We start from the raw sequence: 144,179 nt of genomic DNA on the forward strand, positions 1-144,179 counted from the left end.
ATTTTCATTGGTTTTGATGGAACACACTAGACATCCTATTCGACCTCTTGAAAACATGATACTATGAATGCTTCCTATGAACCGAGATCTTCATGGCTTTTACTCGATGAACTACCAGTGGAACTCCAGATTATTCTGAAAACTAGTATGTATCTGATTCAATAAGGAAATTATATGGCTTCCATTTATCTGCATGTCATATAGCATCAATTGGTCATATTGTATTACTGAGCTTCCCAAAGCTCACTCTGTTCCTCACTTTTTCAGGTAAAAAGGATTGAATCAATGCAACTATCAACATCAATAAGGGAGTTCGTCCGGCGTTGTTTGCAGAATATGGTACATGTGATTAGGGGGCATGTAAATTATATTTTGTTTTATATACGAGTCTGAAAATATGTTTTTTTAGTATTGATAAATCATTTTATGAGTTTACATGTTTTAATAAAAGTTTTAAATTTTTCGCTATTTTTACGGTGGGTCGCTCCGGTGATCCTAATATGACACCCTAGATTGGATCGGGTTAACCGCATCGGTCTGGGGGTGTTACATCATTTCCCTCTAGGTTGGGGCATATGACAATTGTTACAATTGTCATCAAAATCTCACATCAAAATAGGATTCCACTACTCAATAGAAAAAAATTAATAAACCCTAGTTTTTAATGGGTTAAACATGATCACGTTGTTTTTAATTGCTTTGCCGGTGTTGAGTCTGATCCTTTGTGACCGTCACCATTATGAGGGCAAAGCGCTTCAAGCTGGGAGACAAATGCGGGATTGATTAAAGAATCGGGTCCGATCGAAGTGAAGTTGTAATGCTTGTAACTGAAGAATTGGCAGGTACTGGTCTCAATTGTGTGTCCTACTATAGTTTGAGACTTGGAATGTAAGTTATGTATAACAAGATAGATTAAGAATTCAAATTCGCAGATAAAGTATAAGTAACAATAGAAAAATAAGAGGACAAAGGTTCAAATAAGCATGACAAGATCTTAAGTATTGAGACCTCAAAATCTTATCACACTAATATAGTTGTTCGCAACAATTGTTTACCGATAGAAGTGACGAGATCTTGAGTGTTGAGACCTTTATCTGTAAATTTTTTCTTTTGTAAATCGATGGTAAATTGTCGGCTTCAGATGCCCATGAAATCGTTCCATCTCGACGCCCCGTAGGCACTGCCCAACTAGCTTCACCAGTTTGCACACATTATTAATAACTCGAAACCGAAATATTTTTTCCACACGGATTTGTATTCAAATGAAGCGTAAAAAAAGTTCAGCACAACTACGGAATCATGAGCCGCAGGAGCTAGATATCGGCACAATAAACAACTCCAATGTATCTAGATTCAAGCTGAGTCTTTGCAACATCGATGACTTTGTATCACCAAAGTAACCCTGCATAAAATAAAAGACATTATATTACATCTCCACCACTCAACAAACCATCAAAGAAAACTTCTTAAGAAATGCCTCACAAAAACGGCTAGCCAATCGACATCCACGTTGGTTGATGCAATTAATTAGATATTATTGGCATAATTCATTATCAACAAGTGTCTAGGGATCATAATTTAACTAATAGCTTGACTAATTTACTACATATACTTGACTCATGTCATCTAATCTAAATTCATATAATCCACTCACAATCATGCCATGCAAGAATTAACTCTAATTCGAGCAAATTAATATAGCAAACTCAACGAATCTTCAAGAAGCAATGTACACACAATATAACCGATGTTGGTGTTAGGTATGGCTCATAAATATACCGGTAAAGATGATAGGGTTAATTATGTAATTGTGTTCCAGGTTTTTTTTATTATAAATAGAGATATAACCTAAACCTATGAGATATTGAATAAAACTTCTAGCGCCGCCTAGGCACCGAGAACGCAAGCACATTGCCGAACCTCGTTAAAAATTCTTGTGTTCTTTCGTTTTCTTTACCCAATTCTTCAACAATTGGTATCAGATGTCAGGAGCAAAATTCAAAGTTGCGAAAGTTGATGGCCAGGGTAACTTCGGATTATGGAAAACGAGGGTGAAGGATCTGTTGGCGCAGCAAGGAATCCTGAAAGCTTTGCGACCTACAAAGCCGTTGTCGATGGAGGAGGAAGATTGGGAAGAATTGCAATAGCGAGCGACAGGAACCATACGATTATGCTTGGCGAACGAGGTCATGTATCACGTCATGCATCTGTCGTCTCCAGACAAAATTTGGAGAAAGTTGGAAAGTCAGTTTATCTCCAAATCCTTAATGATAAAACTGTATCTAAAACAGTGACTGTATGGGCTGAAGATACAGGACGATCATGATTTTGCGCAACACGTGAATGTCTTCAATTAAATCATTTCTGATTTGGCTCGGCTTGATGTAAAAATTGAGGATGAAGACAGAGCGATGATTCTGTTGTGTTCATTGCCTCCCTCTTATGAACACATGGTGACTACACTTACATATGGGAAAGAGACTATCAACGTTGAGGAGATTACTGCAGGCTTGTTAGCTCACAACCAGCGGAAGCAGAATACAGGGGAAAGCTCTCAAGCTGATAGCTTATATGTCAAGGGTAATAGAGACCGTAGATGGAAGCCAGAAAAGGTAGGGTCCGGGAAGTAGAATTCCAGATCCAAATCTAGGGATAAGAATATAATTCACTGTTACAAGTGCAATGAGGCGGGACATATGAAGCGAGACTTTCCGAAGTTGAAAAAGCAGACTGATGAGAAGCGTGATGATTCATCCAAGTCTGTGAACGTGGTCGAGGATGACAATTCTGATTGCAGTGAGGGTGATATGCTATCTATTTCAATGACTCAATTGACAGATGTTTGGATTCCTGATTCTGGATGTTCTTATCACATCACACCAAATAGGGAATGGTTTTCGACATACAAGTTGGTTAATTCTGGTTCTGTTTATTTGGGTGATGATCGATGTTGCAATATTGTTGGTATTGGTGATGTCAGAATTAAGATGTATGGTGGCTCTGTTCGGACGTTGAGTGGTGTTCGGCATATCCTAAATTTGAAGAAGAATTTGATTTCTTTGGACACTTTGCACAAGAATGGTTTTATCCCTAAGGCTGATGAGGATAGGGAAATCATTCAGATTGTTAAAGGAGCATTGACTGTGATGAAAGGAAAAATGATTACAGGGAATATATATAGATTGTTAGAGAGTACCGTTGCAGGTGGAGTTCATTCTGTTGAGTCATGTGATGATACTACAAAACTGTGGCATATGCGTCTTGCTCATCTTAGTGAACGTGGTACGAAAAAATTACACAAAAGAAATTTGTTGCATGGTGTCAAAAGCTGTAAGCTCAATTTTTTCAAGTATTGTGTTCTTGGTAAACAAACTAAAGTCTGTTTCAAGATTGCAAAGCACACAACTCAAGGGATTCTTGATTATGTGCATTCTAATATATGGGGGCCTTCCACGACATCGTCTTTGGGTGGATCTAGGTATTATTTTACTTTTATTGATGTTTTTTCACGGAAAGTTTGGGTGTATTTTTTGAAACAGAAATATGATGTTTTTGAGAAGTTCAAGCTGTGGAAAGCTGAGGTAGAAAACCAAACAAGACGAAAAATCAAGTGTTTGCGGTCTGAAAATGGTACGGAGTACACAGATTCACAATTTCTACACTTCTGTAAGGAGCATGGGATTAAGAGGCATTTTACAGTGCGCAAGACACTACACAGAATGGTGTTACAGAACGGATGAACAGGTCGTTGAATGAAAGAGCCATATGTTTGCGGTTGAATGCGGGGCTTCCTAAACACTTATGGGCTGAGGCTGTTAATATGGCGTGTTATCTTATCAACAGATCGCCAAGGGCATCATTGTCTGGGAAAGTTGCAGAAGAGGTATGGACTGGTCATGATGTTAGTTTTGATCACTTACGGATTTTTGGTTGTCCTACTTATGTGCATGTACCTGCTGATGAGAGATCCAAACTTGATGCAAAATCGAAGGAGTGCATTTTTCTGGGTTACAAGAAAGGTGTCAATGGATTCAAGTTCTGGGATCCAGTTGTGAAGAAAATTGTGATCAGTAGAGATGTCGTTTTTTATGAACAGTCCATGTTGCAGCAGAAGAAAGACATGACAATGGTGGATTTTGAGCAGTTTCCAGTTGAGAAACCAGAAACTTCTCAACCAACTTCTGGGGGTTCCACTACAGATGATTTGTAGGATTATAGTCTCGCTAGAGACAGGGTGAGACGAACGAATATAAAACCTCCGAACATATTGGGTTTTGAAGACTTGGTATCTTTTGTACTTACTGTTAGCAGTGATGATCCGATTACTTTTCATGATGCAGTTACTAGTCAGGAAAACGACAAGTGGATGACAGCCATGGTTGAGGAGATTGAGTCTATGAATCACAATCGCACATGGGAGTTAGTTCCCCTTCCTGAGGGTAAGAAGTCGATTGGTTGCAAATGGGTGTATAAGAAGAAGCCAACAGTAACAGAAAAAAAGGGGGAGAAGTTCAAGGCTCGTTTGGTAGCAAAGGCTTTTTCACAGCAGAAAGAAGTTGATTATGATGAAATTTTTTCTCCTGTGGTCAGGCACACTTCAATCCGAGCAGTACTTGCATTGGTGGCTAGTTGGGATTTGTATTTAGAGCAGATGGATGTTAAAACTGCTTTTTTGCATGGTGATTTAAAGGAGCAGATCTATATGCGACAACTTGAAGGTTTCACTCAACCTGGAAATGAGCATTTAGTTTGCAGATTGAAGAAATCTTTGTATGGGTTAAAATAGTCTCCAAGACAGTGGTATAAACGGTTTGACTCCTATATGATCAAGATTGGTTACAACCGATGTGAGTATGATTGTTATGTTTATGTTAAGAGCCTTGATGATGGTTCTTTTATTTTTCTGTTACTGTATGTTGATGATATGTTAATTGCTGCGAAGAACATGGATGATGTTATCGGTTTGAAAGCTTTATTGAGTCAGGAATTTGATATGAAAGATTTAGGTGCTGCAAAGAAAATTCTTGTAATGGAAATTTGCAGGGACAGAGACTCAAGGAAATTGTGGCTATCTCAACGGGGTTATGTTGAGAAAATGCTAGAAAGGTTTGCGATGAGCATCGCAAAACCAGTGAGCACTCTAATGGCAAATCACTTTAAGCTCTCATCAGAATAGTGCCCTAAGACAGATAAGGAAGCTGAAGATATGACAAATGTTCCGTATTCTAAAGTTGTTGGCTGCTTGATGTATGCAATGGTATGTACTCGTCCTGATTTAGCTCATGCTGTTAGTCAAGTTTGTAAGTACATGTCTAAACCTGGTAAGCAACATTGGGAAGCAGTCAAGTGGATCTTTTGATAATTAAAGGGTACTGTGGGACATGGAATTGTTTTTGGTAGTCAGCGGGATAATCCTTTGGTTGTAGGATATGTGGATTCAGACTATGCAGGTGACTTGGATAATAGAAGATCTACGGCAGGGTATGTGTTAACTCTTGGTGGAGGGTCTATTTGTTGGAAGTCTACTGTTTAATCTGTTGTGGCACTATCTACAACTGAAGCTGAATACATGGCAACGGCTGAAGCTGCAAAAGAAGCTTTATGGCTTACTGGTTTAGTGAAGGAGTTGGGTGTTCAGCAAGGTGGAGTTCAGTTGCTTTGTGACAATCAAAGTGCTATTCACTTGGCTAAGAATCAGGTGTATCATGCTAGAACTAAACATATTGATGTAATGTTTCACAAGATCAGAGAGTTGGTTGCATCTGGAGAGGTTTTGTTTCAGAAGGTACATACTAATGAAAATGCCATTGATATGTTCACCAAGCCAGTTACGACAGACAAGTTCAAGCATTGCTTGGACTTGTTGAATGTTTCGAGTTGTTAAAGAAGTAAGGTAACCCAACCCACATTGAAGTTTCCAAGGGGCAGGATATTCGCCAAGGTGAAGATTTGTCAGGTATGGCTCATAAATATACCGGTAAAGAAGTTAGGTATGACTCATAAATATACCGGTACAGGGTTAATTATGTAATTGTGTACCAGGTTTTTTTTATTATAAATAGAGATGTAACCTAAACCTATGAGATATTGAATAAAACTTCTAGCGCCGCCTAGGCACCGAGGACGTAAGCACATTGCCGAACCTCGTTAAAAATTCTTGTGTTCTTTCGTTTTCTTTACCCGATTCTTCAACACCGATGTTGGTGTTTATTTACACGTTGAAGACAATTAAACTAAAGTCTTTAGTTTACACTAGAGAATTAAAGACACTAATTATGAAGCTAGGGCCGACAGACTCAATTATACATGCCACCTTTTCTGAGAGCCCGAAAGAAATTATAAATACTTCCTCTTGAACCAAATCTTGGGATTTTATAGCGATGCGGTTTCTTATTCAATTACATACTATTTAACTAAACCTGCATGGATGTTAAACATATAAATACAATATAAAATAATAACAATTCACACAACCCACTAGTTCGACAATAATCAGTTTACAGTTTCAATTACGGTAACGACCAATTTGGGTATTCACACACTTAACTTATTTTCAGAGCCGATTTCAGAGAGTTTTAGCTCAAGGTTATACCTAGTCTATACGGATCTAACACCTCCTCACCAAGACATAAAGTCAAAATAATGTCATGTCCGCCTCACCAAGACTCTAAGTCTTTTAAAAGTACAATACATCCCGCCTCACCAAAAATATCATCACAATCTCGTACACAAGCACTACAAATCCCATTACATGCCAACTATATCCGATATAGTACTATGACAACCGGGGCTCTTTTACTCAGTCCTTTCTCGGTTATTCATATTATCGCTTTCACTTGTACATACATAACATATTCATAATTCACACATCTCGGACAATCATTTTCTTCGGTTTCACATTTTCAAATATCATTGAATCACACGTAGAACAACAATTAATCAATCATCATTTTTTGGTACAAGGTGTACGTGTACCTTAGATGAGCGCATGGTAGTTCGAAACGGTTTTTGAGCTCAATTATCAGTCCAAATAGTTTTCGATTCATATCCATTATGTATATAATCCTATTCTAAAAAACATAAAATAGAATATAACCAAACTAATGTAAATTGGATTAAACTCGCCTAAGTTCCAAAGTTTTTCAAGAAAATTTCAAGTGTCGATCAAATTATTCAAGCATCAATCTTTCCATCTGGTTTTGGTTGGATGAATATTTTCCATCCATAATTTACCTCAAACAAATCAACTAAACCATTAATAATAATTCATTCAGAATTTCAACAAACTAAGGTTAAAGAAAAGAGCTCGATAGCTTCAACTTCTCACCTTATTCTTTTGACTTCATTCGTCAGTTAAGAGTTATAAATAATTGGGTCTTTCTTTTTGCTCACTAAAATTATAATTTCTCTCTCATTGTCACTAAAGTTGGTCATCATCTGTCACGTGTGAGTGGTCGTCATTGAGTGCAGGTTGGTTCATTGTGGTGTCTTGTTTTCTTCAACGATCGTGAATGAGTGAAGTTCCCGTCATTGAGTTCAAATTTCAGTAAGGCAAACAGATTTAGGATTGGTTTTTGTGTTTCAGTATTGATTTTTCTCTCGGAGTGGCTTGATAAGGAAAATGATTTGTTAGTTCGAGTTCATTAAAGATGTAGTGACTTTTGTAATCTAAGTGATGCAGCTTGTGTGGTCGGGTAATTTTAGGGCGGTGCAGCCCTTCTTTGTAGATCTTCTTATGTCATTTGACACAGGGCTAGACTGTCAGCTAGCTGGTCCGTGAGGTCTTTAGTCGCTTTGCTTGGTTGTTGGATGCTAAGTCAACCTCGAAAGCTTGGTCGCTTAGTTTGCTGCAGAAGTAAGCACAAAGGGAAGTATGAATGAAAATAAGAAATGCACGAGGATATTTGGCTTGGAAGCCGACTTAGTTTTATTCACAAAAGATAATATGTACAATGAGGGTGGGGAGACCCCCTTTTATAATGAGAATCCCCTTACATTGAATGTCTAAGTCTACTTTTATTCTAACTAAAAGTACATCCCTATTCTAGTTGAAAGTCTAAAGGTTGAATCCTACGTAAACAAGGAAGATGGCTTTGTCCCTTTTCTAAGGGAGGGTTGGACTTGTCTTGGAGAGGGCCCAAGTCATGGTGGGTTTGTCTTTGGCCGATTCTGCTGTTGGCTTGGCATGCCCCTTGGGGAGCCTTGGTACAGACTTGACGCGCTACCTGATGCGTACAAGCTTTGGTGTGCTTTGGTGCGCGCTGGTGTGGGTTGGACTCACTTTCATGATTGCGGTCCATGACACGTTGATGTGGTTTATCGAGTTAATTTATACCATTTAATGCTCAGCTGAGATTGTGTCCTATTTTCATTGAGATGTGTTTTGCCTTCAAGTTGGTCTCTGTGGTTTATGAATGTTTTTGTGTTTTATCTCTTTAACAAGTAGAATTGTTTTTGTGGAAAATGAAATATATGTTCGACAGTGGTGTTGGTTTCAATAAATGGTTCTGGAAGTGGGGAATCAATTTTTCCAATAATGATTGTGGAGAAAAGTCTCTTTAATGCTTCTCTAAGAGATTCTTTTTTTCTTCTTTCTTTTTAGTTACTGATTAACTATTGTTTTCTTCAAGTGCAACAGAAAGATAGAAACCTTAAGGATCAAGAAGTCAAGAGTGTATTTCAGGTAATGCTTTTCTAGCAGATTCTTTTTTTCTTCTATAATAAATATTGTTGCGCAAAAAAAATCCCTCGACTGTGGGGGTCATGCTGTTGCAATAGGATTGGAGAACTAGCTGCAAGTGAACGATACAGAGGAGAAGAGCGGGTTGATGACAACGCCAAGTAAACGGAAAGCTACATAAGGAGTAAAAGGCAAGAAAGGTTGCCTAACCAATGTTGGTGGGGAACCATCCGAACCACAAGAACCAACAGGAAAGGTAAGAATACTACTAATCATAGAGAAGAGATATCCTACTCAAGTGTTGAAGATTATGAATTATCGACTCCTTCAGCGGAAGAATAAGGTAAATCTAATAACTTTATACCTAGTATTTCATTTCAATCCTTAGTTTTGCTATCGGTAGCGTGTTAATCGTATTTCACTGCAAGTGAATAATTTCTTTCTCATTGTCACTAAAGTTGGTCATGTTTTTTCTTTTTTTATAAGTTCTAAATCATGTTTTTTATTTAGTTTTGGGCTATGTGTTTCAATTAACTCAAATTACAAAATCAAATTCATAAACATTCTCTCTGAATTTGTAATAGGAAAAATATAACTATTAGTAAGTCCTAGTTCGAAAAGCCAAAAGCAAAACTCAAAAATCCAACAGAACTAAATCAAAAATTATCACTATTTTCGTGTCACTAAGGCTATTTGTTTGAACTGGGGTTTAATATTAAACAATTATGGTTTCACTAGTAAGTTTTTGAAAAATGGGATGTAGAACTACATGTGATCTGCAAGGTTGAAAGTAGATGCCCATTTTCGTAGTATAGGCATGTTGATTTCGTTATCCTCCATCTCCTCCATTCTCTCCATCTCCTCCATCTCTTTAACAACAACAGAGAGGAGCAGAAGTTGTTGATAAAGTTTTACTGGTAGGAGTAGATTCTCCATGAACATGTTCGATTCGCACATCAATTGGTTTCTGGTTATTCGGGATATGACCTCTAGCACTGTTTATTGTTTGCTGCAACCTATGGAAGTCTACAACCTTCACTGTGCAATTAATTTTTTCAAAGAGTTGATTTTTGGGTCTTAAATACCCTTATACAAACGGCTTGCAACAGGCTCACTAGCTACATTTTCTTCCTCCAAAAGTGATTCCCAATCACGAAACTAAAACAAAATAGAAAAAAGTAAGCATTAATACATTTTGTGAAAATTCTGAAACATTCTCTTCGCATTTGTTCTCATAAAGAAGTCGCTTTTCTATATATTCAATACGCTTATTTAGACTTGCAGCAGGCTCATTAACTACATTTTCTTCCTTAAACATCGATGCCAAATCATGAATATAAAATAAGAATATAAGAACTCAAAAACAACAATAGAAGAAGTGTAAGAGCTCGGAGTCATCATTATATGTTATATGTAGAGACATACATATATAATTAACATTAAAAAATTAAGTCAATTGAGTTAGAATATAATACTTTATCTCCATTATAAGAAATTTTCATACCCCAGCAGCCAACATTTCTCCTGATACCTTTGTTGCATTCTCTTCGAAAACCAGCCATGAAAAAAGAGTACATAGCTAAAATAACAATGGAAAAAGGGTAAGAAGTTGGAGTAAGCATTATACTGGTTAAAGGCAATAAATGTCGTACCTTTTCTCTTACGGTCTCAGTGCAAACCCCCTTGTCTTCTGGTGACTTGTTTAAAAGAGTACAAAGTTAAAATAACAATGAAAGAAGAGTAAGTTGGAGTAAGCATTATACTTGTTAAAGACAACAAATCTCATACCTTATCTCTTAGTGTCTCTGTGCAAACCCCCTGAAACTTGTGATGGAACATGATATTAATATTTGTTTCCACCGATTGTAAAATCTCTTCAAAAAATCCTAAGGAAGTGGCTGCTCGGCCTGATCTGTTAAGCATAATGAAGGATATTAGATATTTGTATTAATACACAACATAATTACATTATTACACAATAATCTCAGGGTTCTTTTTTCCTCTACCTCTAATCCCCTTTTTGATCTTTCTCATATTCCAAAATTTCGCACTCTCACTACAATGAAAACTCTCTCTCATATTTATAAATTTTAATGATTATTGGATTATTGACACCTGTCGACATCTTAACCATTAATCTAACAAATATCTAAATTCACTACAACAAACATGTTTTCAGTGGTGTATTTTAATCCTACACAGCGCTTTTAAGCGCAACAAGAATGAACGCCACAAAAGTTAGCAGCGTTTGTGAACCTAAAACGCCACAAAAGGTTGAGATATATAGTGGCGTTTGTTCTTTCAAACGCCGCTATATGTTGAGATTTATAGTGGTGTTTTTGTCCCAAAACGACGCTAATTATAATATATTTAGTGGCATTTCTGGCTACAAACGCCGCTAATTCTCTTGTCTGTAGTGGCATTTTTAGCCACAAACGCCGTTAATTATCTTGTCTTTAGTGGCCTTTTGGCCACAAATCCTACTAATTATCTTGTCTTTAGTGTCTCCAAGTGTAAAAGAAAGATAGAAACTTTAGGGATCAAGAACCAAGAGTGTATTTCAGGTAATGCTTCTCTAGCATATTCCTTTTTTTCTTCTTTTTTTTACTTACTGATTAACTATAGCTTTCTTCAAGTGCAGCAGAAAGACAGAAACCTTATGGATCAAGAAGTCAAGAGTGTATTTCAGGTAATGCTTTTCTAGCAGATTTTTTTCTTCTATAATAAATATTGTTGTGCAAAAAAATCCCTCGACTATAGGGGTCGTGTTGTTGCAATGGGATTGGAGAACTAACTGCAAATGAATGATACCGAAGAGAAGAGCGGGATGATGACCACGCCAAGTAAACGAAAAACTACAGAATGAGTAAAAGGGAAGAAAGGTTGCCTAACTAATGTTGGTGAGGAATCATCCAAACCACAAGAACCAACAGGAAAGGTAAGAGTACTACTAATCATAGAGAAGATATCTCCTACTCAAGTGCTGAAGATTATGAATTATCGACTCATTCAATGGAAGAATAAGGTAAATCTAATAACTTTATCCTATGTATTTCATTTCAATCCTTAGTTTTGCTATCGGTATCGTGTTAATCGTATCAACAAATGAATAATTTATCTCTCATTATCACCAAAGTTGGTCATGTTTTTCTTTTTTTATAAGTTCTAAATCATGTTTGTTTGTTTTTTAGTTTTGGGCTATGTGTTTCAATTAACTCAAATTACAAAATCAAATTCATAAACCTTCTCCCTTAATTTGTAATAGGTAAAATATAACAATTATTAATAGGTCCTAGTTCGAAAACCCTTAAAGCAAAACTCATAAATCAAAAGAACTAAATAAAAATTATCGCTATTTTCGTGTCACTGAGGCTATTTGTTTGAACTAGGGTTTAATATTAAACAAATATGGTAAGCATACATATTTTTCACTAGTAAGTTTTGGAAAAATGGGACGTGGAACTACATGTGATCTGTAAGGTTGAAAGTAGATGCCCATAGGTATGTTGATTTTGTTATCCTCCATCTCCTCCATCTCTTTAACAACAACAGAGAGGAGCAGAAGCTGTTGATAAAGTTTGTTGGCAGGAGTAGATTCTCCACGAACATGCTTGATTCGCACAACAATTGGTTTCAAATGATTTAGGATATGACCTCCAGCACTGTTTATTGCATGTTGCAACCCATGGAAGTCTACAACCTTCACTGTGCAATTAATTTTGTCAAAGAGTTCATTTTTTAGGTCTTCAATACCCTTATGCAGACGACTTGCAGCAAGCTCACTAGCTACATTTTCTTCCTCCAAAAGAGATTCCCAATCACTTGAAACTAAAACAAAATAGAAAAGGTAAGCATTAATACATTTTCTGGAAACTCTGAAACATTCTCTTCACATTTGTTATCGTCAAGAAGTTGCTTTTATATATCTTCGATACGCTTATTTAGACTTGCAGCAGGATCATTAAATACATTTTCTTCCTCAAACATCGATACCAAATCAAGAATCTAAAACAAGAATATAAGAACTCAAAAACAACAATAGAAGAAGTTGGAGTAAGCATTATACTGGTTAAAGGCAGCAAATGTCGTACCTTTTCTCTTACTATCTCAGTGCAAATCCCCTTGTCTTCTAGTGCTCAGCCTGACCTGTTAAGCATAATGAAGTATATTAAATATTCTTTTAATACACAACATAATTACATTATTACACACTTATCTCATGATTCTCTTTTTTTTCTCTACCTCTAATCCCCTTTTCTATCTTTCTCGTATACCAAACTTTTGCACAATCACTATAATAAAAACTCTCTCCCATATTTATAAATTTTAATGATTATTGGATTATTGACACCTGTCAGTATCTTAACCATTAATCTTACAAATATCTAGATTCTTCTATGGATAATTCTAGACATAATATTAAAAATTATAAATATCAAGATTATTTTATGATTATTTTTAAATTTATACTATTTGTTTGAAAGGTAAACAAGGTCTCATTAAAAATTCTCTCATAATTCGACTGAATCAATGCTTAATTGCAACGGCAGAAGGAGAAAAGAGTGTCCAACATTAAAATTAATAAAAGCCACAAGGCATTAACAACATACAATATCCATAACAGCTTAACCAAGCACTCGACCACCTAAGTTAAACCTACAACATATATCCTTAAACAGGAAGGAAAAGCATTAAAAATCACCACACAGTAGACTCATTGTCTAAACCAAAAAAGAAATGAGTTCTCCATAGAAAATGAGCAACAGCAGCCCCTTCCAGAATGCAGCTTGGAGAACCTAATTTTGTAGATGGAGGCAGAAAGGACCCTTACAAACTTGAAACAAGTCCAAGGCAGCAAATTTTATACCCTTTCTCTTAATATCATATTTGATCCAGTAAGACTGAGCAGGTCACTTCGTTGAGATTTTATCAAGATGTTTAACTATTAATAAAAAGAGAGATTTAATATTATATTTGATCACAAATTCAAGTTGTATACCACTTAACATGTATGCAGATTCGTCCTGCATCTACTAAATTCGTACAAATTAAACAATAGTTATAAACCAAAATTCAATCGATCAAAATCCAACCTCAAAAGGCTAGAAATAAAATCTAAAACCCAAATTCAATTTTAAACAATTTATTTCAAACACGAGGCCCAGACAAAATATTAACTAAGTCTGTTCATTAAACGTGTTTCAACCGGACATGAGATAGGCATGTATCATTTATGAGTTGGTTGTTTCAAACATGAGACACTTGATTGAGGTTCTAGGTTGTTTCTGTATTGAACTTGAACATGTATGATACATTGGTAAAGTTTTGCAATTGGCATCCCACCTCTTGAATTACTTGATGTTTTGGTTCACGAATTGGTGTATTTGATGCATACCAATCATAGCAACATGTCCATGTGTGATTAGACATCATTCAAACAACATTTGAGACATGAAACCATGAAAAATTATTAATTTTTTTTTGTTTTTAATTCTATCTAGTGATATGGATGCCCACTTACTTTCAAACTAAAGAATTCTAGATAAAATTATTCAAAATATCAACATTGTACATTTTGATATCGATACTCTACATTCAAAAGAAATACTTAAATATGCATATTGATTTCATTAAGTCTTGAAATTGTCAAATTTTATTTTGATCTTTGAATGTAACGTTTTTTTTTTTGTCTGAATAAGCTTTTGAAAAGGATAGGTGTGCCACAACTTTATTCATACAGAATTTTTTAATTTTAGTAAAATGATATTTTTATTATTTTGAGATCGTGAACATACATTAGAGAAGTAAAGAAAATCGGCTGAAAACAACAAGCCGCCAGGTTGCCTGGAGAATGGGATACCGGTAATGGCTTGTCGTATACATGCAATTTGCAATCGAGTTTCTAGGCATGTAAACGAACCGAACGCACACGAACGGATGTATGTTCATGTTCGTTCATTTAATAAATAAACGAACATAAACGAACAATTTTTTTTGTTCATGTTCGTTCATTAAGGAATGTAGCTTGTTCATGTTCGTTCATTTAAATGATAAACGAACACAAACGAAAGAAAATAAACGAACATAATAAATAAACATAAACGGACATAAACGAACACAACAAATGAACATAAACGAACACCACAAACACAAAAAACAAACTTATTCGAACACAACAAATGAATGTAAAAAAAAGTAAACAACATAAAATTCATTAATATAACCTGCAACTTTAGAGTTAATTTGTTCGAATACCACAAAAACATACATAAATCATAAATAAGCTATATGAACATCTTAAAGTTAATTTGTTCAACAAATCAATCTTCCAAACAACTTCAATAATCTTCGTAACATATTCAACTTGCCCTCTGTTCGAACATAAATGAACTAATATAAACAAACATATAATCGAACGTTCACGAATGTAAATGAACGAACGAGCCCTTTGTTCGTGTTCATTCATTTAATTAAACGAACGCAAAATCTTGTTCATGTTCGTTCATTTAATAAATAAACAAACATAAACGAACTTCCCGCCGCACGGTTCATGAACGGTTCGCTGAACGTTCAGTTCATTTACAGTCCTACAAGTTTCCATGGCAAATCGCTATTTAACGTGAATAATATCATGTCTTCATAAATTATTTATATAGTCAAAATTAATTTAATTCAATGATTACAACTAGTAATAGCATTATGACACTACGAAATTTGAATTTATCATATCCATGACGGATTTAAAAATATTTTAAGGGTATATACATATATATATATATATATATATTAACATAGATTTTTATATAGAGTGAGTAAATAAAATGTCATGATGGAAGAGGAATTAGGGTTGGAAAAAGGGGAAATTGGGAGGATTTTATCTCAATTAGGGATTTGGAACGGGGAAGTATTGAGAAATGAGAGGTTTGGGGAGAAAAAAGATAATTACCATTAGGGCCAGAGTTGAAGAGGAGCTTGGATCTGCTGAGGAGAAACATAGGTCTGGTTAATAGTGGGCCTGGGTGTAATCTGCTGAGATGCCCAATATAATACACCTGCATGAGTCGGCAGTAAATTAGTTATTTTGTTAGATTTCCAGTATGCCAGCTGTGGTACTTGTAATTATATAAAACGGTACCTGATTCGTTTTGGAATCATCTCTTGAATGAATGAAATCATTTTCTCATAAATTCCTTTCTATTCTTTTCTGAAACCTAAATCTTCATCCTAATTCATAACAATTGGTAATCAGAGCCTATTTTTGATCCAACTCAAGCTGGGTAAGCAGAAAACAACATGGTGGAAAATAAACCTCCAGAAATTCAAGAACAAGCAGTGGAGAACCATCCAAGACTGTACCGAAATGGTGGGAAGAACAGAAAACTATTTGGGAAAATAGACTCAGCAAATTAGAAGCCAGATCATAAGAAACCAGGGAATGCCTTCAAAGAATTTGAATCTAATGGCCAAGAGCGCTAAAGAAATGGAGCAGACAACTCCCATGAGCAAGCAACAGAATTTGGATAAAACCCATGACAAAATAGAAGATTTACGAGACTCTCAATTCAATTCTTGTGGTGTTTTTAATCAAATTTGTTCCCGTGATGTGCAACAAAATATGCTTAAGGAGTCTGATTCAAGTGTTACTAGTTATCCTAAATCAACTCCAGTTCATATGACTTATGAACAACAAATTACTTAGGAAAAAGGTATGGATCGACCTTCATTGGGTACTTCTCAACTCATTTTTATCCACCTCAAAATTTATTCACCTGAAGAACAAAGAGAACATGATGTTTCTCACGTGTTTGATAAAATGTCTGTAAGAGTAGAAGACGCATTTCAATCGATGTTAGAGAAATTTATTTTTAGAGTTTATGAATTTCAATGCACATGTTGAAGTCTTTGATCCTTATTTGTTTCGACTTTTGTTGATGGGAAGAATAATTCCATTGTTGGGAGTTGGGAGTTTGAGTATGACTAAAAGGGAGGTTAGTTCATTTTGTAGGCCATAATATGTTCTGTCAATAGCAAAAATATGGGTTGTTGTATTCGAATATGAATTCTTCTGGGGCATGGTTACGAGTAGGTCTATAATTAGTATGGGTGTTAAGATTGTGATTTTGCATGAGGAGAGAGAGAAAGAAAGTTGTGGGAATTCTTTAGAAAGCTTATGTTTTGCAAAGGTGAGACACTAAGGCGTTCCAAAATTGTTATGTCCGGGCATATGTGTGTGAAACAAATTTCTGTTTCCATGCCTATTTCCAGTCTGCAACAAACCAAAATACAATAGCTCCTCAGCTATATTCTGCAAATTCCGAGACAGTTACCAACTTCAACTTTGGGGATTCATTCTCCGCCAATGCTTACTGCACCTAGTATCTCTACCGTACCCCCTCAGATTCCAGAATCTGCTGCCCAAAGCAGTAATGGGAGCTTCAACTCTCAGATAGGCTCTAATGCTCCTGTCATTTCACACATATCTGCTCAACCTTAAAATAACAATGATCTCCTGGGTGGCTTAAATTCACAACCAGGCTCAAAGCCTTCAATGGCACCACAGACAGTTACTCCACCGGCAGGAGTACTTGCTATTGTTCCAGTTTCAGAACCATTGAAGGATAAATTTGAGACGAAGTCGACAGTTTGGGATGATATTGAGCAGAGGATTAGTCAATCTGATATATATAGACTTAAAATAAATTCGTTGGTTGATATTGGAGTGGACTTTGATGCTCTTAATCAAAAGAAAAGAGGGATTTGCTCAATTCAAATACTGCTGACTAAGCTTAATGTCTCAAAGCCCTTGCACAGGCATTGCAAGAAAAGGTGGCAGCACTATTGTTTTTATCGCAGCAGAAAGAAAGGCATTTACTTGAGAAAAATGTTAATGTAGCTCTTCAGAAAAAGATAAGTGAACTTCATAGAAATTTGCTTCAAGTTACAAATGAAAAGGTGATAACTCTTCGAGAGTTGGTACAGTTCAAGCGGAGATATCAGTTATTGCAAACGAAAATCAGTAATGAGATTCAGAAGGGTTTGATCCTTGGGGACATGATCATTTCAAGGGAAGGGGAATGTCATAACTATAGGGGAAGTCACAAAGAAAGCAGCAGGAATCGTTACTTAAACAATTAACAGACAGAGAATTTACCGTGGGGAAGGAGGTTTACCTAAAGCTGCAACCATATCGGTAAACCTCTTTGGCTCTAAGGAAAAATTTAAAGCTTGCTCGAGATACTTCGGTCCCTATAAAATACAACAACGAATTGGGTCAGTGGTGTATAAGTTACAGTTACCATTACATTCGAAAATACATCATGTTTTTCATGTCAGTTTACTCAAGCGAAAAATTGGAAAAGGGCGAGTACCTTCAATTGATCCTCCAGAGATCACGAATGATGGTCAGTTGAAAGTTTACCCAGCTATTGTGTTGAATAAACGTATGGTTAAACGCCAAAACCAGGCAGTAACCCAATTGTTGATTCAATGGACGAATATGGGACCAACAGAGGCGACTTGGGAAGATTATTCAGTGTTGAAAACTCAGTTTCCAGATTTCGATCCTTGGGGACAATGATCCTCGTGGGGGGGTATTGTCATGATAGAAGAGGAATTAGGGTTGGAAAAAGGGGAAATTAGGAGGAATTTATCTCAATTAGGGATTTGGAACGGGGAAGCATTGAGAATGAGAGGTTTGGGGAGAAAAAAAAAGAGATAATACCATTGGGGCCAAAGTTGAAGAGGAGCTTGGGTCTGTTGAGGAGAAACACAGGTCTGGTTAATAGTGGGCCTCTGGGTGTAATCTGCTGAGATGCCCAATATGATACCCTGCATGAGTCAACAGTAAATTAGTTATTTTGTTAGATTTCCAGTATGCCAGCTGTGGTACTTGTAATTATATAAAACGGTACCTGATGCCTTTTGGAATCATCTCTTATGAATGAATGAAATCATTTTCTCCTAAATTCCTTTCTATTCTTTTCTGAAACCTAAATTCTTCATCCTAATCATAACATATAATTTCAAAGTAGGGTATAACTGTATAATCAATAAAAATAAATAAAAGAAGAAAAATTTAAATTTCATGATGAGCACGTGTCTATCAAACCATGCTTGGATCCGTCACTGTATCCAAATGTATTTGTATTCATTTTAGATCATAATCTATATTTATAAACTTTAATGGGTTAGTCTTGTTAATAATTTGATGGTTGGCGACTGCCCACTCGTTAGTGCGAAAGTCGTTTAAGATTATTTCTATGAATTTAAAGTTAAATAAAAATTTTATGGTCGATTGACAGAATTCTTATAAGTAATATATTTGCCTCGTCTGAGTGGTGGATAAAGTTATATATATTATTTAGGGTAAACTACTAATTTAGTCCCACCCATTATCTTATTTCTGTTTTAGTCACTTATTATTTTTTAAAATTATATATAATGTTACGTTTTATATCTGTTTTGTCCCCGATTATTATAAAATTAACGATAACATTGACATGGCATGATGTGTCACCACCTTATTGGTCAAAAATTAAAAATGACAAGGATGTTGATGATGAAGAGAAAATAACGTGGAAATTTTAAAAAATATTTAAAAAATGTCAAATCAATATTGTCATTAATATTTAACAAAGGGTAATTAAAACAATTAAATGACCAAATTAAAAACAAATAATAGGTGAATTACTAAATAAGTAATTTACCTTATTATTTAATTTTTCGAAGCGGGACGATGATATATTCTAATATGATAATTGTATAATTAATTGGGTTTTCTTTATAAACACCAACTAGTTCTAATTTTCAAATTTAGGCATAAATTTCTTTATCTATTTTTCAAACACATGCAGTGTACTAAACACTTATTAGGTAAGAAAACAATACTATTTAAGACCCCACTACTAAGAAGAACTATAATTTAAGCATGGCTACTACTTTAAGACCCACTATTAAAGGAAACCAGAACAACTAATTAACAAAATATTTAAAAAAGATATAAATACAAATGAATCTCTCTCTCTCTCTATATATATATATTATATATATATATAATTCTTTTGCGGCGGAAAAGCGGGAAGGTGATGTTCAATAACTAATAATTTAACTAATATTAAGAAATCTTTTTTTATTAGTATTGAGTAATTATAGAATAGTATTTATTTAAAAAAATCTTAAACAATTGACAATGAACATATACAATTATAGATACAATTATTCAAACTTAAAACCTCTAAAAAGAATAATATTTTATTATTAAATTTGTTCAACAAATTCTTTAAGAAATCACTCGAAATATGGTAAAGTAGAGTCTTTAGTAATGAATAATGTAGATCGTAGTTAAAAAGGTTCCAATCTAATCATCGTTATATAATTATCAAGATCAACGGAAAGGAGATAATCATTACAACAGTGCTTCGTTGACGGACGACTTTTTGTCGAATTTAGGCCATGCGATATATATCCATGCAAGTTGATAATTGGCTGTAAAAATGAAGCTTCTTTGCCTGTAAATACTCATTCTCAATTGCAACAAACAATCATAAACCTTTAGTTACTTCTCTTTTACTGCTTTTATAACAATAGAGGGGACTTGTTTCAACCAAAGTGTCTTCTTAGTTACCCTATTATTACTACCACGGTTGCCAATTTAGTGGAAGGGCAAGGGACTCGAGTCGGGTTCTACTCGATCTCATGTCCCCAGTTGAGTCCATCACCACGTCGACGGTTCAATCTCATTTTAGATTCATCACACGTTGTTGTCGGACTGCTCCGTATGTATTTCCACGACTACTTCATACAAGGGTGTGACGGGTCGATCTTTATCGATGGGGATAATACCGATAAAACTGCCATACCGAACCTATTGTTGAGTATTGAAGTATTCTAGAATATTGAGTCTAGAAGAATCAGCTGTGTATTAGCTATGTACTTAGAGTATTGGTTTTAGAATAGTTTGTTGAGTCCGTTATTTGGTTATACCAGAATGTAAGCTAGTGGGTAGAGTTGTATATATGCCTTGTACTCGATCATTATGGAGAAATGATGAAGTTTCTTTAGTTGTGCACATGCTATCTACATATCTCAACTGGTATCTTTCGTCATTTGATTCTGGAGTCTACAGTTTCCATGGGTGATTGTGGTAACATTGCCTTTGAGCTTGGTGAATCTGTTCGTAATGACAAGCTGTTCACGTAAAAAGATCAATATCTTGCTTGATGAGGCAAATTTCTGTTGTGGAAACAACAAGTGTTGCTTATGAGTCGCAGTCATAGGTTGGAAAGACTACTCAATGGAGTTGTTACCACCGCCGATGCGAATTGATGATGAATCAGGTGCAATTGTTGTCATGACGAATATGAAAGCTTTGCTGCTCAGATAGATAGTGCTCTTGCATCCTGGTTTCTTTCTACAATCAACGATCCTCTTTTTCCACAGTTTGTAGGTGTTGAAACGACGGCTGATGTTTGGCAAACGGTTCAAAAGTTCTTTGCTAACCGATCAACCATGAGTGTGATGAGTTTGCATTGCAAGCTTAGATCTATCAAGAAATGTGATGATAGTATGAGATCTTATCTTATAAAGATTAAAGAAGTTTTTGATGCACTTGCAACATGTGGGAGTGCGATCTCTGATCTTGAATTACTATTCTCAATGGTGTCTTGATTGAATATCAATCATTTGTGGCAGTGATCATAGCCAGCAAAGACATGTTTTCAGTTGATAATGTAAAAAAAGTCTATATGGATGCTGAGTCTCAGTTGAATGGTTTTCAACTTCAGTAATATCTTCCGATGAGTGCAAATATAGACAGTGTACGTGGTAATAATCATGATAGTGGCAGGTCTATAGCTCAATTGTATAATGGTAATGGAGTTAGTGGTTATAATAGAGGTAGTAAATCTGGAAGTCGTGGTCGTCCCCGACTACAATATCAGTTATGTGGAAAAAATGGACATTCAGTTGATCGTTTCTGGCATCGCTTCGATCAAACGTTTCCATGAGTATTGGCTGATAAAAATGAGAAAACTGAGGCATATCACATTATGCTAGATGAGTGTAAGTCGTGCAGCAGTGGTGTTCATGCCCAAGCACATATTGCATCCACGAGTTCTGGTCGGTGGATTGTGGACTCAGGAGCGACTCATCACATCACCCATGATGTCTCGAAGCTTGCTACTAGCTCAGATTATACTGGACCAAGTAAAGTAATTGTTGATAATGGTCATAGCCTGAATATTGCTCGAGCTGGCACTTCTGTTATGACTGTTAACTCTCGTATGTTGTTTCTTAATAATATGTTACATGTGCCCTCAATAACGAAAAATCTTCTCTCTGTGTCAAAGTTTACTAGAGATAATAAGGTTTACTTTGAGTTTCATGCAGGGTCTTGCTTGGTTAAGGATGAAGTAACTAGAGAAGTGATGCTGAAGGGATAAGAGTATATTGGACTCTATCAAATTACTACAGATGCATATTGCTTGAAAGCCTGTCATGTTACGGTGGTAGAAGATCCTAGTGGTACTAGTAAAAGCTATGATATGTGGCACAAGAGGCTTGGGCATCCTACTCATTATGTTCTTGTGCAGGCTTGTAAACAAGTTGGTGTAATATTTCTCTATCAAAATAATAAAATCAATAGTTCATTTTGTGTTGCATGACGATTGGGTAAGAGTCATAAAATGCCATTTAGTAATTCTACATATGTGTATGCCACATCGTTTCATCTGGTGTTTAGTGATGTGTGGGGACCGTCTCATATAGCTTCCAACGGGTACAAGTAATATGTCTCTTTGTTGATGCATGTACAAGGCATAGTTGGGTTTACTTACTCAAAACTAAAGATCAAGTGCTCTCAACGTTTCAGTTATTTTTTATCCTAGTACAAACTCGGTTTAATGCTACGATAAAAGAAGTTCAGAGTGATTGGGGAGGTGAATATCGATCGGTGTCAACCTGGCTAAAATCGTTGGGTTTAGTGCATCGTTTGGCTTGTCCACACACATCTGATAAGAATGGTGTGGTTGAACGCAAACTCAGACATTATTAAACTAGCTCTATTCTGATGGCTCAAGCATCTCTTCCATTCAAGTTTTGGTCCTATGTAGTGTGTACTATTGTGCATCTTATCAATCGACTGTCTACGCGTGTTCTCCAAGGTAAATCACTGTATGAGGCATTGTATGCTAAGAAATCATATTATAGTTACCTTTAAACTTTTGGGTGACGTTGTTTTCCTCATCTACGACCTTATCAAGCTCATAAGCTAAGCTATTTATATTCTCTGTGTGTGTTCTTAGGGTATAGCACTCAACATAAAGGTTATCAGTCCATAGATTCGGATGGACGTGTCTATATTTCATGCCATATGCTTTTTGATGAAGATTTTTTTCCGTTTACAATGTTGAAAAGCAAAACTGGGTGTAGTTGTGCTTCACGTCGAAGTGGCATAAAGCTCTCTGTAGTTGATGGTTCTCAACGTGTTTGCATGAAAGGTGATAGATCACGTTGTAATGATATTGTGTTGTCGAGTACGAATGAGTCAGTTTTAAACTCATTTAATAATATAGATCTAGCTGGAGAATATGTTCATGGGTCAGATGATGTTGTGCATATGCCTGTGATGTTAGGAAATAGTGTTGAAGATGATGTTGTGCAACAAGGTGGAAATACTGTTATGTAGCAAAGTACTGGAAGTTTGAGGGATGTTTCTCCTACTCTACCTACTCGAGATGGTATAGAGACAAGTAGTAGTAGTCAGGGAAGTGTTGGTCATAATGGTGCTTCAATATCAATGACATGTCATCACATGGTGACACGTAGCAAGAATGAATTATTTAAACCCAAATTGTACTTTTCCACGCACAATGGATGTAGAAATAAATCCATGAACGAGGACAATGAAGGTGAATCCATAAACGAGGATAGTGAAGTTGAACCTCTAAGTGTTCATGAAACCATCAAGAATTGTTGTGGAAGGTTGTTGTTCTTGTTGAATATGAAGCTCTTGTCAAGAACAACACTTGGACACTTGTCCCTCTTCCAGAAGATAGGTCTGTGGTAGGATGCAAATGGTTGTTTCGAGTCAAGCGTAATGCAGATGGCTTAGTTCAGAGGCATAAGGCTCGACTTGTAGCCAAAGGGTTTTCACAAGTACATAGTCAGGATTTTTAGGATACATTTAGTCTTGCTGTAAAAATATCTACAGTAAAAGTAGTATTGACAATTATTGCTCGTAATGGTTAAAACCTAAGGCATATTGATGTTAATAACGCATTCCTGAATGGTGACTTACATGAAGAGGTATTCATGGAACAACCTCAAGGATTTGAGCAGCAAGTTGTAGATGGAACAATTTTGGTTCGTAAATTACAAAAAACCTTGTATGGACTAAGGCAAGCACCGAGGAATTGGTACTCTAAGCTAGAGGCTTTCTGGTGAGTATGGGGTTTCAAAACTCTCGGGCAGATAGTTCATTGTTCAAGCATAAGTGTAATAGTACATATGTTCTAGCATATGTTGATGACATTATTGTCACAGGGAATGCAAATAAGGATATTGAGGAGGTTGTAATACTGTTAGGAGAAAAGTTTACTCTCAAGATCTTGTTGGGATTTTCGGACGCTCGAATCGACAACTGAAATTGCTTACAAAGAGGGGTGGAATGGTTTTTGTATTTAGGGAGTAAGAAGATTGAAAGATAGAGATTTGCACGCAATTATAGTGGTTCGACTTATCAACCAAGTCTACATCCCTACCTTAGCTCCTCACCAAGGATTTCCAACAAATTACTAATTTGTTCTTTCTTTTGATGATAAAGAGATAACCTTACAACTCCCTAGTTTTTGGGTTAAACTAAACTTTTCCCTAGCTTTTACACGGGATAAGCTAGAACCTTTCCCTTTACAAAATATAAGAAACGTAAACAAGAAAACCTCTCTAAGGTAGGTGTTTACATGATTGAGCCACAAGAACAAAATATTTACAAGAAAGATGAAATAAGAATGAAAACTCTTCTCTTGTTTTTGATTGCTTGGATAGTTGTTCTTTTGCATCTTCAAGTGTCCTCAGCTTGTATTTACCATGGGTACCATTCGAGCAATAGGAATCGAGCAATATGAAATTTGAGCCTTCAGGGGTATGGATACCCCTGCAGGGGGTATCGGTACCATAGAACATTTTTGCTCAAATTCGAATTTTAATGGACTTTGAATTATTTTTGAAACCTTCTAAAATTTGAATAAATTCAATTAAGTCCAAAACATTTTGTAAATTCAATTCAAGTCCAAAAACCATTTGCCTTAAATTGTTATATCAAAACATAATTCAACAATCTCCCCCTTTTTGATATAACAAACATTTGAAAATTTATTTTGGTAAAACTTCCCCTTAAGAAAATGTTTAATGAAAAGATACCAATTGTTGAAAAATATGAAATGTTAAGCTCCCCCTTTTTCATTAAGAAATTGAATTTTCAAACCAAACTTCTCCCCTTTTTGTTATATAAAAAATAATTCAAACTTTAAAGTTCAAAATAACTTTGGAGAGTAAGTAGTAAATTTGACATTTAAAAATTTATTTGAAAATCAAGCTCCCCTCAATAATAGAATTCCAACAAATTTAGCTTTCAAGATCATGACACTTAAACAAAATTGAATTTCAACAAAGAATAACAACATGTTAGTAGCACATGAAATTCAATACATCCAAGTCTAAAATATTTATGCATATCATTATTGAAATTAAGTTCATATGCATAAAGTTTCCAAAAATGTTATGCATTTGAAAATTTTGATATCAATTGTTAGAGATATCTTTTTCATTTAATCCATGCATGAACATTTAATTTTAGGTCAAATTTAAAATTTATAAATCAAAGTATTTGAAAAGTTATATCAATGTTAGAAAGATATGTTTGCATTTAAAACTAATTTTGACCAAAATATTATTATGATGAACTAAAATTCTGAAAAATAAATATACTTTAAAATGTTGATCATAACCATCTTTTCAATATACATGAGATTAAACAATTATGCAAATCATTAAAACCAAAAACTCATGCATGCTTCAAATCAAATGAGCAACCAAATAACCAAAATTAAAAGCATTAAGCTTAGAGGTTACCCATTCCTTTGCATGTGTGGCTAGAACATCTTGAAAATCATCATTTCATCACCATTGCTTCCACACACAAGAGACATTTCGATTTTGGTATCCAAATTGCTTTGGATCCTTGAAAGTTAGTTTCAATTCCCCTTGTTCCTTCAGTACCCATACTTGCCTAATTTTAAAACATTTTCCTTTCTTTAAGGACAAGTATGTCCTTATGACCATGATAATGGCAATGTGAGCATTTTGCCATTATTGAACTAAATGAATTATTTAAAATGATTTCTTTTTCTTTGTTAAGAATTCAAGCTTAATTTTAAATCAAAATTTTCTTTTTCAAAACTTTCAATTTTTATTTTTGAAAGCTCTAATCCTTTTTAAATTTCATTTTGGCTTTAAATCAATTGTTTTAAAGAAATGGATTTTAATTTTGCATTATTGAACTAAATGAATTATTTAAAAGATCTTTTTCTTGTTAAAATTTGAGTTAATTTTTAAATCAAAATTTTCTTTTTCAAAACTTTCAATTTTTATTTTTGAAAGCTCTAATCCTTTTTAAATTTCATTTTGGCTTTCAAAATCTAATTTTGTTTTCAAAAGAAAATCGTTTTCGATTTTAAATTTTGAAATCATTTTCTTATATTTGGAGTTCATGGTCTCAAACTCCGAATATAACCTATTAAAAGCATCTTGTAACTCATCAAACGTATATGAATTAAATTAGTTTGAGTTATAAGATACCTCGGGCTCTTCACGAGCCATTAGAGACACCACCTTTGTTAGTTCTTCTTTCTTGTTTAAATGGATTTCCTCGAGCTTATTTCAAAGCTCCTTGGCACTTGAACATGAAGAAACTCCTTCATAGATTTCAGGACCAAATGCACACAAAACCATGTGCATGAGATTGGCTTTAAGTTGAGCTTTCTGTTCCTTGTCACTTCGCTTCTTCTCCTTCTTCTTTGGAGAAGAGTAACAGTTCTTGATTATCTCCCATGCATCAAGATCATTGGATTAGATGAATACCTTCATTAATTTCTTCCAATGACGATAGTTGACTCTATTGAAGTATGGAGGATTGTCCGTTAGTAGGGAGTCTTCCATGTGGAACAAGCTGGAGGTGGAAGCCATCTTCTCGGTTGTATCGGGAATTGATAGAGCGTCTTCTAGGATCGTCTCAAGGTGGTTAAACCTTCTAATGAGTTAGGCTCTAATGCCAATTGTTGGGATTTTTGGACGCTCGAATCAACAACCAGAATTGCTTGCAAAGAGGGGTTGGAATGGTTTTTGTGTTTAGGGAGTAAGGAGATTGAAAGATAGAGATTTGCACAGCGATTTATAGTGGTTCGACTTATCAACCAAGTCTACATCCACTACCTTAGCTCCTCACCAAGGATTTTTGAACAAATTCACTAATTTGTTCTTTCTTTTGAGGATAAATAGATAACCTTACAACTCCCTAGTTTTTTCGTGCTAAACTAGAACCTTTCCCTAGATTTTACACGGGATAAGCTAGAACCTTTCCCCTTTACAAAGATAATAACGTAAATAAGAAAACCTCTCTAAGGTAGGTTTTTACAATATGAGCTCACAATAACAAAATATTTACAAGAGAAAGATGAAATAAGAATGAAAAACTCTTCTCTTGTGTTTGATTGCTTGGATAGTTGTTCTCTTGCATCTTCAAGTGTCCTCAGCTTGTATTTATAGCTTGGAATGTGTTTGAAGTCGTATATATCCGTTGGGGATGTTTTGGAGCCGTTTGGGGATGATTTTTCTGCTAAAAAAGGTTATCCCGTACAGGGGGTATCGGTACCTCTTCATAGGGTATCGGTACTCCTTCATAAAATTCAAATTAAACTAGTCATTGCAGCCAGGGGGTATAGATACACTTGGGGTATCGATACCATGGGTATCGATACCATGGGGGTATAGATACCATCCGAGCAATATGGAATTTGAGCCTTCAGGGGGTATCGGTACCACAGAACATTTTTGATCAAATTCGAATTTTAATGGACTTTGAATTATTTTTGAAACCTTCTAAAACTTTGAATAAATTCAATTAAGTCCAAAAACATTTTTTAAATTCAATTCAAGTCCAAAAACCATTTTGCCTTAAATTGTTATATCAAAACATAGTTCAACAGATTTGGGTGTTCTCAATTTTCTTCTTGGAATTGAAGTAAAACGTGTTGATGTTGATGTTTTTCTTAGTCAAAAGAAGTACATAATGGAACTTCTGATCAAATCATGAATGAGTAAAGTTGCGTCAACTCCGACGCCTATGGTTGTATCAGTTAAGCTCACTACAACTAATGCAGGCAGTTCATTAACAAATGCAAAGGAATATCGTAGTCTGGTTGGTTTCTTGCTATATGCATGCCATACGAGAGCGGATATAGCATATTGTGTAAACAAGTTATCTAAGTTTATGCATACACCCTGTGAACAGTATCTAGTGGCAGTTAAGCGAGTGCTAAGATATCTCAATGGTACTCTTTAATATGGATTGGTATTTCTTCCGAGGACAGAGTCACTTGATCGCTTGTAAATGTATATGCTAAGGTAAGCAAATCTATGCAATTATACACAATCGATGCAAGTAATATATTAGTGAGTGAGTATCGTCTCCACAAGGATTAGATTAGAAATATCTTTCCACCACAACTAGAACTAATGCCACAAACTAATCCTACTAAGTATTAGAGTTGAAAACTAATATTAAAGAGTTAAGAATAATGATTCAATGATTCAGACAAGTATGGTCGAGACAAAGGAAATATGCAGACGGATAGAACAAAGCAAAACAAGTATTGGGTAAAATACAATGCAAACAACCTCACATATTCAGACGTGTCACAGAGCACTGATGCTAAACTATTGTCTCAGCAACAATTATTTTAAGCCTAGAATTAATTATTATGATTCACTAAACTGCCCAACATGATCACTAGGTATTCTTAGACGGTTGCTATGGCAATACCTCTCGGTGTTAACTATAGACGTTGTCTTAACCTACTCTAGCGTTTATTCCTTTTAGTCGTTTGAAACTCACTCCTTATCTCTAAGGTAGATAAGTTAGAACTTCACCATCCCAGATTCATTCATTTGCACACGTTGATCTCTCTTAATTCTCTCGAATTCAAGAATCACTTTATAGACAAAAGGCTATCTCTCGATGCTCTTATAATGTCGAGACATGTTTTACCGAAACCCCAGGCGATCTCTCGATGCTCTCATAATGTTAAGGAAAAATATTTAAACTATGAGAAAAACAATCATAAGCAAAATATAATTCATCATTCATAAACATAAAATATTGTTCAGACAAAACAAAGTTTAATACCGAGTAAATCATTCATGGTGTTATCAAAGATCATCCAAGATTAAACTGTTTTATACAACCCCAAATAAAATAAGATTTTAAGAACAAAGGAAGAATGACTCCCAAAACCGGGGGCTCTGTCGCGACAATCCTGATTAGCACCACGCCTGTCTTGGTGATCACCCTCTCTCAAGGCCTGATCACCGCTCTACTATCGTCTGACTATGGAGGACACCAAGGAAGACTGGGGGTAGACGAAGGGAAAGCACTACAGTTGCTTGCACTCGCCTAAGGTAAAGCTCTTCTTTATTCTTCCTTGCCTCCCTTTTTGCGGCTACGGATGGTAATTATAAGGAGAATCTCCTAGGTCTTTGCATGCTTTTGGAGTTTCCTTAATTAGCCGTTATTAATTTCCCAAACTTAAAAAGGAAAGGAGACTACCAAGATATTCAAGGCTTTCTTGCACGTCAGCACATGAAGTATGTCATCCAGCTGGCAAGTGGCATAGGCGGTTTCGCCACATCTGCTTCAGACTTCTTCAGATAAATCTTGCCTCGGCGAGATAAATCTGCTCCTCATGTTCTCATCTGTTCCATTGGCCTTTGCAACTTTTGTTTGTCACGACTGAAATATTCTTCCTCTGTAGAATTCCTGCACAAACACAACTCAAACAACCCCTTCTCCTCATCAGAATCAGTTAAGCCAAATAAATCTTGCCTAGGCAAAACTTATCCACCACAAGCTAATATAACCTATATGCAACTAAAAATGCAGTGCATACTTTGTTTAGATGAGAAATAACTTAAGTGAAAAGACTAAAAATTAAGTCTTTTTACGGAGTTATCACACCACCAAACTTAAGCTATTACTTGTCCTCAAGCAATGGATAATAGCTAGAAGAAAATCAAAATTGTCATGACAAAACAGTATCAAGAATATCATCAGGTTTAAGATTTCAACCCTCAGTAAAAATATTTGGCCTCAACATGTTCGACAGTCATATCGGTCAAGTCCCTTCCCTAGTCAGGATCCTTTGCTATTGTGTGTGCGTGATTATAATAAGTATATACATATAGGTAATTAGAAAACTTAAAGCACTTCTAGGATGTCAGGCAATAAATTATTCATCAGGCCTAGTTTATACTCCTAGTTATTTATCAACTTTTATCTCTTTTTCACACAATTTTTTTATAGGGGAGTCAGCTCATCACAACTACCGTTCCACACTCTAGGTGAAAGGGAGCATACCTTCTACCCCCAACTCGGGCAGAGTCATCCTGTGACTACTTTCATTCACTCATATACATTGGCTACTCTTAATTTCTTTTGGAGTTTTTATTATTCATGTCTTTGCACAGGAGTGTCCCTTTTTATTTTTCGAGTTTTCAAGTTTTTAAACACTAGAGAGGTTTTACCTTACCCTTAGAATATTTTTGAAGTCTCGGTAATTAGAAAGTTCTTTCCTAAAAATTTTACAGATTACCTAGAGCAAAGACAACCTATAATCGTGTTTATAAGTTCAAATGATCAAGCCTAGGGTTGGTTCTCTTCTTCAGATAGGCTTTACAATAATTTTGGCCTATGCAATAAAATTTTGCATTCATCATTAGGCATCCCTAATTCATACCTAACGATAATCCTAATCTACTTATGTCATGACAACCAAAATTTTTAACCAAATACATCAATTACTATTTAACAAAGTATTGAAGAATGGTACAACTCCTCCTCCAAACTTGAGGGATGCATTGTCCTCAATGCAAGAAAACTACACCAAATGTTGATATATTTAAATGCGACAAGAAATAAAAACTAAACTAGAAAATAAAACTCATTATGGTAGGGTGGCTGACTTGATGCCCTCATGCGACGTCGTTTGGGAGGAGGACTCTCGGATCCCAATGCTACTGCTGTTGGCTAAGAATGAGACAGCTGGAGTATACGGCCAGCCGTCCTCTTGTATCATTTCTTGCTGGTCGAAGCGCGGGCTGGAGTGAGCTGCTCGGTTGCTAGAGTCGGTTGTACTCATACTGCTGGTGGACTAGGAGCTGCTGTTGAGACTGGTGGTGTTGATCGAACTGGGGACGGAATAGGATCAAGCTCGGTCTGCTTCGTTGCTGGCGTGAAATCTTCATCAGTGAAGAAGTGGGGTGGAGTGTCATTGTTGCTGTCGGTTGGAGAAGGATGAGGAGCTAAGGAACTCTTCTGTATCTCTTTGGCCTTCTTCTGGTACGAGGGAAACATGAGTTGCCAATGGTGGCACATCGGTGGGCACTTCTAGTGGTACGTCTGGAGGGACATAAGATGTCGAGGCATGGAATGTGTTACCGCCTGCATTATAGTTGAGGATGACACTGGGAAAGGTTGGCAGTCTGATCAATGTGTCAGGAGCAACTCCTTTATGAAAGCGTTGAGTTGCACGTCCCTTGCCTTGGCATACTCGAAGTATATTTTCATGTGGTTCTCCAGGTATCCGATCTTTTCATGCGTCTCTCGCATCTGTGTGACCACGGCGGCTATTCTAGCCACTGCAGCCGATTTTGCTCCCCTTTCAGTCCTTCTTTGGGGTCGTCGTCATTGAAACTCATCAACTCGGGGACCTTTTTCTTTTTAATACCCTCATTGGGCTTGATGAAGTCTTCGAATGGTTCCTCAGGAACCTTTTTTTCTTTCTGCACAGCGTGGTTATAAGGTTTGGGAACAGTATGTTACCCCAGTTCTTCTTGGCACAATCATGGATCTACTCAAAGATAATTTCACCCACATCGATCTTCCTACCGTATATGATCGAGTGTAACAACATCAACTGCTTGACAAGGACAGTGGTGTTGTGGGACGTTGGCATCAGCTTTCCTTTAAGAAAATGATTCTACAATTTCACGTGTGGTTTGAGGGCTCAGCGATCTACTCACTTTCTTGTGAGGGCATTCCCTTCGAACTTAGCCCACCCAAAACATAAATCCTGTAGAACTCCACTATATGTTTCTTGATCTGCCTCGGCTACAAATCTCTTGTGTGATCATCCACTTTCCCCAGCTTAAAGTATTTGTTAAGTGCAGGGGGGAGAAGGGAATGATTTTCCTTGAACATATACCGTGTGGTTGGAGGTGTCCTCGAGGTGGGCATAGAACTCCCTCACTATTGTTGGGGCTACGGCGTTAGGATTTCGAGAAAACTTCTCACAGTTTTGCTTCTTTATGACATGCATCACCTCAGGTCCAAACTGCTCATCTCCCTCGGCTGAAAAAACGAATTCATCTTTTAAATAGACTTGGCGTTGCTGAATGGTTTTGAAACGTGCCTCTGGTTCGGCTATTTAGAAACGTTCAAAACTCTGTCTGGGGGCTAGGGCCAGTCTTGATCTCACCATTTTTCTTGGCTGATTTTAGTGGTGGCGATGGGGAGGTATTTTGAGAGAAAGAAAAGAAATTTTCTGGTTTGTAAAGAAAGAATGAAACACGATGAAGAAGAAGAAGAGTGGTAGTTTTTCATGGAAAGTGATGGGTGGTTTCAGGGCATTTTTGTCTTTACACGGTGGGAAAAAGATTTCTCATTAAATGAGAAATATTTGATAAGACATAAAGAGGAAGAAAGGATTTCTTTCCCTCTTTATTATTCCGCCAAAACACGTACCCTAGGGCTTTTTTTATGCATGCTTCAACTCCCCATGCTGCCACGTGTTCCTTGCTTACCTACAATATGAAAGAAGAAAATAATAAAATAAAATGAATTAAAGCAGAAAATAAGTTGACTTATTTATGTACAAAATTCAGATTTTCGAAGATTTGCTCAATTAAGAAAAACAAACTCTTGGGCATCATGTGCCAATGATGCCGGTTTGTCACGCATGATTGGGCTCCTTTGTACTCCTTGAGTCTCTGCCTTTTTTTAAAAATGGAACCATCGTTTTGGTTTTGAATTTTAATTGCTCCATTGGCATGGACTTGGTGAACGATGAATGTTCCTGACCATCGTGATTTTAGCTTGCCTGGAAATAACTTAAGGCGTGAATTGTAGAGCAGTACTTGTTGTCCAGAATAAAATTGCCTCGGCAATATTTTTCTGTCATGCCATCGTTTTGTTTTCTCCTTATAAAGGCGGGCATTTTTGTATGCATGTGCTCTAAATTCATCCATCTCGTTCATTTCCAAGAGTTTTCTTTCTCCCACAAGTTGAGCATCCATGTTTATATTTTTGATGGCCCAATAGCTTTGTTTCGAGTTCAACCGGTAGATGACATTCCTTTCCATAGACGAGTTTGAAAGGGGACATTCCCAGTGGTGTCTTGAATGCTGTGCGATACGCCCATAGTGCTTCATCTAGTTTCGGCGACCAATCTTTTCGACTTGGGTTGACCACTTTTTTAAGGATCTGCTTGATTTCTCGGTTAGACACTTCGGCTTGTCCATTCGTCTGAGGGTGATACGCCATATCAATTCTATTATCAAAATGTGCCTTCATCGCTAATGAGAGCTCGTGGTGTTCCAAAGCGAATGAATATTTTTGTGTAAAAATTCAACACCGTCTTGGAATCATTCTTCGGTGTTGCAATGGCTTCAACCCATTTTGATACATAATCCACTGCCAAGAGAATGTACATATCTCCGAATAATGTTGGAAAAGGTTCCATGAAATCGTTTCCCCATACGTCGAAAAGTTCGATTTCCAGAATGTTTTGGCAATCAATTTCATGTCGTTTCGAGATGTTTCCTGTTCGTTGGCATCTATCACATGACTTGTAGAATTCATGCGCGTATTTGAACAGGGTTAGCCAATAAAAGTCAGACTGAAGCACTTTTGTTGTTGTTATCATCCCATCAAAATGCCCTCCATATGGTGACGAGTGGCATTGGAGTAAGATATCTTGTTGCTCTTTTTTTTGGAATACACCTTCGGATTATTAACTCTCCACTGCTTGAATAGAAGCTATCCCAGTAGTAATGTCACACATCATGTAGAAATCTTCGTTTGCCCTGGCCAGATAAATCAAGAGGAACAATACCACTAACAAGAAAATTAATGATGTCAGCATACCACGGTGCAACCGTTACAAATAATATTTTCTCATCAGGAAAATCCTCTTTAATTTCTGTGATGTCAGGACAATCAGGTTTGTTATCTAGCCTAAACAAATGGTCTGCCACTTGATTTTCTATACCTTTTCTATCCTTGATCTCTAAATCAAATTCTTGTAGTAATAATATCCACCGATTAGTTTAGGCTTTACAATCTTTTTATTGATCAGATATTTAATGGTTGAGTGATATGTGTGCACAATTACCTTAGTGCCTATTAGATATGGCCTAAACTTATCGAATGCAAATACTACTGCTAAGAGCTCTTTTTCAGTGGTGGTATAGTTCACTTGGCATCATTAAGTGTTCGGCTTGCATAGTAGATAACATGAAAAATTTTATTTTTTTGTTGCCCTAGCACTACTCGACTGTATAGTCACTAGCATCGCACATGAGCTCAATGGTTCATTCCAGTCTGGTGGGATAACAATTTTGGCTTATTCGACTTCGATGTTATGGATGAAATTTTGTGACCCAACACTATTTCTTCAGTTATAATAAAATGGCATTTTTTCCCAATTTAGTACTAAGTTGGCTTCTTCACAGCGTTTCAACACCTTGGATAAATTCGAGGCATCGGTCAAGTCATCGCCAGAAACAGAGTCGTCCATAAATATTCTATGCACTCTTCCACCATATCTGAAAGGATTATCATCATGCATCGTTGGAATGTATTGGAGCGTACACAGTCCAAACGGCATTCGCCTAAATGCATAGGTATCATACGGGCATGTGAAAGTTATCTTTTCTTGATCCTCGGGTGCTATGGCAATTTGATTATATCCCGAGTATCCATCGAGGAAGCAATAAAATGCTTTCCCGCTAATCTATCCAACATTGATCGATAAAAGGGAGGGGAAATGATCATTCTTTGTGACTTTATTGAGCTTCCTATAATCCATGCATATGCGCCAGCCCGTGACTGTTCTCGTGGTGAGTAACTCATCATGCTCGCTTTTAACCACGGTTACACCACCTTTCTTTGGTACACATTGTACTAGGCTAACCATGAACTATCAGATATGGGATAAATCACTCCCGCATCCAGCCATTTTATTATTTCCTTCATGATTACCTAAACATTATTGGGTTGAGCCATCTTTGGGGTTTTACCGAGGTGATGTAGTTATCTTCAAGATTGATTTTTTACATGCATATGGTTGGACTGATTCCCTTCAAGTCTGTCATCGTCCATCCTATAAAACTCTTCTCCTGTTCAGAGGTTAGATTGGCAGAAATTATTACTGGTAGGGTTTATCAACTCCTAGATAATATATTTTAAATGTGATGGCAAAGTCTTACGTTCCAATTTTGGTGCATGTTGTGAAAATGACTCATGAGATTTAACTTCATCATAATAAAGGTTCGTATTTCTTACCTGACCTATAAAGAAATCTCAATTGGTCTTTTGTCTTTCCTTCGCATCTTGCCTTGGTATCGATTTCAGGGGTTTAGGTGTAGATTTTTGTTGTCGTGGCCATGATTTTCAGAACCATCTTCTGAAAATATTTCGTCTGGGCCAAAGTTTTCTACTTCATGTATTTCGGTTGTAGGTTCATGGTACAAATATTGTACTCATCGAGATTAGTGATTCACATCGTCCCAAGATTGCCTTTTCTTCAATCTTATTAATGCATTGGCATTCCTCTGAATCGTTCACGTATTTCATAGAGTTGAATACATTGATCGTGACGCTTTGATCGCTAACTCTCATGGTGAATTCTCCATTTTCATAATCTATTAAGATTTTGCATGTGACTAAGAATGGTCGTCCCAGAATGATTGGTGCATTTTCGTCGGCTTCGCAATTCAGAATGAGAAAGTCCACTGGAAATACAATTTATCTACCTTTACTATGACGTCTTCCATTCTGCCCTTAGGTCGCACATAAGACTGATCAGCCAACTGTAGAATGATCGAGGTGGGATGGGCTGATACCGTCTTTCATAAATATCGATTTTGGTATCAAATTTACACTTGATCCTAAATCAATAAGAGCTCATCCGATGAAATCATTACCAATGGAACATGGTATTACAAAACCGCCAGGGTCTTTTTGCTTTGGTGGTGTTTGCTCACTGCCAATCAAATTTCAGTTGTCGTGGTGACAAGTTCTACCATCCTTTTCTTTGTAACAATTTCTTTCAGATACTTGGTATATGAAGGAATTTTCTCGATGGCTTCAAGTAGAGGCATATTGATATACAATTGGTCCAGAACATTAACGAATCTCTTGAACTGGATGTCATCATCATGCTTCTCCAATCATTGAGAGAACGATGGTGGAGGTCTCACATCGACTGCTGATGGTGTTGAGAAATTACTGGTTGTGGCCATGATTTCTTGTTATGGTCGATGCTTTTCTGAGTCTTCGCTTCTTTCTTTCTTTAGTGTGCTTCTTCTCGTTTAACGTCCTTTGATTGACCATCCGGTTGTGTTGCACCTTGGCGAGAACTGTTTAGATGTTCTCCCCCAAACTTGTCATCTTGGTCGACTTGTTTTTCATTCCTTAGCGTAAGTACATTGCATTGCTCCTTCCCATGATGCTTAGTGACTTCAGAATCACTAGGGAGATTTCTGTGTGGGCGAGAATGTAATGTCGTGGAAATTGTTAACTTCCTAAAAAGGCTACTTTAAGGCCTTTTCACTTAAGTTATTGTTTGTTTAAAAGCTCATTTTAGGCATTTTAGGATCATGTAGTGACAGTTGCATTTGTGGTGGTAGTGCTATTTTATTTCTTAATAGTGCTGCTTGAGGGAAAGGTGCAGTTTGTCTGTGGTGTGCATGGAATAGCTAGCAAAATGACTCTTTAGGATCATGTAGTGACAGTTGCATTTGTGGTGGTAGTGCTATTTTATTTCTTAATAGTGCTGCTTGAGGGAAAGGTGCAGTTTGTCTGTGGTGTGCATGGAATAGCTAGCAAAATGACTCTTTGGGAAGTAATGTCGCGGCATCACACGTTGCTGAAGCAGATTGAAATGTCTTGGCATTTCTGGCACAGAAAATGACAAAAATATATAGTTGTACGTGGACAGCTGGCTCTGCACATGAAATGATTGTTGTAACCACCTGCCAGAGCTGCCAGCGGACCACTGCCACCTGGAGGATAAGGTTCACGCACTACATGTGATTCTAGGGGTATGAGGGGTATTTTGCACCCAACATCACCCAACATCACCCAACAACCTCATCATTACCCCTAGATAATTTTTTATTACATGGGAGAGAAGGAGACAAAGAAGCACACGCATAGAGCAAAAAAATTATATTTTTATTTTCCTTTTCCCTTCTTCTTCCTTGGGTTTTCCTCCATTGATAAAGCTTCAAGGGGTGGCAAGCTAGGTGCCGAAAGGAGCTAACAAGCTAGGTGGTTCGTGGTGGCCAAGGAGACCTCTGGTAGCGCGTGTCGAAGGCTCTTTCTCATTTCCCTTTTGCTGTAATTTTATTTATTTTATTTGTGGGTTGTTGGAACGAATATTTTATGGATTTTTCTATAGATATTCTGAACCCTACCATGAACTAACTTATTTGGTGGTGGTTGGTTTAATGGATGTTTAAACTTTATTTTAATGGTATATTTAAGTTTATTTTGGTTCTTTATTTGTTTTGCTTATGAATGCTTCACCATCTAGGCTTGTAAGAGGCATGGGAGTGTCCATTTCTTAGATGAAGGTTAGGTGTTCGGGAGAAACCTAAGCTAATAATACTTGTAAAATTTGGGAGAAACACAAGACAAGATCCTCATAAGCAATGGGTTATAGTATTTTTAAGGGGATTTGAACCGGCCTAGGAATATTATAACCTATTCCCTTAGATCTCGGGAGAGACTAGGATAGGATTTCAACGACTAAAAAGAGTGTCTTTATCAATAGGGTAGGTTGGCCAACATCGTTGAGTGAGAGCAAATGCCTTGGCATCCTACTCTGTTAGGTTCATTTGAGAACACTTTAGAAAAGCTCTGTCAAGCAAGTAAAGATTAGATAACTTCAATCCGCGTGAGAGATAAATTTAGCATCCTTAGATCAATCCCTACCATTCATTCTATTGAAAGCTTGTCACGTGAGGATTATCTTTTTTTTATTTTATTTTTTATTTATTTTCTTTTTTACCACTTTTCATTGCCTTGGCATTTCACCATTTTCAACACCAAACATCTGTTCTTGCCACTGCATTTCTATTTGCTACACCATCACACCATCAATCCATATTCACCAGCATACACATATCATTATCGTGACATTTGTATATATCAAGACTAACTATACTAGATAGAATAGTTTTTCTTTGGTTAGACTTTTATTTTCACCCCAACCTATATGGAGACGATACTCACTCATCACTTTATTACTTGAGCGATTGTGTATACTTACATATTATTTGCGTATAATTTTATAGTACTCACAACACACAAACAAGTTTTTGGCGTCGTTGCCGGGGATTGGAAGCCTGAAGTTATTTAGTTTTGCCAGAGCATTTTATTTTGTTTTGCATTTTTATTTGTGTATAGTTTTACTTGATATTTTTTTTATTTATTTCAGGTTTATTTAGTGTATCCCTAGAAGAAATTCTGAAGAGCCTTTGGAACCGATAGAACCTGAGATTGAAAGACTCTTTAGAAGAAGAAGACGTGCTCAAAGAATATTTATCAAATTGGAAACCCAGGCATTGGTCAAGTTGACGTAAATCTAAATATTGAGGCATTACAAAATGCTGAACCTACTATTAGGCCTCGTGTTATTCATGATCACTTAAACCGATGCTGGATGATCTGAATCCTGGGATTATGGCACCCGAAATTCAAGCTGCACATTTCGAGCTTAAACTAGTCATGTTCAACATGTTGAATTCTATTGGGAAGTTTGGGGGTATGTTAACTGAAGATTCCAGGTAGCATATTCGCAATTTTCTAGAAGTTTGTGATTCTTTCCACCAAGAAGGAGTGCATGAGAATTTTGTGAAATTAAAGCTTTTTTTGTATGCGTGACCGAGCAAGGGCTTGGTTGAGTGGTGTACCATCCAGTTTGATGGAATCATGGGCCGATCTTTACAAGAGTTTCTTATTGAGGTACAACCCACCAAACATGAATACTCACTTAAGGAATGATATAGCATCCTTTTTCCAGGGCGACGACGAATCCATGTATGAGTGTTGGGATCGTTACAAGAGTTTGCTTCGAAAGTGTTCAAATCATGGTTTTCACGACTGGACTCAAGTAGTCATGTTCTATAATGGAGTCAATGCACCCACGAGGATGTTATTGGATGCCTCGGCAAATGGGACATTGTTGGATAAATCACCTACTGAGGCGTTTGCTATCTTGGACAGAATTTCTAACAATGATTATCAATTTCCTTCCTCATGGATTGGGAGTGGAAGGAGAACACTTGGAGCATTTGAGTTAGATACCAAGGATTCGGTGTCCGCTCAACTCTCATTCATCACTAACATGCTGAAGAACTTACAACGTTCCACTGATGTGAAGGAAGTGAAAGTAACTAGCTTGGTATGTCTGTTATGCCAAGGCAATCATCACGAGAGCGAATGTCCGACCAACCATGAGTCCATCAACTTTGTAGGCAATTATAATCGAGGCAATAAAAATCCTTACTCTAACACTTATAATGCTGGATGATGTCAGCATCCCAATTTCTCGTGGGGGAATCAAGAAGCCCACAATGCTAGTCAACCTGCTCGGCAGCAAAATCACAATGAGCCTCAAGGTTACCAAAATTCTATGTCATGGCATAATGCTAACAAAGGAGCTTCATCTTCAGTGAGCATGAGTTCATTGGAAGCTACAATTCAAGAGTTCATATCTACTACGAAAACAATGTTGCAAGATCATTCTACTTTAATTAAGAATCAAGGAGCTTTACTTCATAGTCAAGGCGCCTTACTTCAAAGCCATAGCTCGTCTCTGAGAGCTTTGGAAGGTCAGGTTGGTCAAATTGCTACGGCATTGCAAGAGCATCAGCAAGGACGTTTTCCAAGTGATATTGAAGTCACTAGAGCACCTGGAAAAGAACACTGCAATGTGTTAACTCTTAGGAGTGGAACACAAATTAACCAACAAGTCAATAATAGTGGAGCACAACATGTTGACTCTATTCCCACTACTGAAGTTGAATCACATGATGATATCATTTCTGAGAAGGACAGGGAGGAGGTTTCTACTAAGGTACCGGATTATGATTCCAAGGCAAAAACAAATTATATTCCTACAGTTAAGGAAGCTAGAGCTCCCCCACCCTTCCCGCAAAGATTGAAGAAGCATAATGATGAAGTTCAATTCAAGAAATTCGTGGACATTCGTGATCAGCTCCATATCAATGTACCTCTCTTGGAAGCTGTTGAATAGATGCCGATGTATACCAAATTTCTGAAGGAAATTTGTACCAAGAAGAGGAAAGTAGAGATTTTTTCCACGGCAATAGAATTTTGTTCTTCATTGAGTAAGTTGCGCCAAAACGAAATGATCCAGGCAGCATCATTATTCCTTGTTCTATTGGAGCCAATTTTGTTGGAAAGGCACTGTGTGATCTTGGTTCAAGTGTCAACTTAATGCCTAAATCGGTATTCTTGAAGCTTGGCATAGGAGATGTAAGACCCACCTCAGTTATTTACAACTTACCAACAGATCCCATGTTAAACCTGAAGGGAGAGTCAGGATGTCATAATAAGGGTGGATAAGTTTGTGTTTCCGGTCGATTTCTTAATTCTGGACTGCGAAGTTGATGCCAAGGTACCTATTATTCTGGGAAGACCTTTCCTAGCCACTGGACGTATCTTAATAGACTGTGAAAAAGGTGAACTCACCATGAGATGATTGAACAGTGTGTGACTATCAACGTGTTTTAAACACTCAAATATGTCGATGACATTGAAGAATGCCAAGGCATTTCTGAATTGAACTCAGTGATTGAAGAAGAGACTGAACATCTTTTCCAGAACAATTTTATTCAGCTAGCAGAAAATGAATATTGAGTGGATGATGAAAGCTTATTGGAGACCGACAACTTCCCAATTTTGGAGGAGCAATCTAGTTTACTACAAGCTAGGTCAGGTATGAATTTTGATGAATTTATTCCTCCTAAGCCTTCATTATTGCATTCACCCACTCTAGAGCTTAAGACTTTGCCAGGGCATCTTAAATATGTTTACTTAGGTAGCGATGAAACTTTACCGGTGATTATTTCTGCAACCTTACTGCTAACCAAGAGAAAGTTTGTTAAGTGTGTTGATGTAGCATAAGAAAGCAATTGGTTGGACTATGGCCGATTTGAAAGGAATTAGTCCGACGATCTGTATGCACAAGATTCTGCTTGAAGATTTCCACGACAATTCAATCTACAAAGAAGACTCAACCCTGTTATGAAGCAAGTGGTGATGAAAGAAATTCTGAAATGGCTTTATGCTGGAGTGATCTACCCTATCTCAAATAGCTCATGGGTGAGCCCTGTCCAATGTGTTGAAGAAAGGAGGCACGGCGGTGGTTACTAATGAGGATAATGATCTATTACCCTCGTACTGTGACCGGATGGAGGATATGTATGGACTATCAAAAACTCAACAACTACAAAGAATGACCATTTTCCTCTACCTTTCATCGATCAAATGTTGGATCGATTGGCCGGCAAAGCATTCTATTACTTTTTGGATGGGTACTCGGGGTACAATCAAATTGTCATCGCATCAGAGGACCAGGATAAGACTACATTTACTTGTCCCTATGGCACTTTTGCCTTTAGGAGGATGCCTTTTGGACTCTGTAATACTCCGGCAACGTTTTAGCGCTGTATGCAAGCCATTTTTTCAGACATGGTTGAGGATTTTCTAGAGATTTTCATGGACGACTTTTCTGTTAGTGGGGATGATTTTGAACGATGCCTCGGCAATTTAGCAAAAGTTCTCAAGAGATGCGAGGAGGCTATGTTGGTCTTAAATTGGGGAAAATGCCAGTTCATTGTGACTGAATGCATTGTATTAGGCCACAAAATTTCTCATAAGGGTATTGAGGTTGACAAAGCGAAGATTGAAGTGATTGAAAAGTTACCACCACCAACTTCGGTCAACAGTATAAGAAGTTTTCTTAGACATGCTGGATTCTATAGAAGATTTATTAAAGACTTCTCCAAGATTTCTAAGCCCTTATGTACATTGCTTCAAAAAAACCAACCCTTTGTGTTTGACGAATTATGCCTCGGCGTATTTACTGAGCTGAAACGACAATTGATCTCGGCACCTATTGTAGTTCCTCCCGATTGGACATCACCATTTGAGCTGATGTGTGATGCAAGCGATTATGTCATAGGAGCTGTTTTGGGGCAACGCCGAGGTAAAATTTTTCATGTTATTTATTACTCTAGCCGCACTTTAAATGAAGCACAATTGAACTACACCACCACTGAGAAAGAATTACTTGTTGTGGTATTTGCTTTTGATAAATTTAGACCTTACCTAATAGGCACTAAAGTTATTGTTCACACTGATCATTCAGCTATAAAATACTTAGTGAACAAAAAGAATGCCAAGCCTAGACTTATTAGGTGGATCTTACTTTTGCAAGAATTTGACTTGGAGGTGGTAGACAGAAAAGGAACTGAAAATCAAGTTGCTGATCACTTATCTAGACTAGATAACAATTCTGAATGTCATGACGTTGTAGATATTCAAGAGGAATTTCTTGATGAGAAAATTTTATATGTCGCGGCAATCCCGTGGTACGCTGACCTTGTTAATTTTCTTGTTAGTGGAATTGTGCCTTTTGATTTAAATAGTCAGGGTAAGAAGAAGTTCAAGCACGATGCAAGGCATTATTTTTGGGATAAGCCATATCTATTCAAGCATTATGCCAATCAGCTCATTAGACGATGTGTACCTGAAGAGGAACAGCGAGATATTTTATACCATTGTCATTCGGCCCCAACTAGAGGCCATTTTGGTAGAGCAAGGACAGCTGCTAAGGTCCTGCAATTAGGCTTTTACTGGCCAACTCTGTTTAGAGATGCCCAAGCCTTTTACAAAGTTTGTGATCGATGATAATGGACTGGAAACATCTCCAAACAACATGAAATATCCTTGCAAAATATTTTGGAGATAGAGCTGTTTGATGTGTGGGGCATCAATTTCATAGGACCATTCCCATTTTCTGAAGGAAAATTATATATCTTTCTTGCTGTGGATTATGTATCAAAGTGGGTAGAGGCAATAACAACATCAAGGAATGACTCCAAGACCGTACTCAAATTTTTGCACAAGTATATTTTCACTCGGTTTGGAGTACCTTGTGCTATCATCAGTGATGGGGGAACCAACTTTGATAACAAGTTGATTGCCAAGGCATTGCTGAAATATGGAGTTCGAAACAAGATTGCCACGGCATATCACCCGTAGACAAATGGCCAAGCAGATTTTAGAGAAAGTGGTGAACCCGAGGTGGAAGTATTGGTCGCCAAAGTTGGATGAAGCACTTTGGGCATACAGAACAGCGTTCAAGACTCTTTTGGGAATGTCACCATTCAAGCTAGTGTATGGTAAAGCTTGTCATCTCTCGGTTGAGCTTGAACATAAGGCATACTAGGCCATCAAGTAATTGAATTTCGATGCTCAACTAGCTGGGGAGCAATGATTACTGTAACTTAATGAACTGTAAGAGTTGAGAGCACAAGCATATGAGAATGCAAGGATATACAAGGAGAAAACCAATAAGTGGCATGACCAGAAACTGATGCCACGGCATTTTCATGTGGGGCAACAAGTCTTTCTTTATAACTCCAGACTCAAACTCTTTCCTGGGAAGCTCAAATCTCGATGGTCAGGGCCATTTGAGGTGTATTATGTCTATCCCCATGGAGTTGTTGAAATCAAGAGAATAGATGATGGGACGATCTTCAAGGTCAATGGCCAACGTCTGAAAGCCTATAATGAAGTTCCACCACTACACAACAAGGACGAGTTACGTCTGCACGATACTGAAGCGTGCCCAGATGAGAACCAAAATTCGATGCCACGGCATTGAATTTGTGTCTGTACATAAATAATTTAAAATTTAAGCTTTTCTTTATTTTATTTTATTTTATTTTGTAATTAATGTTTGATCTGATTTGTAGTGACCACATTGCTGCAAACCGTGCAATGAGCGGTTACCAAAGGGAGAAAAGGACAACACATTAATTGCAGAGATATTCTTTTGATTTTGTTTCTTTTTAATTTATTTAATTTCTAACATTTACTTTTCTATCTCCACTATTTTGTCCCATCATCATCATTACCTTTTGGTAGTTTTTCCTTCCCCATACACGCATAACCCCTCCACCCACTCATTCCTTTCTTAAGCATCCTATCACCTATCTTCCCTCTCAAATTTTTAACTTTTTCTTTTCTCTTTCATCCTTAACTTTTCTATTTCATTTTTCACTTTTACTTTTCTCTCTCATTTCTTCATTTTCTTCCTCTTTTATCTTCTCCATAGCCGAAGCTCATCCAAGGTTTTTAAAGTTTTCAAAAGCTTCTTCCTTTTTCGTTTTTCTTGCTTTAATAACACCGAAAATGGTGCGTTCAAGACCGGCTCCAACTGATGTTTTTGCTTCGCAACAGTTTGAGGATGACGAGGCCAATGCTCAGTTCTAAAACTTCAAGAATCGCAAACTCTTCTTTGAGTTGGGTTTCATTTTTACCGAGGAGACCAATGGTGGCTTTGGACCCGAAGTAATGGACATCGTGACGCCGCTCAAGTGGAAGAAATTTGCACGCCATCCGGGTTCGGTAAATGCCTCGTTGGTTAAGGAGTTTTACGCAAATATTTCCAAACCCAACCAACATACCATTTTCGTCCGAGGTAAGAAGATTTGTTTTATACCCTCTGCTATTAACCGGTATTTTCATTTGGAGGATGTAGTGGACGGGCATGCCACGTTCGAAACAGAGGCTGATAGCACTACCTACGATGGAATTCTGGAGGATTTGTGCTTCGAAGACACCGAGTGGAATGGGCGCCAAACGAGTCGATACTCAGTCAACCGTGAACGTCTTTACCGCGCCAAGTTATGGAATCACTTCTTTAAGCATAAACTCATGCCTACTTCCCACAATACGACGGTATCACTTTCTCACTTACTGCTTTTACACTCGATAATGGTATCTCATCCTATTGATGTTGGTCGTATTATTGTTCAGCAAGTTAATGACTATTTGGGTAAAAAGGCAAGTGCTTTGGTGTTTCCTAACTTAATTATTGCTTTATGTCTTAAGAAAAAAGTCGAGGAAAATACTTTTGATGAAATTTTACCTAGATTATCTAGCATTACTAGGGCCAGACTCCCACTGCTATTGGGAATTAAAAATCCCAAGTCTAAAGACCCTGTTCATGAGAAATCTACAAGAACTACACAATCAAATGCCGAGGCAAGATTACTTGCTCTCGAGGAAGCTGTGTCGCAGACTCAAGCTGGACTGTATGGTTTATATTGTGGCATCCGTAACTTCTTTGGATATATGAAACATAGATATGTTGTGGTGGAATCAATGTTTCAAGAAATTATTCCCCACGGTCAACGGAATTTCCCTAGCTTTCCAGACGAAATCTGTCGGCATTCAATGCCGAGGCATCTCTAGAGCCCGACCAAGATGCAGCCGATCCTCTCACTGATGATCCGATTCCTGATCCGTACCATTCTGAGACTCTTGAGTATCCACCCACTGTCCCTGTCGAAGAAACACCCAGTCCCGTCCCTGCACCAGATCCTTCTCCTGCACCACGTAGTGGCTGACGCACCAAGACCACGGATGGACGCATTAGGCGTCACTTCAGTTCTTCGGAGTCCAACCTAGCACCAATACGCAAGCGCACCCGACGAGGAGCTGCTAGCACTTCTAAGGCAACACCACTACGTAAACATTGAGGTACCTCACTTGCATCCACTTTCATTTAGTTACATTTCATTGCATGGCATTTAGTTTATATTTAGTTTTGTTCTCTTAAAGCATTGAGGACAATGCTTCCCTTAAGTTTGGGGGAGGTATTGTTCTTGGTAGGTCATATGCATGATAGCATTAGCATAATATTATGCCATGACATCAGTAAATGGTAGGATAATTAGATAGAATATTTTGAGGATACTCGATGATGATGATTTTGTTAGGCTTAAAATGTAAATGACTGTTGAGAATGATAGAACTCGCTCTAGGGCTTGATGCTATGTGAAAAAAATTACACGGTTTTATGTTCTCTATACTTAGAAAATTTAGAAAATTTTTATGAAATAACACTAGTTAGTTTTGGCATTGAAATATGGTATTATTCTTGAAATAAAAATAAAAAACAACTCCCTTATATATGAAATTGTGAATAAATGCTTAGGCATAGCTGTAGAGGGACACTCCTCTATGCCTTGGCATTGCCTGGAACTCTCTTTAATAAATGGCAGCCATAGGCATGTGAGTGAGTGAAAGTAGTCACAGGATGACTCTACTTAACTAGCTTGGGGGTGGAAGGTATGCTCCTTTTCACCTAGAGTGTGGGAGAGTAGGTGTGATGAGCTTACTCCCTTGGTAACAACATATATAAAAAAGTTCAGAAAAAAATGGAGTAAAAATGTGCTTAATGAATAAGTAAATGACTTGGCGAAAATTAGGGGACTTGATTAGAAATTGTCTAAATTTGGTAAGTATAGATTGGATACAGTCACGCACACACACTACCACAAAGGATCTTGACCTAGGGAAAAGTAATTGAATTCTTGATATGTCTAGCATGTTGAAGCCTATTTTTCTAAGGGTTGAAATTCAATTTTGTCCTATTGTCTTATTGCTGAAAATTGCCATGACATTTTGCTTATGTAATTACTATCCATTGCTTGAGGCCAAGCAATAGCTTAAGTTTGGGGGTGTGTTAACTTCCTAAAAATGCTAATTTTAAGGCCTTTTTCACTTAAGTTATTGTTTGTTTAAAAGCTCATTTTAGGCATTTTAGGATCATGTAGTGACATATAGTTGTATTTGTGGTGGTAGTGCTATTTTATTTCTTAATGGTGTTACTTGAGGGAAAGGTGCAGTTTGTCTGTGGTGTGCAGGAAATAGCTAGCAAAAGGACTCTTTTGGAAGTAATGTCGCGACATCACACGTTGCTAAAGCAGATTGAAATGCCTTGGCATTTCTGGCACAGAAAACGACAAAAATATACAGTTGGCTCTGCACGTGAAATGATTGCTGTAACTGCCTGCCAGAGCTGCCAGAGGACCACTGCCACCTAGAGGATAAGGTTCACACACTACATGTGATTCTAGGGGTATGAGGGGTATTTTACACCCAACATCACCCAACAACCTCATCATTACCCCTAGATATTTTTTTATTATATATGACACCTCATGGGAGAGAAGGGGACAAAGAAGCACACGCATAGAGCAGAAAAATCAGATTTTTATTTTCCTTTTCCCTTCTTCTTCCTTGGGTTTTGAACGAATATTTTATGAATTTTTCTATAGATATTTCGAACCCCACCATGAACTAAGTTATTTGGTGGTGGTTAGTTTAATGGATGTTTAAACTTTATTTTAATGGTATATTTAAGTTTATTTTGGTTCTTTATTTGCTTTGCTTATGAATGCTTCACCATCTAGGCTTGTAAGAGGCATGGGAGTGTCCATTTCTTAGATGAATGTTAGGTGATCGGGAGAAACCTAAGCTAACAATACTTGTAGTATTCGGGAGAAACACAAGGCAAAATCCTCATAAGCATTGGGTTATAGTATTTTCAAGGGGCTTTGAATCGGCCTAGAAATATTATAACCTAATCCCTTAGATCTCGGGAGAAACTAGGATAGGATTTCAACGACTAAAAAGGGTGTCTTTATCAATAGGGTAGGCTGGCCAACATCGTTGAGTGAGAGCATATGCCTTGGTATCCTACTCTATTAGGTTCCTTTGAGAACACTTTAGGAAAACCCTGTCGAGCAAGTAAAGATTAGATAGCTTAAATCTACCTGAGAGATAAGTTTAGCATCCTTAGATCAATCCCTACCATTCATTCCATTGGAAGCTTGTCACGTGAGGATTATCTTCTTTTTATTTTATTTGTTATTTATTTTATGTCTTTACCACTTTTCATTGCCTTGGCATTTTACCATTTTTAACACCAAACATTTGTTCTTGCCACTGCATTTCTATTTGCTACACCATCACACCATCAATCCACATTCACCAGTATACACATATACATTGCCGTGACATTTGTATATATCAAGACTAACTATACATAGATCGAATAGTGCTTTACTTTGGTTAGACTTTTGTAATTTCACCCAATCCCTGTTTACTCGCTCATTACTTTATTACTTAAGCAATTGTGTATACTTGCACATTATTTGTGTATAATTTTATAGTACTCACAACACATAAACAATAATCTGTCCCACTTGATTCTCCAATGCTCTGAGAGATGAACTATGGCTTTGCAAAAGTGTTGCTTAGCTTTGCAACAAGTTTCTCTGATTTTTTATTATTGCAGAATGTTCGTGCATCAAGGTTTTTGTAGATGCCATGAAATCTTTTGTCGAGGCCATGAATTCCTACAAGGATAATTCCAAGGAATTAGTATTGGAATGAGTGTTAGAGGAAGAAGCTATACCTTTATTGTTCTATCAGGGCTGTTGATGTTGATTCTGAATATGCTGATGGTCAGAATTATTTTGTTGTGGCCTGTAATTTGTGGCTTGATTGTTTCCACTTCCTTGATTATTCCATGAGAAGTTTGGGTGTTATCTCCAACCAGGATTGTATGTGTTCGAATAGGGATTATTGTGGTTCCGATTGTAGTTGCCCACAAAATTTTTTGACTCATGACTTTCAGGACATTCACTCTCGTGATGGTTGCCCTGACAGAATAAACACATATTATGGGTCACCTTGACTTATCTTACCTCATTATAACGTTGCAAATTTTTCAGCATATTGGTTATGGCAGAAAGTTGGGCTACTACCGAATATTTTCTATCTAATTCATATGCTCCAGAGGTTTTTCTGTCGGTTCTCAATCTTGTACTTGGAAATTGATAGTCATTATTTGTTATCCTATCGAGGATGTCAAAAGCTTCCTCGGGTGATTTGTATAGTAAGGTGTTGTTTGCTGAGGCATCCAGCAACATTCGAGTTGGTGCATTGACTCCATTGTAAAACATTACCACTTACGTCCAATCATGAAATTCATGGTTAACACATTTGCGAAGTAGGCTTTTATACCTATCCCAACATTCGTACATTGATTCATCATCTATTTGGCAAAAACTCGCAATGTCGTTCTGAAGTTGTGTATTCATATTGGGCGGATTATATCGGAGTAGAAAACTTTTACATAAATCTTCCCATGACTCCATTGATCCGGAAGGAACTCTGCTAAGCCAAGCTCTTGCTCTATCACGTAAGGAGTAAGGAAAAAGCTTCAGTTTGAGCACATCTTCATGTACTCCTTGTTGACTGAATAAATCACATACTTCAAGGAAAGCACGCACATGCTGTCTAGCATCTTCATTGGGTGTACCACCAAATTGGCTGATAGAGTTCAACATATTAAACATCACCAGTTTAAGTTCAAAATGAGTTAATTGTATCTCAGGTGCCACTATGCCAGGATTGAGGTCATCGAGAACTAGGTTCAAGTGATCTCGTATCGCTCTTGGTCTTGCAACTTGGAGATGATCATTGCATCTGGGTCTCCTAAATCTCCCATGTCGTTTTGCATTTGATTAATTGCTCTCTGGTTTTTGGGAATGCAACATTTGTCTGAATGATTGTTCAACTTTGGGGTCGAATGGTTCCAAAGGCTTACCAGCAAATCTCAAGGTCATGCAATAATAAATCTATAAAAGAAAGTAATGAACTACGTTAGACTAAATAAATATAAAGTGACACAAAGAACTTGTTATGGCTAAAAAATATCGCCAATTGTCAATCCCCGACAACGGCGCCAAAAACTTGATCGCTTGTAAATGTATATGCTAAGGCAAGTAAATCTGTGCAAGTATACACAATCGATGCAAATAATATAGTAGTGAGTATCATCTCCATAGGGATTGGATTAGAAATATCTTTCCACCATAACTAGAACTAATGCCACAAACTAATCATACTAAGTATTAAGGTTGAAAACTAATATTAAAGAGCTAAGAATAATGATTCAGACAAGTGTGGTCGAGACAAAGGAAATATGCAGATGGATAGAACAAAACAAAACAAGTATTGGGTAAAATATAATGCAAACAATCTCACATATTCAGACGTTTCACAGAGCACTTATGCTAAATTATTGTCTCAGAAACAATTATTTTAAGCCTAGAATGAATTATTATTATTCACTAAACTGCCCGACAGGATCACTAGGTATTCTTAGACGGTTGCTATGGCAATACCTCTCGGCGTTAACTATAGACGTTGTCTTAACCTACTCTAGCGTTTATCCCTTTTAGTCATTTGAAACTCACTCCTTATCTCTAAGGTAGACAAGTTAGAATTTCACCATCCCGGATTCATTCCTTTGCTCACGTTGATCTCTCTTAATTCTCTCGAATTCAAGAATCACTTTCTAGACAAAAGGCTATCTCTCGATGCTCTTACAATGCCGAGACATGTTCTACAGAAACCCCAGGCGATCTCTCGATGCTCTTAAAGTGTTAAGGCAAAATATTTAAACTATGAGCAAAACAGTCATAAGCAAAATATAATTCATCATTCATAAACATAAAATATTATCCAGGAAAAATAAAGTTTAACACCGAATAAAGCATTCATGGTGTTATCAAAGATCATCCAAGATTAAATTGTTTAATAAAACCCCAAATAAAATAAGAGTTTAAGAACAAAGGAAGAACGACTCCCAAAACCGGGGGCTCTGTCTATGGAGGACACCAAGGAAGACTGGGGGTAAACGGAGGGAAAGCACTGCAGTTGCTTGCACTCGCCTAAGGTAAAGCTCTTCTTTCTTCTTCCTTGCCTCCCTTTTTGTGGCTACGGTTGGTAATTATAAGGAGAATCTCCTAGGGCTTTGCATGCTTTTGGAGTTTCCTTAATTAGTCGTTATTAATTTCCCAAACTTAAAAAAGAAAGGCGGCTGGCGGCTGTCAGTATATTCAAGGCTTTCTTGCACGTGAAGTAGGTCATCCAGTTGGCAAGTGGCATAGGCGGTTTCGCCACATCTGCTTCAGACTTCTTCAGATAAATCTTGCCTTGGTGAGATAAATATGCTCCTCACGTTCTCATCTGCTCCATTGGCCTTTGTAACTTTTCTTTGTCACGACTGAAATGTTTTTCCTCTGTAGAATTCCTGCATAAACACAACTCAAACAACCCCTTCTCCTCAGCAGCATCAGTTAAGCCAAATAAATCTTGCCTAGGCAAAAGTTATCCACCACAAGCTAATATAACCAATATGCAACTAAAAATGCAGTGCATACTTTGTTTAGACGAGCAATAACTTAAGTGAAAAGACTAGAAATTAAGTCTTTTTACGGAGTTATCATCACTCCAGCTTATGGCATTTGCTATTGCTGACTGGGGGTAGCATCGATGACAGAAGGTCGATCTATAGAACTTGTGTGTTTCTTGGTGGCAGTTTGATTCAGTGGAACTCAAATAAGCAGAAGGCAGTATCTCGATCCACCATAGAGGCTGAATACAGAAGTTCAGTTGATGCTACATCTGATGTTGTTTGGCTTCAAGCGTTGCTAAATGATATGAATATTCAAGTTCAAGCTACATCAGTGGTTTGGAGTGATAACACTAGTGACATTGCCATGAGAGCCAACCCTGTATATTACTCCAAAACCAAGCACGTGGAGTTAGATGTTCATTTTGTCAGAGAACGTGTTGTTGCAGGAAAACTTCAAGTGAATTATGTTCCTTCTAAACACCAGGTAGCAGATGGGTTGACAAGGGCATTAACAAAGGATTATTTTGCTCGGTTTAGGCAGAAGCTTGGGGTTTTCTCGATTGGTGAAGTTGAGAAAAGAAAGATTAGGGAGAATATTGAAGTATTCTAGAATGTTGAGCCTAGAAGAATCAGCTGTGTATTAGCTGTGTACTTAGAGTATTGGTTCTAGAAGAGTTTGTTGAGGCAGTTATTTGGTTATACCATAATGTAAGCTAGTGGTTGTAGAGTTATATATATGCCTTGTACTCGGTCATTATAAAGAAGTGAATGAAGTTTCTTTAGTTGTGCACATGCTATCTACATATCTCAACATTAAGGGGGTATGAAGTCATTGATGATACCAAGACTCAACTTGAATCTAGATGCCCTGGAGTTGTTTCGTGTGCCGATATTGTAACACCCCCAACTCGTATCCGACCCGGATACGAGTCCGAAGTGTCACATTGACTTTTCAATCATTTATTCGTATAAAATAGTGAGTAATTTAAAAAAACTTTGATAACATTTAACTTATTCAAAACGTTTACAAAATATATCAGAGTTCATACAATTTATATCTTTAGACTACATGCCAACTACACTCTATATACAGTACCTATATTTTATGATCTGACATTTGGTAAGGAAAACTGACCTGTCTTGCTCCGCATTACTCTTTACTCTTCTCGAAACCTACGTGCGAAACAATCACACGCTAAGTCGAAGACTTAGTGAGGCATAATAACTTATAATGCACTTTATAACATATATCAATACATGCATGTTCTGTTCTATCATGTTTTACCAATTCCATGCATTCTTCGTATCATATAAAATCATATCAGATTAATTACAGTAAATACATACATACACATAATTCATCATTAACAGTTTATCATGTAATCACATACTTTTATGGTTAACCTTTTCAATCAAACACTATACACACACAACATCATATCATTTCTATAACATTTATCATACCACTAACATATATTTGTTCATATCTCTGGATTAGCCCATGTACATATGTGAGAACTATCGATATGTGAGTCTATAGAGGTTGTGCACTAATGCTGTCACCACAGCTCGTATAATTGCACCGAAGTGCCACGTAGAATTGCACCGTAGTGCCATATAATAATGTCCATAAGGACCACATATTATTCCTTAAGAATCATATACATATACTAGGGATCAAGTATGTGTCTTTCAAGACTTCACACATGTTCCACAGAATATATATATATCCCGAAGGACCGCATAGAATTGCACCGTAGTGCCATATAATAATGTCCATAAGGACCACATATTATTCTTTAAGAATCATATACATATACTAGGGATCAAGTATGTGTCTTTCAAGACTTCACACATGTTCCAAAGAATATACATATGTCCCGAAGGACCGCGTAGACCCTCGACTCTTGGCATGCCAACTATACCCCTAGCTCTCATGACACATAACATGGGCGTTATCATTTATTTCATTTCAAATATTCACATAAACTTGTAATTCACTTTCACATATCACGTATAACATAGCTTCTTTTCATATTATCACATAGTCACATAGTTCACTTACACGTAGATCATTTCCATATAATTCACATGTCACATATCATGTTTTCATATAATTTCTATCATTCTCACCCAATCACATTTATTCATGTAAACATACTTATCATATCTTGTTCACATAAGATCATATACTTCATATAACATATAGAAACACCTAGAACACTTTCACATAGCTTATATCAATTTTCAGAGTCCTTTATATTACCTGATGACATATATCATATAGATATAATAACTGATATCATATTATATCTACCTTATGCTCCATTTCTTTGTATTCCCTTTTTCATAGCAGCATATATTAAATATTCTTATATGTCCTATCAATATCCTATAAAACTTACTCATATTCATATATCATATTTTAATATAATTTGTATAGTAATACTCTATAATTGTATCATATAATGATTTTACCCAATTACTCCTTTATAAAGTTTATATTACATGTTCAATTAGCTCATGCTATCTTATAAATAATTTTCATTTATTTATATCATTTTCCTTTTCCACTCACATAAACCATCTATTTATTTAGTTTCATTTCATGACTTCCCAATACTCTTTAATAAACTTTGTAGCTCTTCACTATAATACATAAACCATAGTTTCCTTTAATTTATCAATCTTCCCATATTACTTATGTATCCTTATTTGCCCTCGAATTCATAATATCTCTTGAGTCTCCTAACATTTCTCGTATAATCACTTATACCATATCATATAACTTATACTTGATTATCTTATTCTCTCATGTTTATTTCATTTCTTCTGACTCTATCATATAACTTATCTCATGTTCTTCCATTATTACATATTAAGTCTTAAATACATCATATAGCATATACAAAGCATATCATTATCTTTAGTCATGCTACATACAATCAATGTAATACAGATAATCACATATAATTATAACCACACATAATCATGTCCATGACTTCATGCATATTACTCTAGGAACAGACTCATCGCAAGTCTTATTTCCATTAAACACTACATATCACTAGTATGCACTCACCTTGCCTCACTAGTCCATTCCAATCTCTATCTTCCCTTGATCGATCTTACTTGCCAAATGTTCCGGAATTGCTTTACGCGCAGAATCTATATAAATGTACATTTTAAGGCAATTATAGATATCTACACCTTGTATTGGATACTAGCAACTTAAACGAACTTATTAAACCAATATTCCATTTCCTTTAGGGGGAATCGATCGGTTCCCTACTAAGGGCGTATCGATTCCCTCATGACATTCTGGAAATTTTGTTCGTTTGAAGGGGTATCGGTTCCCCTTGAATGGGTATCGATTCCCCTTGCCCAGAAATCATATTTTCACAACCCCAAATTACTTCATTTCCTCTCAAACACTTCATATATCATCCCCTTTTTCATTCTTAACTCTAGTACACATACTTAAACCAATCTATATTCATTTATTTCATCTTAAACCTCAAAATCCTATCTTCCATATGAGATTCAAGAATCATACCAAATTTTTCAATGTGTTCTAATTCCAATTCTAACACTTCATACTTCTTAATTAGATTGATGACAAGTCAAATTCATCCATAAAACTTCAACAACCATACCATATCAAAATTTCATCTTAAAACTCATATTGCAAATTCCTTCATAATTCCTTTATTTATTGTTTAAATCCCATATAAGCTTTCCTTAAGCTTATTTAATACCCAAAGAATCAAAACTAAGCTTAAAACTCAAGAATTAACCAACTGAAATTAAACTTACCTTTGCCTTACTCTCCCACGTATGAAGAAGAAGAAAGGAGAAGAGAACTCTGGATGTTTCTCACATTTCCCACGTTTATATTACCTTTAAAAGGATATAAAAATCTTTCTGGTCAAATGACCATTTAACCCTTAATTTCTTTTAAATTACTAAATAACCTTCATCATATATATATCCAATAATCATTGAACTATTTCATTCTTATACTTTAGTCACCAAATTCTGAAACTTTACAATTTGGTCACTAACTGGTATTGAGGATGTTACAAATCTCCCCTCCTTATAAGAAATTCGTCTCGAATTTTCACTGCACATCTTAATAAGAACATATCTTCTAATGTTCTTATGTTGCTTCCCTGACTTATTCTTGTCATCATCAGAAACTTACTTTTTAATCCTTTAGTTTTCCGACTATTTTTCGTTTATACATTCATCCTCTGTTGCTTATCATATAAACAATAACCAGTAATACCAATCCATTGTTGTCTTTTCTCTATTCGATTATGCATCTTTCCTTTGACCTTTCTAAATTCAATATAATGTCCTCATCACGTTGACAGTAACATCCATCTCTATATCATAAATCCATCTATTTCTTCATAACTCTCTAATTACCTTATAACCATACCAACTTGTATTTCGTCATCATTTGACCAAAACACAACTTTAAATCTTCTTCAATGTGATTAAACTATACTTTAAGGAGTCAAACATATTTTCACATCACCTTGCACACTTGTCTTATTTCTATATCAAAATTGTCCTCTGTACTTCCATATTTATCGTATCTGATTCTTTTAAATCAATCCCTTTCATTTCTTTATTCCTTATTCCTTATACATAAATTATATATTCCTTTCATGTTCACATACTCTTGTCTTATCACTTATACTCATCTTATGTACCAATCTTCATTCATCCTCATTACTCTGTAACCCATTTCTTATACATAACTTCATTCTTTATCATTTCTTATACTTGTATTTTCCTTCTGAAGGTTCCATGCAAATACTTATCTCTGTTTCTACATCATAGCTATCTGCTCAGAATTATCTCAGCTTTACTTAAATATACAAATTCTTACTTCCTTTTCCTTTACTATACCCACATTACTATGATCCAAATATGCAACTATATCCAGACCATTGCAGATCTGGTTATCATATCCTGACAATCTTATAATCTTATAATTCCAGTACATTTTTATCACATACTCTAGTTAGCCAATGCTAACTCTTTCCATCTTAACTGCAAACCCTTTCATAAACTACTCTGTTTTGCGCAATACTATCACTTCGTTTCAAACTCATAAGCTCTGACTTTATACATCTTACACTTGTCACTGATGCACTTATCCTTGAGTTTCTATACGTATCATACGTCCTTAGATCTTTTTAACCTTCTTATGGTGACACCTGTTCACCATATTCTATCTTATCCATATAATAACAAAACTACTCTATATCGTTTTCCCGATTCCAAACGATGAAAACTTCTATCATTATTCAGATATGATTTCTTTCTGAAATCAACTTTGATCTAGGCATTTCCTGAGGTGTCCGCTTCATCCTGCCTGGCCAGGGCAGGTGAATATATCACAATCAGGAATATCACCTTCACTTACTTCGAAATTATCACGATCGGATTTCTACTGTATTAAATTATATTCTATTAGCAAGACACTTACACTATCAGATCAGATTTTTTTTTCAATCTATGTTGGGCATGTACACCTTTTATGACACTTTGGACTTCGGTTTATGTCGAGAATCGGCTAAACCATAGCTCTGATACCATTAAATATAACACCCCCAACTCGTACCCGACCCGGATACGAGTCCGAGTGTCACATTGACTTTTCAAACATTTATTCGTAAATAGTGAGTAATTTAAAAAAAAACTTTGATAACATTTAACTTATTCAAAACGTTTACAAAATATATCAGAGTTCATACAATTATATCTTTAGACTACATGCCAACTACACTCTATATACAGTACCTATATTTCTGATCTGACATTTGGTAGGAAAACTGACATGTCTTGCTCCGCATTACTCTTTACTCTTCTCGAAACCTACGTGTGAACAATCACACGCTAAGTCGAAGATTAGAGGCATAACAACTTATGCACTTTATAACATATCAATATGCATGTTCTGTTCTATCATGTTATACCAATTCCATGCATTCTCGTATCATATAAAATATATCAGATTAATTACAGTAAATACATACATACACATATTCATCATTAACAGTTTATCATGTAATCACATACTTTTATGGTAACCTTTTCAATCAAACACTATACACACAACATCATATCATTTCATAACATTTATACCACTATATATTTGTTCATATCTCTGGATTAGCCCATGTACATATGTGAGAACTATCGATATGTGAGTCTATAGAGGTTGTGCACTAATGTGTCACCACAGCTCGTATAATTGCACCGAAGTGCCGCGTAGAATTGCACCGTAGTGCATATAATAATGTCCATAAGGACCACATATTATTCCTTAAGAATCATATACATATACTAGGGATCAAGTATGTGTCTTCAAGACTTCACATGTTCCACAGAATATATATATATCCCGAAGGACCGCGTAGAATTGCACCGTAGTATAATAATCCATAAGGACCACATTATTCCTTAAGAATCATATACATAACTAGGGATCAAGTATGTGTCTTTCAAGACTTCACACATGTTCCAAAGAATATACATATGTCCCGAAGGACCGTGTAGACCCTCGACTTGGCATGCCAACTATACCCCTAGCTCATGACACATAACATGGGCGTTATCATTTATTTCATTTCAAATATTCACATAAAACTTGTAATTCACTTTCACATATCACGTATCACATAGCTTCTTTTCATATTATCACATAGTCACATAGTTCACTTACGTAGATCATTTCCATATAATTCACATGTCACATATATCATGTTTTCATATTTCTATCATTTCTCACCCAATCACATTTATTCATGTAAACATATCATATCTTGTTCACATAAGATCATATACTTCATACATATAGAACACCTAGAACACTTTCACGTAGCTTATATCAATTTTCAGAGTCCTTTCATATACCTGATGACATATATCATATAGATTATAATAACTGATATCATATTATCTACCTTATGCTCCATTTCTTTGTATTCCCTTTTTCATAGCAGCATACATTAAATATTCTTATATGTCCTATCAATATCCTATAAACTTACTCATATTCTCATATATCATATTTAATATAATTTGTATAGTAATACTCTATAATTGTATCATATAATGATTTTACCCAATTACTCCTTTATAAAGTTTATATTACATGTTCAATTAGTCTCATGCTATCTTATAAATAATTTCCATTTATTTATATCATTTTCCTTTTCCACTCACATAAACCATCTATTATTTAGTTCCATTTCTCATGACTTCCCAATATCTTTAATAAACTTTGTAGCTCTTCACTATAATACATAAACCATAGTTTCCTTTAATTTATCAATCTTCCCTATATTACTTTTGTATCCTTATTATGCCCTCGAATTCATACTATTCTCTTAGAGTCTCCTAACATTTCTCGTATAATCACTTATCATATAAATTATACTTGATTATTATGTCTCGTTCATTTCATTTCTTATGACTCTATCATATAAACTTATCTCATGTTCTTCCATTATTACATATTAAAGTCTTACATACATCATATAGAATATACAGCAATCATTATCTTTAGTCATGCATAATACAATCAATGTAATACAGATAATCGCATATAATTATAACCACACATAATCATGTCCATGACTTCATGCATATTACTCTAGGAAATAGACTCATCGCAAGTCTTATTTTCATTAAACACTACATATCACTAGTATGCACTCACCTTGCCTCACTAGTCCATTCCAATCTCTTATCTTCCCTTGATCGATCTTACTTGCAAATGTTCCGGAATTGCTTTACGCGCAGAATCTACATAAATGTACATTTTGAGGCAATTATTAGATACCTACACCTTGTAATTGGATACTAGCAACTTAAACGAACTTATTAAACCAATATTCCCATTTTTCCTTTAGGGGGAATCGATCGGTTCCCTACTAAGGGGGTATCGATTCCCTCATGACATTCTGGAAATTTTGTTCGTTTGAAGGGGTATCGGTTCCCCTTGAATGGGTATCGATTCCCCTTGCCCAGAAATCATATTTTCAACCCGAAAATTACTTCATTTCCTCTCAAACACTTCATATATCATCCCCTTTTTCATTCTTAACTCTAGTACACATACTTAAACCAATCTATATTCATTTATTTCATCTTAAACCTCAAAATCCTATCTTCCATATGAGATTCAAGAATCATACCAAATTTTCAATGTGTTCTAATTCCAATTCTAACACTTCATACTTCTTAATTAGATTGATGACAAGTCAAATTCATCCATAAAACTCAACAACCATACCATATCAAAATTTCATCTTAAAACTCATATTGCAAATTCCTTCATAATTCCTTTATCTTATTGTTTAAATCCCATATAAGCTTTCCTTAAGCTTATTTAATACCCAAAGAATCAAAACTAAGCTTAAAACTCAAGAATTAACCAACTGAAATTAAACTTACCTTTGCCTTGCTCTCCCACGTATGAAGAAGAAGAAAGGAGAAGAGAACTCTGGATGTTTCTCACATTTCCCACGTTTATATTACCTTTAAAAGAAATATAAAAATCTTTTGGTCAAATGACCATTTAACCCTTAATTTCCTTTAATAATTACTAAATAACCTTCATCATATATATATCCAATAATCATTGAACTATTTCATTCTTATACTTTAGTCACCAAATTCTGAAACTTTACAATTTGGTCACTAACCCGGTATTGAGGATGTTACAGATATCCTTGCTCTCGCAGCTCGTGATTCTGTAGTTATGGTAAAATTTTTTATGATTCATTTGGATATAAATACGTGATAAAGTTGTTTCGGTTTCGAGTCATTAACGATTATTGCTAACAATGTACGCAGACCGGTGGTGCTAGTTGGGCAGTGCCTATGAGGCATCGAGACGGAACAATTTCACGGGCATCTGACACCGGCAATTTGTCGGGCTTCCATGATACCGTCGATGTACAAAAGAGAAAATTTTTAGACAAGGGTCTCAACACTCAAGATCTTGTCACCCTTGTCGGTAAGCAATTGTTCCGAACAACTATATAAACCCTTGTAAGTGTGATAAGATCTTGAGAGTCTGAACACTCAAGATCTTGTCACACTTATTTAAACCTTAGTCCTCTCTTTTTTTTCTTATATTTTAGAATCTGATTTTTCACTCCTCCCTGTTATACATAACTTACACTTCAAGTATCAAACTGCAGGACACACACGGTAGGAACCAGTGCTAGCCAATTCTTCAGTTATAGGCTGTACAACTTTACATCAACCGGACCCGATCCTTTGATCAATCCCGCATTCGTCTCCCAGCTTCAAGAGCTTTGCCCTCAGAACGGCGACGGGTCACGAAGGATCGGGCTCGACACTGGCAGCGCCAATAGATTCGACAATTCGTACTTTGCAAACTTGAGGGACGGCTAGGGAATACTCGAATCCGATCAGAGATTATGGACTGACGATTCCACCAAGACGTTTGTACAACGTTTCTTGGGCGTCAGAGGCTTGCTCGGCTTGACCTTCAACGTGGAATTCGGAAAATCCATGGTGAAGATGAGCAACGTCGAAATGAAAACGGGAACTGCTGGTGAAATCCGCAAAGTTTGCTCTAGAATTAATTAACTGAAGCAAAATCTTAGCGATGTAAGGTTATTATATAAAACTTTTAAGTCTTGTTGTATTTTTATCCAAAAACACAATCATTTAGGATAAGATTTGTCTTGTCTCTTGTTAAGTTGTAACTTTCTTATTTTTCTCCAAAACTCAATCATTAAGGACAAGATTCGTCTCTTGTTAAGCTGTAGCTTTCTGAACTCTATAAAGAGTTAATCGTGCCATGCATTCTTAAACTACTAGTTTTATTTAAGTTTGATTCTTTCAATTTTATCTTTAAATTATGATTTTTATTTTAAATTAATCTTTAATTCCTTTAACATTTTAACTTTATCTCCAAACTATCAGTATATGATAATCAAGTCCTTTAATAATAAAATTAATACAAAAATTATAATTGTTATATAAATATTGATGTGTATTATGTAATGTGAGAGAGGAGCCATTAAGGGTGGAGATGTGAGACAAGTGAGCGGCAATGAGATTTGTATTAAGAATTAGGATTAGAATACAAATAATAAATAACCATGAAATATGATTTTATTTTAGAAAAATGAATTATAATACTTGGGATAGTCCATGGCATCAGAGGGTTTTTATACTAAAAAATACAATCTTGCTGTATTAACAAACTAATTACTGATTAAAAAACTTCTAATTAATAACTTTTGAGACATGGTATAATATTAATTTATTTCGAGAATCTTACCAAGTCCATTATTTTCCTACATTAGCTTTTTGCTAGTTTTTAATTTTCTTTACAACCCAAGAGCACCGAGGGGTGTCTTTCCTTGTCCAGCTTCCAAGTAGAAAATCAACATGGCCAACATCGCAATCCTAGCATGCTTAATCTCAGCCACCTGAAGTCTCTCGAGCTTGTCGTAATCGGGGATGTATTCACCGTTCTTGATGGTTCCCGCGAGTCCTAACGGGTCGAAGAACTTGCCTCCCGGGTAACCTTGCTGCCCGGTGGAGTTGGCAAAGTTCTCGGCAGTCTTCGACCACGGAGTGGCCCAGTCCACGGATTGAGATTGCGGGTTGAAAAAGTCTACCCATCGCTTGCTCTCGACCCAGCCCATGAGGAGGAGTTGGGTTCCGAGAAGTGAGCCGAATGAGAATGGGGCTATTGCACCCGGGTCGGCTCCGGCCTCGAACCATGGTATGCCACTCCATGCTTGGCCTATGAAGATGCCGACAACGGCGGTCATGGCCCAACGCCCGTGGATCAGCTCAGCTTCCCTGTACCATCTCAGGAAAACTGGGTCCTTACCTAGTCCTAACGGGTCGAATCCGTAATCTCCAGGAAGCCTGTAATTTGAAAATCAAGATCAAAGTAGAATTATTTAGTGACTTTTAGACCATCGATTTGATTAATAATAAAATTCATCTTCAATCTAAAATCATTTCAAACGAACTAAAATTCGATCAAACTTCTATTGATTAATTCAATTCAAATCGAAGAATACGTACGATCCATCGAGCCACTCGGGGTCAACTAAGTTGCCACCACCTCTAACCCCAGGGAGCCAAGACTTCTTAGCCGGTGCAGCCGCTACGACAACCAACTTCCTCTTTCCGGTTGCAGGGGTTACCACCCTGGCTCCATTACTAGCACCCCAAAGGGCCTGCACCCTCTTTCCTGCACACAGAAATGAAGATCCTAAACCATTTATTACAGCTCCAGATGTTGAAGACATTTTTGTAATGGAAATGGGCAGTTGATGTTCTGCTGCTTTAAAATTGTCTGGAGAAATCTAGAGAGGATTATTTTAGATTTAAAATCCATTAACATCTCCAACTTGCTTCCAACCACGTGGACTTCGCCACTTTGCATCTTCTGTTTTGTCTTTTTGACACGTTCCAAACTATTTGGATTTTGGATTCATCTTAAATAAATAAATATTTTCTTTTTAAAAAAATGATTTGATATAGTCTTTTCCGTATTAGTTTATATTTTTTGTATACTATAATTTAATCGACTCCATGTTCTATATTTTTTAAATTTTAAAAATTTAGTTCTACTCAGAAGGGTGTATGAATAATATTATTAAATTGTAAAGACTAAAATGATTAACGAATAAGAACTAAATATAAAACTCACGTATATTGTTTAGGTCATGATTAAAATTTTGAATTTTGAAAGATACGACTAAAAATGACTAAATTAGATAACATGGATTAAATCTAGGCGAATTTCCCGAAAAATTACCCTTATAATTATTATTTGTCAAACATCGTTTAGACTTTATTTTTCGATTTAACACCCTTTGCAGGAAGGCGCGACCCTTGTACCGCGCCTTACGTTGATATGGCACCACGTGGGGTAAGGTGCGCCTAGAGGTGGGTATATGGGCTAAGGCCCGTGGGCTACCCGTTTAACCCGCGACCCGTGCAGGTTTTGGACATCAAAAACTGAAGCTCGTTTAAATTGCAGGTTTAATGGGTATAACCGCGGGTAGCCCGCGAAGCCCGTAATAGCCCGCTTAATTTAAAATTTATAAAATTTTAGAGGAAATAAACTTAAAAAAAATTATGGAAAAAGAAAATAAATTAACTATAAATATGATGTTACTTATAACCATTGTAGTTCTTAAATTTATTAGGGCATTTGTCATAATTCTACCACTACTTGATATTTTTTTTTCATTTACAATGTATCAAATTATTCTTCATTTTAAAAAATAAAAATTAAAAGATTTATATAGTATTTTAGTCTTATAGAATTTACATCATTATCACTTTGGTATTTAAAGATTTTTTTTATTTAATTTTGACTTTTATTTTTTCATGAAGTATGTTATTCATTTTGTTCTTTACCTATAAAAAGTCATGTGATATTCTAATAATATATCACATGACACGTAATATTTGGATTAAAAATAAGAAAGAAAAGTAAAAGAAAAAAATTGAAAACATACTTTTCAACTTTTAAAGGCTTTTACAAAAGAAAATTTGTTAGATTTGTATAATATTTGACTTTGTTAAATTTTTCTATTTGAATTTCTGCTTGCAGACACTTCTGTGTCTTCATATTATAGAATTGAATAATTGTGTTTTATAAAAATATAATGTTGTTATTGTTTTATTTGTTTTTAAATTTGGTGATATAAGTGAATATTGTTTTTTTTTAATTTGAGTTTAAGTAATTATATCGTTATATATATTAATGATTAAAAAAATTTAAAAAAATATTATTTTATAATCATTTACGGCTATTTAAAATAAAATTTAAATATTATTTAATTTTTTACGGTGCTACCTTCCTTTTCAAGTTAATGGACCATTTTTAAAGGTGTAGAAAGTTAGAACATTTTTTTTATTGCATTTAAAGTATTTAAAATTATTTTTATTTAACGGGCTGCGGGTAAGCCTGTTTAACCCGAGAGTTAAATGGACGGGCCGCGGGCCTTAGAATTCAAAACAGTGTATGTATGTGGGCTTTTTAAACTGCTCTGTTTAAGCCCGCACCGTCAAAACCCGCGGGCTAAACGGACGGGTAGCCCGTATACCCACCTCTAGGCGCGCGCCCTGAAGCGCACCTTGTAAAAAGTGTAAAAACCTCGGGTATTAATTTTTTAAATATTTTTAAAATGATGCCTCATATGTAATTAATTTCTATTACGGTGATATTTGTGTAAAACCATCAACTTTATATATTTATTTTTTGTGTGTGAAAAAAAAATTTATACATTAAAATCTTCAAATATTCTTTTGCAAATTATTTTATAACTCGATAAATTTTTATTTTTACATGAAATTACACAATACGTATAATCTAGTATAGAAAACTTTAAGAGTAAGTATTTTAAAATATGAATAGTTTTATAAAAGTTTTATAACTAATATTTCTTTTACAAAATGTTGATGATGATGATGATAAATATTTTATAATTTAAAAAATTATAAATTTCATATATTTTGAAAATTTATTGACTTTTAAAATTAATTGTTTAAAAATATAAAAATATCAAAATAAATTTTAATTACAATTGAGGAAACAAATGAATTATTATTCATTAATTATTATTTTTTAACAACAGTTGATAATGTTTATTCATTTTTAATAAAATTATTTTGATTTTTGCATGAAATTACACAATATGTATAATCTAGTATAGAAAAACTTTGAGAGTAAGTATTTTAAAATATGAATAATTTTATAAAAGTTTTATAAATAGTATTTTTTTACAAAATGATGATGATGATAAATATTTTATTATTTAAAAAATTATAAATTTCATATATTTTTGAAAAAATTTATTGACTTTTAAAATTAATTGTTTAGAAATATAAAAAATATTAAAATAAACTTTTAATTACAACTGAGGGATTAAATGAATTATTATTCATTAATTATTATTTTTTAATAATAGTTGATAATGTTTATTCATTTTTAATAAAATTATTTTTATTTTTATTTTATATTTTTTAAAATTAATATTAAAAAAATATTTTAAATAAAGAGGTGATATTTTTTAGCTTTGCATTCTTTTTTTATTGAATTTTATTCACTTTTAATTATTTTTTATTGTATTTTTATTGATTTTTTAAAAAAATGAATAATAATTCATTTGAACTTTCAATTGTAATTAAAAGTTTATTTTAATATTTTTATATTTTTAAACAATTAATTTTTAAAGTCACTAAAAATTATTAATGGTTGTTAAAAAATAATATCACACAAAAAATAAATAAAATTATTTTGATTTTATATTTTTTAAAATTAATATTAAAAATAATATTTTAAATAAAGAGGTGATATTTTTTAGCTTTGCATTCTTTTTTTATTGAATTTTATTCACTTTTAATTATTTTTTATTGTATTTTTATTGATTTTTTAAAAAAAAATGAATAGCTTTGCATTCTTTTTTTATTGAATTTTATTCACTTTTAATTATTTTTTATTGTATTTTTATTGATTTTAAAAATGAATAATAATTCATTTGAACTTTCAATTGTAATTAAAAGTTTATTTTAATATTTTTATATTTTTAAACAATTAATTTTTAAAGTCACTAAAAATTATTAACGGTTGTTAAAAAATAATATCACACAAAAAATAAATAAAATTATTTTGATTTTGATTTTATATTTTTTAAAATTAATATTAAAAATAATATTTTAAATAAAGAGGTGATATTTTTTAGCTTTGCATTCTTTTTTTATTGAATTTTATTCACTTTTAATTATTTTTTATTGTATTTTTATTGATTTTTTAAAAAAATGAATAATAATTCATTTGAACTCTCAATTGTAATTAAAAGTGTATTTTAATATTTTTATATTTTTAAACAATTAATTTTTAAAGTCAATAAAAATTATTAACTGTTGTTAAAAAATAATATCACACAAAAAATAAATAAAATAAAGTTGGCGTGTTTGTACAAATATCACCCTAATAGAAATTAATTACATATAGCCTTCTGTCAAGTGGTGTAAGGCGCAGTGCAGAGATCGCGTCTTCCTGCAAAGGGTATTAGATCAAAAAATAAAGTTTAAACGGTGTCTGACAAGAAAATAATAATTATAAAGGTGATTTTTCGAGAAAATCGCGTTAAATCTATAATATAAAAATAGCATAAGAAAGAGATAACAACGAGTGAGTAGAATGTGTTTTTGATTAAATCGAACCCGATATAATATAATCTTAATAAAATCTAACCTATGTTTAAATATAATTATATTCATCCCATATTTAATATAAAAGTTTAATTGAAAATATGACTATGTTCATTTAACGATTCAGAAATATTCAACGTATTTTACCTCTTAATAGTAAATATAAAATTATATAATATAACACTAATTTTAATTTATTTATTATGACCCAATCAAACTACTCAATCTTATTATAAGTTGGGCCTAAGCATAAAAGTGAGCTCATATTTTTGTCAACGTCAAATTAAGATGACAATAATGATAAATTACATCATAAGTCACTTGATTATTAATAAGAATACAAACAGGTTATCTATTACAAAAAGTTACAAACAAGATTAAGGTTCAAAATATTCAAAAGCTTTAGAATAATTTTATGACCTTTGAGAGAGGCTCTTAGAAATCCAATATGATGCATTTGATAAGAAGGTTAATGTGAATTTTACGGGGGCATTTAAGGTTCATCGACCATCATATATAACGATTGGACCGTCTGAATTTATTATTTCGATTTAAATTTGAATTCATCAATAATATAGATAATAAACAACTTTATTGATTTCCCACCGATCTCATTGTTCCATGGCATTGGAACTATTCATCTTTTCATTTCAAACATGAAACCTACCCCACAACCACTCAACAAAAGCCTAATTTGGTGGTGGGCGGCGGCTTACACATGATGTTTTCCAGCAAAATCATAAACAATGTTGGGAGAGAAATGGGTCGACAAATTTTCAAAATCTAAGCATCTTTAGGACAACTTCAATTATTTGTTTGACAAATTTCATAATATTCCATCACTATTTGAAATAAAATATCGTTTAACATTGTGTTACAAAAGCTCTCGTCGAAGAAGAATTTGAATTTGGAGATACCGTGGTAATAGAACAAAATGGATTAAGAAATCAATCCTATGATCAGTTTTTATAATTTTCGATCTGGATTAATTAATCATAATTTTTTTTAATATAATTATATATTAATGTCACAATTTTTTTTAAATACTTTTTAAATTTAAATTTTTTTATTTTAATTTTATCATTAACCGTTATAATATTTTAAAGTTCGTAAATTAGAACATTTGTAGCAATAAACAAAGGGGTCCCTCTAAAACATGTAGTGCGAGCATCTGCAATGATAATTTCCCGTTGGCATGCACACACCCTGAGAAGGGAAAAGTGTTTTTTTCATCATATTCTTTTTGCTACAAAAAGTCACGACCATGATGTAATAATTGTTTTAATCTTCAAAATTTATATAATCTATTAGTTTAATTTTAATTTGAAATAATTCAATAAATTTAATTTAATCTATCATATTTAAAAAAATTATCATTTTAGTCTTTATTTGTCTCGTTTGTTTATGGCATAATGTACTTTTTCAAATATTGTTTTGATCCAGTGGATTTGCTTAGTTTGACAGTATCATAAAAAGATACTAAATTGACAGAATTATTTAATTATGAAGAATTTGATTTAGGATAAAATTGATAGAATGTATAAGTTTTGAGGACTACAAATGTTATTATATCGGATCACGTTTTGCAGCAATGAAGTGACTTGTTTATAATAATTTCTTCTGTTATTTATATATTGAAGAATATTGAACGTTTAAACGTGTTTGAAATCATGTTTCGATGCATGTTGCAATAACAATGACACTACTTTTTGTGATATTTTTAGAGATGATTGTATATAAGATTTCCAAATTATGACCTTCATTATAAACTAGTCACTAAACTTTAAAACGTTATATATGAGTCTCCAAACTATGACTCACATTCTAAGTAAGTCTCTAAAATTTAAATATTTTATGTAACTCAAATTACTAGTATCATTCTATTTTGGTCATTCTGTTAGCATGTTGTTAACTCTAGTAGTTAAAAAATAATATATTTTTATGGTCATAGTGTGACCTAAAAATTCTCAAGACCTTCAAAAACATATTTATTTTTTTGGAATGACACAGGTTGATTCTCAAGACCTTCAAAAATAGATTTTCTTAACTAACAGAGTTAAGGATACAGTAACGAAATGATCAAAATTGAATGATAATAATACTTTGAGGAATGATATAAAATATTTTAAAATTTAAGAACCAATCTAGAATGAGGTTATAGTTCGAATACTCGTATAGAGCATTTTTAAAGTTTATATACTAGCACGAACTCCAGTGACTTTAGTGATAAATGAATTATTATTATTTCTTAAGGTACCGGGTTCGAGCACTAAGAATGTCACGGGTACGAGCACTCAATGTTAAATGGTTGACAGTTATCTTTGAACATATATTATTTTGTACTTATCCCAGATTACTAAAAAAATAAAGTTTATATACTAATTTTAAATTAAGATCATAGTTTGGGGACCTCTTATGTAATTAACTCATTTTATACATTAATTAATTTTATAAATGATTAAATATGACCACGTAGCTCAATTATTATAGGATCACTTAAAAAAAGAATTATTACAAGGCAAGTTAGTGAAATCATGAACGCAAAGGCACACAGCTCATTGCCCTTTGAAGCATGCATTAGATTAGATGTTATGGACCCCATTTAAAAGCTAACTAAGCAAATCATTTCCAACACAATGTTACTGTGTCATTCATCATTGCTTATTTTCACCGTTTTTTCCATTATCATCTATACATATACTCCAAAATACTTAAATTTAGAGTTAAATTTATTTAAAATATATATTAATAGTAGTAAGTTTATATTTAATATTTTATGTTCTTTTTAAGGTTTATGATTATAAATTTTAAGATTAATATTTTGGAGTTTAAAGTTTAGAGTTATTTAAATATATTAAGAAGTGTTTAAATAGATATATTTGTAAAATTAAATTTAATTTAAAATTTCTTTATGAGTTAATTACATCACACATCTTCAGGCGATGATTCTTATTATTCTAAACTTTAGAATATTCTAATTTCATCCTCAAACTATAACTATTATTTTAAATTAGTCTATAAACTTTTGAATATTTCAATTTTATTCCTAGACTATGATCTTTATTCTAAATTTATTCCTAAACTTTTAAACATTTCAATTCTATCCCAAACTATATGTATATTCTAATCACATTCTTTGTTAATAAAATTATTAGGTCAAACTATATTATTATATGTTTGAACAAAATAAAATTTAGGTTAAATTATGGTTGAAACTAATTACATATTTGAATTAATTTTGGGATGAAATTGGAAGATTCAAAAGTTTAAAGATTAATTTAGAATGAGAGTCATAATTTTGCGATGAGATTGAAATGTTCAAAAGTTTAAGGACTAGTTTAGATTGAGAGTTATAGTTCGGTGATGAATTGGAATATCCAAAGATTTGATGACCAATTTGAAAGGGAATCATAGTTTGGGTATATTAATACAATTAACTCTTTATTTATTATTTTAAATATATTTTTCTCCCTCTCCCCAGCAATAAAAACCCCCTCGCCACCCTGTATTTCAATTCCCACAGTGTCGTCCCACCTCCGGAACAAAACCAAAACCCACTCCTTTGCGGCAATGGTGGTCTCAATAATCACTTTTGCTTTCGGCCTCGCCATTCTCTCAATCTCGGCTTTTGATTCCGCCCACCACCACGCGACGGCGCCATCACCGTCTTCCTCCACCACCCCCACCGTCGACTGCTCGACTCTGATCCTGAACATGGCGGATTGTTTGTCGTTCGTGTCGAGCGGGAGCGAGGTGTCGAAGCCGGAAGGAACTTGCTGTTCCGGGTTGAAAACCGTGCTGAAAACGGGCCCAGAGTGCTTATGTGAAGCTTTTAAGAGCAGTGCTTCTATGGGTGTCTCTCTGAATGTCACCAAAGCCTCCACTTTGCCCGCCGCTTGCAAAGTTTCTGCTCCTTCCGCCACTAACTGCGCCGGTGAGCGACTTTAGATTTAAAGGCTGTGTTTTTGCTACTTGTCTTATTGGGATCTACATTAGATTTGTTATCTGGTTTATAATGTGACAATTTCATGGGAATTTTTCAACTTTTAGTTCAGTCTGGAAAAGAAATGAAGCATCATTTTCATGCATTTCTTCATTTGAACAAGGGAAAAACAATAGATTTTGGGCTCTAGAACTGATGGATTAGGGCAATAATGTTGTTATTTTGTGTTTTGGCAGTGTCTGTCACTCCTGCTGGTGCTCCAGGTACATGCGCTCATGAATCTGATCCTTATCTTGACATAGATATATATATTGGGAGGGACTAAGAATTTTATGATAAGAGATGAATTTATAAAATTTGAGGAGGATAAAAGCATATTATCAATAGAAAAAAAAATTAAATTAGATGGGAATCTGAAAGTTTTAGAGGGTAGCGACCGCCCCCGCTAACTCTTTCGGGAGCGACTCGACCGCATATGTGTATGCATATGCGTACGTGTACATGTGATTGATTTCTCAAATTTTACTTTGGTTATGGTGAAATGAGCTATTTTAAGCAATAGATTTCATGTTTGAGACATGGTCCTAAAAGATCTTTGGATTTTAGCAAATAATGTCCTTTAGGCCCCATCCTTTATTCTGCATTAGTAATCTAATTTTATCCAATTCCTTGCCAAATAATGCAGATGTGCAACCATCAGCCACAGCAGGTGCACCCACAGCATCCTCAGAAAGCGCAAACGAGTTGGCACCAGCACCAGCCCCCGGCAGCTCAGGCTCTTCGGTGCTTTTGGTTTCAGCCGGATCTCTTGTCGTAGGCATTATAAGTACATTAGTCTCCGGCTACGTATTATGTTAAAATCGTTACGGATAATTCCGAGGGAAGCGGTATATCTATCAATATAGGGGAGTGAGAGACCATTTTGATGGTATGTTTGTGTTTTAGTTAGTTCCCTCTGTATTTTTTTTCATGGTTGTGGGTTACTTTGAAACCCTTATTGGATTTGGACCATTTGATTCCCATTTGTAACTCTTAATTTTACCCGCTGAATTGAACCCGGAAAGGGCATTTTCCCTAATCGTGTTACTGTTATTTCATATAACCCATTTAAACATGTTTTGATGTGTAACGATGGACAATTTCGTCAACCTCTCGGCTAAAATTCAAAAGGCGACTCGTTGAAATGACAAGATGGCCTACTACTTATCCTTGCTGCAAAAGCCATCCATCTTGGAGGAAGTTTGGGAGTAGGGATGGCAAACAGGTACAGTTTCGTGGATTTTGCATCGTATCTGTTCTAATTGGAGTGGAGATGGGTATAATTTTAGCGGGTAGTGGGCGAGTGTGGATTTATAAAGTAGTATCCGTCGTGGGTGGTGGGCGGGTAATGGGTTTGAGACATTACCCGCCCCGCATCCGCCCGCCCCACATCCGCCCACCAGCTAAATATCTATTAAATTTTGGACAATTATGAATTTAGGTGTAATTTTAAAGACTAATTTATAAATTTTAATATTGTATAATATATAACATATAATTTATCCAAATATTAAGGATATTTAGTCTTTAATCTGGTCTTTAATTAGGAAAATATTCGACTCTTTGATTAAACTCATAATCCCACTAACCACGTCACTTTTCATGTTCTTTAGCCATGCTGCTCATCCAAACACAAATTAGTCGTATTATAAGCATTAACATCAAAAGCATCAGTTTTCATGTTCTTTAGCCCCTCAAAAATATTAGGCGCACTATGAGCATTAACATCGAAAGCAACAAAACAATCCAGCTCTGCGACTACATGCTCCTTACAATCTGTCCCCATAACATTCATAGAGTTACTCCTCTGACAAATTGAAGCATGCGCTGCTACCCCATCACGAACTGTCTAGGAACCAACTCCAACATCCCATTAGTTTGCTGTCAGGCGGGTCTAGATGGGTATGTCGTAGTGGGTGTGGGGATGGATTTGAAAATGTACCCGCGTGGGCGGGTGTGGATTTGAAAATTTGTACCCATCATGGGTGGTGGGCGGGTGGTGGATTTAAAAATATTAGGCTGGTTTGGGGATGGGGGAGGGGGTATCCGCACCCGACCCGCCCATTTGACATCCCTATTTGGGAGTCTTAAATAATTATGTCGTACAATAATCTTAATATATTATTAAGGGAAAGAAAGATGTTATCAGAAAAGTTAATATTTTTTTAATATTTTTTATAAAAAATTACTTAAAATATTATTTTTTTACCTGAAATGTTAATGTTTTTTAACATTTTCGGTAAAGTGCACAATATTAATATTTTCGGTAGAAAAAATAATGTTTTAGATAGTATTTTATCGGATATGTTAAACATTTTCGGTATAAATAATAATATTTTAGGTAAGTTTTTACCAAAAATATTAAAAAAATAATAACATTTCTGATAACACCTTCCATTAACCGTATATTAATGTTGTCGCACATTAGACATTCGACTCATCAAAGGTAAAGTATTTAAGTAGTCTTTGAAATATTTTAAAATTTATTAAATTTTTAATTCATTTTTAATTATTACGATAATAACAAATGTTGTGACATATGATATATTGATTTTTTTAATAAATTAATATACTCTAAAAATATGATGACATAATTACTAATTCAAATAAAAAATAATCATAATTTTATAAAAAATAACATTTAAATTGAATTATAATTGAAATTAATTTAATTTTATTTATTTTATAAAAATATATTAATCAAAACATAAATTTCAAAATAATATATTATTACATTTTAACATTAATTACAATGTATTAATTTAAAAAATATTATTTATAATTAAAAGATTAATGAACAAAAAGTGTGTAAAGATAAACATATATTAGCTATAACATAAAATATAAAATACAATAAAATATATTTATAATATTAATTAGAATATATATTGATGTTTGAGTTTGAAATATTATATAATATAATATAAATACTATTTAAATTAAAGTATGATCAAACTCACTTGACTTATTTTTACTTATTTTCTGTAGCACCTAATGTTTTTCTTGACTGCTGCAGTTGGCAACCCTATAAAAATTACAAAAAGATTTCTCTACACGTATATAGGATAAAATGGGGATAAAAAATATGGAAAAGGGGAGGTAAGACCTGAGACAAATTATATTTTATATCCACAAATGGTGAGTGTTTTGTATTTTTGGCGGAAATGGGGTTATCTCGGACCGGATAGTTCGTCCGGAGGGATATGAGAAGTGGAGTCTGCAATGATCCAATCGGCATTCGGGTGGTGGTTATGGTTAACCTCTTGCCGGAACATCTCCTCCTGCCACTCTTCCCATCTTTCGGCTAACCCATCACCCTCCAACATCCTGACCACTTCGGCCATATTCGGTCGTTCCTTCGGGGTGCCTTGAGTGCATAAAAGAGCTACCTGGATTAGTTGTTCCACTTCGTGGTCGGCGTAATTGCCCTGAAGATCGGTATCGACCAGCGTTTCTAATTTCCTGTCTTTTAGAAGTCCTTTCACCTGAAATTTCAGCACGAGGGAGAAAAAAAATGAAAAACAAAAACCAATTGTTTCTTTACTTCTCGCATACCATTTGTTTTGAATCAAGGTACATTTCAAACAATGCGACCATCCGAAGCACATACTTGGAGTGCCCGTGTTCAAGTCTCGTGTTTGGGGCATATTTAGACATGGGTATAGAGATCAGGCTCATTCTTGTATCCGACACTCGTACACAAGTTCGAATAACATAGAATGGGATGGAACCTATCAAAAAAACTATTTCTACATTAAATGTTTCCCTCTTCACATTGTAGAAAAATCTTTCTTAATTTCCAACTCTTTCTATTTTTTGGCTTTTGCATTTTCACATTGCCGGAAAATAATATTACGCTTCCGTATTTAGTGTATTTCTTTTGGTCAACCAAGTAGAGCAATAGTTAAATAGTTCCAAGGCCATAGACAAGGATGATAAGTTAAACTTCGAAATGCATCATCGAGACAAGCGTGATAGGAAGACAGTACTCACCCAATCAAGCAACATGACATCATCATCATTTGCAAGCCGAGCAAGATCGAAAGCCCTCTGCCCTGTAATGAGCTCCAGAAGCATAACACCGTAACCAAAAACATCCGTTTTCTCTGATGACTTTCCAGTTGATAGGTATTCAGGAGCTATATGACCAATTGTGCCACGAACGGCAGTTGTGACATGAGTATCTTTGTAGTCCATCAGTTTGGCCAGCCCAAAGTCCCCGACAACCGCTTCGAATTCCTCATCCAACAATATATTCGCAGCCTTTACATCACGGTGTATAATCTTTGGGTCACAATGATCATGCAAATATGCAAGCCCCCTTGCAGCTCCCAATGCAATCCGTTTTCTTATAGCCCAGTCTAGTGGTGCCTGAGACTCCGGGCGTTCTAGAGAATGTATATATCAGATAAATAGATGGTCCATGAATTTCTCACAATTCTACTTAGATTCAAAGACAAACCGCATTCACCAAGAGGATGAATTTAAAAGTTTAAAAAAAATGTTATCATAAGAGATTCGGATATGTGAACAAGTAATTCAAAATATCATCTCAAACTGAAGAATCGATAGAGCTGATATTGACAATTGAAGATCACATAAGCTTAAACAATTTATGTCAGAAAGAAATCGGTAACCAGAAGAACATATATAAAACAAAAGGCACAAGTAATACAGACAGCACAAGCACAAACAGGGAAAATGTGACTAAAGAAATAAACAAGGAGACAACAGGCAGTACCTCGCAAACAGGATGCAACACTACCGTTAACCATAAAGGGATAGACTAGCAGCCGTTCTGTAGGGGTCATGCAAAAGCCACGAAGACGTAATAGATTCCGATGTACAGCCATACTTATCATTTCCACCTCTGTTTGGAACTGCAATTCTCCACCTTGAGTACGCTCCTCTTTCAGTCTTTTTACTGCCACTAGAGAACCATCAGCTAAGCGACCCTTATAAACTTTACCAAAGCCACCTCTACCTAGAATGTTTTTGTTGCTGAAATTATCCGTTGCCACTTGTAGTTCACGCAAAGAAAATCTTTTAAGTTGTCCTAAATGAACTTCTGGGTCCTCCTCAGCTGTAAAGAAAACTAGAAAATAAGTAAATGCATGCACATATTGAAATACAACCAATTAAACCCGTCTTTTGACAAATCACTAACCAGGGACATCAAAGAAATGATCTTCTGGTTTCCTTTTTCGCCACCAAGCAAGTACAATTGCAGGAGCAGCAAAAAGCAGGGCAGCGCCAGCAGCAACTCCTCCAGCAATAGCACCAGTGGCACTATTACCTGCAAGTATGAAAATAGATAAATCTAGATACTGTTAACACAACACACCTGTATCAAGAATATTCACAACCATTAACATTTTCATCTGATACCAACACCAATGAAGCGGGAAACATTTCAACTGAAATAACTTGTGGGGATCAGAGGAACAAATAATGTTCCAGCCCACCAAGGAACCTAAACCCATCCTTGGTACAATTATCATCAGAAATTAGATCTGAGCTCAAAGGCACCTTCTTAAAAAACAGATCCAGATATAAGGAAGCTGAGGATCAGCAATATACTCAGATCTACATTTCTTTGTATGTTACAAGGTACATGGTAATACCAAAAAATTGTGAATGCAAAGACCAAGGAATATTTCAGCTCCCACCAAAAAATATATACAAATACATTCAAAAAAGTAGCAAGCCCCAAAGTTAAGCACAATTAAAAGTTAATAAAATCAAGAAAAAGACCTGATGGAATTGGAGCTGTAGGTGTGATAGGAGGCGGTGGAGCAGGTGGAGGATTATTCAGTCGATTATTAGAAAAACTGAAAGAGAAAAAAAAATATGAAGAAAATCAAGAAGCTGGCCTGAGAATATAAATATGAAAAAACAGGAACAGGCAATTGAGATGACAGTCGGCAGTTAGGGTGAGAAAAATAAAATAGCATAAGAGAAAAACCTGATAGGAGTGAATAGTGAAAAGGAACCATTAACCGGAATATCTCCTTCTAGCTTATTGTTTGAAAGATCCCTGCATCACATAAGACAACATTCTACACCACTAATGTATTGTTCTTGAAGAAAAGGTTGAACAGAAAATGTGTGAATTTTGTTTTTATAAAAAATCTAACAGAAACACTCACAGCACTTGCAGTGACATAATAGTTGTTAAGGGCATAGGAATTTGTCCTGTCAACGTGTTGTTGTTGAGACGCCTACTCCACAGAATGAAAGCATCAAAACATTGCATATTGATTACATTCCTAGATACATAACTAATAAAACTCATGCTTAGTGAATAATTTCAGCACAGGTGTGTGTATGTGTCTGTGAGAGAGAGAGAGAGAGAAGCCAGCTACAAACAAACCATTTCAATAGTGCCCATATTAACCAAGTACCATTGGCTCGGCAGTGTACTACATAGAACATTTCTATAGTGCCCATATCAACCAAGCATCATTTCCACAGAAGCCTACCACAAAAAGAAACCATTTCTATAATGCTCATATAAATCAAGCACCATCGGCCCTGCAACTTTTTAGACTTAAAACTACATGAAACTCACATCAGTTGTGGATTCGAATTACAGCCCAGAGACATTTTGGACTCAACCAACATTATGCATATATTGAAGAGAAGAGGAAACACATGTATCTACAAAAATTATAAATAAGGACATACTTTTTTAGTAATAATACAATTTACAGATTCAGTTCAGCCAGCAATGTATCAACACATAAAAAAGCCTTCTAGATATACTAGAACATGTGACAAGAAAGCAAGAGCATGAAGAAATTTGGTAAATTAACTGCATAAGAATGTAAAATGAACTCATACAGGAATCGTAGTTTTTGAAGCTTGCCCAGAGTAGATGGAATGTGTCCTGATAAAGAATTCAAGTAAAGATCCAAGCTCACTAAATTTGTCAAATTCCCAAGATCCTCTGGGATTATCCCGGATATGTTATTACTATAAAGCTCCCTGTCATAAAAAAAATTGAGTTAGTAATTCTTCGGCAAAAGAAATTTATTATAAGCACGTAATCCAAGAATGTGTCTATGAAAAATGCAACCATATCCAGTGGAATACAACAATCTTCAAGATTAAGATCACATAACAGATATAACCAGTGTATAGTGACAAAAGCACAGAATATCAGTGTTGACAACTATTTCTACTTTTTCTAAGGCGAAGGATTGAATTTCACAGAGTAACTCCGGCATTCCAGACAGTTTTGATTATTTAGTTTTACATGGTTAGAAATTTAAGAACTATTCTGAATAAACTTATCCACTACAACTAAATCATGGAAACTCTAAATGTAATCCTAAACAATAAAAAAGATATCATGAACTAGTTGAAAGAGCTAGCCGGTGGTTTTCTCCTCCTTTATTTATTTACCTTTAACTGCTTTAGATAATTCTAAGAATGTGTGGCAGCAGGTAAGAAACGGGTTGTTTTTTGTTTTTCCTATTTAAAATATACAAGGTCTAAAATTGTCTACTTACAAATACTGCAAATTCGGAAGCTGTCCAAGATGTGGAACCAATTGACCAGTTAGATTCGCATTACCAAGATCCCTAAATCGAAAGGAAAAGTATTTACCATGTCATATTAGAGAACTCGAAAGTAACACAAATGCAGTAGAAAATGATCAATAAGTAAACTTACACTCTTGTTACACTATTTTCATTATTACAAGTAACATGAAACCATGTACAAGGATTAACAAGGGTTGCATCCCAACTTTGCAACACTTTATTAGGGTCAACCAATTGGTTCTTCAATGCAGTCAAAGCATCACCTGTTTAATACAAAAATAAAGCAACTGATTACTGGTGGCTGTGCGGCATCGTTCTTTGCAGTCACCAACCAACAAATATATATATATATATATACACTACAAAGAAATATATAAAGTGAACTAATAAATGTTCTTCCATTTGCAGCAACAGAGAGCAGTCAAAACAGAAAAACGGTAAAGAACATTTCATTTTGTAAACAGGAATTTTCATTGAATTAGGACGTAAATCATATCGAAAAAGCTTTAGCACAAACTGATCATTATGGAATCGTGCAAGTATCAGTACAGTCAAGTCAATTACTGCAGTGAAGCTGATTGAAATTCAAAACAAGCAGTCAACCTCGTGCCACTGCTAAACCAATTAAATAGCTACTAAATCAATTTAACGTGAATCCTATGCATTTAATTTAACAATAATTTGCGAAGTTCAAAAAGAAATTTTAAGCAGCAAAATAAAATGAAAAAAATAAAGAGAGAGGAAACGATCATGACGAACCTTCCGCATTTGCCGAAACTCTGAAAACTAAATCCAGCACCAAAATCAACCGTAAACAAGCGGAGATTAACCGCTCCTCCGTCGTTTTACTTTCGGCTATCTTTGATTCCATGAGCTAAATCCTCAAAATCCGTCATCAAACTCCCACTTTAGCGAATCGTGGAGCCATCAGTTCGGTCTAAAAACGAATATCCAGAGTCTAACACGTACTGATCGTTGACAGAATCAATAAACAAAAAGAGAGAGAGAGAGATAGAACTAAAAGAATACAATCAACTTCGAAAACACTCTGAGCTAAAACCAAAGTGGAAAAACGCAAATTAAAAATTCCAGAAAGTTCCTGGCTGTCTTTCTCTCACTGTCTCTCTCTTTGACTACAATAACTTAAGTACGCTATTGTTTCCGTATCTGTGTATTTTGGAATAAATTTGAGAGAAATTGGGAGAGGAAAATTTTGTGTTTGGCAAGAGGGAAAAGTGAAGCAAAAGAAAGAGTGGGGAAGAATTACTTTTATTTTATTTGTCAACTATGAAAAAGATGAGAGTATGAGTATTTGTTTTAATTTAATATTTTTGTCGTTGGGTTAGTCAAAAAGTTGTTCGATTAGTCACCACCTACCAATGTGTTTTTTATTATTATTAATAATATGAGATAAATACATAATATTATCTATTTAAAAATAATTTTAAATTATTTAATATTAAATATTAAACATTGATCTTGAAGAAGAATAATAATTCTTTTATTATCAAATCAATGAGATTCGTGCACCAATGTGTTTCTCGAATTTAATAAACAAAGAATGAAAATGAATTGCTCTAGATCATGTGAATTTCAAGTTGGGATATATATTTATAAAAACAAATATTTAGCAAATAATTATAAATAAAATAAATTTATAAAAAACATTAAATAATTCATACAAATTTGATTTTGTTATATTAATTGATATAATTTTTTATTAAACTAAGGTGATTAAAAGTAATATTTGTTTTAAATATTTTTAATTATTTGACAATGAACGTTAATTATTCTTGCAACATCGGGCTCTAACACATAACCTCTAAAAATAATAATTATTCTTTAAACCACTGAGATAATATGTTTAATGTATAATTAATCAGTGAACCACTAAATCAAACTCTTTAATATATAGTAAAATAGTATAGATTATGCATGTTGTTTTTTAGGGGGAAAATAACTTTTAGTCAATGTATTTAATATTTATTTCAAGTTGGTCATTGAATTTCTTTTAGTAAACTAATGGTTTAGTTATTCAAACATGTTTTTGTTTTGGTCATCTAATTATAATTTTTTAATTTAATCATTTAAAAAAAATTATTTGTAATATTTTCAAATTGTAGCATAAAAAATTACATTATGTATCTTTTATTTCTAAAATTAATCTAATTTTTTTGTTCCCTTTGGTCGAGATCCACGTCCACAACCATTTGACCATTGTTAGTGGTCGTTTGCAACATAATTGGCACCAAAATACTTTTTCTCCCTTATCTTTTATTTTCAGTTTGTTTTTTCATGAAATCCACAAAATTCAAACAAAACGGATATATTATTTTTCTTGATGCAATTTCGATAATTTACTTAGCTTGAAATTGAGATATTTTGTTCTCTTTTCGACGTTCCTCTGTTCAGATTTGAAATAAAATATTTTGATGCTAGTAAACCAAAAAAAGTAAAAACATGAGTTCGAGACTTCAAGAGGGGAAAGTTTTAGGGATGTTTGCATAAAATTACTAAAAATGTCCAATAATTTTGGACTAATTTTTAAACGACGTTAAAGAATTATAGATCGAGTGTCGTAAAAAATAAAAATAAAAGATTAATGATAAAAAATTGTTGAAAATTGGGTGACTGAACAAATAGATCGTCCAACCTTTTTTTTTAATCAGCATTGATCTTCAAACTTGGATCTTAACATTCCAAGATTGTCATATGTATGCCAATTATAACAAATTAAAGTAAAAACAATTTCTCAATTCTATAAAGTAGAAGGATGGAATTTGGAATTAAACTTTAATTAGTATAGATATTGGATAGTGTAGTATATGGGTAGTTCTGCGGTGTGGCGCCTAAAAAACGATTAATATATGGCGTGACCGGTTAAACAAGTGACCGGTTAAAATTTAGACCGGTTATGTTATATTATTTAACCGGAAATATTATAAAGTACAATAACATATTAGGTAGCGCTTATATAATGTAATAGATAGCGCTTATATTGACATATTTTATAAGTAAACCGGTATATTTATACCGATAACATTGTAAATTTACCTATTACATTATAATATGTTGAAAGTGTCCATACTTTTTTATAAAAAGGATCGATACTTTTTTTAAAGTTATGTAATTTATGTTTTAATTTTTTAATAGTGTTTCATGTTTTCCACCTACAATATTAATTTAATAATTTCATTTGCACAAAAAATTATTTGATTGTTTTGATATTTTATAAAATAATATTTAGAATTTAAATTTAACAATATTAACCAAAGATAATAATAAATATGTAATATATATGTTTATTGTTTTTAATTTAATAAAAATATATATCGTAACGTAAAAAATAAATCATTAGACGCCTATAATTACTAAATTAATATCTTAAAACTCACTCAAAAGATAACCTTAAATTAATGTTTTCACAGTGAAAAAGTATGGACACTTTTATAAAAAAGATAGATACTTTACAATATAAGCACTACCTATTACATTATATAAAAACTACCTATTACATTATATAAGCGCTACCTATTACATCATATTTTTACCTATTATATTGAAAGTATCCATACTTTTTATAAAAAGTATCGATACTTTTTTTAAAGTTATGTCATTTATGTTTCAATTTTTTTAATAGTGTTTCATGTTTTCCACCTACAATATTAATTTAATAATTTCATTTGCACAAAAAATTATTTGATTGTTTTGATATTTTATAAAATAATATTTAGAATTTAAATTTAACAATATTAACCAAAGATAATAATAAATATGTAATATATATGTTTATTAATTTTAATTTAATAATAATATATACCGTAACGTAAAACATAAATCATTAAACGCCTATAATTACTAAATTAATATCTTAAAACTCACTCAAAAGATAACCTTAAATTAATGTTTTCCACAGTGAAAAAAGTATGGACACTTTTATAAAAATGATAGATACTTTACAATATAAGCACTACCTATTACATTATATAAACGTTACCTATTACATTATATAAGCGCTACCTATTACATCATATTTTTACCTATTATATTGAAAGTGTCCATACTTTTTATAAAAAGGATCGATACTTTTTTTAAAGTTATGTAATTTATGTTTCAATTTTTTAATAGTGTTTCATGTTTTCCACCTACAATATTAATTTAATAATTTCATTTGCACAAAAAATATTTGATTGTTTTGATATTTTATAAAATAATATTTAGAATTTAAATTTAAAAATATTAACCAAAGATAATAATAAATATGTAATATATATGTTTATTGTTTTTAATTTAATGATAATATATACCATAACATAAAAAATAAATCATTAGATACACAAAGGTGCGAGTTTATGAATCTTCACTATCTATTGCACTGAAACACAAGAAAACATATTTAGATGTTGTTCGTGCAATTGAAGATGGAATTAGTAGAATGCGTATGAACGAGTTGAAAGCGGATTACTTAGGTTCCCATACGAAGCCCTTCCATATCACAAAACTGGTCGACCTTGAAAGCCATGCCGCTGCGATTTTTACCCGCGAATCTTTTCGTGTGTTCCAAGATGAACTTATACGGGAGACATTGTACCGGATTGAGGCAGAGATTAAGTCCTTATCAGATGGATGTCAACATTATATTTTGTCAAAGTACGCAGAAAAAAATAGGAAATTTGAAATTAATTTTGATTCTCGTACGAAAACTCTAATTTGCTCCTGCAAAAAATTCGAGACCGTTGGACTTCCGTGTCGCCATCAACTTCACATTTTGAAGCACTTGGACTACACATATTTGCCCGGGACTTTGATTCAAAGTAGGTGGACTAATGATGCGAAGGCTTCTGCACCCAGCTATGTTGATTTGAATGTGTCTCCAGAAGTGATGCAAATGGCAAGGTTCGCTGCTCTACGTTCAACGTCAAGTAGGTTATGCTACATTGCATCAAAGACAGACGAGTCTTTCAAAACCGCAAGAGATGAGATGAAAAAACTAATAGAAGAATTAGAAAACTCGTTTGGTTTGAATGATTCAGTCAACCAGAGCATTGTAGTAAACAATGTTCGTGACCCTCAACGAAAACAACGCAAGCGAAAAGAAATGCCGAAGAACAAGGTCGAGAAGAAAATTAGGCGATGTGGGTACTGCAACGGTGAGGGACATAACAAACTAACATGTCCTCAAGTCAAGCTCAGTTTGAGTACAAGCACACAACCTACATCAACTGATTTTTTCAAAGACGGAATGGAATGACAACGATCTCCATATATCGTAAGTACCAACATGACTCCTATTGTATGTACATATAAATATTTTGAATGAAGGAAGAAAAACCGCGTTACTTAAAATTACCGACACAATATTAAAAAGTGTCGATATAGGTTGTAGACCTATTCGCTCATAAAACCGGTATATTTATACCGGTTATATTACAAAATTATCTATTACATTATAATTCTGGGTTCCGATGTGTAAATGTCGACACTTTTTGACAAGGTATCGACACATTTTTCTTCCAATCTGGACATAAAGTACCGACACAATATTAAAAAGTGTCGATATAGGTTGTAGACCTATTCGCTCATAAAACCGGTATATTTATACCGGTTATATTACAAAATTATCTATTACATTATAATTCTGGGTTCCGATGTGTAAATGTCGACACTTTTTGACAATGTATCGACACATTTTTCTTCCAATCTGGACATAAAGTACCGTCACAATATTAAAAAGTGTCGATATAGGTTGTAGACCTATTCGCTCATAAAATTGGTATATTTATACCGGTTATATTATAAAATTATCTATTATTATAATTCTGGGTTCCGATGTGTAAATGTCGACACTTTTTGACAAGGTATCGACACATTTTTCTTCCAATCTGGACATAAAGTACCGACACAATATTAAAAAGTGTCGATATAGATTATAGACCTATTCGCTCATAAAACCGGTATATTTATACCGGTTATATTACAAAATTATCTATTACATTATAATTATGGGTTCCGATGTTTTTTCAATCGACACTTTTTGAACTGGTATCGACACATTTTTCTTCCATTCTGGACATAAAGTACAGACACAATATTAAAAAGTGTGAAAACTTTGTTGTGGATATCATTGAAAACAATGATATAGTAATGTGTTTCGATACATCTGCAAGCAGATGTAAAATATATTAATAACTAGTATTGATATTTCAACAATCCTCAAATGTATATGTATACAGAGAAGCAAATATGGAATAATTAATGAAAATATACACACAATATAATCACACCAAAATATAAATACACAAGAATGTTCAAATAATGTACCGACAAACGAAATTAATCCGATGAAAAAGGGTTATTTCTAACGAAGTCCGGAACATTAGAAGCCTTCAACAAATTTTCCAAATACTCTCGTATGTTTCCGCATTTTTCTGAGGACATACATAAATAATTTCAATTATCAAACTAATGAGGTGCAATTTTACTAACAATAAACTAAATTCGCATAAGCATGAATAAATTTGTGTCATACCTAGAGCATTGCCGTTCGAATGGGAAGCAACGTCAAAGGTATGTGGACATATGTAATTGTATTTCTATATAAACACATAAGTTGTTAAAATAATCAATGTCTGAACACATGTTCAACTGGAAAAATATATTGCATAAATGCAACTTACCGGATTATAAATCATTTTTTCCGCTGAATCATCGACCAAAAGTGTATTTAGCTCGTTAAAATCTGGACACGTGTTCCAAACATCATTGAGATCTTTACAGTAGGTAACAGAATCGTATGCTTTGCATTTTTCTTGATCCTGTTCACAAACAGTCGAACATAAATATGTAGGAATCATAGACAACGAAAAGTCAGCAAACTGTAATGACATTCATCTTACCCACACGAATAGAAAATGCTCAGAAAATAAAGGTAGTTTCTCAAGTATAGGTCGACGTTATGCCTGAGATTGTAATTAAGTTTGAATGTTAACATTCAAATGTATATTAACGATTTTGACTACAGTAATTCAATTGCTCCAAACATGTTCTAACCTCATCTTTGAATACCAAAGGGCAACAACAAAATTGTCGACACAAAATTGCATAAATTCAAATAATCCTCTTCTGATGACAACATCTACAACATGAAGAAAATGAGATTAAAGTTCTACGCTTATATGTTAAAATAATGGAAACAAAAGAATAGAATTAAAACCTGCAGGCAGTCTTGGGATGTAGGCAAGGACACCATTGAGATAAAAAATTAAAAGTTTTCTTGAAGGCGGCATTGCAGACACGATATACTTGTTTGGATCATCGTCAGCTTCATCGTCATCATCTTCATCGTCAGCTTCATCGTCATCATCATCGTCATCTTCATCGTCATCTTCATCGTCAGCTTCATCTTCATTGACCGCTTGGTTGTCCACATCTGTTAAAAGAAAATAAAATACAGTTCAGAACGTGTAAATGTTTAGAAACATAAATAATGAATTACCTAACTCGTTTTATGTCGTTGACGTAATTCTTCACGCAACATGGAGACTTCATGTTGCAATGATGAAATATCGGATCACATTCCACTCACAAGGGAATCAATATGCTCCCGAAAATTGACCATGTATTCCATCATGGTCTTAATTGTGACATCCTCTGCAACTGGAGCTTCTTCCATCATTGCATCTCCACTTGGTTGCTCTTCTTCATGGCCAACGGGGTCTATTTCCTCCCTCTCTTGATCTAATCCGACCTCCTTGACACGCTTCCAACCGAGTTTTTCAACAAAATCATATCCCGCTTTTTTAATAAATACCATGTCAATCTTGCGGGTTAATCGAACATGGGCGTCATGCGAAAAATCAACTTCCTTCTTCTTCAACAGATGGGTGATGACACATCCATATGGTAGTGTAGTTGAAATTGTTGCTCCCTTTGTGACCATATATACAATTGTATTAAATATGAGTTTTGCAATGTTTGGAGCCGTTTTGGATTTGGATTTATACTTTGCTATCCACCAATAATCACTGTCTCGAAGCGTTGAATGTTTTCCCCCACTAGGCCGGATATACCATGTGAGCATTTTGTGAAACACTCTCGACTCTACATCGAGGTGAATTGGGCTATTTCTAGTAACCCGTTTAATTGTAGACCAATCTACACCATTTTCATCTGAATCCCCTTTATTCGCTACACCTAAACCCTCCGCAATAGTTTCCGGAGATATATATATATCCTTCCCCATGACATGTGTATTAATTTCTATTATATTAGTCTTATTAGGCTCGTGCTGTAAGGAAGCATTGTTGTAGAAGACTCTAACTAGGTTGGGATAATATCTTGGTTCTACACCAAGGAATTCAAGCCAACCCCAAGATGTAAATGTGGATTTAAAACTAAATGCATATTTATCATCAAACAAGAAACCCAGGTCAATGACACGTTCGGGATGAATCTTCCTTACTTTAAAACTCGTCTGCCATCTTTGTTTCTCCATATCGGATCTAAAGTTCAGAGTTTCAAAGGACATGATTTCCTCAGAAGAATCGTTTGTTACAGAAGGAGGTTGTGGTTAAGAAGAACTAGGTTGAGAAGAGCTTTGAGAAAGACCGCGCTTCTGACGCTGACGTTTTGAAGCCATTTTGGTTTGATGCTATTACAATGGAACACAAACACATTCAGGAAAAAAAACTCCAATATATAAATCAATCAAACCCATAAAATATCGATAAATTTACCTGAATATTGATCGTCACTTATGATAACGCTAGTATTCTTCGGAGAGGAAGAGTTATCTTCTGCCTGCTTGCCTTTATGTTTAGGGTTTTTCGATTTAGAGTACTATATATAGTGAACGGTGGAAAAACACTTGATATTTAAATTAGTATCGACAAAACATTAAACAGTGTTGATACATATTATATACCAATTCTCTCATAAAACCGGTATACTTGTACCGGTTAGATTAAAAAATTACCTATTACATTCTACTTATGGGTTTCGATGTTTATGGGATCGACACTTTTTATATATGGGTCGACACTTTATTGTTGCACCATGTTTGCCATTCATTCTGGACCAAAAATATCGACACAAACTAAAAAAAGTATCGACACATTATTTAGACTATTATCTCATAAAACCGGTATACTTGTACCGGTTAGATTGAAAAATTACATATTACATTATACTTTTGGGTTTCGATGTTTATGGGATCGACACTTTTTATATATGGATCGACACTTTGTGGTTGCACCCTGTTTGCCATTCATTCTGGACCAAAAATATCGACACGAACTACAAAAGTGTCGACACATTATTTAGATATTCTCTCATAAAACCGGTATACTTGTACCGGTTAGATTGAAAAATTACATATTACATTATACTTTTGGTTTTCGATGTTTATGGGATCGACACTTTTTATATATGGATCGACACTTTATGGTTGCAGCCTGTTTGCCATTCATTCTGGACCATAAATATCGACACAAAGTACAAAAGCGTCGATACATTATTTAGACCTATTCTCTCATAAAACCGGTATACTTGCACCGATTAGATTGAAAAATACCTATTACATTATACTTTTGGGTTTCGATGTTTTGGGATCGACACTTTTTATATATGGATCGACACTTTATGGTTGCACCATGTTTGCCATATTGTAAATTTGCCTTTTACTTTAAAATATCAACATGACCCTTAATGTGTATAAGAAACATGTACAACAACATACTGCTAACTTTTCTCATCTCATTCATAATTATATTCACATACAAAATTATAAATCGTATACAAAATTATAAATCTTATACAAAATTAACCCTACATTTACATCATTGCATCCTTTTGTTATTCTTATGTATCATGGCAGCTTTTGTTATCTCCATTATTCGTTGATTTTGATTGTGGCTTACGAGATCGTTTAATATTCGCGATCGATCCCACTCTCCAACAACCTATATTCAAATTGTCAGAACGTTAAGTATTGTAAACTACAGCATTCAATCTACAACTTTTGACAATTTTACCACAAACGAATTTTTCTTTCCACTTACAAAATCACCAGTTGCATACTGTCCAGGCGAGCAAATCAATAACCTAACAAAATTAATTACACAATCAGAACATATTCAATAAGTTTTAACATTTTTACTTTCTACTTACCACACCGCCAACCCATTCCGTAGGCTTCAACGTTGCAACGTCGTATACACTAGCGAATTGATTTCCCATTGAGATTACAGAATATCTGTATGAATCATTAGGATTAATATGTTGTCATGAAATATTTAAATATAACTCACAAAGCAATATATTACACTTACTCCGATTCTAACTCACTATTCCATAAATAATCACAAATTGCAACTTCGATGTCATCAATTCCGCTTGGAATATCTGCTTTTTCAACCTACAATTTTGCATACAATTTTTTGTCACAACAACATAATAAAAATCAAATTAAGTTTTCTTTTATTCAACTTACCTTCTGCTTCTTCTTCAGGGGTGCATGACATTCCGAATCCAAATCTGTTGCTATAACACTCTCCGGTGTATAAATGACATCGACTTCCTTCCTCCTCATTTCTTCCATCTCTTCTTCTTCCTCCTCCCTCTTTTCTTCTTCATATTTTTTCAGTTCATCGTATTTTTTTTCTACATAGCTCTTCATCTCTTTTATTTCACCCTTCAATTGATCTCATTCATCCAAGTATTTATCAACCACCCCCCTTCACCCCCGTGAGTTCACTCCTCAATTCCACAACCTCATTCACCACTCCCTCAAATTTTTCACCCGTCACCATCTTAATATCACCCCTTAACACCCCAACTTCTTTCACCACTTCACCCCTCAACACTCTACTTCTTTCACCACTCCATCTATTTTTCCTTCCACTACCCCCTTATGCCTCTCAAGTGTATCTTCGACTCTCTCAAGTTTCTATTCGACTCTATCAAGTTTCTCTTCGACTCTTGATTGTCTTTGCATGATATCAAATTGGATTTTTTTGATATCAGCCAATTCAGACATCAAAATGTCGAAGTTACTATGTTTTCCCTCACCGTCGTCCCACTCACCGTCATCCCCCAATACAACCATCTCTCCTTTCTTCTCCTCTGCCTCCTCTACATCCTTGCCAATAACCTTCAAAATTAAATTACAATATTAAGATATTGATTATATTCTTAATATTATTTAATTACATTTATTACCCTTTCTTGCTTCTTCGCTCTATCCAACTTCAACTTCACCATCACTCTAACCACTTCTTCCTTCCCCCATGCACGGATGCGTGCCACTCCGGTTCTTTCATAAGCCGGCACTGCCTCACAGCCCGACCAAAAATCGAACAGTGCAACCTGCATTTATAATAAAATTTATATTTTTATGTAAAAACACAAAAAAAGTTTTTCAACTCATTTACCTCTAAGATTGCTATGCACCCTTTGAGGTATCTCTGGCTGCCCTTTTTAAAGGTGATTATTGATTCAATCAATCTCGAATGGATATATTCAGCCCAATTGAATTCACCCTTCAAGCCTTCATCGCAAATGAGCTTCATATGTTCATTGTTCATTAACGTATTACCTGTTGGACAAAGAAAGATACCGACAAGGTATAATAAAACTCTGGCCTTCAGCTCATCCCCAACGTAAGATCCACTTTTTATTTCCTCTTCAATTTCAGCATATGACACCTTCTGCTTCAAACCATATTTGGAGGCAAGTGCTTTACAGTCCTTACTCTTACAGACTTCTACAACACTTTTGCCTTCATTTTCTACCCCCAATACGGCTGCAGCACATGGGATCCCGAGAGGAAATAAAAAATCACCATACTTAGCAATACATTGTCTGACATCAAATTGCGCCATCAAGGATCGACACAATTCCCTCCGAATAAGTCGATCCCTTACTCCTACCAACGATCCAAAACTTATTTCTCCCAGCACATTCAACTGACCCTTCTCCTTAAGGTGTTTAATTAATGAATTCACCCTTTTAATGTTGCATCTTGTCGACACTTCCTACATTTTTTAACAATATATAATGTTATAGTTCTTATATATTTTGTATCAACGTATTTACAAGTTTAATGAATACCTTATTTTCATGTGCTTTCCTCCGTTCTTTGTATTCTTTACTATCATTCCTTGACTGTGTGATGTAAGGTTCATTTTCAGCATCACTCATTGAATTCCATTTGAACCTCACATCTTTTGTCACCTAATATTAAACATAAACGTTTCTTAATCAATACATTAACACTAAATACTACTCAATGTCAATTTCATTTTACATACCGAACCGCTCTGTGTGCCATCTTTCTTCATCCTTTTGCATTCGGCCATACTATCAACATTTAAAATTTGTAATCAATTTAAAGTTTATCGATACTTTAATCCAATTATCATTTCAACAATAATAACAAAAAGACATTGATACTTACTAGAAGTACATATATCCACTCTTTGATTGCTTTCGAGTCTCGACCTCAATTTCAAAATCATCTGCTCCACCAATAATTTTCCAACCCATTGACTCCATTTTTTCTTCATATACAGTTTACGCAAATCAAATTATTTTGTTACATACACTTTATTCAATATACAAATATAGATAACTACTCTTGTGGTAAAACGATTTTCTTCAAAAGAATTTGAATGGCCGCACCAAAATGTGTCGGGACATTTATACAACCTATAATATCATTTTCTACATATAATATTTAATAAAAGTATCGATATTTATATTTTTCCTTGAATATCACTTTCTACCTGCAATCGGTCCCAAATGCATCTTTATTCCAAAACCCCAAACAACACATAAAAACCCTATCGCGATTACTGTAATAATAAAAATTAGGTTTCGACAACATACTTTTGATTCGACTGCAGCAACAAACAAACAAACTTCGCTTTAGAAACGCCTTCTGAAATGCAGCAACAATTACGCTTCGATTTCAAAAACTCGTCCGTTCTATCTATTTTCAAAGGATATTTAGCTATGAACTTTATATTTTCATCGGATATGTTATTTATATTTAATCGATACAAATACAAAAGTGTCGATACTTTTATGTCAGGTGCCGATATTTTCGAAAGGATAATTACCTATTTCTTTGAAAGTGTCGATAATTTATTACACGTACTTACGAAAGTATCGACACTTTCAATATATCCGGTATCATTTTACCGGTTTTATCATTTTGATACCGGTTTTATCATATTTTTACCTGTTATATCATTGTGGATCGATATATATTTTTAAAGTATCGACACATTATAGGCGCTAAAACTGATTCTCTTTTAAATTCACAAAGTGTCGATCCTTATATAAAGTATCGACACTTTCAATATATCTGGTAATGTTTTACCAGTTTTATCATTTTGTTACCGGTTTTATCATATTTTTACCTGGTATATCTTTTTGGATCGATACATTTTTTAAAAGTATCGACACTTTATAGGATTTAAAACTGCTTCTCTTTTAAATTCACGAAGTGTCTATCCTTATATTAAAGTACCGACACTTTAAATGTATCTGGTAGCTCTTTACCGGTTTTATCATTTCAATACCGGTTTTGTCATAGTTTTACATGTTATATCGTTTTGGATCAACACATTTTTAATTTGGATCGACACGAACCGACAAGTTAAGTTTGCCGGTTGCATAATTTTTTAATATTTCTTCATGACTTAGACCTACTATATTATTATTAGTCAACATTTCCGGTAACGCTAAATCGAATTTATTAAATATCTTTTGATGTATCCGGTAACACCGTATATTAACCATATATTAATCTGTCTTTCGACAACCCGTAGTATATTAGTTACAGATTTGATTTGATTTGATTTGATTTTCAGTTTAGTTGGGGATGAGACGTTAAAAAGACAGGGAAGGGATAGAAACGCGGGTCAGAGACGCACGCTTCGAAACAAGTGGGTCCCGTTTTTATTCTTTTTACTCTTTCTAATTACATGTTTACTGTTCAGGGTTGAAACTGCAATAAAATAATTTGAGATGTGAAAAGAAAGCAACAATGGCATCTGGAAAGGTGATTCATAACACCACTTATATATATAATAGTGTCAATGATTATGTATTTTATTAAATTTATTAATATGGTGTTTTTACTTTTTAATTGTTTAATGTGTCTTATATTTTTATTTGGCATTATATTAAAATTAGTCTCCAACATTTATTAAAATAGTTATGTTGTCTCATATTCTTTTTTATAAAGTATTTTAGCTTCTAACATTTTATTTTAGAGCAAAAAAACTCATTTGTAGATAAAAATTGTTATTTAGCAAACGGTTAATGCATCAAAAAGGGGTTTTATCATAAAATGAAACGTTGGATGATAAAATGCTTCATAAAAAAGGAATAAGAGTCGAACTGACTATTCAATTAAATAGTTTGATCATTTTTGTCAAAAAATAAAACGTTGAGACCAAAATACTCCAAAAAAAAATAAATATTAAAATGATCATTTTGATAAACTTTATGACTAATTTTGACATTATACTTTTTTTTTATATTTTATCATGTTCTTTAAGGTTAATAACATTAATTGTTGTCATGACATAAATATGCGATATTATCATATGTTGTCATGTGACACTTTGAATCAAAAAAGTTAAAATGCAAGGTATTTAAGCATTATACTTCTCTGAATCTCTTTCGCAACACTTATCTTCGTTGCTACTTATGTGCCTATCAAAGCATTCAGAAAATCATCCTCTAGTTAAAACTCCTAGAAGAACAACTTCAGATATCAAAATATCTCAGGAGTTCCATATATCTCGAAAAAACGCAATTATTTAACATGATTTTTGGTAAGCTTATGTGATCTATCATATCCAAATTCATTATTTGGTTTACGAGAACTCATTTGCTAGTTAAAACTCTTGAAAGAACATTTCCAGATACTGAGGTAACGAGAACCTCATATATCTCGAAAAACCGTAACTTTTGTATATGACTTACTATAGGTTCACATGATCCGTCAGATCCAAATCTACTATCAACAACCATATTCATTAGTCTTGAGAATTTACAAGTAACATCATGATCTTAGGCCTAACATCAACGTTAAAGGGTGTGTTTGGTTGGGTGAATGTGAGATTCTCATGGGAATAGAATCCATATTCCCCCGTTTGGTTAGCCGGAAATGTCATTCATGGTAATCTTACATTACCAATAGTGTATTTTTTTGGTATATTACCGGGAATGTCATTACCTCCTTTCCTTAGGTATTGTTGGATTACCGGCGTTTTGGACTAAAATCCTTAATTTTTTTAAATATCATTATTCTGTCATTGAATAATAAAAATTTTACGAAGGTTAAATTACAAATTTATCCTTAAACTATTTTAGATTTACAAAAATCTATTAATTAAAATTTTATATAAGTTCAAGAGTTAAAATAAAATTTTACCATTTCATTAAACCTTTTTATATTTTTAATTTTGTAAAAAAATTATATAAATTTTATGAATTTAAATTTTTTAAAATATCTATATAAATATTTTCCAACTTGTTAAAAAATATATATAATAAGGAAATTTGGTCTAATATACATTCTAATAATCTTTTGTTCATTTAACCAAACACATAATCTTACATTTATGATAAACCAACCAAACACAAAATACAACATTCCCTAGTAATCTTTTATTCCCACTGATAATCTTACATTCCGTGAACCATTATAAAATCCCATGCAAGATTGAGAAGTTACTTCCTCTTTTTCTCCTCCTCCTTTATGGAGATAAAACATAATTCATCATTTACAGATCGATCATCATCATTAAATAACCACCTATAACTTTTCACTTAAATCAGAAAAGTTGAATCATCTATAGTGTTCATATCAGAAGAAAATAGTATGATTTTATATTGAATATTCAGTATGGAAATGAGGAGGATTACTTAAAAGAAGACAGCGTTGGGCTAATTTGTTTTGAGACTATGGTCGAACAAGCCCGTTTGCTCCAATCGTCTACCCTTTGTAGGCCTACTTAAAAAGTCTACAAAAACAAGTTTCTGATTTGCTCATCTACATCAATCAACCGTAGTCGGCCCTAAATAATTACTACATGCAGTAAATCACTCGATACTTTAGCCAACAGCCAATTTAAGCATAAAAAACGATCAGTAGGCATCTTTTGTTTCTTTTTACCCTGAAATGGAAACTTGCATGAGATGGAACTGGCAAAATGGGCATTCACTGGTGAATTTAATCCCAGTCACGGTCTCATGTACCTTTGGCACTCGTGATATCTCTTTATGCTATTTTGTGTTCTTTTTCCTTTTCTTTTTGTTTTTATTCGTCATACATTTTATTTAGGGAAAACATAAACAAACAAGACAATGTTATAAGGTGGTGTTGCTAAAATAAATAAATGAATAATATATAAGAACTTAACGTATAAAAAATCAATATATAATTTCATTCATCTACGCATTGGAGAAGAGCTTTAGTTAAAGTTGGATAAATTCAAATAATAAAATAGTAAAATAATCTAATTTGATTTGGACCAAATCGATTTAAAGTTAAAAGATGGTTCAATTCTGAGATTTTATGCAAAAGTTAAAAAAATAAAATAACATATTCTTATAATTTTCCTCTTTTCTTTTAAAGAAAAAGATTTACCGTGAAGTCACGTGAGCCTAAGCATCCATTACAAGTCAAAACAATATTCATGTACTTATTACGTACAATGTAACAACGTACCGGTCACATGATGTACTGTCCAAAACAGTGGCAACTGCCAACTTGCGAGGGTTCGTCTCTCAAAACTTCTCCACGCGCCGTAATAACACGCGATTCACGTGCGGAAACGAAAAACTATAGAATTGTTACAAAGGCGTAATGAAAAAAAAACAAACGTTTGATTAAATAGTTAATTTAATTTATATTTTTGTGATATTTTGACCATTAACATTTTATTTTAAAGTAAAAAAATACCTTTATGAATATAAATCATTAGTTAATAAATGACTAACGGTCTAAATAAATGTTTTTCCCCTTAAAATAAAACATTAAAGACCAAAATACTAAAAAAAAATAAGAGCAAAATTGATACCTTGGTAAAATGAAAGGTTAGAGACAAAATATTCTAAAAATATATATAGGTCAAATTGACTATTTTAATAAACATTAAGGTTTAATTTTGATATTATACCTTGTAAAAATAATAATTTGGATCGTTTTTAAATGTAACGAACTAAAATCTACTGTGTTATAGTACAGGGATCTCAACAGTATTTTCACCTCAAACATTTGGTTGAAAAACTATAGTAAAGAACGAAGCCGATATATCATCCCAAAATCCCTCATGTGAGTTACAGAATGGACAGAAAAACAGGGCCAAAATCTCGATTAACGATATCTTATTAAAAGGATAAAGTATACCATAGGTCCTTAAACTATGATAAATAATATTTTAATCACTGAATTTTAAAAATTTAAAATAACCATTATATTTATTGAAAGATTAGTATAAAATACTCATTAAATTTTATCGATCTACTATGGAATGATTATAAATTTTACCAAACTTTTACAAGATGATCATTAAAAGTATCAAATTTTTACGATTATTATAATATTGCAATAACCATTTTGTAATAGTTTGATACATTTACCGACCATTTTATAGTTTTTAAAATTTAAATAACCAAAATGATTATTTGAGTATAATTTAATGACCTCTAATGCATGTTTACCTTTTAGTCATTTACATTTTATCAAATCAAAACTTACACTTTTCATCAAGAATTCCCATAACGGATCAGAATTCCTTTCTCTCTTTAAAAAGTATTATTCATTTGAAAAATACTTTCTTGGATTTGACAAGGAAAACAAAGTTTTAGAACGCTATTTAATCATTAGTGCATCTTAATCTATTTTCCCATTACGGGACAGCACAAAGCATCAACGTTGTGAATGCAAAACGAAACAGAACAAGCTTCAAACATGTTTTCATGGTGAAACAAATATTGTAGCAGACACAGTTTTAAGTTGTCTGAAATTCAGCAGAGAAGGGTATCGAAAAAATGATCCGTAAGGTGTTTTTCGTTGTTGGTTTCTTGATTTATTGGCATTGTTTTTCGTCGATTTCGATTCGGGTTTCGGCACAACCCGTCTTTGCTTGTGATGCCACGAAGGATCCGAAGGTTGTGCATTACGACTTTTGTAATGTGTCGTTGGGGAGGGATGCGAGGGTGGCCGATTTGGTACGGAGGCTAACGTTGCAGGAGAAAATCAAGTTCATGGTCAATAGTGCCGGTAATGTTAGTCGGCTCGGGATACCACGATACGAGTGGTGGTCCGAGGCACTTCACGGGGTCTCCTACGTCGGTCCCGGCACCAAGTTTAGCAGCCTGGTACCGGGAGCGACGAGTTTTCCTCAGGTCATATTGACCGCGGCTTCATTCAATGTTTCGCTCTTCGAAACAATCGGCAAGGTAGTAAAGTCACATAGGATTCAACGGCTTATTGATTTTTATTTATTGCAGAGATTTAATTTATTTATTGTACTCATTTGCAGGTGGTCTCAACGGAAGCTAGAGCAATGTACAACGTTGGATTGGCGGGGTTAACATTTTGGTCACCAAACATCAACATATTTCGTGACCCAAGATGGGGCAGGGGACAAGAGACTCCAGGGGAGGATCCATTGCTGAGCAGCAAATACGGATCGAATTATGTCCGAGGTTTACAACGAGCCGACGATCATGCTGACCCTTTTCGACTCAAGGTCGCCGCGTGCTGTAAACACTACACGGCCTATGATTTGGATAACTGGAAAGGGGTCGATCGCTACCATTTTAATGCTGTGGTAATAACATGAATCTAATCTGGTATAATCGGTCTCGGACCTATGTTAGTATGTACACCTCTAATGGCTTGTGATTGATTGTGGACGGACAGGTAACGCGACAAGATATGGACGATACATTTCAACCACCGTTCAAGAGCTGTGTCATCGACGGGAATGTGGCGAGTGTTATGTGTTCTTACAATCAGGTTAACGGTAAGCCAACTTGTGCAGACCCTAATCTTCTTGCTGGTGTTATTCGAGGCCAATGGAAATTAAATGGGTACATTTTCGTTTCTCTAGTGATTTTCTTTTAGCTCGAAGTTTTCTGGCCATCGTGTCGTCTTACGAGGCTCCGTCTTTGGTTGGTGTAGGTATATAGTTTCCGATTGCGACTCAGTGGAGGTCTTCTTCAATGACCAGCACTATACCAAGACACCAGAAGCAGCTGCTGCCAAAGCAATTTCGGCAGGTCAGTATGCTTTAAAGAAACTGAAACATTTATGCTCGCAAATTGTTCCCAATCGGCCAGTAATTGCTAAATATGTCTAATGGTTTTCAGGGTTGGATCTCAACTGTGGATCATTCCTCGGCAACCACACCGCAGCCGCGGTGAAAGCAGGGCTATTGAAAGAATCTGCCATCGACAATGCCGTCGCTAATAATTTTGCTACTCTAATGCGACTTGGCTTCTTCGATGGCGATCCTCGGAAGCAACCTTACGGAAAGCTTGGCCCGAAAGACGTGTGTACTCCGGAGCATCAAGAGTTGGCTCGTGAAGCTGCGAGACAAGGGATTGTGTTGCTCAAGAACCGTGCTGGATCGTTGCCTCTGTCTCCCACTGCTATCAAAACCTTGGCAGTAATTGGACCCAATGCCAATGTCACAAAAACCATGATCGGAAACTACGAGGGTAACCCGACATAGTACTCGAGATTTATCTTACCCGAACTCTTCATTTTCTTTACAATTTCTCTGTTTGACATAAATATATATTCATATCGGACACTTACCCTCTAAATTCGAGTAACATTGCAGGCGTTCCATGCAAATATACGACACCATTGCAGGGTCTAACAGCTTCAGTAGAAACAAAATATGTGCCAGGCTGCTCCAATGTGGCTTGCGGAACTGCCCAAGTAAACGCCGCCATGAAAATAGCCGCCATGGCCGATGCCACCGTGCTCGTGATGGGCATCGATCAATCTCTCGAAAGAGAAGGCTTTGACAGAGTCGACCTTCTTTTGCCGGGGCAGCAATCACTTCTTATAAATGAAGTTGCAAAGGTCGCCAAGGGACCTGTGATCCTTGTCATAATGTCGGGCGGAAGCTTCGATGTGGCGTTCGCCAAAAACAACGACAAGATTACAAGCATCCTTTGGGTTGGTTACCCTGGTGAAGCTGGTGGAGCTGCCATTGCTGATGTGATTTTTGGGTATTATAATCCAAGTAAGTCTTTCACCATTTAGAGGTGTGCATGAGTTGGGTTTAGTAAGACCGGATTCGGGTTGAACACATATATAATATCAACATCATTTATATTTGTCTAAGATTATCTGACTCAAATTGAACTGAATCATTGATTATAGGTGGAAGGTTGCCAATGACATGGTATCCACAATCATATCTTCAAAACGTCCCAATGACAAACATGAACATGAGACCAGACCCTTCCAAAGGGTACCCTGGAAGAACCTACAGATTCTACACAGGGAAAACGGTTTATACATTCGGAGATGGGCTAAGCTACTCCAAATTCAGCCATAAACTAGTTCAAGCACCTCAACTGTTGTTGTTCCCATTGGACGAAGACCACATTTGTCGTCGCTCGTCGGACTGTAACTCCATCGAGGTCGCTGAACGACGTTGTGAAAACTTATCGTTTGACGTACATTTGAGGGTTCGAAACATGGGAAGATTCGATGGAAGCCACACGGTGTTGTTGTTTGCAACTACCCCGACAGTGCACAATTCGCCTCGGAAACATCTGGTGGGGTTCGAGAAAGTTTCGTTGAGAGGCAGATCGGAGGCGTTGGTGAGATTTAAAGTGGATGTTTGCAAGGATTTGAGTGTTGTTGATGAGCTTGGCGGCAGAAAGGTTGCATTGGGACAATATGTATTGCATGTGGGGAACTTGAAACATACATTAAGCTTGAGGTTTTGAAATATCCTCACTTCTTTTATTTTATTTTTTTACTCTCTTCCATTTTTCTTCTCTAAAATAAGTTGAATTTTGTCATATGTATTTATGGTATGCTATTTATATTAATATCATTATACATTTTAAGTTTTATGATTAAATTAATATTTTAAGACTTTAGATTGTAATTTTAACTTATTAATATAAAATATTTGACATAATTCAACAGTAATAATATAATTATTTTTTATATATTTAAAAATAAATATTATATCAATTTACATTACAAATATATGTATATATATATTTATGTTAGGTCAAATATAAAATTTTATCTGAAAAATAATGTTAATTTTGAAGTGGGATGAATTTTTTAAATCTAAATCAAATAAAAGAATTTTATATTAAAATCTAATTTAGACGGAATAAAAATCCAGTCGAACTCATTACCATCACTGCATAAGTGGTAATACTGAAGTGGATAAGGCAATGGCCTTGAAAACTCGAAAGATGAGTGGCCAATCCACACAACAACAACAACAGCCTCATCTAATCCAAAACGAAAACCAATGCCTCTCACTCTCCGGCCGCCATCTTCAACATTCTCTTTCCTCTCTCCGGCTGCCAAACCCACCGCAACCTACCGTTTCTATACCATTCCTCGTGCCTCCACCCAACTCGCCCTCAATCCTCCGTCCGTCATCAAAACAGCTCCGGTCATCGTAGTCGGCGCCGGCCTCGCGGGTCTCGCAGCCGCCACCCTTCTCAACTCAGACAACATCCCTTTCCTCCTCTTGGAAGCCTCCGATGGCGTCGGTGTCGAACCGATGCTGTCGATGGCTTTCTCTTAGATCGTGGCTTCCAGATCTTCATCACTGCCTACCCAGAAGCTGAAAAGGTATTAAATTACAGTGCTTTAAATCTCCAGAAGTTTTATTCCGGTGCCAGAGTTTACTACGGCGGTGAATTCCACACCGTCGCTGATCCTTTGCGCCATTTCTCGGACTCCGTTTTGTCCCTTGGAAACCCCATTGGAACTGTTTTTGATAAGCTTCTTATCGCTTTGACGAGGGCTCGGGTTTTGAGTAAATCCGACGAGGAAATTTTGAAAGCCGATGAAGTTCCGACGATTCAATTGTTGAAGAGTATTGGGTTTTCGGATTCGATAATCGGAAGGTTTTTTAGACCCTTTTTTGGTGGGATTTTTTTCAACCCGGAGCTCGAAACTACTTCGAGACTCTTCGATTTCATCTTCAAAGTTCTCGCTCTCGGCGACAATACCCTTCCGGCGAACGGAATCGGCGAGATACCAAACCAATTGGCGGCAAAACTTCCGTCCGATTCAATTATGTTAAACACCGAAGTTGTCTCCGTTGATTTTAACGACTCGAATTCGCCGTCGGTGACTTTAGAGAGCGGCGAAACCGTGAAGAGTGAGCTAGGGGTGATAATGGCTGTTGAAGAACCGGCACGTGATAAGATTTTGGCGGGAAGGACGACGTGGGTTCAGAAGAAAAAACCGGACCGGAGTACGGTTTGCTTGTATTTTTCATTGGACCGGGATCAAATTCCGGTTCGAGACCCGGTCCTATTTCTCAACGGTTCGGGCGAAGGGATCATCAATAACATGTTTTTCGCTACGAATGTGGCTCCATCTTATGGCCCTTCAAACAAAGCGTTGGCATCGGTATCGTTGATCGGGTTGTATGAGAACGACTCAGATGATGATCTAAGAGCCAAGGTTATCAAGGAGCTTTCGTGTTGGTTCGGAGCTTCAAAAGTCGAGTCATGGCAGCATTTGAGAACATATCGAATCGGTTTTACCCAACCGAATCAATCCCCACCGACGGATTTGATGAAGAATCCCAATATCGGATCTGCCTTGTATTTGTGTGGTGATTATGTGACTTCGGCTACCTTCGATGGAGCTCTGGTTTCCGGTAGAAGAGCGGTTGAGGCTTTGTTGAAAGACCGAGCATTGGCTCCGGTTTAAAACCCATTATAGATTTCCGGTTTAGTTGAAAAGTGGATTTTCTTTCATTAATTATTAATTAGTCGTTAAGTCTTATAATAAACCTATGTGATATTCAATTCAAATTTTTGCTTCTCGAGTTATTTGATGCTCCTACGGGACGAAATCCATATGGCTAAAAGGTTTGTAATTTGGATTCCATAAGAAAGAAGTGTAAATATAATTTGGGTAAAATGCACAAATGTGGTCTCGATTATAGGATACTGCTTTGTTGAGTCTTTCGACTATTAAAAGTTACAAAATAGTTCTCTGATTATAGAACATTGTTTTTTTGAATCTCTCGACTATTAAAAGTTACAAAATGGTCATTCAATTATTCATATGTTCTAAATTCATTATTTTCCGTTAAAAAATTGATAGTCGTCTGAACTGGACGTTAACCTGCTGATCAAGACATGATAAAATCTGATCCCAACACTGTTTGAGCTATATGGTTGTTTGAGATTCTAGGATCATATTTTATCGAATCTCAATCAGCAGATTAACGTTCATCTTAGATTTGCGTCAGTTTTTTAACAAAAAAGGACAAGTTTGGAATATATCAATAGTTAGGTGGCCATTTTATAACTTTTAAGATTCGAGAGACTAAAAAACAACACTCTATAGTTAGAGGATCATTTTGTAACTTTTAATAGTAAGAGACTCAACAAAATAGTACTCTATAGGTAGGGGACCATTTGTGTACTTTACCCATATATTTTTTATTATCAAATGTAAATATTATGTATTATTGTAAGAATAATTTGAATATGATGTATTAAAAAATAATCTTATTAAATTTTAGTGACAATTAATTTTTATATGATAAATCTAAAATGTTCATGCAGTATGTGCACGAGTTTAAAATTTAATTCAAATTTTTTAAATATATTCCAAGTCATATCTGAGTATATATTTAATGCTTAAATAATTTATAGTTTGAATATTAATTTAAAATATTTCAAAGTTTGGAGATTAATATAGACTCTAATCATAATTTAGAGACATTGGGTGTAATTAACTTTTTCTATTTTCATTTCCAAAAAATAATTTAGTTTCAAATTTTTCAAAAATTTAAAAACATATTTGGTTAATAAAAACAAAAATTTATATGTAGAGATATAACAAGTATGTGTTTAATATCTGATCTTTTTAAAATACAAATGAATAAATGATTAAGTAATTTCAAATATATTTAAGTATTTTTATTTTTTAATTCATTTTTAAGATTTAATGCTTGATTTGATTCTTAAACTATATCCTTTTCTCACTTTGTCCCTTTTACTTTTAACATTTTTTATTAATCTGGGGTAAGTACAAGGCCGTGTAACACCCCCAACTCGTATCCGACCCGAATACGAATCCGAAGTATCACATTGACTATTGAAAACTTTTACAATAGAAAAATAATGAAAATTTTGAATTTTAATTTACCTTAAGTTAATAATTTACATTAATATGTCCAAAACATTATAAAATCGATCAGAGCGTATACAATTCACTTATTTTTTTTACATGCCAACACCTTTATTACAACAAAATACATGCTGTGTAATTTACTTCTGATTTGATCTTCGAGTGAAGATATGTTGTTCTGTTGAACTTAACTTGGATCCTTCTGCTTCTCAGTACATACGTGTAAGTCGCTTACACACTAAGTCATAGACTTATTGAGGCATATAAAAATAATGATGATGTATTCCTTATGAATATAAACATGCAATCTATTAATTCAACCATGTCACATATGATTCAGTGTAAACAATAATACCATGATAACATATAACAATAATAATGCAAATACCTTTGATAACCTTTTATAGGCCCATGTACATTACAGAGAACTTAAGGTATGTGAATACATTGAGGTTGTGCACAATTATGCTGTCACCACAACTCGTATAAATGTCCCGAAGGACTGGTCCATAGGTCTCGAATAACCTAGGTAATTGTCCATATGTTCAGAAGAACATAGGTATCTGTCCATATGTCCCGAAGAACATAGGTATCTGTCCATATGTCCTGAAGAACATAGATAACCCTCGACTCTTGGCATACCAACTATACCTATAACTCTCATATCATATATCATGGGAACTATCATTATGCTTCATATATTCATGTATTCATATCATTGCTCTTATGATCACATATTTTGTAACATCCCAAACTATGAGTTAGTGACTAAATTATAAAATTTCAGAATTTGGTAATTAAATTAGAATAGTTGAATAGTTCAATGATTTATTTGGGAATATTTTCGGAAAGTTTTTAGTAATTATTCAAGGAATTAAAGGGCAAAATGGTCAATTGACATTAAAGATATTTTTATCCCCTTTAATATGAGATAAAAAGGGAGATAAAAACGTGGAAGATGAAAACATTTTATCATTTTCTTCTTTCATCTTCTTCCTCCCATATCTCCCAAGCTTAAAGGTAAGTTTCTGATTTCTTGGTTACTTGCTGTTTTAAAAGTTGAGTTATGATCACTAGATGATAATTAAGCTTAAGGAAAGCTTAATTTGTTCTAAAATAACAAGATGAAAGGTATATGAGGGATTAAAGATTTTGAGTTTTTGAATGAAATCTTGGAATAGAATTTATAATTAGAAGTGGAAGTCAAATGACTTGTCATAAGTGAAATTAAGAAGTATGAAGTATTAGAATTGAATTTAAAACATGTAGAAATTTGGTATGATTCTTAATTTTAAGAATCATAATGAGATATGGAAGATAAAAATGATTTATATGAATATAAGTTGGTTTAAGTGATGGTAGTTGAGTTTAATGGTATGATAGGGGCTTAAAATAGAAGAATGAGAGAAGAAATGATGATTTTCGGGTTGAAACAATAAAATTGTAGGTTTTCTAGATTACGTAGGGGGTACAGATTCCCCCATGGGGGTATCGATTCCCCCTAAATAAAAAAAATAGAATTTTGGTTTATTAAACTGGCTTAAGTTATCAACATCAAGTTTAAGGTTTAGGCTTCTGATAGTTGTTTTGAAATGTTATATTTATGTAGATATTGAGCCTAAACACGTTCCGAAATAATCAAAGGATTAGGATCGAATCAAAGAAAGGCTAAGATGAGTGTAATTTAATTGTACTTAAGTTATCGATCAAACATTGGCTTGCGATGAGCCAATGACAGAGTTATTATGGTAAGGAGTAATTTCTAAAATGTATGTGATCTTTATGTGTGTATGAGTACATGAAAATATGTATAGGTGTCATATGTTATTATATGCGATATGTGATATTGAATTACATGAATATATGAAAAATATGATATCAACTATGTGATATGCATGATATGTTATCTTATGTGCTATGTAAGGTATATATGAATATATGTAAACAATATATGACATATGTATATGAACAAAGGAGAAATTCTATAAGCCATTTGAAACAAGCTATGTGATTCTATGCAAAGTGATATGAAATATGTGGCATATAAATATGCAACCCATGATACATGTTATATGATATGAACCTATGTGATTACATGAGAAAGAATATATGTCTATGAAAAGACATAAGAATAAGGTATGAGCTATGTGACATATGAATATGAATTCCTATGAAAAGTGACATGAATTACATGAAAGTAAACTACATGATTATATGCACATGTGATATGTGATCATAAGAGCAATGATATGAGTACATTAATATATGAAGCATAAGAATAATGGCCATGTTATATGATATGAGAGCTATAGGTATAGTTGGCATGCCAAGAGCAGAGGGTCTATGCTGTCATTCGGGACAAATTCTACGTGGTCCTTCGGGACGTATATGTATTCTTTGGAGCATGTATGAGGTCTTTTGAGACACCTACTTGATCCTTGGTATATGTATATGATTCTTAAGGAATTTATATGTGGTCCTTAGGGACAAATCTTATATGGCACTACGGTGCATTTCTACGTGACACTTCGGTGCAATTCTACGCGGTCCTTCGGGAAAATTCTACGTTGCACTTCGGTGCAAATTTATACGAGCTGTGGTGATAACATTTGTGCACAAACTTAATGTACTCGAATACCTTAAGTTCTCAAACATGTACATGGGCTAATAAAGAGATAATGTCAAATACAATATATATATGATGTATATGTTTGGTCTTTGATACGAAATGCATTATATGAATTATACGATGTTAAGTGTGTTTTGTTATGAAATGATAGATGTGTTTCATGATATATATGGAAATGTTAAACATATGCTTATATGATAAAAAGGAATTAGTGATAATAATATGATTACTGGTAAATATGTTCATGATAAATGTATATGTGTGCATTGGTTATACAATGGGAGATATGCATTTATATGATGTGATAGTATCTGCAGATGTATGCTTTTGTTTATATGAAATGGTATATGATTATACTATATGTTTTATATGCCTCACTAAGTCAACGACTTAGCGTGTGATTGTTTCACACGTAGGTTCCGAGAAGAGGAAGATTGGTAAAAGTTATGCAAGACATATCAGTTTCTCCTTTCCAAAGATCAGATCAGAAAACAAATGTATAGTATGTATTTTGTAACAATGATAGTGGTTGGCATGTAAATAAATGTTTAAATCCGATATGTTTTAATCGGTTTTGTAAAATCATATGATTAAGTTTTGTAATGTTTTAAATGTGTATATGTAAATAGTAATTTTATACGAATGAAACCTCATATTTTTATAAATTTATACATATTTTACGGAGTACTGTAGCAGGGGAATCGATTCCCTTTTTGAAACTAAAAATTTTAACATTCGGGTACTGTTCATCACTGTTCATAAATATTCATATAGTATTGTTCATACGTATTTTACTGTTCATAAATACGTTTTTGATTGAAAATTTTATACGAAACACAATTTAATAGAATATTGTGGTATTTTCTTAAAATGAGTTCAAATGTTTTGATATTTTGCAAGAATAAAGGTTTTGAAATGTCAATGTGACATCTCGGACTCGTATCCGGGTCAGATATAGGTTGAGGTGTTACATTTAATGGTATCAGAGCTACGATTTAGCCGATTCTAGGCTAAAAACGAAGTCAAAAGTGTTTTTAAAAGTATACATGCCAACATAAAGTGAAAAAAAAAACAATTCTGATATGATAGTGTAAGGAGTGTACTGTCTTGCTAATATAATTAAAATGCTATCTTATATTAGATGTATGATCATAAGAGTTTTCAAAGGGAAGCATAAGGCAATAGACTGAAGGTAATAGCATTCACCTGCCCTGGCCAGGCAGGGAGAAGAGCGAATAACCTCAGGGCATGCCTGTACAAGATTAGAGAATGTTTTATGATGTTAAATGATATTATGATGTGTTTTAATTTTATACTTCTATAATTCATAGAATAAATATATCGAAAAGAGTTGAGAACACCTGAGTTCAAGGGTAAATTTGAGAAATGTTTCATTGTTATGGAAATCTGATTAAATGATAGGAATATAATGTTAGAAGATTTTCATTTCTCCAAATTGGAGAAGTTAAATTGAGTAGTTTTGTTACTATGTGGGAAAGTTAGAAATATGGTGGACAAATGTCACCATAAGAATGCTAAAAAAAAACAAGTGACGCGGTTATCATTTGTAGAAGAATTCAAGAATAAGTAAATCGATGGCCAGTTCATAAGATAAATGAAGCTCGAATATATGAGATTGAAGAAAGGGAATTACACATGCATGAGTATAAGTATAAGTTTAATAAGTTAAACAGATTTATTGCTAAGTTAATTCCGATTAAGGAGGATACATGTGATTGGTTGTTTAGGGCTTGCGTTTTAAATTAAAAGAGTATTACTAGTTTTGAATTTGTTCTCTTTTCAAGAAATGACTAATCGCGCTAAATCTCTAAAGAAAGAAAACTCGGAATAAAAGGATTGGAGAACAAAAATCTCAGATGATTAAGAGAATTAGTGCTTCATAGAGTTAAGCACCATCAAAGAAGATAGAAATTCTGGTTTTCAACTTTAAACCAGATATGAATTAGTTGTATTCTCTGTCAGAGAATCAAATCAGATGAGAGTTCGACAGACTCTAGTAGTAGGGTTTGATCTTGAAAGATTAAACAATGATTTAATTGATAATAAGTCAGGTTAAAGACAACCTCTGTGAATTGGGTTAAAAGCTCTATTAGAAGTTATGTAAATCGAAGCAAAAAAAGTATTTTAAATGGATTAGATGAGTATTGAAATCTGGTGATTGTTGAAATAAGTGGAGAAAACATAAGTATAAGAATGATAAAGAATAAGGTTTTGTGCAAGTAAAGTTAACTATCAAATTTATGAAAATATGATAAGGAGTGATAGTTAAGGATAAATATGTGATATACAAGAGCATGTGAGCATGAAGGACATGATATGATTTAGTTATGTATAAGACAATGCTGATTATAAAAAGGTAAATGGAATGGTTGAATTCGAACAAAGGAATCATATTATGGATGAGTGAGAATGAAGGTTTGATAAGTGAAAGAAATAGATGATGAATTATTTTGACTGGAAAGAATACATATATGGATAGTTTAATGAAGGTTTATGTTTTGATTGAAAAAAATAAGTTGAATAATAAAGTAGTGTGATGATGAATGTATTAAAGTTAAAGGATTTGTATGTTTAACGGAAACTAAGGATTGGTAGAAAGGTTAAAAAAATAAAGAATGATAAGTATAAATGATATGAAAATAATGTAAAAGTATAAGGAAAAAATAATAAAAGAATTAAAGTAATCAAGTGAAGATTATGATAGCACGAAAGATTTATTGAAGAGGTTATATGTGAAAAGGAATAGTAGATGTGTAAATAGTAGTGTGTATAAGTAAGAATGTAGATATGATAAGGGGTTTGTATTATAGATGGAAAGAGTTAGCGATGGCTAACAAAATTATGTGATGAAAATGTATTGGAATTATGAGATATTGTCAGGTTATGATAGCCAAATGTGAAATGGATTCGAATACAATGTATATTTTAATTATGTGATGTAGTGAAGGAGATAAGGATATGAATGTTCAAGAGAATATAAAGAGTAATAGAAAAGTTTGAGAATTAGTATGTCGGTGAAAAATTTATAAGATAAAGGAAGTTATAATATTTGATTTTGAAACAGATGAATAATATTGTATGTGAGTAAAAGTCCGAGTTTGAAAAGTTGAGTAAGATATCGTTGAAGCAAATTTCGATGGAAAAGAATGTATATGATCAAGTTGATAAGGGTTGTACCCTAGATTAAAAAGTTAAGGATTGTGTTCAGAAAATTAAAGGTGCAACTTGATAATGTTAGAGGATCTCTATTATCCTAAAGTGGAAAAGTTAGATGAAGTAATTTAGTTGTTATGCGGTTGAGCTAAAATATGGTAAACAAATGTTATAATGGGAATAATAGAATATGCATTGAGGTGAATATTGTTCGGAAGATCTTAAACAAATAGTACATCAAGTGATTATTTTATAAGATACAAGACGTTGAAATGTTTAGTGTGAACAAAGAAATTTCATGGTGCACGAGAATGAATGTGGATTTGAAAAGTTAAATAAATTATTGTTGAGATAATTCTGGTTGAAAAAAAAGTATACGATTAATTGATTAGGGCCTATGCCCTAGATTGAACAGTTGTTATTGATTAGCTGTAAGAGTAAAGGTGATAGAGTAATAAGATTGGAAGAAAAAATAAAGTGAGTTGATTAAGTATAATATGAATCTGGATATGGTTATGTATTTTAATCATATAGATATGATGAAGGTAAAGAGAAGAGTATTTACATGTTTAAAAGGGAGTTTTGAGAAAAAAATACCAAGTACGAGAGATGGTAAAGAATGATGTTTTGTATAAGTACAGCTTCTTATCAAAGTTATAAAGGTGTGATAAAGATCAGTAATTAGAGATGAATAGAGTATGAAAATACTAGTGAAAGATATGATTTAGTTATGGATAAATGGATCTTGATTATAGAAAGATGAAGTGTAAAGGATCAGATATGATAAAGGTTATATGGAAGTGTAGATTATAAGTTCGATGAAGAAATAAGGAAAATGTGCAAGGTAATGTGAAAGATTGTTTGATTCCGTAAAGTATATGTTTAATCACAATTGAAGAAGATATAAGGTTGTATTTTTGGTTAAACAATGATGGAATAAAAGTTTGGTTATTATTGCACGGTAATTAAAAATTTATAAGGAATTTGATTGATTTATGAATTTTAGAAAGATCAAAGGAAAATGCAGAATAGAAAGAGACAAAAGACATAAATGGATGAGGTTATTGTTTATATGATAAACGACAGTAGATGAATGAATAGGGGAAAAATTTAGTTGAATAACTAAAGGAAGGAAAGATTAAATAAAGGAAACGACATGAGAGTATTAAAAGATATGTTTTTGTCAAAGTGTGCAATGAAAATTCGAGGACGAATTTTCCTAAAAGGAGGGGAGATTTGTAACATCTCAAACTATGGGTTAGTGACTAAATTGTAAAATTTTGGAATTTGGTAATTAAAGTAGAATAGTTGAATAGTTCAATGATTTATTTGGGAATATTTCTGGAAATTTTTAGTAATTATTCAAGGAATTAAAGAGCAAAATGATCAATTGACATTAAAGATATTTTTATCCCCTTTAATAGGAGATAAAAACGTGGAAGATGAAAACACTTTATCATTTTCTTCTTTCATCTTCTTCCTCCCGTATCTCCCAAGCTTAAAGGTAAGTTTCTGATTTCTTGGTTATTTGTTGTTTTAAAAGTTGGGTTATGATCACTAGAAAGCTTAATTTGTTCTAAAATAACAAGATGAAAGGTATATGAGAGATTAAAGATTTTGAGTTTTTGAATGAAATCTTGGAATATAATTTATAATTAGAAGTGGAAGTCAAATTTGACTTGTCATAAGTGAAATTAAGAAGTATGAAGTATTAGAATTGAATTTAAAACATGTAGAAAATTTGGTATGATTCTTAATTTTAAGAATCATAATGAGATATGGAAGATAAAAATGATTTATATGGATATAAGTTGGTTTAAGTGATGGTAGTTGAGTTTAATGGTATGATAGGGGCATAAAATAGAAGAATTGAGAGAAGAGTTGATGATTTTCGGGTTGAAACAGTAAAATTCTGTGTTTTCCAGATTACGTAGGGGGTACAGATTCTCCCCTTGGGGGGGTATCAATTCACCCTTAAATGAAAAATAGAATTTTGGTTTATTAAACTGGCTTAAGTTATCAACATCAAGTTTAAGGTTTAGGCTTCTGATAGTTGTTTTGAAATGTTATATTTATATAGATATTGAGCCTAAACAAGTTCCGAAATAATCAAATGATTAGGATCGAATCAAAGTAATGCTAAGGTGAGTGTAATTTAATTGTACTTAAGTTATCAATCAAACATTGGCTTGCGATGAGCCAATGACAGAGCTATTATGGTAAGGAGTAATTTCTAAAATGTATGTGATCTTTATGTGTGTATGAGTACATGAAAATATGTATAGGTGTCATATGTTATTATATGCGATATGTGATATTGAATTACATGAATATATGAAAAATATAATATCAACTATATGATATGCATGTTATGTTATCTTATGTGCTATGTAAGGTATATATGAATATATGTAAACAATATATGACATATGTATATGAACAAAGGAGAAATTCTATAAGCCATATGAAACAAGCTATGTGATTCTATGCAAAGTGATATGAAATATGTGGCATATAAATATGCAACCCATGATACATGTTATATGATATGAACCTATGTGATTACATGAGAAAGAATATATGTCTGTGAAAAGACATAAGAACAAGGTATGAGCTATGTGACATATGAATATGAATTAATATGAAAAGTGACATGAATTACATGAAAGTAAACTACGTGATTATATGCACATGTGATATGTGATCATAAGAGCAATGATATGAGTACATGAATATATGAAGCATAAGAATAATGCCCATGTTACATGATACAAGAGCTATAGGTATAGTTGGCATGCCAAGAGCAGAGGGTCTACGCTGTCCTTCAGGAAAAATTCTACGTGGTCATTCGGGACGTATATGTATTCTTTGGAGCATGTATGAGGTCTTTTGAGACACCTACTTGATCCTTGGTATATGTATATGATTCTTAAGGAATTTATATGTGGTCCTTAGGGACAAATCTTATATGGCACTACGGTGCATTTCTACGTGACACTTCAGTGTAATTCTATGCGGTCATTCGGGAAAAATTCTACATGGCACTTCGGTGCAAATTTATATAAGCTGTGGTGACAGCATTTGTGCACAACCTCAATGTACTCAAATACCTTAAGTTCTCAAAAATGTACATGGGCTAATAAAGAGACAATGTCAAATACAATATATATATGATGTATATGTTTGGTCTATGATACAAAATGCATTATATGAATTATACGATGTTAAGTGTGTTTTGTTATGAAATGATAGATGTGTTTCATGATGTATATGTAAATGTTCAACATATGCTTATATGATAAAAATGAATTAGTGATGATAATAATATGATTACTGGTAAATATGTTCATGATAAATGTATATGTATGCATTGGTTATACAATGGGAGATATGCTTTTATATGATGTGATAGTATCTGCAGATGTATACTTTTGTTTATATGAAATGGTATATGGTTATACTATATGTTTTATATGCCTCACTAAGTCAAGGACTTAGCATGTGATTATTTCACGCGTAGGTTCCGAGAAGAGGAAGATTGGTAAAAGTTATGCAAGACAGGTCAATTTCTCCTTTCCAAAGATCAGATCAGAAAATAAATGTATAGCATGTATTTTGTAACAATGATAGTGGTTGGCATGTAAATAAATGTTTAAATCCGATATGTTTTAATTGGTTTTGTAAAATCATATGATTAAGTTTTGTAATGTTTTAAATGTGTATATGTAAATGGTAATTTTATACAAATGAAACCTCATATTTTTATAAATTTATATGTATTTTATGGAGTACTGTAGCAGGGTATCGATTCCCTGTAGCAGGGGAATCGGTTCCCCTTTTTGAATCTGAAAAATTTTAACATTCGGGTACTGTAGCAGGTATTGTTCATCACTGTTTATTACTGTTCATATGGTATTGTTCATACGTATTTTACTGTTCATAAATACATTTTTATTAGAAATTTTATACGAAACACAATTTAATAGAATATTGTGGTATTTTCTTAAAATGAGTTCAAATGTTTTGATATTTTGCAAGAATAAAGGTTTTGAAATGTCAATGTGACATCTCGGACTCGTATCCGGGTCGGATATGGGTTGGGGTGTTACATATTTCTTCTCTTCTATCACATATCACATATGCATATAATCATCAATCTCATATCATATAACATATATAACTTATGCATGTATTTGTAATGGTCATCATGTATGCATGTTCATAAACATGGGACTATGGAAACCAACATAGGAAATTGTTGAATACATTTTGATATTTCGATATAACAAATTAAGATAAATGAATTTTAAGATTTTCCTAAAGATTTCCTAAGTATATTCGATATAATTATTCGAATATCAAATTATTACTCCAAATCTTTCAAAAGTCATTTTTAATCCTTACTCAAGTGTAAAATTAAGTTTTAATATTAAAATAATTTCAAAATAATTTTACAAAGTATTTCAAACCATTTCAAAGCCAAAAATTTCAGTATGTCCAGAGGGAACCGATTACCCCTGTTTAATGGTTGAAATATTTGAATTTTACACTTAGGGAACCGATTCCCTATGAGGGGGAACCGATTCCCCCCACGCTCACAGCAAAAATATTAATTATTTTCATACTTAAACGACTCCAATAACTTCATTAATGATCCCCAACGTTCAGAAGTGATTCAAGGTGTATTTAAACAAGCTTAGAAGCCATTGATCAAAAACAAGAAACAACAAGCAACTAGAATCAAGAGAGAATCAAAGAGAAAGCATCAAACCTCAAGTTTGACCATTTCAAGCTTATTTTTCATTCAATATTCATTTTTCTTTCAAGAACACTACTTGTACTCAATTGTATTCATTCTTGAGTGTTCTTTTCTTTGTTCTAGAATTGTTCAAACAATCTACCTTGTGAGGATTTCCTTGTAAGTTTGCAAATTTGTATTGTTCTCTTTGGGAGAGAGTGTTCTCAAGAATTTGGGGTATAATTCTTGAGGGTTTGTAAGGTTTACTCTTTGTCCTCAAAAGAAAGGCAAATGAGTGAATTTGTGGAAAATCCTTAGTGTGGATAGCTAAGGTAGTAGACGTAGACTTTGGTTGAGAAAGTCGAACCACTCTAAATCGCTGTGCAATTACTTTCAATTTTCTGCAAAAGCTTCCACCAAATTTTTAATTGCCAATTCACCCCCTCTTGGCTGATTCCGTCAATCGATTAACTCAACAATTGGCATCAGAGCCTAACTTATTTGAAGGTTTAATCGCCTTTTGAGTTGATTCGGGAAGAGTTACATCGATAATTAAAGTCATCAATGGCCTCCACTTCAAACTTCAACTCCGGTCTCGATTCGATGCCCGTCAACAAGCCTCCTTTCTTCAATGGGGCTAACTATGCCTATTGGAAAAATAGGATGATGTACTTCATTCAAGCAAGTGACATGGGAGCATGGAATGTTGTAGAAGACGGATATATCAAGCCTCTTACTCATCCAAGAATGTGGAGTGAAGGAGAGACAAGATTGTTCCATCTCAACTCTAAAGCCATTCATATAATATTTTGTGCTCTTGGACTAGATGAATACAGAAGAGTTTCATCTTGTACAACCGCCAAAGAAATATGGGACAAGCTTCAAGTCACTCATGAAGGTACCGATGAGGTAAAAAAAATCTAAAATTAGTATTCTAACGCATAACTATGAAAATTTCAGGATGAAACCAAATGAAGATATCAAATCTATGACAGATAGATTCTCAACAATTGTCAATGGTCTCAAATCATATGGAGAGATCATTTTAAATGAAACACTTGTGAGGAAGTTAGTTTACTCCCTTCTAAAATCATGGCAATCAAAGAAGACGACAATCATCGAGTCTAAGGACCTAACGTCCTTAACTCTTGAAGAACTAATCAATTCCCTTTTCACTCATGAAATGATGCTTGAAGATGAGGTTGACCTCGATAAGATTGACGAGACACCAAAGGAGAAGGGGAAGAAGAAAAACATTGGAGTTGCTCTCAAATCCACAAAAGATGAGAGTGATTCGAATGAAGATGATGATGACGAGGAAATGACATTGTTTTCCAAACGGTTCAGAAAAATGATGAGACCTTACCGAGGAAGAAAATTCAAACGAAATGAAGGCCTAAAAAATGAACCAAAAGAGAATGACCCGATCATTTGCTATGAATGCAAAAAGTCGGGGCATGTCAAATATGATTGCCCATAATTGAAGAGAAAGGGTCAATCAAAGAATAAGCACAAGGCTCATGTGGCTACATGGAGCGATGAAGAAGGTTTCGATGAAGATGAATAAGAAGTAGCAAACTTGTGCTTGATGACATTCGGGGAAGATTCTAAGGTAACCTCTAACTCATCTGATTTTGATGATTTATCCTATGATGAGCTATTAGAGAAATATAATGGGTTGGCTTTGGATTATGATAAATTGTTTTTTAAAATATAAAAATGATGTTTCAAAATTGAAAAATGAAAACAAACTCATATCCAAAACCAACAACGATATTGAAAGTAAAATCAAAGATTTGCAAATCAAATTAGAAGAGTTTGAAAAGAAAAATTTGGATTTGCAAAATTTGCTTTCAAAGGTCAATGATGATCATCAAAAGAAAATTGATGATCTTAAAACTTCTTTTGATAAAGTTGGAACAAAACGTTTTGAAAAAGGAGAAAATTCAAAATCCAACTTTGTTAGAAAAGATTTTAAAAACTACAATCATAGAGGTCCCCAAAGAACCTCTAATGGAAAAATCGTTAGAAGTATGTGGGTTCCTAAAGAACTTAGTACTACTAAAGATAAAAGATATCCTACACAAATGGATACCTAAGGGGACTAGGATTTTGGAAACTAATGAATATGGACCCAAAAGAATTTGGGTACCAAAAATCAAAAATTAATCTATGTTTGTAGGGAAAGGAGCATTGCTACAAGTCACGGGAAACAAATTCATAGTACCTTGATAGTGGATGCTCGAGACACATGACTGGGGACAAAAACCGGTTCATAGAGCTTAATGCCAAAAATAGAGGAGAAATGACTTTTGGTGATAATTCAAAAGGTCACATTGAAGGTATAGGTACAATAGGTAATACCTCTTCCATACAAATTAAAAATGTTTTATATGAATAGATTAAAGCATAATCTTTTGAGTATTAGTCAATTTTGTGATAAAAGATTCAATGTCATGTTTGAAACTAATGGTTGTAAAGTTATTGACATTACATCTAATCGGATTATGCTTGTTGGTCATAGAATAGCAAACATTTACATGGTGCATTTAGATTCTATTAATGTGACTAATTTATGCCTAGTTGCAAAAGATGAGCATGACAATTGGTTATGGCGTAGGAGACTAGGACATGCTAGCATGAGTGTTTTGCAACGGTTAGTTCAAGGATAATTGGTTCGAGGGCTGCCTAAACTAAAATTTGATAATGATAAAATCTGTGATGCTTGTGCTAACAAAAGCGAGTTTCTTTTAAATCCATTAATGATGTGTCAACTAGTAGAGTATTACAATTGATCCACTTAGATCTTTTTGGGCCATCTAGAACTACTAGCTTGGGTGGAAAACAATATGCATTTGTCTTGGTAGATGACTATTCTAGATATACTTGGGTTCTATTCTTAATTACTAAAGATGAAGCATTAGAAAAATTCATCACGTTTTCAAAAGTAATCCAAAATGAAAAAGGTTACTCTATTACTAGTGTTAGGAGTGATCATGGAACTGAGTTTGAAAATCTTGAATTTACTGAGTTTTGTAATTCTAATAGTATTAGCCATAATTTTTCAACACCTAGAACCCCTCAACAAAATGGAGTTGTTGAGAGGAAAAATCGAACTTTAGAAGAAATGGCTAGAACCATGCCTTGTGAAAACAATTTGCCAAAGTATTTTTGGACGGAAGCCACAAATACCACTTGTTATGTTATTAATCGAGTAATGATTAGGCCTATTTTAAAGAAAACTCCATATGAACTTTTCAAAAATAAAAAGCCTAACATTAGTTATTTTCATCCTTTTGGATGTAAGTGTTTTGTTTTAAACAACGGTAAAGACAATCTTGGCAAATTTGATGCTAAAAGTGATGAAGGAATTTTTCTGGGTTATTCCTTAAATTCTAAAGCTTATCGAGTATTTAATAAAAGAACTTTGGTTGTATAAGAGTCTATGCATGTTATTTTCGATGATAATCTCCTTCCAAGGAAGGATTCTTGTTTGAATGATGATGTAGGTATTATAAATACAAATGACGTTAGACATGACGTTGGAGAACCATCATCAAAGGAAGAAACGAAAGATGAGGAAACTCATGATCCTCTCAAGAATCCAATCATTGAAGAAAGGGAAGTATCTTATCCAAGAGAGTACAACTATGTCAAGGATTGTGAGATTATAGGTGATCCATCCAAAGGGGTAACAACTCGATCTTCTCTTAGAAATATTTGTAATTATGTTGCATTTATCTCATGCATAGAGCCTAAGAATATTAAAGAAGCATTAAACGATGAACATTGGATTATGGCTATGCAAGAAGAGTTAAATCAATTGAGAGAAGTAAAGTATGAACATTAGTTGAAAGGCTAGTTATAAATCTACTATAGGTACTAGATGTATTTAGGAAGCTTGATGAGAGTGGTAATATAGTGAGAAACAAGGCTAGACTTGTTGCTCAAGGGTATACTCAGAAGAGCATAGATTATGATGAAACATACGCTTTCGTAGCTAGGATGGAAGCAATTAGAATGTTATTAGCTTTGCATGTTTTCATGAATTTAAATTATATCCAATGGATGTTAAAAGTGCATTTTTAAATGGTTTTATAAAAGAAAAAGTGTATGTGGAACAACCTCCAGGTTTTGAAGATTCAAATTTCCGGATCATGTTCTTAAATTGATAAAAGTACTTTATGGTTTAACAAGCTCCTAGAGCTTGGTATGAAAGATTGTCAACTTTTAAATTGAAAAAGGTTTTTCAAAAGGGAAGGTTGACACTACATTGTTTTTAAGCATAAAATTAAAGATTTATTAGATGAAACATACGCTTTCGTAGCTAGGATGGAAGCAATTAGAATGTTATTAGCATTTGCATGTTTTCATGAATTTAAATTATATCCAATGGATGTTAAAAGTGCATTTTTAAATGGTTTTATAAAAGAAAAAGTGTATGTGGAACAACCTCCAGGTTTTGAAGATTCAAAATTTCCGGATCATGTTCTTAAATTGATAAAAGTACTTTATGGTTTAAAACAAGCTCCTAGAGCTTGGTATGAAAGATTGTCAAACTTTTAAATTGAAAAAGGTTTTTCAAAAGGGAAGGTTGACACTACATTGTTTTTAAAGCATAAAATTAAAGATTTATTAGTAGTTCAAATTTATGTTGATGATATAATATTTGGTTCTACTAATGATGCTCTTTGCCAAGAATTTTCTAAGCTAATGCAAAGCGAATTCGAAATGAGCATGATGGGGGAGCTCTCATTTTTCTTGGGACTCCAAATCAAGCAAAAAAAGATGGCATCTTCATCAATCAAGCTAAGTACGTCAAAGATATGCTCAAGAAGTTTGGACTGGAAAATGGCAAGCCTCATGACACTCCAATGAGCTCTTCAACAAAGATGGACTTAGATGAATGAGGTAAATGTGTAGATGTTAAATTATATAGGTCAATGATTGGATCTTTACTTTATCTAACTGCAAGTAGACCAGACATTATGTTTAGTGTTTGCTTATGTGCTAGATTTCAATCATGCCCTAAGGAATCACATTTACTAGCTGTTAATAGAATCTTTAGATACTTAAGGACACTCATAGTTTAGGACTTTGGTATCCTAGAGACTCTAGTGTTAACTTGCATGCCTTTTCTGATGCGGATTATGGAGGATGCAAATTAGATAGGAAAAGCACCTCCTATACTTGCCAATTCCTTGGAAATATGTTGATTTCTTGGTTTTTAAAGAAACAAAATTATGTTGCATTATCTACCACTAAAGCTGAATACATTTCAGCCGATAGTTGTTGTGCACAAGTTTATGGATGAAACAACAACTTTTTGATTATGAAATTAATGTAAGTACTATTCCTATCAAGTGTGACAATACTAGTGCTATTTGTCAAACTAAAAATCCCATCCAACACTCTAGAACTAAGCACATTGAAATTAGACATCACTTCATTAGAGACCATGTCACTAAGGAAGATGTAGTTCTAGAATTTGTTGATACTTTGCACCAATTAACGAATATCTTTACAAAACCTTTAGACAAAGAAAGATTTTGGACACTTAGGAGAGAATTAGGTTTAACTGACCTATCTTCACTTAGTGTTTAAATCAATTGTAGCACTTTTAGAATAAATGGAAAATGCTTATAATAATAATAATTTTTTATTGCATTCTTTGCTATTAGTTAGGGGGAGTTTATGATTCTTAGTTAAAATTAATTTTATGTTCAAATGTAGTTTAAGGATAAATTGTTTGATTGAACATAATTAATTTTTCTATATATGAGATGCCAATACCACTAGAGAAAATTAATTTAGCATTTGTGAAGGTTTAAAATATAAATTTTTGAATTATAGGGCTGAGGGAATCGATACCCCCATGAAGGGGAACCGATTCCCCCTTTGAATGGGAACCGATTCCCCCCTTAGGGGAATCGATACCCCCAAGGGTTCTGGATATACTCGGCCAGAATCCCTTTTCCTCTTTTATCTCTCTTTCTCTTCTTTGCCGCCTCTCACTCTCTCCATCACTCAAAATCTCCACTTTGCTTCAAACATCGATTTTTATTCGGAATCTCTTCATCTTTCAATTCCTAAACCTGTTGGAATCATCAAACTAATGCGAAAATCATCACATTCTCACAAAATCCGAAATTCTTCAAGGTATTTTTCTAAAACCTCTATTTCATTAATTTTTGATTTTAGAACTAGTATTAATTAGTTCTAGGTTGAACTTTAGATCAGGCATTGATTGTTTAGTGATTAGAAACTAGATTTTACAACTAATTTCATCAAAAACACAAGAATTTTCCAAAATTCTTTGAAATTTTCGAAATAAAAAAAATTCAAATTATTGTGTTTTGATTGAATTACGTTGTTGTTATGAAAACTATACTTATATTGATTTTCAAAACCTTATTTTTCAATAAGTTTTCAAAAACTTTGCCCATTAGGATTGGTTTAGAGAACCTTGAAATATTGAGAACTCAATTGAGTTTTGGGATTGATTATTTTGCATACATATGTTTTTAAAAAATTCAGGTTATCTTTCCATTCCGATTATCTTAAACCATGTCTCATAAACGTTCTAGGGCCTCCTATAGTCGTTCTAGCCAACTTCCAAACTCACCTTCAAATCCTCCACATATCCCACAAATTCTTATTCCTAATCCCGATGATCCAAACATGACCATTCACAATTCTTGTTTCAATGAACCCGGTCGTAAACAAAATCTCTACTATAGGTTTTTTCAATACTTTGAGTCCTACAAAATCCGGGAAGAACGTATCCCATCTCTTCAAGCCATGCTTGACATCAATTTTCGTCATCTTCCTACTCTTCATGAGTGGAAATTTGACAAACTCTTCGATCTTGAACCAATTTTCTACCATTAACTTGTTCGTATCTTCTATCTAATGCCGTTTGCATTAAAAACCGAGAGGAAACCTTAACCATAGGGATCCGATCCTATCTTCTAGGACGATTCTTTCATCTTGAATTGGAATCCATTGCCAAAGCATTAGGATTAGAAAATGAAGGGTTAGACAATGAAAAACTTATGGTAGGATCTCAGTATAAACGAAGGGATAGTGCAAGTGTTCTAGACCTTCATGACCGTTTTCTTAACCTAATGATCTCTTGGTGGTTTCGACCATCCGGGGGCCGTTACTCTACTTTTCGAGCCTTAGATCTATTTTGGCTTCATTGTGTCCAAAATAATCTTAAAATTAACCTTTCACAGATTATTTTTGCTGAACTTGTCGAAACCGTAAATCTTGTTCCCAATAAGAAATTGTGTTATTCTTTAGTTTACAGTTGTATTCTTAGTAATCTGTTTAAGAAGACTGGGCTTAGAGTTGGTCTTGATGCTTCCTTTCCCCTCAAAAACCAAATCAATATATTCTCTTTAACTAAATCAAGATGGAAGATCAATGAAGAAACTGGTCTTTGGGTTTGTACCGGTGAGCAACCGCATGAAATTGACGACTACGACGATGAACCAGAATAACATGAGGAACAAGCACGAGCAGAGGAACAAGCACAGCCAGAGGATCAAATGCCTCCATACTTTCGATCCTTTATGGAGACATTCGATTTTCGATATGCTTCTATAGATTCTCGCTTCACTTCCATAGAATCTCATTTATCCACAATGGGAGCTCAACAATTGGAAATTATCCGGGAGATGCGCACAAACAACGCTTCTATGAATGAACGCATTGATGCACTCTCACATGAGATGGCCGCTATACGAGCTCATTTTCCTCCTCCCGATTCTCCTACGGATGCTTGATTCTGTGTTATGCTTTAGTACTTTGAACTTAAAGCTTATTGTTTCAACATTTTGAATGTTTTTGGATTATTTTTACTTTGGTTGATATTTGGTTTGGTTAAATTTATTTATTATTGCATCATTTACATCAATTAGATATATGATCAATTTCGCTATGTCACATTGTTTATGAATATTGATTATGAAACTAATGGCTAACGTTTCTCTTGATTGTGATCTTAGCTGCTTAAGCTATTTATCTATATATAATCAGTTGGCTGAATGATTTCAAAACCTTGTTTAATATCTTTTAAAAGTCTTTTTGATTTAACAAAAAGGGGGAGAAATGTTAAAAGCGTTTTAAAGATGAGTAGTGTTAGAGTAAGGGGGAGTAATTGCAAAACTTGATTTCAAAATCTTAAAATTACCAAAATGTTTTGTTATATCAAAAAGGGGGAGATTGTTGAATACATTTTGATATTTCGATATAACAAATTAAGATAAATGAATTTTAAGATTTTCCTAAAGATTTTCTAAGTATATTCTATATAATTATTCGAATATCAAAATATTACTCCAAATCTTTCAAAAGTCATTTTTAATCCTTACTCAAGTGTAAAATTAAGTTTTAATCTTAAAATAATTTCAAAATAATTTTACAAAGTATTTTGAACCATTTCAAAGCCAAAAATTCCAGTATGTCCATAGGGAACCGATTCCCCCCCAAGGGGGTACCGATTCCCCCCTGAATGGTTTGGCTCCGAGAAAAACAGAATGCTCGGAGGGAACCGATTCCCCCCAAGGGGGTACCAATTCCCCCTGTTTAACGGTCGAAATATTTGAATTTTACACTTAGGGAACCGATTCCCCCCCACGCTCCAAGCAGAAATATTAATTGTTTTCACACTTAAACGGCTCTAATAACTTCATTAATGATCCCTAACATTCAGAAGTGATTCAAGGTGTATTTAAACAAGCTTAGAAGCCATTGATCAAAAACAAGAAACAACAAGCAACTAGAATCAAGAGAGAATCAAAGAGAAAGCATCAAACCTCAAGTTTGAGCATTTCAACCTTATTTTTCATTCAATATTCATCTTGCTTTCAAGAACACTACTTGTACTCAATTGTATTCATTCTTGAGTGTTCTTTTCTTGTTCTAGAATTGTGCAAACAATCTACCTTGTGAGGATTTCCTTGTAAGTTTGCAAATTTGTATTGTTCTCTTTGGGAGAGAGTGTTCTCAAGAATTTGGGGTATAATTCTTTAGGGTTTGTAAGGTTACTCTTTGTCCTTAAAAGAAAGACAAATGAGTGAATTTGTGGAAAATCCTTAGTGTGGATAGCTAAGGTAGTGGAAGTAGTCTTTGGTTGAGAAAGTCGAACCACTCTAAATCGCTGTGCAAATACTTTCAATTTTCTGCAAAAGCTTCCACCAAATTTTTAATTGCCAATTCACCCCCCTCTTGACCGATTCTATCAATCGATTAGCTCAACAGAAATAGACTTATCACAAGTCTTATTCCATTGAACTATACTTATAGTATGCACTCACCTTAGCCTCACTTAATTTCTAAATCCACTTCTATGATTCTCTCTTTGGATCGATTCTAACTTTGTGGTGGTTCCTGAACTTGCTTGTGCTTGATATCTATACAATCATACATATAATATCCATATCAGCATTCCAATTATTATGATTCAATCCTTTATTTCTTAGACTAAAAGAAAAGCTCAATTTCATTTTCTCTTAAGGTAGTATCGATACCCCTACATAGGGTATTGGTACCTCTATAGTTATGGTATCGATACCAAGCTTGGGTATCGATACCCAAATTGCATTCGAAGTTTTAAGGTATCAATACCCAAATTGCATTCGAAGTTTTTTGGTATCGATACCTCCCTTATGGTATCGGTACCCCATGTATCGATACTACCTACCAGGTATGGATACCCTATGCCATATTTTAATCTTTTACCCTTGAAGTATCGGTACCTGATGAAGCAGTATCTATACCCATAGTCTAGAATTTAATGTTTAAACCCGAAAATTCATCAATACTAATCTAAACCTTCCATTTTAAGCATCTATCATGCCATTAAACTCAACTACCATTACTTAAATAAACTTATATCCATATAAACCATCTTTATCTTCCATATCTCATCATGATTCTTAAAATTAAGAATCTTACTAAACTTTCAACTTTGTTATTAATCATTTCTGACTTCATAAATCTCTTATTCTTATTGATGAGAAGTCAAATTTCATCTCAAAGTTCCTTTATTAACTCTTTTTCAGAATTTCATTTAGATACCCCTTCTCTTTAATCTTTCATATCTTCTTCATATTTTGATTTTAAGACAACTTAAGCTTTCCTTAAGCTTAAGTGTCACCTAAGGATCAAAACTCACACTTAAAATCAACAAATAATCAACTAACCAGAAAACTCACATTTGCTATGGTAGCTCACGGCTGAAGGAGAAGAAGAATAGAGAATTCTCTGGAAACTTTGTTTTCCTTCCCCTAATATTCACGTGTATTTATCCTTATCTTATCACATTTTTAATTCATTTCTAGGTCAAATGACTATTTTGACCTTCCAATCATCCTTATTGTAATTTAATCAGACACCAAAATTTCCATATAAGCCCCTAAACTTTTCAATAAATTCTACTTTAATCACTAAATTTTGAAATTTTACAATTTGGTCACTAACCCATAGTTTGTGATGTTACAGACTGTGTCTGTTTAAAGATAACTCTCAACCATTAACATTGAACGCTCACACCCCACCATTCATGGTGCTCGAATCGATGACTCAAGGAATAACAACAATTTATTTACCATCTAGGTCGCTTGGTTCGTACTTTTAATTAGAGGTGTCGTGGTGCATTCTAATAAGCACCACATGTCCATTTTTAACAACATTGGCAGCGGTAAGGACTAATATGGAAAAAATAATAACCTTAGGTCTTGATCTGGGTCAAAATAAGTAAGAGATTGATGTGGGAAAGTGATATAATTTAGGGACTAATTCATGCTTTAAACCTTTTAATTATTTCCTTTTATTTTATTTGCTTCCTTATGTTGAACAAATAAAATAGAATAACTGTATGCTTTATATTTGTTTTACATTTCACGCAAAAATATCATTTATCAGTTTTAACATTTTTAATTTTGAAATAATATGTTTAAAAATAAAAAATGATTTAATATAAAATTTGCCAAGCTTATTATTAGCTTAATATTGTGTCGTTAAATTTAATTTAACAAAGTGTGTTGTAAAATTATTTTAATTTTAAATTTTCACTTATTTAATAATAGGAGAATTTTTTTTGTATAACAACGGTTTCCAATTTTTTTTATTAACTAATCCGAATCATGTACTGAAAAGGCAAGGGCGACCTTCGCAATCCAGTTTGCTCTATTCTCAAACGTCAAGATTCGAACTTCTATTCTTGCTTAAAGGATCTTTCGTCTTATCTCATTAGATCAAGTGATCGACCGGTTGTTGGTAATAATAAGAGAACTTAAATAACCTTTGGTAATATCTACTAATTTCATGCTGACCAAAAAAAAAAATTAAGTACATTCAATTAGGAAAATGGTGTACTTTAATTTATTACCCAAAAGTTACTCTTTAGTAGGGGCTATGAACAATTTAATTGTATTGAAAAGGATTATTTATAGTTAATTTTTCAGTTTTTAATAGTTTTGAAATTTATTTATTTATTTATTATTTTCTAATCGAGTCTTAATTTAATCGGTATTATTGTTATTGTAATATCCAATAAGACATGAGTTCAAATGCGCTTAAACATAAATAATTCTTCGGTTTAAAATTTTAAAAAAATGATTTTTTAATTTAATGATTGTATAAAAAATAAGCACATTCAAATAGATAAGCATCGTACCATTGGCCAAAACAAAGTAAACGTTGTACCATAATTTGCTATCATTAATGAAGAAAATAATAGTTCTTTATTTGTAACATTATAGAGCTTTAGTTAATTTTTAGGATGAGTTTGATTTACGTAATAAAAAATTATTAATATTATTTTTAAGAATAAGATTATCGAAATATAATATTATCGGATACATTATTAAAAAATTTATATTATATTGTTTGATTTGTTTGACAAAGACGTAAAATTATAATGTTTGGTTAAAGAATTAAGATATAAATAAAAAATATTTTTCTAAATTATCGTTATATTGTGTTGTTAAATTTAATTTAACCAAGTGTGTTGTAAAAATTATTTTATTTTTAAAATTTTCCCTTATTTAATAATAAGAGAACTTTAACATGTACATTCAATTAGGTAAATGTTGTACTGTAATTTATTATCCAAAAGTTAACTTTTTAGTAGGGGCTATGAACACTTTAACTATATTGAGAAGGATTAAATTTCAATATAGTTCTTATTCGTTTTTCTAGTTTTTTTTCTTCATTTTTTTTATAGTTTTGAAATTTATTTATTTATTATTTTCCAATTGAATCTTAGTTCAATTAGTTTGATTGTAATTATAATATCAAGAGGAGTTATCTAAGAGGAGTGAGTTTAAAACTTCAAATGCACTTAAACTTCTATAGTTATTCAGTTTAAAAATTTAAAAAAATATTTTTAAATTTAAATTACTTAAATATTGTATAAAAGAAGGTACCATTGGACAAAACAAAGTAAACGTTGTACAATAATTTAGTATCATTGATGAATAAATTAATAGTTGAAACGATAATTAATTTTTTTAATGAAAATGATGAATTTGTAACATAATGAATAGTTGAGTAATCATTTTGTAACTTTTAATAGTCGAGAGACTCAACAAAGCAACTCCTATAGTTGAGGGGCCATTTTGTAACTTTTAATAGTCAGAGGACTCAACAAAACAGTATCCTATAGTCGAGAATTTTTGTATGCTTTACCCTTTATTTTATTGATGATGTCCACCCTCAAATTTTATTTGTGTCCACATCATACGAATTTTTTTGTTATTAATATATACGTTCACCTGGAATCTCATGTAATTAGAATTTATCTACATTTACAAACGAGTCCACAATGATTTCAATATTCAAATTACACTTTAAGACTTGGTGTATCTACAACTCTCTCAAATGGCTTTGGTGTATCTTAGTATTCCATTAAAGCAATCCAAAAGGAAACAGCATCAGATACTTTACAAATGAAAAGCCAAAGTTTCAATTAAAAATCAATAAAAACAGCTACGTTGGGACTTAAGCACCCCCCCCCCCAACACAAAAAAAATGGAATCAAACTTAGTGGAGAGTGTAGAAATGGGTCTTAAAGGGCGGATGGAAATCAAGCTTTTGTTTAGTTATTTTAGCCGATAAAGAGGTGTCGTGTGGAGTGCACACTTCAAATATATGCTACGTTGGGGGATGAATCTCTTTTCCCACTTTCGCGTGGAGATTGCATTTTCTTTATATTTATATATAAATGGTTATGATTCACTTACGCAATGTAATTTTTTTTAATTTTATATAGATTTAAGAACGTTAGATGAGTAAAAATAGATGACTGAAATTAATAAGAAGAAATGAGAAAATATTCATTGAAAAAATCGAATTAATCTCAACCATCTATTTTTACTATATCCGTATAAAACTACAAGAGTTCTACATCGGGTAAGTGAATCATAATCCTATATATATAATTCTTTACTCTTCTCTATGGATGTAGTAATTACAAGTAATTTCTAGGTGATCTTCTTATCAAAATGCTTTCTAACTCAGCAATCCACCACCCATTGTTCCACTAGACTTACCATTGCCAACCACCATAACAAAGTTAATCATTTTGTTTACATTTGTGCATTTTGATTTAATTACAAGTAAAAGATTGATTGATTTAGTAAAAGTTTGATTTTCTATCTTATTTTTTTCATTTATCATTATCTTTTTGTTTATCCTAATATATGAAATCATTTTTAATACCAATTTTAATGGAATGAAAAAAGGGTAACCTAATATTTAGTGGCTTGACCAAATTAATTGACATGACTCATATTAAATATTAGGATCGTGTGCCCTCCACACTCTTTTATCTATGAGCTTAGTGGACATCGTTTTCAGCATCAACCCATTGGCACCATTCCAAAATTTTCTCTATAAATTCTCTTTATCAAAGGCATGTGTCCTCCACAAGCCTTCTTATCGTACTATCATCTCTATATTCTTGCTTTTTTTCATCATGGCTGCTCCTCAAGCTCTTCAACTTTCATCACTTGACAATGTTGTCATCGACAATGAAGAAAATCAGATTCATGAGCCTGCTGTTGATGAATTTGATTACTCTAAGAGAGGACAATGGCTCCGAGCTGCCGTTTTGGGAGCCAACGATGGGTTGGTCTCCGTTGCATCACTAATGATGGGTGTTGGCTCGGTTAAAGAAGACGTCAAGGCTATGATCATAGCCGGATTTGCAGGTTTGGTCGCCGGAGCATGTAGCATGGCGATTGGAGAGTTTGTATCCGTATGCACCCAGAGGGATGTGGAAATAGCTCAAATGAAGAGAGAGAAGCGAAAGGGATCATTGGAGAGTGGAAAAGATGAGAAACTACCGAATCCTGTTCAAGCTGCCTTGGCGTCAGCTTTGGCTTTCACCGTCGGTGCGGTGCTTCCGTTACTGGCTGCTGCTTTTATAAGGCAGCATAAGGTGCGGATTGCGGTGGTGGTCGCTGTGGCTAGCGTGGCTTTGGTGGTGTTTGGAGTGGTGGGGGCTTTGCTTGGAGGAACTCCGGTGGGTAAATCTAGTGCGAGGGTGGTTGTTGGTGGATGGATGGCGATGGGGACTACTTATGGGCTCACCAAGCTGATTGCATCCGGTCATGAGATGCAAATTTGATTTTCTTTTCTGATGGTTAATGGTTAGTTTCACGTTTTGAGATTAAACTTTGTTTATGTGAAGCGTGTATGAAAAATGTATAACTTGTGACAGTTGTGGAATGCAGTTGAAGCTTTATTTGAATACCATCTCGGTTTAAAGATTACTCTCAATAGTCAATACGTGAAATGAGTGATTATATTTTTAGAAATTAATATTTGATCGAGTCTAGTTGAAAAATTATTTTGAGTTTAATATGATCTTATATATATATAGAGAGAGAGGGGGGAGGGGTTAGGATTCAATTACACCTAGTGACTAGTGTAAAACTTTTAGTTTTATATCTTTTTAGTATCGTTAGATGAAGAAAAATCAAAGTTTAAGATTAACTTCTTGGGTTTTCTTCCATGAATATCAGTCTCAATCTTTGATTTCTTCCATCCAACAATTCTAAAATGGTATAAAACTAAAAAGTTTTATACTATGTAATTACTATATAAATTTAATTACATAGTGTAAAACCTTTTAGTTTTACAAATTTAGGACCATTGGATGAGTGAAAACAAAATGTTGAGATTAATTCATTATTTTTTCCAATAGATATCTTCTCATTTTCTATTAGTCTCGTCCATCTATTTTCACTCATCCAACAGTCATAAATATATACAGAATTAAAAGAGTTTTACATTGTGAATAAGATATTATCTCATATATATATACCACACATGAGATCAATATAAAATAAGACACGAGCAAAAAACTAGATTTAGCGTAATTTAATATTGTCTATTTCTACTAATGGAAAAACAATAATATTATATAAGGTAGAAATTGCGAGAAGTACAAATACATAATTTCATGAAAAAGTCCACTTATGTATTTTAAGTACAAATACATAATTTCATGAAAAAGTCCACTTATGTTATTTTACTTCAAATTAATTAGTGAGAAAAATGCGCTTGCAATGTTATTGATAATGCTTCAACTAAATTCTAAAACCAAATCAAATTTGCATCGCATGACCAGATCCAATCATCTTGGTGAAGCCATAAGTTGTGGCCATCACCATCCATCCACAAACAAGCACCCTGGCACTAGATTTCCCCACCGGAGTTCCTCCAAGCAAAGCCCCCACAACTCCCAACACCACCAAAGTCACGCTAGCCACTACGCAATCCGCACCTTAGGCAGCCTTATAAAAACAGCAGCCAGTAACGGAAGCACTGCACGGACGACTAAACCTTTGGAGGCTTACTGATACAAACTCTCCGGTCTCCATGCTCCAAGCTCCGGCAACCAAACCTGCAAAACCGGCTACAATCATAGCTTTGACGTCTTCTTTAACTGAACCAACACCCATCATTAGTGATGCAACGGAGACCAACCCATCGTTGGCTCCCAAAACAGCAGCTCGAAGCCATTGTCCTCTCATAGAGTAATCAAATTCATCAATACCAGGCTCATGAAACTGATTTTCTTCAGTGCCGATGACAAAATTGTCAAGGGATGAAAATCGAAGAGTTTGAGGGGAAACCATGATGAAAAAAAGCAGGAATATAGAGATGATAGTAAGTAATAATATCTGAGTAACCAATTCTGAATCGGTTTTTAGTTCATTTCTTAAAGAATTGTCCATCCTTTACATGAAAAAAGTTGAGAGCCATAGTTATATAAGGTTACGCTTTGATTAAAAATTGGTATTTTATATTCATGCTTGATCTGACATGCTAACCAAGTTATGGTAGATATAATTGGTAAATAAATCAAAGAAAGTACGAGAAAATAAGATGTTTATCTGTTACGAAGAATTATTGATTTTAAAACGATTTTGCCCTAATCGATATAATTAAAAGATGGACGTAGTATGTTTTGAAGGTCTCAACCGAGGGCATTGTGACAAAATTTTCTTAGAGGAAGTCCTATATTAATGGTAAGTTTTTTCTAAAGATCAACATGTAATTTTATTATTGTATTAACTTATATTTTCTTTAATTTTTAAAAGTTTTAATTAAAAATAAGAAATATAATTGATATTAGATTTCATGTTTGATGCAACTCTTCTCAGAAAGGTCAGGAAAAACTTTTTGAATATCGAGTATCTTGAAATGTTATAACCAATTGAAAGCATGGATTTGATCTAAAAATAAAAAAGAGATGAAATCATTTTAAGGTCAGGAAAAACTTTTTGAATATCGAGTATCTTGAAATGTTATAACCAATTGAAAGCATGGATTTGATCTAAAAATAAAAAAGAGATGAAATCATTTTTTGTTTGTAGCCTTTTTGGCGACATGGTCGAGCGGTAAGATGGGGACTGCAAATTTCTTGTTACCCAGTTTCAATTTAGGTGTTGTATGATCCATTATTTGATTAAGTGATTAAACATGCTTATATTATTTCATATTTATGAATTAGAATAAGAGTATTTGTTGTTAAAATATAATATCTTTATGTTCAATAAAAAAACTAGAAAGCCCAACATTTTTTATGTTCAGAACTCAAGGAAAAACTAAAGTAATGATGAAAGGGCTAAAACTTAATGAATACATAGAGTGAACATGTATTAAACCAATTTGTAAAGATGGTTGGCAGTGGTAGGTGTTGCGAAAGACGGCTATCAGATAGAGCAAAATCGCAACTGATAATTTGAGAAAACAAAAATGAAAATAAAAGAGACATAAAATTTACGTGGAAACCCCCTAAATAATATAGGGTAAAAATCACGGGTAACGGTAGAAGAATTTCACTATGAGAAATAGGAATTACAACTTCTCTCGAACTACCAAGGAGAAAACAATGATAATTCTCTCTTGATAAAAAGGAGAAAACAACTCTCAAGAAACTCTCTAAATTCTCTCTAGTATTGGAAGAAAGCTAGAATGCTTTGGGATGGTTTTGAAGCTAAATGAGCTAGGGTATTTATAGTTGAAGCTCTAAGGACTAATTTGTAAATATCTAAAAAAAATGGCTAAAATGAGGTTTTACCATTGTTGAAAAAATCAACAAATGTTGCATCCATTTAATTCCACCGAAAGCCACCGAATTTGCCATGTGCAAAGCCACCAAAATTGATTTTGTGCTATTTGACTTTCAACAATCTCCCACTTGAAGATTTGATTTGGATAATCATATCTTCACATCATTCTTTCTACCTTGTACCATCATGTTGCTTACGTCTCTGACAGGCCACACGAGGATCGACACCAAGTAAATTTATTAGCGTTGATCGCCTTTGTCATGAAATCTGCTATGTTGTCTTTGGTATGGGTCTTCTGCATATCCACTGTTCCTTCTTCCACCTTTTCATGAATGAAGTGGTATTGAACTCGTATGTGTTTTGTCCTTGAATGAAATGTTGGATTCCTTGCTAGATGCAAGGCGCTTTGACTGTCACAAAAAAGAGAAACATGCTCTTGATTGTGCCCAAGCTCCTCTAATAACATCTTCAACCAAATTGCTTCTTTACTGGCTTGTGTAGCTTCTACATATTCTGCCTCTGTTGTGGATGTAGCCACAACTTACTACAATTTTGAAACCCAGCTTACAGCTCCACCAGCAACTTTGAACACATATCCTGTAGTAGATTTGCTTTTATCCAAATCCCCTGTATAGTCCGAATCAACATACCCATTGATAAGTAAGTTTGATCTTCTGTAACATATACAATATTTGAGTCCCTTTGATGTATCTTAGGATCCTTTACTGTATTCCAATGCTCTTTGCCTGGATTGCCATGTACCGACTACACTCCACTGCTTGTGCAATGTCTGGTCTTGTGCATATTATAGCGAACATTGAACTTCCCACTGCCGATGCATACGGTACTCGAGACATCTCCATCCTCTCTTGTTCACTGCTAGGACTCATACTGGAGGATAATTTGAAGTTAATAGGAAGAGGGGTAGAAATTGGCTTACAATCTTGTATGTTGAGTCGTGACAAGATCTTCTTCAAGTAATTCTTTTGTGAAAGCCAAATCTTCCTATTACTTCTGTCTCGGTGAATTTGTATCCCTAGAATCTTGTTTGCTGATCCCAAGTCCTTAATTTTAAATTCCCTAGCCAGTTGTGCCTTTAATTCTTCAATATGATCTTTGTTGGGTCCTGCAACCAACATGTCATCCACATACAACATCAATATAACAAAATCGTTATCACCAGACCTCTTGAAATAAGCACAAGGGTCTGCATTAAGTCTGTTGTATCCAATGCATATAATGAATGAATCAAATCTCTTATACCAACACCTCGGCGCCTGCTTTAAACCGTACAGAGATTTGTTCAACCTGCAAACCAAGTTCTTCTTTTCTTCTTCTTCAAAACCTTCAGGCTGGAGCATATAAATCTCTTCTTCAAGATTTCCATGAAGAAAAGTTGTTTAACATCTAGCTGCTCTAGATGTAAGTTCAATGTAGCACACATTGCCAAAACTACACGAACTGTTGTTAGTCGAACCACAGGAGAAAATATTTCATTGAAATCAATACCTTCTTTTTGAGATATCCTTTGACCACCAGTCTTGCACGATACCTCTCAACTTGATCGTCACCATTTCGCTTGATTTTGAAAACCCATTTGTTACCAATTGGCTTCCTTCTTGTGGTAGTGAACAAGGTCCCATGTATTATTTTTATGAAGGGATTCGATTTCTTCTTGCATCACCATTATCCATAGTGAAGCATCTGAGCTGTTTATTGCATCCTGGTATATTGATGGCTCACCGTCCTCTGTTAAAAGGCAGTATGCAATATTACCTTCTATAACATAATCCGAGTGCCAATTGGGACGTCTTCTCACATGATCTGATTGACGAGTTGTTGGAGTTTCAGAATTCTCTGGTTCTTGTTCATCTTGTGCTGGTTCTGCTTCAGAAGAATCTCCTTGTTCAAACTCATTTTCCACATGTATCTGTGTAGTCTTTGACTTTTCAGTGCTATCATCGTCTTCTTTTCTTTGTAGCTTATCTTCTACAAAGATAACATCTCTGCTAATGATCACTTTGTGGGCAGTGAGATCCCACAAGCGATACCCTTTTACACCATCAGCATACCCCAAGAATTTGCATTTCCTGGATTTTGTGTCCAGCTTTGAAATATCTTGGGAGTTATACATCACGTACACAATACTTCCAAATACATGGAGGTTTGAATAATCAGCTGGTTTACCAGTCTACATCTCCATTGGTGTCTTCAGCTCTATTGCAGTTGATGCAGCTCGATTCACCAAATAACAGGCGGTATTGACTGCTTCTGCCCAGAATGATTTTTCTAGGAATGCATCCCTCAACATTGCTCTTGTTTTTTCTAACAGGGTTCTGTTCATCCGCTCTGCCACTCCATTTTTTTGAGGAGTGTTCGCCACTGTGAACTGTCTTTTGATGCCTTCTTTCCTGCAAAAGTCATCAAATTCTTTGCTTGTGTATTCTCCTCCATTATCTGTTCTGAAACACTTGATCTTATTTCCAGAATCAAGTTCCACCCGCGCTTTGAAGTTTTTGAAAGTTGAAAACACATCTGACTTTTTCTTAATAGGGTCCACCCAACATCTCATAGAGTAGTCATCAATAAATGAGACAAAGTATTTTGCTCCACCTAGGGATGTAACTGGTGCTTGCCATACATCAGAGTGAACCAAATCTAGAACACTTTTGCCTCTAGAATTTGATGTGTTGAATTTCAACCGGTGCTGCTTACTTGTTATTGCAATGCTTTGCAGAATCTAACTACATGAGGCAACAGATGCTTATACTTCTAGCAAAGTCTCTCCTTTCAGCATGTACAAGTTTGCAGCTATCTTTTCACCTTTCAGCACCACAAGCGCTCCACGGAACACCTTCATGATACCTTTCTGTGTTTCAATCTTGCTTGCATTATTATCCAACAATCTAGATAATAAATTTTTCTTCAGGCATTTCACGTGTCGCACATCTCGAACAACTTTAATTATTCCGTCATACATCTTCAATTTGATGGTTCCCATGCCAACGATCTCTAAGGCATGATCATTGCAACTATACACAGATCCTTCTGAGACAGGTTCATAATGATGAAACCATTCTCTTCTTGAGGTCATGTGATATGTTGCTCCCGAATCAATGAGCATATATCTACAAATCGTTTTCTTCCTTCAACGGTGGTTGACGCTTCATAACATATAGCATCTCCATCATCTGAAGTGTTTACGGTATTACCTTGTGGATTGGGAGTTTTTATTTAGACTCCAACAATCCTTCTTCATGTGATCCTTCTTTCCACAGTTGTAACACTTTAAATTCTTCTTGCTCCTCGACTTCGATCTACCATGTTTGTGACTGCTGCTTTGGCCACGTTCTGTTGATCTCCCTCTCATCGTTGTCATCGTTGTCAACGCTTTTGCTTGTTGCAGATTTACTTGTCTGTCTTCCTTGTTCTTGCGCCGATTTTCTTCTTGTAGAACAGCAGCTGTAACGTCATCAAAGACTAGACTGGTGACATTACTGTTTGTCAAGTTGATGATGAGTTGATCATACAAATCCGATAGACATTGAAGTAGAAGTTCAACACGTTCTTGTTCTCCTATTTTACAGCTTAAGGATGTAAGCTCATAAAATAAAGTGTTCAGTGTATTTAAGTGCTCCGTCACTGAAGTAGATTCTGGCATACGGAGAGTATACAATTTTCTCTTAAGGAAAATTTTATTGTGCAGTGATGTGGCCTCGTACAATTTGGTGAGATGATCCCATATCTCCTTAGCTGTCTTCTTCTCATCGATGCTTGACAATACTTCATCTGCTAATGCTAGATGAAAGTTTGTCATAGTATTCCTGTCCATTTCAATCCATTTGTTACCATCTGTGAAATCTATCGGCCTTTCACTGATTGCTGCTAGACAATCGTCTTTCCTCAGGATGGCCTTCATCTTCAATTTCCACAATGATAAATTTCTCCCATTGAATTTTTCAATATCAAATTTCGTTGCCATGGCTTCTGTTTCGGATAACTCCCACTATTTCACTATCGTGAATAGTTCTCTGGAACCTTCAAAGAATGGTAATACCTTCTTACTTTCTTATGTTGGAGGATCCACCTTTTGGTGGCAACCACAAAGATAATAAACAGATATTACACACTCAAATCTGGCTCAGATACCAATTGTTGCGAAAGACGGCTATCAGATAGAGCAAAATCGCAACTGATAATTTGAGAAAATAAAAATAAAGATAAAAGAGACACAAAATTTACGTGGAAAACTCCTAAATAATATAGGGTAAAAACCACGGGCAACGGTAGAAGAATTTCATTATGAGAAATCAGAATTACAACTTCTCTCGATCTACCAAGGAGAAAACAATGATAATTCTCTCTTGATAAAAAGGAGAAAACAACTCTCAAGAAACTCTCTAAATTCTCTGTAGTATTGGAAGAAAGCTAGAATGTTTTGGGATGGTTTTGAAGCTAAATGAGCTAGGGTATTTATAGTTGAAGCTCTAAGAACTAATTTGTAAATACCCTAAATTACAATGGCTAAAATTGAGGTTTTACCATTGTTGAAAAAAATCAACAAATGTTGCATCCATTTAATTCCACCGAAAGCCACCGAATTTGCCATGTACAAAGCCACCAAAATTGATTTTGTGCAATTTGACTTTCAACAGTAGGTCTATTGGAACAATGAGTGGTGGATTGTTGAGTTAGAAAGCAATTTGATCGGTAGAAACCTATTTCTACATCCGTAAGGGTAGGTTAAAGAATAATTTATTATATACCCATTGAATTTAACTTAATTATCAGTGTTTTCGGTTCAATATATAAGAGAAAGTAAGATCTAATATATCGATTTTATTAAAGGTAAAAAACCCTAAACATTGTTTATCTCTTTCTTCATATTTGGTTGATAGACAATGGATAATCTTGGGGCTGCCATTATCGTCAATATTTCTTGTTTTTCTTTTGATTTCTTCTATCACATCTTTGTTTTTCTTTATTTTTTTAGTTTGAGTTAATTGTATCATACATTCTCAAACTATATCTCTCATTCTAAATTGATCCATAAACTTTTGAACATTCCAATTTCATCCTCAAATTATGACTCATATTCTAAATTAGTCCCTAAACTTTTGAACATTCAAATTCCATACTCAAACTACAACTCTCGTTCTAAATTGGTTTCTAATATTTTGAACATTCCGATAGCATCCCCCTTAATCATTCAAAAGTTTAGGGATGAAAATAGAGAATTCAAAAGTTTGGGGACCAATATAGAATGAGGGTCACATTTTGGGGATGAATTTGGAATGTTCAAAAGTTTGAAGATCAATTTAGAATGATGATCATAGTTTGGGGATGACATTAGAATGTTTCAAAGTTCAAGGGCTAATTTAGAATGAGTGTTATAGTTCAGGGATATATGATGCAATTAACTCTTTTAGTTTTTCATATTTTCGTTTTTATGACATGTTTTTCTCTGTTTTTTGCACGATTTCAATCGTTTGACTGTTGTTTTCATTTATCTTTTTTCTCCTTATGATTGGATTTGACAGCGTCATGATTGATCAAGATGACGTTTATCTATTATCATGTTAATTTTTCCCGCTTTAGATTATCAAATTGGAATTTGGATACGAAATTTAAAGGAACTGAATAGCTTCTCGTTTCTTCTCCTCTTCACCGAATGAAAACATCCAGAATGACATTGTGACAACCAAATGCCGGCATAGTCCTTTCCAATGCACCGTGCACGAAAGATAATACACAATAATGAACACGCGTTTGATTTAGTGTAGACGAATGTTTATCTTGAAATATGTATTTTTATTTTGTTATTTTTTATTTTATTGAATGTATTCATCTTAAAATTTTATTTTTGTCCATCCCATGTATTAAAATTGTCTTTTTAATATATATATATCTCCACTCTCAACATATTTTTTAGATCCACCGTTGATTATGTATAAAGAGGGTTATCAAGAGCTTTACCTTATTAAATCTTATTCAAGAATTTAACGTTTTTAATGTCGAAATTTGATTTTTTAATTTTATTTAAAAAAAATTAATGTTTTGACCAATTAAATTAGCCATAACTATTGTTATATTATTGGGTTGCGAATACAAAATATTTTAGTAATAGTTTGTAAATGTAATTTTAAAAAGCTTCAACTGCATTTCATAATTGTCAATAACATTTTCATACATGGTTTTGACAAAGAAGTTCAATCTAAGAAAATAAATATTTTACACCGAAGCAAAAGCAAATCATATTTGCATCACATGATCGGATCCAATCAGCTTGGTGAGCTCAAAAGTAGCGCCCATCGCCATCCATCCACCAACAAGCACCCTGGCACTAGATTTAGCCACCGGAGTCCCTCCGACCAAAGCCCCCACCACTCCGAACACCATCAAAGCCGCGCTAGCCACCGCGACCACCACAACAATCCGCACCTTGTGCTGCGTTATAAAGGCAGCAGCCAATAGCGGAAGCACCGCACCGATGGCAAAAGCCAAAGCCGACGCCATGGCAGCTTGTACAGGATTCGGTAGTTTCTCATCATTTCCACTCTCTGATGACCCCTTCCGCTTTTCTCTCTTCATTTGAGCTATCTCCACATCCCTTTGGGTGCATACGGATACAAACTCTCCTATCGCCATGCTACATGCTCCGGCGACCAAACCTGCAAAACCGGCTATAATCATAGCCTTGACGTCTTCTTTCACCGAGCCAACACCTATCATTAGTGACGCAACGGAAACCAACCCCGTCGTTGGCTCCCAAAACGGCAGCTCGGAGCCATTGTCCTCTCTGAGAGTAATCGAATTCACCAACATCGGATTCTCGAATATTGTCTTCTTCGTTGTCGATAACTTGTATAGGTATCTCAATGATGTTAAGCGATGAAAGTTGAAGAGCTTGAGGGGTAGCCATGATGAACAAAAGCAATAATATATGAGATAAGAAGGCTTGTGGAGGACACACGCCTTTGACAAAGAGAATTTATAGAGAAAATTGTGGAATGGTGTGTATGGGTTGATGCTGAAACCGACGTCCACTAAGATCATAGATAAAAGAACGTGGAAGGCACACGTTCCAAATATTTAATGTATATATATATATTCCCACTGGCTTCCACCCACTATATCTAAAGGTATGAGAGACATATAAATTAATTTGGTCAATCCAAAACATATTAGGTTACCCTGATTTTTCATTTGATTAAAAATTGTTTAACATCTATTATATTTGATGAATTTATAAAAATAAATAAATAAAACAAGATTAACATGGAATAGATCAAGTAAGATATGAGATTTATTTTTTATTTGATTCACCATCTTCCATAGATTAGAGAAACAATAGTCTAATGATCTATTATATTATAAATATAAAAATAAAAATGACAAATACGTATAATTTCATGTATCACAAAACTCATTTAACATCAATTATATTTGATGAATTTATAAAAATAAATAAATAAAACAAGATTAACATGGAATATATAACCTGATGTATTACAAAGAATTCCCCAACGTCCTAAAAAACCATTTAGAGCCCAATAATTACATAAATCACAAAAACTAACTATTTCTCTTTAAAATAATTTTAAAATGTAATAAAAATAATAACAGAACTATGGTAAAATTATCTTTTTGGTCATTGGAGTTTTAGAAGTTACAAAATGGTCATTAAACTTATCAATATTTATCACTTTTTTTAAATATGCAATGATTAATTTTTTACAAGTTTGATAAATTTAATGACCATTTTATAACTTCTGAAACTTTAGTTGGCTAAAAAGAATATTTCAACATGATTCGGTGATCATTTATGTATTTTACCTTTTAAAATATGCTAAAAATAACATTTCTAAGATAATTACACTAACCAACTCAACTGAACTCTAAGTTCTCATCTACGTTATTGTTGTTGCGAAATTTGAGCCTAGAATCCTAACTTGGTGACTATGAACTTTTAATTTAAAAGGGTTATATTAATTAACTAAACTAAAGAAACAATTAATTTTTTACATGTAATTAAATCAAAGGTGAACTATAGTCATTCAATTTTAGGTTCTATAGAGATTATGCGTTAGATTTTAAAATACTTCAATTTAAATATTGAACTTTAGTTTGGATTCAATTAGAGAATCGAGCCATTAAATCATTGATAATATGATGACATGATCTTTCTTTCTCATTTTGCTATAGAAAATTATCAATTTTTCCGGTCGTAGCTATAGTCATTCAATTTTAGGTTCTATAGAGATTATGCGTTAGATTTTAAAATACTTCAATTTAAATATTGAACTTTAGTTTGGATTCAATTAGAGAATCGAGCCATTAAATCATTGATAATATGATGACATGATCTTTCTTTCTCATTTTGCTATAGAAAATTATCAATTTTTCCGGTCGTAGTTGCTGCTCAATTATTGTCCATCATTGGTATACATTCGCATCAAGATCAATACAAAAATGTTTGTATTTCACTCCTCTTTAATCTCTTAGGATTGTTTTTCTATGAAAGTCAATCTAAAGATTCAACCTTCTCATGCTCCAATCTCTTTCGACGGTCATCTGATGAAATTAGTTTTAATGTATGTTATTTGTCTTCTTGAAAGAATGATTCTCACCATTTATATTTTTAAACAAGTATCTAAAACCTCTAAAGTATGAGAAAAGCCTCTAAACCTAAAAATATAGTGGATTTTTATATTAAATTTCATGAGTTTTAAAGATGTTTAGAGAAATATAAACATATAAAATGATAGAGAACAATGAGAAATAAATGAAAATCTCTAATTTTGATGAAAAAGATGATGTAATAAAATAAAAATTATTTTGACTTCTACGTCAATATCAAAACTATCACATCATTACATCTTTTCAAATTTAACAACAATCCAACGTCCTAATTAAATTAAACTAAATTTTAATACTTCAAATATTTTAAAGTTCAACGACAAAATCGATATAAAATCTAAAGCTTAGTGATTGCCAATATAATTTAACCTAAAATCAAAGTGTTAAAATGTATAAAAATGGTTAAATGTAATGATAGCTGGCAATGGTAGGTCTTGTGGAATAATTAGTAGTGGATCGCCGAGTTAGAAGGCATTTTTTTTATAAGAAGAGACCTATAAATTACTTGTGATTACTACATTGATAAGGGAAGATTATATTATATTATTTAAGAAAGTGCAATTTCCACACGAAAGTGTGGCAAAGGGACTCAGCCCCAACATAGTATATTTCAAGTGTGCACTCCACTAGACATAAGACAATCTTTATTGGCTCAAATAATTAAACAATTGTTCACATTTAATACCCACTCTAACACTTTTATTCCATTTTCATATTGATTGATTTGAAACTTTCTCTTTGATTAGTAAGTATCCGATGCTGTTTCCTTTTGGATTGCTTTAAATTGAATAGTAAGATCACCAAATGATACGTGGGAGTAGTTGTAAGAATTAAAATTAAGTGAAAAGAAGGATTTGGATGGATGCGAGAGCTACGGTACAACATTATTTTCTAGGGTTTTTTTGTTTGCACACATTTTATCTCTATTACTTACACATTCTATCACTTTGATCTTAATTTTAATTTAATTCAATAAATTTAATTATATAATAAAAAATGGTATTGAGGGTGCTGAACCCAAATTCTTGAGAAGGAGCTTGCCCTAAGCCCCTAACCACTTAGATTAAATTAAAATTAAGGTCAAATTAATAGAATATGTAAGTAATAAAGACTAAATATATAATTATATTGATTTTGTTAACTATCATGTCGATTCTTTCATCAAATATAAACGATAAGTCTCTTGATTGATATCATTTAAATATTTAAATGATATGATTAACAAAATTAAATAATTAATTATTAGAGAAGTTTTTAACGAGAAATTAATAAATATATTACCGAATAAAAAACTTTTAATTGTATTGTATCTGATCAAATAATTGAGGTATAACAAATAACAAAAACCTGATCTTTCCCTGTAGAGGTATTGTATTGTATCGACTTAAACAACATTCGTTTCATTCATGATCGATCGGAATAAATGAAGATAAAGCATTGATTTAGATCACTGGTTTCGTGCACGATTCTGTAATTCCGTCAACAAATCAATTAATGTGTACTATGTAACATAGGTTGCTCCTCATACCTATAATAAAATCATGCAGGAAATCAGAATGTTATCTATTTTTTCCAGCAAAAAATGAGGTCAAGTGATTTGATGTGCATACGCCAATTCATCTACATTTATGTTGGGTAAAAAAATGGAGTAATCACAGAATTATTATCACATAAAGTATTACAATCAACTGGCTATAGACTTGGGACATCGAAATGTGGTGCTTGAAGGCGATTCTAGGACCTAAAAGAAGAAAATCGACAAAATCGTGCTCGAACATTCTATTATTTCGAAGACAATATACTATATTTTTATGGAAAACGAAAATTTTAAAGACAAGGCATAATTATGTCACTAATACAAAGAAAGAAGTAGGGTTATGTGAATAATAGAAATATGATTATGTTTATGGTATGTGTCAATGTGTGAACCATTTGCAAGGTCTACCGTTGAAATTTTTTTCTCTGGTTAATTACTTATAGTTTCGCTGAAAATCCAAAATCACCCACGTCAATTGCCATGAATTCAATTCCGGAAAATCTATGGGCAATGAAGCCAACTGACAGTAACACGTCTGCCATTGAAGGAAATTGCTTAGCAGGTGCTCGTGTGCGGTTCGTATTAAGATGTCGGGGTCCGGTGTAACGGCCATATACATATGCTTTTCGATATCAACCAACTTTATTACATCCCTCTCGCCGTTCTCGTCGTTGTTATCAACATGAGTCTCTCTTATGTTGCTACGCTTATAGTATTTTTCTAGGCAAGATTGTTCAACGGAATGAAGGATCTCGTCCGAGCAACAATAGCACACGCAAATCGTGACCACGATTTTGGAATACTCTGCCGTCGCTTCCATGAGTTTACGAGCTCCGTCCCTAAGTTCCGTGCTCAAGAGCTCGAGGTTTCCCGCGAAATGAAACCGTGCTTCGTTATCTTGGTTAGTAGCGCGATACTTTCCCGCAACAACGACATTATTTTCCCGACTTCTTGCGGCTTTCTTCTGAAATTATCGGTGCTAAAAGCATATGCAGTGATGTATTTTATGCCGAGTTCGTAGCAATAATTGATCAAATAGAAGAGAGCCATAGCATCCGCGTCGTGGCCGGCTCCTTCGTTTAAGCGGTTCCTTATAGCGTATCTCCGGTTTCCGTCCATAATCACGGTGATGTGAGAGGGAATAGGACCGATTCGGAGAACTCGGAAGACGAGTTTTAGTACCAAAGTCTTGCATATGGTGAAGATTTTTCTAGACAAAGATTCCCTTTCCATGGTTAGATGGAGATGAGAATGTGAAGAATGAAAATATTTAGGGGGTGGAAAAGCATTTTAAAATAGAATTAAATGGTGAATTTTGTTCAATATTTAGCCACCGTGTTGGAAGTGTGACAACTGATCAAGAAAACTCAAGTGGCATGTAATGTTTTAGGTGCTCAATGAAGCCTAAAACTTTGCCGAATTTCATATTACTCGACCATGTTTCAAAGTTTATAATTTAATATAAAAATTAGGAATACTTTTAGGGTAAAATAAATCCATGTCTTTTGACTATTTGTAAGTGTTGCGGAAGACGGCTATCGGTTAGAGTAAAATCGCAACTGATAATTTGAGAAAATAAAAATGAAGATAAAAGAGACACAAAATTTACGTAGAAATCCCCTAAATAATATAGTGTAAAAACCACGGGCAATGGTAAAATAATTTCACTATGAGAAAATAGGAATTACAACTTCTCTCGATCTACCAAGGAGAAAACAATGATAATTCTCTCTTGATAAAAAGGAGAAAACAACTCTCAAGAAACTCTCTAAATTCTCTAGTATTGGGAGAAAGCTAGAATGATTTGGGGATGGTTTTGAAGCTAAATGAGCTAGGGTATTTATAGTTGAAGCTTAAGGACTAATCTTATAAATACCCTAAAAGTACAATGACTAAATTGTGATTATACCATTTTCCAAATTCAACAAAACTCTGGAATATTTTTTTCCACTTTTGAATCCTACTTTCGGTGCATGTCAAATATTCAACAGTCTCCCACTTGAAGATTTGATTGGAACAATCATATCTTCACACCATTCTTTCTACATTGTACCTTCATGTTGCTTACGTTTCTGAGAGACCACAAGAGGATCGACACCGAGTAAATTTATCGATATTGATATGCTTCGTCATGAAATCTGTTATGTTGTCTTTGGTATGGATCTTCTGCATATCTACCGTCCCTTATTCTACCTTTTCACGAATGAAATGGTACTGAACTCGTATGTGCTTTGTCCTTGAATGAAATGCTGGATTACATGTTAGATGCAAGGCGCTTTGACTGTCACAAAACAGAGAGACATACTCTTGATTGTGCCCAAGCTCCTCCAACAACATCTTCAACCAAATTGCTTCTTTACTGGCTTGTGTAGTTGCTACATATTCTGCTTCTGTTGTGGTTGTATCCACAACTAACTACAATTTTGAAACTCATCTTACAGCTCCACCAGCAATTTTAAACACATATTTTGTAGTAGATTTGCTTTTATCCAAATCTCTTGCATAGTCAGAATCAACATACCCATTGATTAGTAAGTTTGATCCTCTGTAACATAATGCAACATTTGAGATCCCTTTGATGTATCTCAGGATCCTCTTTACTGTATTACAATGCTCTTTGCCTGGATTCACCATGTACCGACTAACCACTCCCACTGCTTGTGCAATGTCTGGTTGTTGAAACATTTTGATATTTCGATATAACAAATTAAGTTAAATGGATTTTAAGATTTTCCAAATGATTTTCTAAGTATATTCGATATAACTATTCGAATATCAAAACATTACTCCAAATATTTCAAAAATCATTTTAATCCTTACTTAAGTGTAAAATTAAGTTTTAATCATAAAATAATTTCAAAATAATTTTACAAAGTATTTCGAACCAATTCAAAGCCAAAAATTCCAGATTGCTCAGAGGGAACCGATTCCCCCCATAGGAGGAACCGATTCCCCCCTGAATGGTTTGGCTCCGAGATTTCCAGAATGCTCGGAGGGAACCGATTCCCCCATAGGAGGAACCGATTCCCCCCTAAACAGTTTTGTTCCGAGAATTCCAGTATGCT

General features: G+C 34.1%; 5 protein-coding genes and 5 pseudogenes across 5 annotated transcripts; 5 read left to right on the plus strand and 5 right to left on the minus strand.

Annotated features, from left to right (window-relative positions):
• The first annotated feature begins 16,779 nt into the window (after positions 1–16,779).
• LOC120150900 lies at positions 16,780–73,750 on the plus strand (annotated as a pseudogene).
• On the minus strand, positions 61,975–62,973 carry LOC120150867 (chlorophyll a-b binding protein CP24 10A, chloroplastic-like). Its single transcript, XM_039163478.1, has 2 exons — positions 62,719–62,973; positions 61,975–62,556 (listed from the first exon to the last, which is right to left on the minus strand). Exons 1-2 carry the CDS (start codon positions 62,943–62,945, stop codon positions 62,007–62,009), a joined length of 777 nt encoding a protein of 258 aa, XP_039019409.1. The 5' UTR covers positions 62,946–62,973; the 3' UTR covers positions 61,975–62,006.
• On the plus strand, positions 70,389–71,885 carry LOC120150868 (non-specific lipid transfer protein GPI-anchored 31-like). The gene is made up of 3 exons (XM_039163479.1): positions 70,389–70,801; positions 71,047–71,073; positions 71,496–71,885. The coding sequence occupies exons 1-3, from the start codon at positions 70,438–70,440 to the stop codon at positions 71,666–71,668; spliced, it is 564 nt and encodes a 187-aa protein (XP_039019410.1). The 5' UTR covers positions 70,389–70,437; the 3' UTR covers positions 71,669–71,885.
• An 84-nt stretch (positions 73,751–73,834) lies between the features above and the next one.
• LOC120150866 (BRASSINOSTEROID INSENSITIVE 1-associated receptor kinase 1-like) lies at positions 73,835–79,416 on the minus strand. Its single transcript, XM_039163477.1, has 11 exons — positions 79,156–79,416; positions 78,527–78,659; positions 78,364–78,435; positions 77,693–77,836; positions 76,999–77,070; positions 76,815–76,886; positions 76,604–76,680; positions 76,017–76,145; positions 75,591–75,932; positions 74,843–75,237; positions 73,835–74,334 (listed from the first exon to the last, which is right to left on the minus strand). Exons 1-11 carry the CDS (start codon positions 79,265–79,267, stop codon positions 74,020–74,022), a joined length of 1,863 nt encoding a protein of 620 aa, XP_039019408.1. The 5' UTR covers positions 79,268–79,416; the 3' UTR covers positions 73,835–74,019.
• Positions 79,417–96,482: 17,066 nt separating this feature from the next.
• Positions 96,483–99,396, plus strand: LOC120150901 (beta-xylosidase/alpha-L-arabinofuranosidase 1-like). The gene is made up of 7 exons (XM_039163502.1): positions 96,483–96,879; positions 96,963–97,253; positions 97,346–97,515; positions 97,607–97,704; positions 97,795–98,145; positions 98,271–98,681; positions 98,822–99,396. Exons 1-7 carry the CDS (start codon positions 96,685–96,687, stop codon positions 99,394–99,396), a joined length of 2,091 nt encoding a protein of 696 aa, XP_039019433.1. The 5' UTR covers positions 96,483–96,684.
• Positions 99,397–99,850: 454 nt separating this feature from the next.
• LOC120150772 lies at positions 99,851–101,392 on the plus strand (annotated as a pseudogene).
• A 25,887-nt stretch (positions 101,393–127,279) lies between these two features.
• On the plus strand, positions 127,280–128,004 carry LOC120150773 (vacuolar iron transporter homolog 4-like). The gene has a single exon (XM_039163399.1). The coding sequence runs from the start codon at positions 127,328–127,330 to the stop codon at positions 127,979–127,981; it is 654 nt and encodes a 217-aa protein (XP_039019330.1). The 5' UTR covers positions 127,280–127,327; the 3' UTR covers positions 127,982–128,004.
• Positions 128,005–128,963: 959 nt separating this feature from the next.
• On the minus strand, positions 128,964–129,484 carry LOC120150986 (annotated as a pseudogene).
• A 7,637-nt stretch (positions 129,485–137,121) lies between these two features.
• LOC120150796 lies at positions 137,122–137,896 on the minus strand (annotated as a pseudogene).
• A 3,650-nt stretch (positions 137,897–141,546) lies between these two features.
• Positions 141,547–142,371, minus strand: LOC120151039 (annotated as a pseudogene).
• Between the last annotated feature and the right edge of the window lie 1,808 nt (positions 142,372–144,179).

Source organism: Hibiscus syriacus, unplaced genomic scaffold (genome assembly GCF_006381635.1).
Source record: "Hibiscus syriacus cultivar Baekdansim isolate YM2019G1 unplaced genomic scaffold, ASM638163v2 tig00111027_pilon, whole genome shotgun sequence".
In the NCBI taxonomy this organism is placed as follows: domain Eukaryota; kingdom Viridiplantae; phylum Streptophyta; class Magnoliopsida; order Malvales; family Malvaceae; genus Hibiscus; species Hibiscus syriacus.

Bases quoted from the DNA above. Each gene is read 5' to 3' on its own strand.
- LOC120150867 (XM_039163478.1), bottom strand. From the start codon at position 62,945: ATGTCTTCAACATCTGGAGCTGTAATAAATGGTTTAGGATCTTCATTT. The intron at 62,557-62,718 runs GTACGTATTCTT...TTCAAATTACAG, and splicing joins CCCGAGTGGCTCGATGGATC to GCTTCCTGGAGATTACGGAT.
- LOC120150868 (XM_039163479.1), top strand. From the start codon at position 70,438: ATGGTGGTCTCAATAATCACTTTTGCTTTCGGCCTCGCCATTCTCTCA. The intron at 70,802-71,046 runs GTGAGCGACTTT...GTGTTTTGGCAG, and splicing joins TTCCGCCACTAACTGCGCCG to TGTCTGTCACTCCTGCTGGT. The intron at 71,074-71,495 runs GTACATGCGCTC...CAAATAATGCAG, and splicing joins CACTCCTGCTGGTGCTCCAG to ATGTGCAACCATCAGCCACA.
- LOC120150901 (XM_039163502.1), top strand. From the start codon at position 96,685: ATGGTCAATAGTGCCGGTAATGTTAGTCGGCTCGGGATACCACGATAC. The intron at 97,254-97,345 runs GTAATAACATGA...GTGGACGGACAG, and splicing joins GCTACCATTTTAATGCTGTG to GTAACGCGACAAGATATGGA. The intron at 98,146-98,270 runs GTAACCCGACAT...GTAACATTGCAG, and splicing joins CATGATCGGAAACTACGAGG to GCGTTCCATGCAAATATACG.
- LOC120150866 (XM_039163477.1), bottom strand. From the start codon at position 79,267: ATGGAATCAAAGATAGCCGAAAGTAAAACGACGGAGGAGCGGTTAATC. The intron at 76,887-76,998 runs GTGAGTGTTTCT...TATGTGATGCAG, and splicing joins ATTATGTCACTGCAAGTGCT to GGATCTTTCAAACAATAAGC. The intron at 76,146-76,603 runs GTCTTTTTCTTG...TCATACTTGCAG, and splicing joins TACAGCTCCAATTCCATCAG to GTAATAGTGCCACTGGTGCT.
- LOC120150773 (XM_039163399.1), top strand. From the start codon at position 127,328: ATGGCTGCTCCTCAAGCTCTTCAACTTTCATCACTTGACAATGTTGTC.